The 144,179-nt window shown below is 33.3% G+C and overlaps 1 protein-coding gene across 1 annotated transcript; it reads left to right on the forward strand.

The window, feature by feature from the left end:
- The first annotated feature begins 113,353 nt into the window (after nt 1-113,353).
- Nucleotides 113,354-114,919, forward strand: LOC142224734 (uncharacterized). Its single transcript, XM_075294520.1, has one exon. The coding sequence runs from the start codon at nt 113,354-113,356 to the stop codon at nt 114,917-114,919; it is 1,566 nt and encodes a 521-aa protein (XP_075150635.1).
- The last annotated feature ends 29,260 nt before the right edge of the window (nt 114,920-144,179 follow it).

Here is a 144,179-nt window from a genome sequence, read left to right on the forward strand (position 1 = left end):
TGGGTCGTGGTGAAATTCTGAGTCGATCTAAGCATGTCCGTCCGTCCGTCTGTTGAAATCACGCTAACTTCCGAACGCAACAAGCTATCGACTTGAAACTTGGCACAAGTAGTTGTTATCGATGTAGGTCGGATGGTATTGAAAATGGGCCATATCGGTCCACTTTTACGTATAGCCCCCATATAAAGGGACGCTCAGATTTGGCTTGTGGAGCCTCTAACAGAAGCATATTTCATCCGATGCGGCTGAAATTTGGTATATGATGTTGGTATATGGTCTCTAACAACCGTGCAAAAATTGGTCCACATCGGTCCATAATTATATATAGCCCCCATATAAACCGATCCCCAGATTTGGCTTGCGGAGCCTCAAAGAGAAGCAGATTTCATCCGATCTGGCTGAAATTTGGTACATGATATTGGTATATGGTCTCTAACAATCATGCAAAAATTGATCCACATCGGTCCATAATTATATATAGCCCCCATATAAACCGATCCCCAGATTTGGGTTGCGGAGCCTCAAAGAGAAGAAAATTTCATCCGATCCGCCTGAAATTTGGTACATGATATTGGTATATGGTCTCTAACAACCATGCAAAAATTGGTCCACATCGGTTCATAATTATATATAGCCCCCATATAAACCGATCCCCAGATTTGGCTTGCGAAGTCTCCAAGAGAAGCAAATTTCATCCAATCCGGTTGTAATTTGGAACATGGTGTTAGTATATGATCTCTAACAACCGTGCCAGAATTGGTCCATATCGGTCCATAATTATATATAGCCCCCATATAAAACGTTCTCCAGATTTGACCTCCGGAGCCTCTTGGAGGAGCAAAATTCATCCGATCCGGTTCAAATTAGGAACGTGGTATTAGTATATGGTCGCTAACAACCATACCAAAATTGGTCCAATCGCACAAAAATTGGTCCATATCGGTTCATAATCATGGTTGCCACTAGAGCCAAAAATAATCTACCAAAATTTTATTTCTATAGAAAATTTTGTGAAAATTTTATTTCTAGAGAAAATTTTGTTAAAATTTTATTTCTGTAGAAATTTTTGTCAAAATTTTCTTTCTATAGAAAATTTTGTCAAAATTTTTATTTCTATAGAAAATGTTGTGAAAATTTTATTTCTATAGAAAATTTTGTTAAAATTTTATTTCTGTAGAAAATTTTGTCAAAACTTTGTGTCTACTTTGTCAAACTGAATTATATACGTATTGGATCGAGCTTTTTTGATTTAATATATACCACGTATGGACTTACATACAATTTAGAAGATGGTGTTAGGAAGTTTTAAGATACCTTGCCATCGGCAAGCGTTACCGCAACTTAAGTAATTCGATTCTGGATGGCAGTGTTTAGAAGAAGTTTCTAAGCAATCCATGATGGAGGGTACATAAGCTTCGGCCTGGCCGAACTTACGGCCGTATATACTTGTTTTCTGCTTATCTAGTTTAAAATTCTATTAAAATTTAAGTTCATCTATGGCATTGTATTTTAGTTCAATTTTACACCACCATAAGATATATATGTTATACCCCTACCAAGTTAACAAGCCTGTATTATTTTGGTTAACTAGACTATTTTTTGGGAAATCCGATAATACAATTTCGTTAACATTCTCTTTAAAATGTCGACGAATAAACTATTTTTAAATAAATCTTTCCAAAATACAGAGAAGTTAAATAAGTAAAGGAAAAACAAACCGCTATATTATTATGAAGATTTTCATACATTAAAAGAAATCTTTCTTTATGCAAACGTACTTTATGCATTGTTGTTGTTTTTTATTGCAGCTTAAAACCATACATTGACTAAACTACAAGTGTAGCTTAACCAACAGAGGAAAAGAATTTTTTCGGAGGGTTCAAGTGTGGTTTTTGTTGGGTTTAATAAACTGCCTGAATTTATTCTGATAATTGGTTGATAGTTTTGCTGCAAGTAGAGGATGCTGATGAGGAATGTGGTAATTTCGAAACGTGCGTCCATCCAACCATCTTGCAGTCTATAGGGCTTTGCCCAAATAAATTTGACAAACATTCTTTTCCTCTGTTGGTTAAGCTACACTTGTAGTTTAGTCAATGTATGGTTTTAAGCTGCAATAAAAACCAACAACAATGCTTAAAGAACAAAACCAACAATAACAAAACAAAACAAACGTACTTTATTATAAAAACTTATGAAGAAATTTCTTAATACAATGATTTTTGTGAATAAAAATTATGGCCACGTGGAACAAGACAGTAGTTTGTTTTAACCCGCCGTTTGAACATTTTGACTTATCCTTAGTTAACTATTGTAAGTACAGTTTTCAAACATATTGCTCAACAAGTATATAGAGCCGGGCCGAATCTTATATAATAGTTGAATCAAACATAATAGTTTCCTTTGAAAATGTCAGGGGGATTTGATGACAGATATTCTCCCAAGCAGAGCAGTTCAACTAGTACACTTCCCGAAGATAAATTTAAAGATTTTACCTATGAAGACTATATCAGATTCTGGATTTATAAGAACCATTTTTTTGAGTTTTAGAGGAATCATAAACATCTCTTGTAAGTGTGTAAGAAAATGATAAAATAATGCCTTGATTTGAAATCTAAAATCTGTGGATTTTCATCCCAATTATTTAAATGACTACGAGAAGTAAAATCTGGACATTTTGCATTCAGTTTCAAGCAATTTTCATGGTCAGTGCCCCTTCTATACCCTACACCGAAAAAAAAGTTTACTATTTTTTATGAAAAATGAACTAACCCATAGTAAGAATGACCATGATTTGGCGCCAAAGATTTTTTTCATCTAGATAAGTTCATGATTTTCTTATAAATTAGTTCATGTATTGCATCGTATTTTAGTTCATTATTACTATGGTGTGGGAAGAATATACTTAAACTCATTCGAAATATTCCTGCTATCCAGAAAAATGAACAATTTTTTGGGAAACCTGTATTAAGAAATTGGTTTGAAATAAACTGTTTGTCAGTATAATTTTCAAAAAAGTAGAGAAATTGAGGAATCAAAGGTACAACAAGCCTCTATACAACTAAGAAATTTTTCGTACAAAGCAAGTCAATTTTCTATAACCACCAGTATTTTATTTCAAAAAAAATTTATAATATTACACAAAACTATGGCTTATGATATACAACAAAGGAAATATTTTTATTCGTACGTTGGATGCAGTTACTTGTCGGTAGTTAGTAATTGCTTCTTCAAAAGAGTAATATTCTATGTTAATAGGACTAAAGTAATTAATTTAAATTTCCATGTTTTCTATCCATATGAAAGATATATGTGGCATAAGTTGCTATATTCAATTGAATTGTCCAATTTCATCGATTTTGGCTAACTTTTGTTGGGCGGATTTGTCTTTTAAACATCTGAAATTGCAAAGTTATACAAAATATAAGAAAAAATATTTTTAATTAATTAATTCTATCGTTCATATTGATTTTTAACTTACGGTTTTAAAGAGTATTTCTTAGAGACAATAAGGATATCAGCTTAATTAGAATTAAACAGTAAGAATATTACCATTACAAGACCTGCAAGTGAAAAAAAATTATTTTTAATAAATTGAAATTTTGGTTTTATTAAAAATGGACAAAATACCGTTTATAGAAAAACTTTCCACATTGAAAAATCCATCCTGTAGGTATTGGAATCATATCCATGGACTAATGGGACGTTTTTGAAATTATTCGCAGAATATATTTGAAATAAAAAATATTATAAAATTAGACATAATTTCCACTTGTCAGTATAGCATTTAGTATTTAAGTTGGACATTAAGTTCGAGTTTAGAGGCTAAAATCGCAATTTTCATGACAAGTTTTCTTTAATAATCCATTAAAAAAATAATCTTTATAAAAAACTTGGTTTGGGCTATTCTCCATCAAGTTATATTTAAATTTGTATCGAAGACGTACAATTTTATAATTTTCTTAGTGATTTATTTTTAATTTTAGCGGCTAAACTCAAACTTAGTACTCACCTGTAGGAATTGCTGTAACATAAAAAAAATAGATTCCAAAAAATAGACTCCAACCTGTGATCCAGATGTGGAATAAATATAGATCATGCTATTACCACTCATGTTGTATATTTTTTATGTAAATCAATTAAAAATCCGCACTAATTTTAAACTATTAACAGAAATATACAGTTCCTTAATCTATTATTTGTTTTTTTTTTTAAATCAATAAAAAGCGTTTTTGATTTCTGTAACATCACATTCACTTCTCAGTTTCTAAAATGTTTCGAATAAATGTATTTTCATTAATAAACACCAATACCGCACGTACAATTTTGCAAAATTAAATCCACGTGTGCACTTCATAAATGCATCAACATAACTGAATGCAACAATAAAACTCAAAGACACAAATAGTCATAACGGATACATAGCTGCCGTAAAGAAAAACAACTCCACACACACACACGATCCCAGGGATCCGGAGCGGAGCGGAGCGTGGAGCGGAGCGGAGCAAGCCCTTTTTTTGCCGGAGCGGGAGCGGCATTTCTAAAATCCGGAGCGGAGCGGGAGCGGAGCGGTTTCCAAATGAAAAACCGCTCCGCTCCGAATAAAATATTACTTGAATGAAATGTGTAACTTTGAAATTACACTGTGTAGGTAATTTCAAATTTAGCTAGTACTTAGCGTAGTGTGAGTAAACGTTTAAAATGTACGATATGTATTTTTGTACGTACGTACATTGGGGAAAAGACAACGTGTTTTTTAGTAATTGTTTTCAAAAACGGCAAATGTCAAAATATATATCTAGTATGTGTTGTAAAAGTAACAACAGTACTTTCGATCTATTTCATCCCGTATTACTACAAAGATGTTTGTAATGAACGTCAAATAAATGCAATTAAACGACCTTATTTATATTTAATTTTTTAGTTTTCTACACTGAAAAAAATATTGTCGTGAAGTCAAAGATTCCATGTCCTTAGAATAAGAATGCAAATTTTGCTTAACATGCACGGTTGAAAAAGGCTGTTTTTCATATGTTTGGCTATAAACATTATATGTTTGGAACACAAATTTTTAAACGCAATATTTTTGAGTGCAAGCATATAATGTTCATAAACTAGCATAACATGTTTGGGACATATATGTTAATATGTTAGAACATATTATGTTTGGGACATAAAATGTTTGTAAATATAATATGCTTGGATGCAAACATATATTAATATAGAAATAGCCTATAAACATATATGTGTTTAGTAGCTTGGAGCGCTATTTAACAGGGAGCGATATTGAATTAAGTTGGTGGTTGTTGCTTGTTATTACAAAATTAACATTTTATTTTTCCTTGGGCAATTGATCAGCTACTTCTTTGATCCTTACAAACTGTGTGGTCCGCTGTTCGAATCCCCGTCCGGCAAAAGGTAAAATTAAAATAAAAAAATCATACAATTGAATAATTTCTTCTACAATGTTTGTATTACAAAAAAAGGTGCTAAGAACTAAAAAATCTCGTGGAAGTTAGAAAGATGTGGGGGAATATACAATTGGGCAGAAACAAAATTTTGAGCATTCAGGTCGAAAACCTATGTTGTTAGCACCTATATTACCTGTTTATTTTCATAATTCATTATGATTGTAAATATATAAATAAATAAATAAAATGTTGAGCACAATATTGTTTGGGAGAATTTTTTTTAAGCATATAATATTTTTGGGTGCAAAATGCTTCCAAACATATTATATGGTCACATAATAACATATTGTTTTTTGGAAGATAACATTATTGAATTTGGATGCAAAAATACAAAATGTTTGGAACTTAGACTACCCAAACATATATTGTTTAGACCAATATGCTTTCAAACATATTATATATTGGTAGAGATCAAACATATAAATGTTTGGGCAATACCCAAAAATGTATATGCTTGAAGCAAAATATGTTTGGGAGTATATGTTACAGAAGCGATTTTTTGTGAGGGTGTGGAAGACGCATTTCTCTAAAATAAAGTTTTTTTTCTTGTCCAAAAGGCAATAAACTTTTGAATGAAGTTGTAATGTCCTTATAATTAAGTGATTTTACTTAAAAATGTGTATCATAACATGAAAGATAAAATTTTTGAGGTAAGGTCAACGTGACTTTAATAATTAAGAACAATTCTTTAAAATTAATAAAATTGTCTTTAAATTTGTTTCCTTTCTGCATCTTGCCTACAAAGCAAAAAATCGTTAAAAAATAAGACATGTTTTCAACACTTTATTTTAAAGACGCTTTTTACTTGAAACATAGCATAATTTCTACTGGAAGTCGAGTCTTAAGATGGAAAAAAATAACTCGTTTTTAAAGGATTTTGATAACAACTGACGAAAAAAATCTAAAAAAATGAAAAATTAACATTTGCTTCCTAGAAGCAAGTACATAACCCCCAAATTTAAAAGAGAATTACGTCTTTAAAGTATCCTTACTTGTATTCTCCGCTTCTTTGGCTCGGAATTAATACCCAAACTGTTAAAGTAAAGACAAAATCTTTGGAACCGGGCATGCTTTTTTTCAGTGTAAGGACATTCATATTTGCTTTACTATTGTACTATATCCTAGCATTCTCTTATTTCTGATATAAGTTCTCGAAAATTTAATTAAAATTATGGATAGTTTCAATTTTGGTTGAAAAATGTGCGCATATAGATTTATTATACAATAAAGGGGAAAAAAGCGAAATTAGGTAACACTAGATCTGAGTAAGAATATTCGTAGGTATACCACGGACTGATGTCGATGGAGGTTGTTGCAAACATAAACATACACACACACATTACAAATATAACAAAACCTCTTCTCTACGTCTGTTGCAAAACAAAAAAAAAACTTTCGGAGAGTAGTTACTTATACTCTGTGTATAGACTTTCAATTCCAATCAGCGTTGCCGTTTTGGTCCGATCGGACCAAAATTGGTCCAAAAGATTTCTAATTTTTAAATTTGGTCCGATGGTCAGACCAAACAGAATTTGGTCCATTTTGGTCCATTTTCATAAATTTGGTTTCTATCACATATTAAATAGTAGATGGTGCACCGCAAAGAATATTGTCGGGAGGCCAAATATTTCACATGCTTAAAATACGAATACGAATTTTGCTTAGAATAGAAGACGTATTTCTCTGAAAAAAAGTTTTTCCTTGGCTAAAAGTCTCTAAACTTTTCAATGAAGTCTGTTTGTCCTTATAGCTAAGTGATTCGACATAAAAATTTGTATCCTAACATGAATGCAAATTTCGTTTTCATGAAGTCAAAATGGATTTAATATTTCTGAAAAAATCTTCAAAATTAATAAAATATTTCAACACATTGTTTTAAAGTCATTATACCCTAAACCACATAGTGGTTAGGGTATAATAAGTTTGATCTGCCAAAAAATGTGCCTACAAGAAATATTGATTTTAGACCCCATAAAATATATACCGATTGACTCAGAATCTAGCGCTTGGCGTCCGTCCGTCCATCCGTCCGTCTGTCCATGTATTTGTTGTTCACAGGATTTCGGTCGCAATTATTAACCGATTTTGATGAAATTTGGTACAGGTAGTTTTTTTGGGCACAAGGACGAACGTTATTGAATTTGGAAGAAATCGGATCAAATTTAGATATAGCTCCCGATTTCGACAAATGGGGTCACGTTGCACTTTTCTTACTAACCGATCGTCGTCAAATTTAGCACAAAATAATCTTCTGTATCACCCTTTAAGTCTGAAAATTTCATCGAAATCGGTTCAGATTTAGATATAGGTCCCATATATATGTATCGCCCGATTTTGTCAAATTAGGTCATAAAACCCTTATTTATCAACCGATCTTACTCAAAGTTGACGAAATGTAATCTTATATAGCACTAACTATATGTGCAAAAAATTATCGAAATCGGTTCAGATTTAGCTATAGCTCCCATATATGTACCGCCCGATTTTTCTAAATAAAATAAAACTCAATTGAACAAATAATACAATGTTTGTACTATAATTTTCTCCAAGAGGAGCGGAGCGGAGCGATTTTTTTTTCTCGGAGCGGAGCGAGGAGCGGAGCGGTTTTTTTTCTCCGGAGCGGGAGCGGAGCGGAGCGAAAAAATGGACCGCTCCGGATCCCTGCACGATCCCTTTCTGATCTCGCTATTGCAAGAAAACAATTCTCACCACAAAAGATACCAACAACACACAAGGAACATTCCATTGTCTCTAGAATCAAAACAACCAACAACAACATAAATGACGCAATAACAAACACAAACAATCATACGAGATATACACAAAATGTCTCTAAAAACTCCCTCACATGATGCACTCACATTTTCCAGTAGCACGTTTATTGATTAGTTGGAATTCTATCTATAAGTTAAGGTTAAATATATACCAAATCTATGAGGAATCTATATAAAATTATATACACCCGTCAAGGATTAAATTAACTACTTTTTATTCTACTTTATCTAAAATTTTCAATGTGAGTAAAAACACTCCAACATATAGTAAAAAGGGAAATAATCTGTAGGTAGCCATCGTACGAATCGGTAATGTCGTCAAGTTAATTTTTACTACAAAAATTTTTTTCCATACAAATTTTTTTCTTAGTAAATTGTCCACATTTCGTAGTAAGATTTTTATATTGCCCATGTATATTTATAATAGAATCAACGATGCATTAACTACTGTGTTGAAAATTTATTTAAGGAAAAATCCTTTCCATTTCGTAGTTAGTGAACTAAAAAACATTTACTGAATTTTTATAAGTTTTCCTTTAGCTAAGTTAATTTTCGTTGTGGTTACGAAAAATGAACTATATTAGAGTAAATTTGTTGAACTATGTGGAAGTTAAAATGGTCCTTAAATTTACAAGACACTTTTTTTCTGTGTACATAAGGGAAATCTGTCTATATGGAGGCCTTATCAAATGGACCGATAAAACTAAATCATATACACTTTGTTATGGGTCTAAAATACCAGTATATTTTCAATTTGTGGCAAATCGGGTAAAAACTACAATTTCTAGAAACCCTAGGAGTTAAATTGGGAGTTCGGTGAAATGGGGGCTATATCAAAACATGGAAGGATACACACAGTATTCAGCACATCTAATTGTAGTTCTAGAATCTAGACCCCAAATCGGAGGGCCGGTTTATAAGGGGGCTATATTAAAAACTGTAGCGATACACAATATATTCGGCACACCTCTTTATGGTCCTACAATACCTCCAGATTTCCAATTTCAGGTAAATTGGATAAAAACTACGGATTCTAGAAGTCCAAGAAGTAAAATCGGGATATCGGCCTATATGGGGGCTATATCAAAACATGGTCCGATAATCACCATTTTCCTCACATCTCTTTCTTTTCCTAGAATACCTCTAGATTTCCAATTTCAGGCAAATTGGGTAAAAACTACGGATACTAGAAGCCCAAGAAATAAAATCGGGATATCGCACTTTTCCATTGCAAAATGAACTAAACTGTAGTAATATTGACCATGATTTAGCCCTTAAGATTTTTTTCAACTTGTCTAGTTTATAATTCTCTTAAATTTTAGTTCATCTATAACATTGTATTTTAGTTCATTTTTACAACGCCATAAGATTTATATACCCCTAACAAGTTAAAAAGTCGGTATCATTTTGGTTTACTTGCTTATTTTTTGGGAAACCCGATAGTAAAAATTGGTTAACAGTCTTTAAAATGTCGACGACTAAACTATTTTTAAATCAATCATTCCACAGTACAGAGAAATTAAATAATTAAAGAAACAACAAACCGTTTTAATATTATGAACATTTTCATACATTAAAATTAAACTTTCTTTAATAAAAAGTAGTTTATTATAAAAACTTATGATGAAAGTTCTTAATACAATATTTGTGAATAAAAATGATGACCTCGTGGAACAGAGAGTAGTTCATTTGAACTCGCTGTTTGGACATTTTGACTTATCCTTTTTTTATTCATCGTAGGTAATTTTTTCACATATCTTGCTGGAAAAAATGGAAGCAATAATGAAATGTAATGAAATATAGTTTTTTAATTCATCATTTTAGCTTGTAACTTACCATATGTGGAGGCATTTTATCAAATGGTGTAAGGAATTCAACTTTTCTTTGGAAAACGTATCTCATAAAACGTATACCTGAAACAATTAGAGAAATAATGAAGTATTCTATATTAACTCATAAAACTGTGTTGTTATCGATGTGAAGGATATAATAAAATAAATATTCTAGTTGAAAGAAAGCCAAAGTTTTAATATAAAACTTACCAATTCTCTATTAAATTGTACGCTGAGGGGAAATATAAAAAGTTGTCCAAATTTATTTGGGTTACTCTGAAATTAAATATTTATTTTTTACATTAAATACAATTATTAAATAGGTTTCTAAAAAACCAGCAAAAAAATTTGGAAGTTCTTCCAAAGGCACAACTTTATAAGCACTTCCAGAAGATGCACTCCCAATGGTGTTCTTTATTTTAAGTACCCAGGAAGTTCTTTTAATTCAGTTTTTTATAACTTGGGTTTTTCATACTTTTAATGTGTAATTTAAACTTTTTTGTTTCAAATAGATTAAAAACAGAGTAAGAATTCATAAAATGGTACAAATCATTTAAATTTTGTCGAATTTTTTAAATTTTTGTCCAATCTGAAAAATTGCGAATTTTTTAAAATATTTTATGTCAATGCTTCCACATAAGCGTAAGAATGAATTTAAACTCATAAAATTTTTTTAAAAGTTATTTATTTTTCAAAATATGACAAAATTTGTTAATTCACATCCAAAACATTGAATTCGGATCCCACCTAAAGAAGTGATGCAAATTCAGTGCAACGGCTGTTGAAGTGGAGGACTTCCGTCCTATGACAAACCCATGTTAAATTCATCGCTTCTGCGTCAATTTTGCATCACTTCCGGATCCAAAAAGAACATTTTCATTACTTTTTTGGCGACGCTTTTTTTGCTGGGATTTAATGGAAAAATAATAATATGGATAAAAAAAAAACCAAGTATTCTGGTTAACCAGTCATCATTCGTCAAAATGACGACATTTCATTTTCGATTTAAAATGCATTTTAGTCTATTGGGAAATGGTAAATTTAAATTATACTAATTCGACCGTTTTATGATTTTTTTGTTTTATACTAATTAAAACCAAATTGAATAAGAAAATAAATTCAAGTTTCGCTCACGTCTTGAAATGAGCCGTAGTCAAAACAAAATGACGAAGGATGACGTTAATGTAAAAAACAATAAGGATGACTGTCCAGGGTTAAAAGAAAGTCAAAGAATCCTTACCAATTCACTATTAAATTACAAGCAAAGGAGTACTAAAAATTTTTCCAAATTTTGAAGGGGTTATTCTGAAATTAAATATTTGTTTTTTACGTTAAAAATATTACATTGGTTAAAAAAAAATGATTAAAGAAATACTAAAATAAGGTATTAAAACCCTATAATTTTGATGATAAAAATGTAAATATTCTAGTTGAAAGAAAGCCAATTTGTAAAAGAAAACTTACCAATTCTCTATTTTTTAAATTTGTTCGAATCCATCTGGGGTTGCTCTGAAATTAAATATTGCTTTTACAACAAAGAAAAACATTAAACTGGTATCCAAAAAAATTAATTAACAAATAATAATATACATAAAAAATATTATTTAAAAAAAAAAAAAAAAAAACATATTAAAAAATACTTACCAATTTATCACTAAACTATACGCTGAGATATAATAAAAAATTTCCAAATTCATCTGGAATTGAATATTAATCGTTTACATAGAATAATAAAAATTTCAATACACTTTCAATTTCAACATATTTTCCTAAATATTCGTAATAACTTTTTTCTAAACTACCGATAAAATATTAATAACTTTCATTTAAAATATTTAATAAACAAACACCAATATACAGTCTGTCAAGAAAGTCTTTTGACATTGCCAACTATTTCAAATCCAAAAAAAAAAATTGAAATATTAAATATTTTATTAAATTTTTAATTCTGTGTACGTACACTGTTAGAAAAATATGTTTTTCATATGTTCCGATATAAACAAAATGTGTTTCGGGCACGATTTTAAACCACAATATATTTAAGTGCGAACATGTAATTTTCCTAAACTAACACTAAATGTTTGGGACATCTATGTTAATATGTTAGAATATATTATGTTTGGGGCATGAATGTTTCATAAAAATCATATGTGTGAATACAAACATATATAAATTTACAAATTTCAACTAAACATACATATGTTGTGATATTTTATTCAAAGCGACAGAGAGAGTATAGAGAGAAATAGAGATGGAAACCGGGAGAGTTGACGAAAGATATCAATATAACACAGCAAAAGAGTCAAAAGAGAACAATTTCTGTGAAACCGCTTGTATGTTGTTTCGGAAAACTGTTTTATGATAAGGCCAAAAATTTGATATGTTTAAGTCTAAATATTATTTAATTTGAATAAAGAGAATATACATTCTGAACCAAGAGAATAGACATTTGAAAAACAAACAGCTTATGTTTTCGCCTTGAGAGCAGCATTTTATGTATGTGTGGACATGTGTTTTGTTTATCATTTTGGCATTATTTTTTTCTTGGTTCGTTAAAAGAAATCAGGGGTCTTCATAAAAATAACGAAAGGGCACTATACTCTTTTTAGAGTTGGGACGGTAAAATGAAATAAGGAGGAAATAGTGAAAAATTACACAGTAAAATGTAAAAAAACAAAGTTTAGTTTCTCTTTATTAAAAAGTAGTCCACGAGGAGTTGACGGACACCATCAAATGTAAAAGCGGGCATTAAGTTCGACTTTTACAGCTAAAACAATTTAAAAAGTTTATTTTCTTTAAAATGAATTATTAAAGAAAAATAAAAGGAATTTTAGAGCAATGGTGTTAAATGCTAGTAAAAAACTGTTCACTCCTAAATAAATTTATGTTTATATTATAAAATTATGTATGTATGTTTATACTCGACTCCACGTTCTTCTTTTGTTAGTTTTTGAATTCCTTCCAAATTTTAAAGTTTTTTCAAAAACAGTTTTTTGTTACAAAAGTGTTATTTTTGCAATAAAAAAATAATATTTTATCCAAAAATCAGTCAATTTCGTTTATATCAAGCACTGTTACTGACTATAAATCTTTAATAACGCACATTTCGATGTTTCATTTAAAAAAATTAATATAGTATAAATATAAATGTGTAAATTAAAAAAAAAAAAAAAACAAAAAAAAATGTTCGGTCGGAGCAGGGATTGAACCCACGACCCTTTGCATGCAAGGCAGACATGTTAACCACTGCTCCACGTGGCAAACAAATGTATGTTTCTGTTAAATAATGTTATGTTTGCATGGGCTCGTGGGCGCTGCAAACTATGCTATATAAATGTAACTTAAAACGATAATTATCTACTGGTGACTATAACATCTACGTAGCCCAGTGGATAGTGTGTTGGCTTACAAACTGTATGGTCCTCGGTTCGATTCTCCGTGCAGGCGAAAGGTACACCCTCAAAAAAAATCGCTTCTCTAACATATGTTCCAAACATATTTTGCAGGAAACACATATATTATTGGATACTGCAGAAACATTAATATGTTTGTTTTATCTGAGCGTATTATATGTTTGGAAGCATTTTGAGTCCAAAAATAGTATATGTTTGGAAGAATTCCCCAAAGAAGATTGTGCTCATTCCCTCACATAATTTTCACTACCACGAAATTTTTGAGTTCTTCGCATCTTTTTCTGTAATACAAATATGCTGTTTTTTCTTTCAAATGTCTATTCTCTTGGTTCCGAATGTATATTCTCTTTATTCTGAATACTCATTCTAATATTCAAATTAAATTGTAATTAGACTTAAGCATATAAAATTTATGGCCTTATCATGAAACAGTTTTCCGAACCAACATACAAGCGGTTTCACAGAAATTGCTCTCATTTCATTCTATCGCTGTGTTATGTTGATATCTTTTTATTCAACCATCCCGGTTTCCATCTCTATTTATTTCTCTATACTAACTCTCTCTCTCTCTGGCGCTCTTTGAATAAAGTATCACAACATATATATGTTTACTCGAAATTTGTAAATTTATATATGTTTACATTCACACATATTATTTTTATGAAACATTCATGCCCCAAACATAATATATTCTAACATATTAACATATGTATCCCAAACATTTTGTGTTAGTTTAGGAACATTACATGTTTGCACTTAAATATATTGTGTTTAAAAATTGTGCCCGAAACACATTTTGTTTATATCGGAACATATTAAAAACATATTTTTCTAACAGTGTAAAATTTAAAAAATTTATAAAAGTGAATAATTTCTTAAACATTATTTGTATTACAGAGAAAGGTGCCAATAACTAAAAAATTTCGTGGAAGTGAAAATTGCGAGTATGTTAGGGTATGAGCACAATCGTCTTTGGGAAAAATTCTTCCAAGCATATAATATTTTTGGGCTCGAAATGCTTCCAAACATATAATATGTTCACATAAAACAAACATATTAATGTTTCGGCAGTATCCAATAATATATGTGCTTCCTGCAAAATATGTTTGGAACATATGTTAAAGAAGCGATTTTTTTTGAGGGTGTATGTATACTTTGCAAAATACATAATAAAATATTATTTTAAAATTTCATTATAAAGGGTGATTTGTTAAGAGCTTGATAACTTTTTTTAAAAAAAAACGCCTAAAATTTGCAAAATCTCATCGGTTCTTTATTTGAAACGTTAGATTGGTCCATGACATTTACTTTTTGAAGATAATTTCATTTAAATGTTGACCGCGGCTGCGTCTTAGGTGGTCCATTCGGAAAGTTCAATTTTGGGCAACTTTTTCGAGCATTTCGGCCGGAATAGCCCGAATTTCTTCGGAAATGTTGTCTTCCAAAGCTGGAATAGTTGCTGGCTTATTTCTGTAGACTTTAGACTTGACGTAGCCCCACAAAAAATAGTCTAAAGGCGTCAAATCGCATGATCTTGGTGGCCAACTTACCGGTCCATTTCTTGAGATGAATTGTTCTCCGAAGTTTTCCCTCAAAATGGCCATAGAATCGCGAGCTGTGTGGCATGTAGCGCCATCTTGTTGAAACCACATGTCAACCAAGTTCAGTTCTTCCATTTTTGGCAACAAAAAGTTTGTTAGCATCGAACGATAGCGATCGCCATTCACCGTAACGTTGCGTCCAACAGCATCTTTGAAAAAATACGGTCCAATGATTCCACCAGCGTACAAACCACACCAAACAGTGCATTTTTCGGGATGCATGGGCAGTTCTTGAACGGCTTCTGGTTGCTCTTCACTCCAAATGCGGCAATTTTGCTTATTTACGTAGCCATTCAACCAGAAATGAGCCTCATCGCTGAACAAAATTTGTCGATAAACACATTTCAAACCGAACACTGATTTTGGTAATAAAATTCAATGATTTGCAAGCGTTGCTCGTTAGTAAGTCTATTCATGATGAAATGTCAAAGCATACTGAGCATCTTTCTCTTTGACACCATGTCTGAAATCCCACGTGATCTGTCAAATAATAATGCATGAAAATCCTAACCTCAAAAGAATCACCCTTTATTTAATTTTGGAACAAAACATAATTTTGATCCCATTGTCAAAACACTTTCTTGACAAACTGTATGTCTGACAAAATCCAAAATATTCCATGCCTTTATACTCCCTTGCTGCATACCTACTTAAAAGATGCAACAGCGCACGCCAACGGCAACTATACAACTGAAGCATGCCAAACAAAACCAAGCAAAGCCAAAACATTCCTACAACAACAAAAACACATGTGCATTTATTGAAAACAACACCTCATCCATCCAAATAAACCATCCGCGAATAATAAACACACACACACAAGCCACTAAATGAACAAAAATAAAAACTACCCCACGCTCATGTATACACAACAAAACTCAAGTAACATCATCTTTACATTAATCAAATTCCACTATGCCGATTAAGATCTCTGTACCAGTGCTGCCGCTACTACTTCAATCGAAGTATTTTGCTTCATTTTCACAAAATTTACTTCGTCACTCCTTCTTCCAAAAATCTGCTTCACTTTTTGTTCTGCTTCAAATTTTTAAATTTTTCCCCATATTACCTAATTGCTTTTCCTATTCCTTTAATTACGATGAACATAGCAGTTTTAATCATTGAATTATTAACCGATGTGGACCAATTTTTGCATACTTGTTAGAGACCATATACTTACACCATGTACCAAATTTCAGCCGGATCAGATGAAATTTGGTTCTCTTAGAGGCTCTGCAAGCCAAATCGGGGGATCAGTTAATATGGGGGCTATATATAATTATGGATCGATGTGGACCAATTTTTGCATGGTTGTTAGAGATCATATGCTGAAGCCATGTACCAAATTTCAGCTGGATGGGATGAAATTTGCTTCTCTTAGAGTCCCCGCAACCCAAATTTGGGGGTCCGTTTATATGGGGGCTATATGTAAAAGTGGACCGATATGGCCCATTTGCATTACCATCCGACCTACATCAATAACAACTACTTGTGCCAAGTTTCAAGTCGATAGCTTCTTTCGTTCGGAAGTTAGCGTTTTTCAACGGACGAATGGACATGCTCAGATCGACTCAGAATTTCACGACGACCCAGAATATATATACTTTAGGGGTCTTAGAGCAATATTTCGATGTGTTACAAACGGAATGACAAAGTTAATATACCCCCCATCCTATGGTGGAGGGTATAATAAAATGAATTCTATTGTTTGTTTTCAAAAATGTATGCTACTTCAATTTTATTCAATCTACTCCACTTTTTTCCAAAATCTACTTCACTCAACTTGTCACTAGCGGCAGCACTGCTCTGTACTATGCATTATTTCATCGCATCTGCTGACAATTTACTCTAAGAATAATATTCGTAAAGGCACACCAGTTTATGAACGATGAAACGTTTAACTTAAAATTTGCAAAATTTTCATGAAATGTTATCTACCATTTTTGACGAAAATGTCTATAAATTTAATTACATGTGAACTAAAAATAATTCATTGGGTAATTTTTTACCAACAATTATTAACTATAGGAATTGTCAGTAAGAAATTGCTATCCACTTTCAAGTTCATTTTTCGTAAAAAAATATTTTCTCATACAAAAATATCTTATAGTAAATTGCACTTATTATTTAGAAAATACTTTACATTTCACAAGTAGTTTTATAGCATGACAAACGAATTTTTAACTACCAGTTAAGAAATTTTTTAAAGAAATTTCCATCGTATTTTGTAGGCCATAAACTAAACGATTGCTACTTAGAATTTGGAAAATTTCCTTTCGAGAAGTTAATTTTCGTTGAAGATACGAAAAATGAACTAAAATTCTGGAAAATTCTTGTAATAAATTATTGTAAAAATCTTCTTAAATTTACGAGACACTTTTTTTTCTGTGGGTCTATATGAGGGCTATATCGAAACATGGACCGATAATCACCATTTTCGGCACATCTCTTTATTTTCCTAGAATACCTCTACATCTCCAATCTCAGGCAAATTGGATAAAAACTACGGAAGGAAGTAAATCGGGAGATCGATCTATATGAGGGCTATATCAAAACATGGACTAGTACTCACCATTTTCGACTCACGTCTTTATGGTCATAAAATAACTCTAGATTTAAAATGTCAGGCAAATTGGATAAAAACTGCGGATTCTAGAAGCCCAAGAATTAAAATCGGGAGATCGGTCTATATAGGAGCTAAATCAAAACATGCACCGATACTCACCATTTGCAGCACACCTCGTTATGGTCCTGGTATACCTCTAGATTTCCGATTTGAGGAAAATTGGGTAAAAATTACGGTTTCTAGAAGACCAAGAAATAAAATCGGGAGATCGGTCTACTGGTGGCTATATCAAAACATGGACCGATACACCCCATTTTCGGCACATCGCTTTAGTTTCCTAGAATACCTGTAGATTTCCAATTTCAGGCCAATTTCTGCCTGATCAAAAATATATATACTTTATATAGTCGGAAATCGATATTTCGATGTGTTACAAACGGAATGACAAACTTAGTATACCCCCGTCACCACTATGGTGGTGGATATAAAAAATGGAAGGAGTAATGAAAATTGTAAAAATGTACACCATGTAATAAAAAATATTAATCATATTAGATTTTAACTTACCATATTTGGGAGCATTTTATAAAATGGTATAAGGAATTCAAATTTTCTTTGGTAAACGTGTCTCATAAAATTTGTACCTGAATTAATTAGAAACGAGTAAGGAAAGTCTAAAGTCGGGCGGGGCCGACTATATTATACCCTGCACCACTTTGTAGATCTAAATTTTCGATACCATATCACATCCGTCAAATGTGTTGGGTGCTATATATAAAGATTTGTCCCAAATACATACATTTAAATATCACTCGATTTGGACAGAATTTGATAGACTTTTACAAAATCTATAGACTAATGCACTAGGGTGGAACACAATTTTAGTAAAACATATGTGAAACATTTAAATCAATGTTAAGGAAACTTCGCAATAGTTTATTTATGATTAATGCTCGATATATATATGTATTAGAATTTGAGAAAATTTGAGTCAATTTTACAACTTTTCGACTAAGCAGTGGCGATTTTACAAGGAAAATGTTGGTATTTTGACCATTTTTGTCGAAATCAGAAAAACATACATATGGGAGCTATATCTAAATCTGAACCGATGTCAACCAAATTTGGCACGCATAGCTACAATGCTAATTCTACTCCCTGTGCAAAATTTCAACTAAATCGGAGTTAAAAATTGGCCCTGTGGTCATATGAGTGTAAATCGGCCGAAAGCTATATATGGGAGCTATATCTAAATCTGAACCGATTTCAACCAAATTTGACACGCTTAGTTACAATGCTAATTATACTCCCTATGCAAAATTTCAACTAAATCGGAGCAAAAAATTGGCCTCTGTGGGCAAATGAGTGTAAATCGGGCGAAAGCTTTATATGGGAGCTATATCTAAATCTGAACCGAATTGGCTGATATTTTCCAAGAGACTCATAAAATATTCGGATGTACGGAATTTGAGGAAGATCGGTTGATATATACGCCAATTATGACCAGATCGGTGAAAAATATATATGGCAGCTATATCTAAATCTGAACCGATTTTTTCCAAAATCAATCGGGATCGTCTTTGAGCCGAAACAGGAACCCATACCAAATTTTAGGACAATCGGACTAAAACTGCGAGCTGTGCTTTGCGCACAAAAATACATCAACAGACAGACAGACAGACGGACATCGCTAAATCGACTCAGAATTTAATTCTAAGCCGATCCGTATACTAAAAGGTTGATCTATGATTACTCCTTCTTGGCGTTACATACAAATGCACAAACTTATTATACCCTGTACCACAGTAGTGGTGAAGGGTATAAAAAACTGTGTTGTTGATGCACTCAAAAAAAGTGAACTACCTATTTCACTAAAGCCAATTTAACTTTATTTTAGTTAATGGAATTATTATGTTTGGAGAAATTTTCCTTTACTCCAATAATTTTTTGCGTACGATAGTTAAATGAACTAAAAGACAGGAAAAAATTATACACGAATTAAGCATAAAGATTTACTAAATTCGTATTTCTCACAAAATAGTTCATTATTTCGTTAAATTTGTAAAGTTTACTACAAATGTGTCCATCATGAACTTCATATGTCACTAAAGACATTCTTGCAATTTTGAACTCCAATTTTTTCCTTCAAACTATAAAATTTTCTTTAACAAGTGAAAAAAATTAATTATGTCTAACAATTTTTTTTGAATTTGTCGAAAAATATTTACTTATTCTTATGATATTGGCGTGATGCCAGCGTTTGTAGTACTGTTTAGTTAAAATTTTCTAAAAACTTTTAAATTTTTCTAAAATTAACCAAAAGTTTTCTTCCTAGTGGGTTCACTGTTTTTTTTCAGTGTGTGAAGGACATAACAGGTTGGCTGATAAGTCCCCGGTCTAACAAAGAAAAACACATTTTTTTGTCAAAATTCGTTTTTATTATTCAACATAGTTCCCTTCAAGAGCGATACAACAATTATAACGACCTTCCAATTTTTTGATACCATTTTGGCAGTACTCCTTCGGTTTTGCCTCAAAATAGACCTCAGTTTCGCCGATCACCTCTTCATGGCAGCAAAATTTTTTCCCTGCGAGCATCCCTTTGAGATCTGAGAACAAGAAAAAGTCGCTGGGGGCCAGATCTGGAGAATACGGTGGGTGGGGAAGCAATTCGAATCCCAATTCATGAATTTTTGCCATCGTTCTAAATGACTTGTGGCACGGTGCGTTGTCTTGGTGGAACAACACTTTTTTCTTCTTCATATGGGGCCGTTTTGCCGCGATTTCGACCTTCAAACGCTTCAAAAACGCCATATAATAGTCACTGTTGATGGTTTTTCCCTTCTCAAGATAATCGCTAAAAATTATTCCATGCGCATCCCAAAAAACAGAGGCCATTACTTTGCCAGCGGACTTTTGAGTCTTTCCACGCTTCGGAGACGGCGATGGAGCCGTATTTCATCCATTGTCACATATCAATGGAAAAACTCGGGTGTATTACGAGTTAACAGCTGCAAACACCGCTCAGAATCATCAACACGTTGTTGTTTTTCGTCAAATGTGAACTCGCGCGGCACCCATTTTGCACAGAGCTTCCGCATATCCAAATATTGATGAATGATATGACCAACACGCTGCTTTGATATCCTTAAGGCCTCTGCTATCTCGGTCAACTTCATTTTATGGTCATTCAAAATCATTTTGGCTTTTTATACCCTCCATCATAGGAGGGGGGTATATTAACTTTGTCATTCCGTTTGTAACACATCGAAATATTGCTCTAAGACCCCATAAAGTATATATATTCTGGGTCGTGGTGAAATTCTGAGTCGATCTAAGCATGTCCGTCCGTCCGTCCGTCTGTTGAAATCACGCTAACTTTCGAACGAAACAAGCTATCGACTTGAAACTTGGCACAAGTAGTTGTTATCGATGTAGGTCGGATGGTATTGAAAATGGGCCATATCGGTCCACTTTTACGTATAGCCCCCATATAAAGGGACCCTCAGATTTGGCTTGTGGAGCCTCTAACAGAAGCATATTTCATCCGATCCGGCTGAAATTTGGTATATGATGTTGGTATATGGTCTCTAACAACCATGCAAAAATTGGTCCACATCGGTCCATAATTATATATAGCCCCCATATAAACCGATCCCCAGATTTGGCTTGCGGAGCCTCAAAGAGAAGCAAATTTCATCCGATCCGGCTGAAATTTGGTACATGATGTTGGTATATGGTCTCTAACAATCATGCAAAAATTGGTCCACATCGGTCCATAATTATATATAGCCCCCATATAAACCGATCCCCAGATTTGGGTTGCGGAGCCTCAAAGAGAAGCAAATTTCATCCGATCCGCCTGAAATTTGGTACATGATATTGGTATATGGTCTCTAACAACCATGCACAAATTGGTCCACATCGGTTCATAATTATATATAGCCCCCATATAAACCGATCCCCAGATTTGGCTTGCGAAGTCTCCAAGAGAAGCAAATTTCATCCAATCCGGTTGTAATTTGGAACATGGTGTTAGTATATGATATTTAACAACCGTGCCAGAATTGGTCCATATCGGTCCATAATTATATATAGCCCCCATATAAAACGTTCTCCAGATTTGACCTCCGGAGCCTCTTGGAGGAGCAAAATTCATCCGATCCGGTTCAAATTAGGAACGTGGTATTAGTATATGGTCGCTAACAACCATACCAAAATTGGTCCAATCGCACAAAAATTGGTCCATATCGGTTCATAATCATGGTTGCCACTAGAGCCAAAAATAATCTACCAAAATTTTATTTCTATAGAAAATTTTGTGAAAATTTTATTTCTAGAGAAAATTTTGTTAAAATTTTATTTCTGTAGAAATTTTTGTCAAAATTTTCTTTCTATAGAAAATTTTGTCAAAATTTTTATTTCTATAGAAAATGTTGTGAAAATTTTATTTCTATAGAAAATTTTGTTAAAATTTTATTTCTGTAGAAAATTTTGTCAAAACTTTGTGTCTACTTTGTCAAACTGAATTATATACGTATTGGATCGATCTTTTTTGATTTAATATATACCACGTATGGACTTACATACAATTTAGAAGATGGTGTTAGGACGTTTTAAGATACCTTGCCATCGGCAAGCGTTACCGCAACTTAAGTAATTCGATTCTGGATGGCAGTGTTTAGAAGAAGTTTCTACGCAATCCATGATGGAGGGTACATAAGCTTCGGCCTGGCCGAACTTACGGCCGTATATACTTGTTTTTTAATTAATATTGTTATTTAGAGTATTCTGTAGAAAAGTCTAGCGACGAGTGCCGAATTTTTGAACTTGATAAAGATGTCATTAAAAACGTTTGTATTAAATTCACAAAAGCACGCACAACTGAAATAAGCAATAGACTACTTCCATATTTTAATACTTTGTTGAAAGACATTACTGATCAAAATGTCTTGACCATCGTATGAATTTCGCCTAAATCTTATAAAATTTCCCTCCTGCAAAGTCGTAGAACTATGTTAAATATTTCCTTCATAATGAATATAATTCAGGGTGAAATTGATTCTGATTTTCTTCGCAACAAACTATCTTTTAAAATACCTGTTAGATCGAGCAGAAATTTTGAACCGCTAAAAATTCCGTATTATAAATCAGATTATGCAAACAACGATCCGTTTTGGAGGTTATGCTTTCAGTTCAATAAACATTATGCCATTATAAATCTGTCAGAGAAACGAGTTGTTCTGAAGAGAAATATTATTGTACACTTAAACCAGTAGTTATATTTATCTTTGTTTGTACATAAAGTAAGCAAAGTCTAAAGTCGGGCGGGGCCGACTATATTATACCCTTCACCATTATGTAGACCACAACTTGTTACCATATCAACTCCTTCAAATTTGTTGGTTGTTATTATCACAATTTATATTCCTATATACAAATATTTATATCTGAAACGATTTGGAGACAATTTTTTGTACTTCTACAAAATCGTTAGAATTAAAAATTAAATCGGCGAACACGCTGGGATGAAACATATACATATGTATTCGAGATATAGGACAATTTGAGTAATATTTAAAATTTTTGATACTCAGCAGTGGCGATTTTACAAGGATATTGGTCAAATCTCGCCAAGATATGTGGTCAATTGTGGGTTGTGATATATTAGTTGGCCAATTTGGGTGATATTTCCATAAGTCGGAGCTTTATTTAAAATTCGATCATTCTGTGAAAAGTTTGGCATTACAGTGTGTAGAATATTACTACGATATGGGGAAATCATCACAGAATTTTGTGTAAAATGTATTTTGGCCATATTAGATTAGGTTAGGTTAGGTGGCAGCCCGATGTATCAGGCTCACTTAGACTATTCAGTCCATTATGATACCACATTGGTGAACTTCTCTCTTATCACTGAGTGCTGCCCGATTCCATGTTAAGCTCAATGAAGAGGGACCTCCTTTTTATAGCCGAGTACGAACGGCGTTCCACATTGCAGTAAAACCACTTAGAGAAGCTTTGAAACCCTCAGAAATGTCACCAGCATTACTGAGGTGGGATAATCCACCGCTGAAAAACTTTTTGGTGTTCGGTCGAAACAGGAATCGAACCCACGACCCTGTGTATGAAAGGAGGGCATGCTAAGCATTGCACCGCGGTGGTAGATTAAGATGACTCACTTAAATAGCATATTAAATGTATTCTATGTGGAAACTATCGAATCAATTGGAGGAAACTCCCATTGAAAATGGGTCTAAAATATGAAACATTCTACCATATTTCCCCTACTCTGGCGTACATATATATGGGATATATCTAAATATGAACCGATTTTGACCAAATTTGACATGCATAGTTAAAATAATAATCCTGTTATCTCAACAAAAAACATAAATGGGAGAATAATTTTGGCCTCCGTGATCATCGGGCGAAAGATATATATGGGAGCTATTCAAACAAAATTAGCACGCTTAACGATACTACTCATACCTACTCCTTGTGCAAAATTTGAAGCAAATCATGGCAAACCTCTTGATTTTGAGGCTATATGAGTCTAAATCGGGCGAAAGATATATATGGGAGCTATATCTAAATCTGAACCGATTTGGCTGATATTTTGCACATCTTACGAAAGCCCCAAAATATTTGGCTGGCCGAAATTTTGAGAAAATACGTTGATAAATACGTCAATTATGATCAGATCGGTGATAAATATTTATTAACGATGGGTCACAGACTTTTCCTTCCTTCTTGGCGTCACATACAAATGTACAAACTTATTATACCCTGTACAACAGTAGTGGTGAAGGGTATAAAAAATGAATTGGATGAAGGCATTAAAACTGATTAAGGTGTATACTTGAATAGCGGTTCATAACTTCATAAAATTACAAATTCAATACACAACAGTTCCATAATACATCTTCGAAAGTTTTTTTTTTTTTTTTTTTTTTTTTTGTAGTAGAGCATTTAATTTTCGATTTTGTGGTGGGAAGTGGTATGTTAGGATTTATAATATATTTTTTGGGTGCTTTTTGGCCTTGGGGAGTTGGCAACACTGTGTGTTTGTCTGTGTTATTGACGAACTAATCGTCATTGCGCTTGAATTTGAGTTCAGCATGTTGTTGTTGTTTTAGTGTAGCTAACTTCTTGATGTGTGCTAACTTGAAGCTCGTTTTGTGAGAGGCGCGAATGATGTTTTCACTCTCAATGTATAGTAATAGATCATCTCCATCCATAAGATCACTAAGTCACTCTCTTGTTGTTTTTATCAACAAAGTATTGGTATTAAATAGTTTGTGTTGTTATAGAAGCTTTAGCATCTTAATGTGGAAGTTGTATATTTATTTGTCTAACTCTCTTTTTATATTTGGCGGGATATAATTATTGGTGTTGAAGATGTTGTACGCGTTTTTTGTTGTATTACGAGGGCAGTTCGGAAAGTTCTTAGCCTAGCACAAAAAGCGCTATATAAACAGAAAAAAGTTAAGTGTTTTGCAAACTTCTATCTCTGTTATGAACATATGTTAAATTTTGTTTCGATCGGGCAACTCCTTCATATAGAAACAGGTGTTCAAAAAAGACGCACCTGCAATTTTTTTACAATGGAAAAATTAGAAATGCGTGCTGTCATTAAATATTTACATAAAAAAGGTTTATCGGGACAAGAAATTCATAATGATATGGTGAATGTGTTAGGTTAAAATGCTCCTTCATATGCAACAATAAAAAATTGGGTTGCTGAATTTAAACGTGGTCGTACAAGCATAGAAGATAAACCACGTAGTGGACGTCCAAAACCAGCAACAACAACAGAAATTATAGCCAAATTGCATGATATGGTATTAAATGATCGATGAATAAAAGTGCGTGAAATTGCTAATGTCATGGGCATCTCAAATGATCGAGTCCATTTAATTTTGCATGAAGAACTACAGATAAAAAAGCTTTCTGCAAGATGGGTGCCGCATTTGTTAACAGTCGATCAAAAACACATAAGAATGAACATTTCTCAAGCTTGTTTGGATCGTTTTAAGCGAAATAAAATGGATTTTAAGCGTCGTTTCATAACTGTTGATGAGACATGGATCCACCACTATACTCCAGAGACAAAAGAACAATCCAAACAATGGACTGAAGTTGGAGGAAGTGCCCCCACGAAGGCAAAAACAATTTAATCGGCTGGTAAGGTTATGGCAACGGTTTTTTGGGACTTCCAAGGTATTTCATTGATTGACTATCTGCAAAAGGGTAAAACAATAAATTCAGAGCACTATTGCAACCTTTTGGATCAATTAAATGTACAAATTCGAGAAAAACGTCATGACTTACAACACGAAAAATAATTTTTCATAAAGACAACGCACCAGCGCACAAGATTGTTTTAACAATGACTAAAATCAACGAATTAAAGTACGAGTTGCTTGACCACCCACCTTATTCTCCTGATTTAGCTCCCAGTGACTTTTACTTGTTCCCAAATCTAAAAAAAGTCCTTGCTGGCAAGCGTTTTACCTCAAATGAAGATGCAATTACAGTTGTAAACCACTATTTTGAAGTCCTTGAGGAAAACTATTTTAATCAAGGGATATAATTGCTAGAAAAGCGTTGGAATAAGTGTATTGAAGTTTAAAGAGATTATATTAAAAAAAAAATATTTTTGAAAAACTAACTATTCTCTTTCATTGATAGGCTAACAAGTTTCCGAACCACCCTCGTATAAATGAAATTGGGTACGATACCTGATTGTCTGGATTTTATGAGGAAAGTTGTTGATGACGTCAGGGATGCTGTGATCCTGTTACTTTTTGAATCTTGTTTAATTAATTCTATAACTTCTGTGTTGTATTTTTGTTTAATGCCTTTGTAAATTTGCATGTTGGTTGCGGGGTGCCTTCCGTGTTTTATGTTTAGTTTTGTTAGTTGACCTTTGGAATTTTACAATTTTGGGATTATTCGTTTGGCTTGAGGTCATGGACTAATGAGAAATGCTGGTGTTGTTGTTTTTTTTTTTTTTTTTTTTTTGGGAAAGTCATTTTGTTGGAGAATCCGTCGTATTTTCTTCTCAGACAATTTTGCCTTAAAAGTATCCTTATTTCAATTCTCCGCTTCTTTGGCTCGGAATCAATACCAAAATCGTTAGTGTAAAGAAAAAATCTTTGGAACCGGACATGCTAGTTTTTCAGTTTAAGATTTAGATATAGCCTTCATACATATTTTACAGCCATTTTCACCGGGATATTACTCCAATATTAATATCATACACAGATAATAGATTTAACATTCTATATCAGTGTGTCAATTTTATCCAAATCGGTTCATATTCACAATACCCAGATTTAACACACAACGCCAGTGATGATTTACCCAGACTATTCACAGAATCAGTTAAAGTTTAGATAAGGCTCTGACTTATGTAAATGTCGCTCGATGTGGCCATTAAATTTCACTACCTATTTTTTAATTAAAAGAAGGTTTATAATCATTGCTTCAAAAATTTTTTCATTAAATTTAGGACACAGATCTTGAAATTTTGCGTCCCTCTGTGGAAGTTGTAGATCTTTGAAGTAAGGCAAATGTTCCTTAAAATAAAGAAAAACATTTTTAATTTAAAGAAATCGTTTTTAACTCAACTGACATATTGAATTTTTAAATTTTAGATAACGCTTCAATGTCTTAGCCTAGACCAGGGATGGAAAATGCAGTACTATAGTACTTTTTTCAATACTTTTTCACCCCGGTCAGTACCGTAGTACCCCCGCGAATGATTTAGTACCTTTTGTGTAGACATTTTTGAGTCGATATCAGATTTATGGTACAATATCTTTGACAAAATATTTTAATATTTTGAGAAAGTCTTTATCAACCTTATTTGCTAATAGTCTTTTACAAATATGGCAAAACAGACATGTTCATGTGGGAAGAAAATCTCGATTTTGTAAAAGACATAGTCAAAAACAGGATTTTATTGATCTTCAAGAATGTTTTAGTCGAAAAAAGAATGCGATTCTATGTTATCGATTTTTTATTTCGGTAGAAAATGTTGTCAAAATTTTATTTCAATTGAAAATTTGGTAAAAATTTTATTTCTATAGAAAATTTTTGCAAAATTTTATTTATATAGAAAATTTTGTCAAAATTTTATTTATATAGAATATTTTGTCAAAATTTTATTTTCTTTAAAATTTAGTCTCTTGACAATAATTTTTGCAATTAATTTGCCAGAGATGTATTCATAAGTGCAGCAAAAATAATTTCCATTTTTATGTGTGTTGTAAAAATTATGACTTTTTCTTCAACATTCATTCATAAATTGGTTTGTGTAGATTCATCTCGATTTAATTTTGGTTAAATAGTGAAACACTGCGGCATTTTGCATGACACGCAGAACATTTTAACCACCAATAATACAGCCAATGACTTCAACATTTAGAGCGAAATTCCCTACACTCAAAGAGTTCTTCGTTCTGTAATTCGGAGAGCAAACACACTTCGTCTTAAGTAGAGAAACAAACGAATCATTTGAATTGCCTTCCTAGTAAGTGCACTTGAACCATTAAGTAGGAGTATCAGCAAAGCAGATACATATGAGTGTACACTCATTTCTACTCACCAAGCAGAGGGGGTGCGGATTTCAATGCCATTGTATTGCATTGTTCATTGCCAGCAGTAAATCGGTAACCCAGGCCAAAAGTTGTCGACAGACAGCAGCAATACTCTGTATTGACTCTTGAACGTAGCAAATCGGATTTGATTATTTTTTTCTTGTTTCTTGAACTCTGAATTGGTTACCATACAAAACAATGTGAATTTATTCATGAAAATACCGTGTTTTCGGTGAGAAGATTCTCAATAGATTTTATAAAAAAATCGTTACTAAATAAAGGGTAATTTGTTAAGAGCTTGATAACTTTTTTAAAAAAAAAACGCCTAAAATTTGCAAAATCTCATCGGTTCTTTATTTGAAACGTTAGATTGGTCCATGACATTTACTTTTTGAAGATAATTTCATTTAAATGTTGACCGCGGCTGCGTCTTAGGTGGTCCATTCGGAAAGTTCAATTTTGGGCAACTTTTTCGAGCATTTCGGCCGGAATAGCCCGAATTTCTTCGGAAATGTTGTCTTCCAAAGCTGGAATAGTTGCTGGCTTATTTCTGTAGACTTTAGACTTGACGTAGCCCCACAAAAAATAGTCTAAAGGCGTCAAATCGCATGATCTTGGTGGCCAACTTACCGGTCCATTTCTTGAGATGAATTGTTCTCCGAAGTTTTCCCTCAAAATGGCCATAGAATCGCGAGCTGTGTGGCATGTAGCGCCATCTTGTTGAAACCACATGTCAACCAAGTTCAGTTCTTCCATTTTTGGCAACAAAAAGTTTGTTAGCATCGAACGATAGCGATCGCCATTCACCGTAACGTTGCGTCCAACAGCATCTTTGAAAAAATACGGTCCAATGATTCCACCAGCGTACAAACCACACCAAACAGTGCATTTTTCGGGATGCATGGGCAGTTCTTGAACGGCTTCTGGTTGCTCTTCACTCCAAATGCGGCAATTTTGCTTATTTACGTAGCCATTCAACCAGAAATGAGCCTCATCGCTGAACAAAATTTGTCGATAAAAAAGCGGATTTTCTGCCAACTTTTCTAGGTAATAAAATTCAATGATTTGAAAGCGTTGCTCGTTAGTAAGTCTATTCATGATGAAATGTCAAAGCATACTGAGCATCTTTCTCTTTGACACCATGTCTGAAATCCCACGTGATCTGTCAAATACTAATGCATGAAAATCCTAACCTCAAAAGAATCACCCTTTAGAAGCGTTGCATGTACACAGAAATGTCAATGAGAGGTGATAAAGCACTACGGGAAAGCATTATGGTAGTCGGCCGAAACTGGGATAGATGAAAAAATATTCACGTGCGCAATTACAAAATATTAAGGACAAATTTCTTTGAAATAATTAAATTCTAATTTAAATAAAGTTTCGAAATTTTTGTTTTTATTATATTTAGGACACATATTTAGTAAATTTGCGTCCCTCCGTCAAAGTCGTGTATCTTTGAACTAAGAACAAGTATATACAGCAGTAAGTTCGGCCGGGCCTAATCTTAAATACCCGCCACCATGAATCAAATACAATAGTTTACTTTGAAAACTCTTCGTCGTAGCGGGTTACTTGATAACATGGCATTTTCCCAAGCAAATCAGTTCAACCAGTACGCTTCCCGAAGAAAAAAATTAAAGATTCTACCTATGAAGACCAGATCAGATTCTGGATTTATGAGAACCTTTTTTTTTGAGTTTTAGAGAAATCATAAACATATCGTGTATATTTGTGGTCAGCCGGATTCCAGAAGTCCTAGAAATAAATTCTGGAGTTAGGTCTATATGAGGGCTATACAAAACATGGACCAAGGTTAAATTAGGTTAGGTGGCAGCCCGATGTATCAGGCTCACTTAGACTATTCAGTCCATTGTGATACCACATTGGTGAACTTCTCTCTTATCACTGAGTGCTGCCCGATTCCATGTTAATCTCAATGACAAGGGACCTCCTTTTTATAGCCGAGTCCGAACGGCGTTCCCCTTTGCAGTGAAACCACTTAGAGAAGCTTTTAAACCCTCAGAAATGTCACCACCATTACTGAAGTGGGATAATCCACCGCTGGAAAAGTTTTTGGTGTTCGGTCGAAGCAGGAATCGAACCCACGACCTTGTGTATGCAAGGCGGGCATGCTAACCAGTGCACCACGGTGGCTCCCTAACATGGACCAATACTCACCACCTCTTAATGTTCCTCAAACATCTATAGAATTCCACTTTCAGACGAATTGGGTGAAAACTACGAATTCTAGAAGCCCAAGAAGTAAAATCGGGAGATCAGTCTATATAGGGCCTATACCAAAACATAGACCGATACGGATCATTTTCGACACACCTCTTTATGGTCCTAAGATACGACAATATTTCTAGTTTCCGGCAAATTGGATAAAAACTATGGATTCGAGAAGCCCAAGAAATTAAGTCGATAGATCGGTCTATATGGGGGCTATACCAAAATATGGACCAATAGGCACCATTTGCGATTAGATTTTCAATTTCAAGCAAATCGGCTAGAAAATATAGGCTCTAGACGCCCAAGAAGTAAAATCGAGATATCGGTCTATATGGGGGTTATACCAAAAAAAGGACCGATACTCCTCAATTTCGGCACACATATTTGGGGTCCCAAAATACCTCTAGATTTCAAATTTCAGGCAAATCGGGTAATAAATACAGTTTATAGAAGCCCAAGAATAAAAACCGAGAGATCGGTCTATAAGGCGACTATACCTAAACATGAACCGATACGGACCATTTTCTACACACCTCTTTATGGTCCCAAAATACCTCTAGATTTCCAATTTCAGGCAAATCGGATAGTAAATACAGTTTCTAGAAGCCCAAGAAACAATATCGGGAGATCGGCCTTTATGGGGGCTATACCAAAACATAGACCGATACGGACCATTTTCGATACACCTCTTTATGGTCCTAAATTTCCTCTAGATTTTCAATTTCATGCAAATCGGATAGAAAATACAGTTTCTAGACGCCCAAGAAGCACCATTTTAGGCACACCTTTTTACGGTCCTCAAGTACCTCTAGATTTTTAATTTCAGGCAAATTGGATAAAAAGTACGGTTTTTATAAGCCCAAGACCCCAAGTCGGGAAATCGGTTTATATGGGGACTATATCAAAACTTGGACCGATATAGCCCATCTTCGAACTTGACCTGCCTGCAAACAAAAAACGAATCTGTGCCAAATTTCAGTACGATAGCGCCATTATTGAAGGCTGAAGCGTGATTACAACAGACAGACGGACATGCTTATATTGTCTTAGAATTTCTCCCTTATCAAGAATATATATACTTTATATAGTCGGAAATCGATATTTCGATGTGTTACACACGGAATGACAAACTTATTATACCCCCATCACCATTCTATGGTGGTGGGTATAGCAATTTGCCTTAGCCGTCGGCCTTCGTCCTTAATATGGCATCGTTTGATTTAAGATAACGCTTCAAATACAGGCTAAGACTTATTTTAATGATTTAGTATGTTTGGTTTAAATTTTTTTTTTTGACTTAAGAAAATATTTTTACTTTGAAGTATCCCCTATAATTTGGATTTTAAAACTTGCATTTGTTTGTACGTAAATAGCTTTATTAATATAACATACAGAGAAAAGGGATTGGAAATTCGTAAAATTAAATTTCTATCCTAGTTTTAATTTTAGTGGTCTTATATTTAAATCCACATAGGTCGCTAAAGCATGTCTTTATTTTAAAGAATATGCATCTTTGTCCAAATAAACTTCCAAGGGTTCCAAAGATTTTTTTTTGGACTTGGAGTCAAAAAATCAGAGAAAAGCACTAATGATGCATTTTAGATGCAATTTTCTTTTAAATTTAGGTTTTGTGTACTTATTGCCAGGACACAAATCATAATTTATTATATTTTTAACCGTTTTAATCATTGTAATACCAAAGTATTTCAAAAACGTGAAGACTGCAACTTAAAATCCCGAATTGAAACGAGTTTTCAAGTACAAATTATGCAACTTTTTAAAATCATTAGTGTAAAGACAAAATCTTTGAAACCGGTCATGCTGTTTTTCAGTGTAGAATCAGAAAGCATATGTTCCGATATAAACAAAATGTGTTTCGGGCACGATTTTAAACCACAATATATTTAAGTGCGAACATGTAATTTTCCTAAACTAACACTAAATGTTTGGGACATCTATGTTAATATGTTAGAATATATTATGTTTGGGGCATGAATGTTTCATAAAAATCATATGTGTGTATACAAACATATATAAATTTACAAATTTCAACTAAACATACATATGTTGTGATATTTTATTCAAAGCGACAGAGAGAGTATAGAGAGAAATAGAGATGGAAACCGGGAGAGTTGACGAAAGATATCAATATAACACAGCAAAAGAGTCAAAAGAGAACAATTTCTGTGAAACCGCTTGTATGTTGTTTCGGAAAACTGTTTTATGATAAGGCCAAAAATTTGATATGTTTAAGTCTAAATATTATTTAATTTGAATAAAGAGAATATACATTCTGAACCAAGAGAATAGACATTTGAAAAACAAACAGCTTATGTTTTCGCCTTGAGAGCAGCATTTTATGTATGTGTGGACATGTGTTTTGTTTATCATTTTGGCATTATTTTTTTCTTGGTTCGTTAAAAGAAATCAGGGGTCTTCATAAAAATAACGAAAGGGCCCTATACTCTTTTTAGAGTTGGGACGGTAAAATGAAATAAGGAGGAAATAGTGAAAAATTACACAGTAAAATGTAAAAAACCAAAGTTTAGTTTCTCTTTATTAAAAAGTAGTCCACGAGGAGTTGACGGACACCATCAAATATAAAAGCGGGCATTAAGTTCGACTTTTACAGCTAAAACAATTTAAAAAGTTTATTTTCTTTAAAATGAATTATTAAAGAAAAATAAAAGGAATTTTAGAGCGATGGTGTTAAATGCTAGTAAAAAACTGTTCACTCCTAAATAAATTTATGTTTATATTATAAAATTATGTATGTATGTTTATACTCGACTCCACGTTCTTCTTTTGTTAGTTTTTGAATTCCTTCCAAATTTTAAAGTTTTGTACAAAAACAGTTTTTTATTACAAGATTGTTATTTTTGCAATAAAAAATAATATTTTATCCAAAAATCATTCAATTTCGTTTTTATCAAGCACTGTTACTGACTTTAAATCTTTAATAACGCACATTTCGATGTTTCATTTAAAAAAATTAATATAGTATAAATATAAATGTGTAAATTAAACAAAAAAAAAAAATGTTCGGTCGGAGCAGGGATTGAACCCACGACCCTTTGCATGCAAGGCAGACATGCTAACCACTGCTCCACGTGGCAAACAAATGTATGTTTCTGTTAAATAATGTTATGTTTGCATGGGCTCGTGGGCGCTGCAAACTATGCTATATAAATGTAACTTAAAACGATAATTATCTACTGGTGACTATAACAGCTACGTAGCCCAGTGGATAGTGTGTTGGCTTACAAACTGTATGGTCCTCGGTTCGATTATCCGTGCAGGCGAAAGGTAAAATTTAAAAAATTTATAAAAGTGAATAATTTCTTCAACATTATTTGTATTACAGAGAAAGGTGCCAATAACTAAAAAATTTCGTGGAAGTGAAAATTACGAGTATGTTAGGGAATGAGCACAATCGTGTTTGGGAAAAATTCTTCCAAGCCTATAATATTTTTAGCTCAAAATGCTTCCAAACATATAATATGTTCACATAAAACAAACATATTAATGTTTCGGCAGTATGCAATAATATATGTGCTTCCTGCAAAATATGTTTGGAACATATGTTAAAGAAGAGATTTTTTTTGAGGGTGTAGGAATGAAAATTACCAACTGGATTTGTTATACTATCTGTAGGTTCACAATACTCTGTTTAGTACTTAACTGGAGGGTAAACAACCAGTCCGAAAATTTATGTTTGATTAATTGACTCTACTGGCTACACTGGAAAAAATGTTGACATTATATGAAGAAGTCTTAGGATACGCAACTTATACAATAATCTCTACAATAAATGTTAGGTCTGATTAGAGCTTTACAAGTTCAAAGAAAAAATAATCGATATCGGTTCAAAATTGCGGAGTTGACAGCTTAAACAAAATGTCATACCCCCAAGGTGACCAACTTTCAACGCCTACAGGTCAGCCCATGTACCAAATAGGGACCCACAAATTTGCACACTTAGAGGAAAACATTTCAGCTTTCACACACAGATTATGTTGATATCTTTATCCGTTCAAAAGTAGAATTATTAAAAAAAAAAAAACAAGTAAGGAAAGTCTAAAGTCGGGCGGGCCGACTATATTATACCCTGCACCACTTTGTAGATCTAAATTCCCGATACCATATCACATCTGTCAAATGTGTTGGGGCTATATATAAAGGTTTATCCAAAATACATACATTTATGTTAAATATCACTCGATCTGACAGAATTTGATAGACTTCTACAAAATCTATAGACTCAAAATTTAAGTCGGCTAATGCGCTAGGGTGGAGCACAATGTTAGTAACAAAATATGGGAAACATTTAAATCTGAAGCAATTTTAAGGAAACTTCGCAAAAGTTTATTTATGATTTATCGCTCGATATATATGTACTAGAAGTTTAGGAAAATTAGAGTCATTTTTACAACTTTTCGACTAAGCAGTGGCGATTTTACAAGGAAAATGTTGGTATTTTGACCATTTTTGTCGAAATCAGAAAAACATATATATGGGAGCTATATCTAAATCTGAACCGATATCAACCAAATTGGGCACGCATAGCTACAATGCTAATTCTACTCCCTGTGCAAAATTTCAACTAAATCGGAGTAAAAAATTGGCCTCTGTGGTCATATGAGTGTAAATCGGGCGAATGCTATATATGGGAGCTATATACAAATCTGAACCGATTTCAATCAAATTTGGCACGCATAGCTACAATGCTAAATCTACTCCCTGTGCAAAATTCCAACCAAATTAGGCCAAAACTCTGGCTATTAGAACCATATTAGTCCATATCGGGAGAAAGATATATATGGGAGCTATATCTAAATCTGAACCGATTTCAATCAAATTTTGCACACTTAACTGCACTACTAATTGTACTCCGAGTGCAAAATTTCAAACAAATTGGGCCAAAACTCTGGCTTCTAGGACCATATTAGTCCATATCGGGCGAAAGATATATATGGGAGCTATATCTAAATCTGAATCGATTTCAACCAAATTTGGCACGCATAGCTACAATGCTAAATCTACTCCCTGTGCAAAGTTTCAACCAAATTGGGCCAAAACTCTGGCTTTTAGGACCATATTAGTCCATATGGGGCGAAAGATATATATGGGAGCTATATCTAAATCTGAACCGATTTCTTCCAAAATCAATAGGGTTCTATTCTGACCCAAATTAGGAACATGTGCTAAATTTGAAGGCGATTGGACTTAAATTGCACCCTAGACTTTGATCACAAAAATGTGTTCACAGACAGACGAACGGACGGACAGACGGACATGGTTATATCGACTCAGGGACCCACCCTGAGCATTATTGCCAAAGACACCATGTCTCTATCTCGTCTCCTTCTGGGTGTTACAAACATATGCACTAACTTATAATACCCTGTTCCACAGTGTGGCGCAGGGTATAAAAAAGCGATTTGGAACCACTGTGCGGCGGTTGATGGCCGTTTTCGAGTTAAGTAACGCAGAATCCAGGTTCACTGTCTGAGAATATATTAATACCAGCATTTGTTGGAACATTACTTCTCAGCCAAGACGCCACCTGTCTTATTGCTATTAAAGAGTGATACGGTCAAAATTTGGTCAATATAAACTTGATGTATTTCTTTCAATTTTGCATTTAAAAAACCTGAACACCCCTCATTTTGAAGGTGTGTGTGTGTAGAATGTTGCTCCTATTTTGATTTTGGAATTCACTCTTCAGTTGTCAAAATGACGTCCAAGCAAGATGAGCAGCGTATCAAAATTTTGCTCGCGCATCGCGAAAATCCGAGCTACTCGCAAGCAAAGCTGGCAAAATCGCTAAAAGTTGCCAAATCAACCGTTACAAATGTAATTAAAGTGTTTGGGGAACGTTTGTCGACAGCCAGGAAGTCTGGATCGGGGGGAAATCGAAAACCGGAAGCCGCTGAGACGACAAAGAGAGTTGCCGGTAGTTTCAAGCGAAACCCTAACCTCTATCTCCGAGATGCCGCAAATATGCTGGGTGTATCGTCTACAACCGTGCATCGAGCCAAAAAACGAGCCGGACTATCGACTTACAAGAAGGTAGTGACTCCAAATCGCGATGATAAACAAAATACGACGGCCAAAGCGCGATCCCGGAGGCTGTACACGACGATGCTGACGAAGTTTGACTGTGTGGTAATGGACGACGAAACCTACGTCAAAGCCGACTACAAGCAGCTTCCGGGACAGGAGTTTTATACGGCAAAAGGAAGGGGAAAGGTAGCAGATATTTTCAAGCACATAAAACTGTCAAAGTTCGCAAAGAAATATCTGGTTTGGCAAGCCATCTGTACCTGTGGTTTGAAAAGCAGCATTTTCGTAGCTTCCGGGACTGTCAACCAAGAAATTGACGTGAAAGAGTGTTTGAATAAACGTCTGCTGCCTTTCCTGAAGAAACACGGTTGTTCCGTACTGTTTTGGCCGGATATGGCATCTTGCCATTACGGTAAAAAGGCCATGGAGTGGTACGCCGCCAACAACGTGTGGGTGGTTCCCAAGGACAAGAACCCTCCCAACACGCCAGAGCTCCGCCCAATTGAGAAATACTGGGCTATTGTCAAGCGGAACCTAAAGAAGACCAAAAAAACTAAGGACGAGCAGCAGTTCAAGTCAAACTGGCTTTCTGCGGCGAAGAAGGTGGAAAAAATCTGATGGCAGGTGTCAAGCGTGAGGCCCGGCAATTCGGATTTGGAAAAGCGAAAGCCTAATTGAATATTTTTCCTGAATTTTATACTAATTGAACTTGAAAAAGAAATTTAATTTTTTAAATAAACGATTTCACCGATTTTCACGCGTTTTCCCTTGACCAAATTTTGACCGTATCACCCTTTATTTCAACATGAAAAACACTACACTACTCTCTTTCCGAAGTTCCAAGTTTTAAGAATATACTCCGAAACCCACTTGTCCATACAGTCAGTGAAGAAATCTATATAACGTTTGTTGCCTGTGTGTACCACCCCTCACTGTTGGGAATTAAAGTTTCAATATTTTTGTCGAAAAGTGGCTTCGCCGAGTGCAATACTCTACGTTTGGCACATCTGGCATTATTTTGAGGACGGCTGTGCAACCGCACATCCGTTGTTGCAGCTGAATTTTTGGCCAACATGTCTAAAGGCAATAGATGCTGCATGACATAAAGGAAATCTGTTCCTGTCTTACAGAACGCACCTGAGATACACAAGCACTCCATTCGCTGAACTTTATCTAAGCTTGTCGGCTGCTGACGTGCCGACCACCAGACTACAACACCATATAGCATTATAGGTCTAACTACATCCGTGTATAGCCAATGCACAATTTTCGGTTTTAGTCCCTACGTGTTTCCTATTGCTACAAAGCTACCGTGGCTTTTCTCGCCCTTTCTTCAATATTAAGCTTAAAGTTCAGTTTCCTCACCAAAGAGAATTTCAATAGCCCCTAAGGAGATTGGCTTAACCATGGGAATTTTGCGATCTTCGCAGTACATGACTAGTTCTGTCTTTGCAGGATTTACCCCAAGACCATTCTCTTTCGCCCATTTCTCAGTCATCCGGAGGGCTCTTTGTATAATATCTCTAATTGTAGATGGGAATTTTCCCCTGACTGATAGAACCACATCATCTGCGTATGCCACCACTTTTACTCTCTTTCTTTTTCTAGGGAAACCAGAAGGTTGTTTATAGCAACATTCCAAAGAAGAGGTAATAGAACTCCTCCTTGGGGAGTGGCTCTGTTCACATACTTTTGTATGTTTTTTGGTCCTAGTGTGGCTGAAATACGTCGCTGCGTTAGAAGTTGGTCTAATCGACAAAACATTACATTTCCTGGAGCCTTTTAACTGAAGCTCAAATACATCCCTTTCAGAAAAGCCTGCTAGGAAATTGTACACCTTGGTCAACATTCAGAGTTGTCAATCAATCGAGCTCGGATGGACGTTGTCGGATGCCCCTTCGATATCTAGAAAAGCCACAATTGTGTATTCATTGACAGATAGTGAGCTTTCAATAAATCTGACTAGTTCACGCAATGTGGTAGATCAGTAGATCTGACCTTCGAGTAAGCAGGTTGTTGTTTCCAGAGCAATCTTGAATCGATGATAGTTCTAAGATAAATATCTATTGTCATCTATGGTCGAAAATCCTTCGCATTCGAGTGAGAGGATTTAACGCTTTAGGTATGAAAACGACTTTTGTTTTCCTCCATTTTCCTGGAATATATATTTATCGCCGACAACCAAGGGATAATTCTGTCAGTCACAGCTTGTAACTCCGCCGGAGTAATTCCATCAGGTCCGTGGGATTTGAATGGTCCAAAACTATTTAAAGCCCATTTTACTCTAAATCCCTCTGTGGCCCCGCCTGAATATGGTTCAACCGACTGATTTCCAGGAAAATGTGTATCCAATAGTACAGCGTTTCCTCACTGCCCTCCGATGTTTTAATGAAACCTGGAGCGGAGTTAGTGGATGCTAGTACCTTCCGTAGTCTGGAAGCTTGGGATGTATTCTCATTACTTCCACAGTAATCATTCCAAGAGTTTTGCTGAGCGCTTCCCAGTTCTCGTTTATATCCTCTCAGATTCATCGTGTATGCGCCCCAATCTCAGGAGCTATGGACAATAAAGACATTTTAATGGTTTATACTTTTCTGGCGGAAAAGGTCCATTAGAAAATTTGGCTTTTTCGCATTGATATTTTTCTCAATCAATGCGAATTTGTTTCAATCGAGATATAATTTGTTTAGTGGAAAAAGAGCGTAGAACTAAAAATAACGGGATGTCTCAAAACCTGTTCCATAAAAAATTTAAACATTTTTTTCGAATTCAGCAGATCAAAATACATAAGAAAAGTCGACTCTCATCAAGTGTACATTTTCAGTGTAAACTTGTGTAAATGTTTTCTATAAATTTAGGACACGGATCTTCGAAATTTGCGTCCCTACATTAAATTCATATGACTTTGAAGTAAGTTAAATTTGCCTGTTTTAAGGAAATAATCTTTAAATTACCTCAGATATTGAATCTGTGGATAAAAGGTAAAGAGGCTTCAAAAATACTTACGTTTTAAAAACAGATTTATTTATTTATATAGGTGCATATATTGTTCATTAAAAGACATGTTTTATTAATATATCAAATATATTTATTAAGAATCAACACCATCGCTTGGCCTTGAAATATTAGTTTATTATTCCACTATTTCCAATTTCCATGTAAAGTTACCTGATAATTGAAAATTCCAAAATGAAGACGAATAAACGAGTTGTTTATCTGTTGGTGTTTTCTTTTTTCATTCTTCCTTTAAACATCATCACGCATTGGTACAAGTGTTTTGTAAATATAAGGACCATTTTAACTTCCACATGGTTTAAAAAAAAATTACTGTAATATAGTTCATTTTTTGTAACTACAACGAAAATCAACTTAACTAAAGGAAAACTTATAAAATTTCGGTAAATGTTTTTAGTTCACTAACTACGAATTGACAAGGATTTTTCCTTAAATAAATTTCCAACACAGTATTTAATGCATCGTGGATTGCATTATGAAAACACTTAGGCAATATAAAAATCTTACTATAAAATGTCGCCAATTTACTAAGAAACATTTTTGTATGGAAAAAAATTTTTGTAGTAGAAATTAACTTAACGACATTACCGATTCGTATGATGGCTACACACAAAAAATTATCACCGAAATTTTTTCAATTAATCACTTAATTGAATTTGGAAACAGATTCAATTAATGTGTTAATTGATTCAATTAATTATTTAATCAAATCCGAGTAAAAACCAAATAAAAAAATGATTAATATTTATTACGTTTTCAATTAAAATATTAATTGATTCAATCAATTTGCTAACTGAATAATTGGAAAAAGCGAAAAGAAAACAAGAGAATGGGTATTTATTCAACAACGTATGATGGAGAGATCAGTCAATGGAAGTAACTCGTAACGAACGGTTGGGTTTTTGTTTTTCGCGTAAATTGAAAAACATGATTGGCGACATTCTGTCTGCTGCATTCAAAATGTGTGCATAAATATTTTGAACGCAACCACAAATCATAGCAGAACGCATTTGAAATTACCTGTGTTTGTGGTATTGTAAAAATGAAAAACAATCTACGTTTATTGAAGGTATGAAATTGTGAAATGTGAATACCGTTTTCCATTGAAGCCTGTTTACATTAAACGGACTAAAATAATATAGTTTTTATTCATTTCTTTTAGTGACCAATTTTGATTTCGTGAAATTGACCAATCAATCCCATCAACTCCATCATTTTATCAAATATATAAAAATATGTTTGCAATCAAAACTTGGGTAGCGTATTGATCTTTTAAAATTATATTTTTTTTCACTCCTAGTTTCCTTGAAACCAAGATACCGCTCTTGGTTTCAAGGAAGATTGGTTTGTTGGAAGATACACCTTGAAGTTGCGAAGTAGCGTTGGCATTAAATTGCATTATTGTTTTACCTGCCTTTTTCAGTTTGAACCCACGTAGAGAGCTATATAACTGATACATATATAATATCATATATATCTTTTGGATTTAAAATATGAAAAATATCCGAAAATTATAAAAATATGTATTTTCCATTTATATTTTTTTCTCTTATATTATTTTGTTTTGTTTTTTTATATATTACATTGCTTTGCCATTATTTTTGTCTTTGATTGGGTCAAATTGTAATAGACGATTTCAATGTGTGGAAACTTGGAAAGGATTTGTTACTAAAATTATATTACCGAGCTCCTTAAGACACCTTTTTATGCTTAAAGACTACAACGGCAAAAGAGGATTATAACTCGGCAACCTGGAACTTGTATTCTATGCAGGCAATGTTTAACAAAATTAACTTTTGATTGAACAAAATTAAATTCGAATTATTATATTTACTGTTTAAAAATAATTTAGCTTACAGGCTGCTGATTTCTTGAAAATCTAGGTGCATCTAAATATTAGAAGGAACATGCTGACATCGTTAATATGATAAGGAAGATAATTATTTATATAGTTTTTATCTTAATCCTTTAGTTGTTATCGACCATATTGTATGTTAGAACAAAACACACAAATAACAAAAAACCAAATTCTTTAGTCTATAGCATAATTCAGAAAAATAAAATATTGAAGATTTTTTATAAGAAACGCATATTTTCTTTTATTTCAAATAAAACTAAATAAGATATTGGGGGCGCAATATATACATTTTTTGATTGAAATTTATTGCCCATATCAATTAATAACTTAATTGAATCAATCAAATAGTTGATTGATTTTTGTCGCGAAATTAATTAAAATTTTAACTGATTCAATTAAAACTGTAATTGAATTTTATGTCAAAAATCAATCACATTTTTAATTGATTCAATCACACAATTAATTGATTCCGTGACAAAATTCAATTAAATTTTTAATTGAAAATCGTGTTGGTTTTCAATCAAAATGGATGATTGATACTATCATTTTCGTGATTGAAGATATTTCAATTAAAAAATGATTGAATCCGCGATTTTCGTGATTGAAATAAAAAAAATGTACCTACAGCTTATTCCCCTTTTCATTATAAGTTGGAGTATATTTCCTCGCATTGAAAATTTTAGATAAAGTAGAATAAAAAGTAGTTAATATAATCCTTGACGGGTGTATATCATTTTTTATAGATTCCTCGTAAATTTGGAATATATTTTACCTTATCCTATAGATAGAATTCCAACTGTTTTTTGTGTCTGTTATTTCGTGTTTTATGCTATTGTTGGTTGTTTTGATTCTAGAGACAGTGTGGATGATTTTCTGGAATGTTCCTTGTGTGTTGTTGGTACATTTTGTGGTGATAGTTGTTTTGCTGCAATAACGAGATCAGAAAGGGATCGTGTGTGTGGAGTTATTATTTTTCTTGCTGCTTATATTTTTCTTTACGGCAGGTATCCCGCTTGTTCGGCAAGAAGCCATTTTCGCTATTTATATACACAACTACAAGGTTGACTGGTTATTTAAGAGGAGATAAGTAATCTATGGAATAGTCGAATAATTATACCACAGATAACTAGTTGCCTGTAAAATAGACGCGGGAGAATTCTCTTATTTGCTGGACAATTTGTACAGCTCTCCGAGATAATTATCCGTTATTTTGAAGAACAAAAAAAGCAACAAAGCTCATCTCAATACTTTAGAATTTTCAGAAACTCAGAATTTAGTTAGTTTTCTGTTGGTTTCGTAGCAAGAAGTTTTTTGCAGAGCATTACAAAACAATTTAATAAAAACGTGTTTGGATATATTGCGGATTTTGTTTAGTAAGTACACTAATAATATAGTACACTAATAATATAGTATACATTTTGCATTATTTTGTTAATTATATTTTTTATTTTATCATTCAGATGTACATGCTATGCGGTACGTTCACGTAAAGACACCTTTCTATTATGTATTCAAATTATGTTTTTTGTTTTGTATTTTATACCCTAAACCACATAGTAGTCAGGGTATAATAAGTTTGATCGGCCAAAAAATGTGCCTACCAGAAATATTGATTTTAGACCCCATAAAATATATACCGATCGACTCAGAATCACCTCCTGAGTCGATCTAGCGCTTGGTGTCCGTCCGTCTGTCCATGTATTTGTTGTTCAAAGGATTCCAGTCGCAATTATTAACCGATTTTGATGAAATTTGGTACAGGGAGTTTTTTGGGCACAAGGACGAACGCTATTGAATTTGGAAGAAATCGGATCAAATTTAGATATAGCTCCCATATATATGTATCGCCCGATTTCGACAAATGAGGTCACGCTGCGCGTTTTTTCAAACGGATCGTCACCAAATTTGGCAAAAGGTAATCTTTTCCATCCCCCTTTAAGTCTGCAAAACTTCATCCAAATCGGTTCAGATTTAGATATAGCTCTGATATATATGTATCGCCCGATTTTCCCAAAATTGGCCACAAAACCTTTATTTATCAACCGATATTACTCAAAGTTGGCTAAATACAATCTTCTATAGCACTAACTATATGTGCAAAAAATCATCGAAATCGGTTCAGATTTAGCTATATCTCCCATATATATGTACCGCCCGATTTTTCTAAATTTGGCCATAGAACCCTTATTTATTAACCGATCTTACTAAAAGTTGGCTAGATCCACTCCTCTATAGTACTAACTATATGTGCCAAATTTCATCGAAATCGGTTCAGATGTAGATATAGCCCCCATATATGTATCACCCGATTTTGAAAAATTTGCCCCTAATAACTTTATGTTTGACTATACAGGCCTCATTTCTTAACTGATCTTACTCAAATCTTGCACAAGGTAACCTTTTGTGGTATTAATCAAACCCGCAAAATATTATGCAAATTGGTTCAGATTTAGATATAGCTTCCATATCGATTTTTACAAATTTGGATTTATTACCCACACTAATTGAACGATTTTCTCTTCTTTTTTTAATAATGGGCTCAATATTAGTGGCATACTAATTCCGTAGGTGAAATATCAACACAGCCAGTGTTGCTAGAAGTAGTGGAAAATCCCTATATGTAGGGTTTTTCTAATATTTAGCGGCTTGTAGGGACGTAGGGCCACAATGAAGGGACATTTTCACTCAGCACAATTTCTAATAATTTTTACATCTTGGCCGGCAAGGCTTGATCTTTAACAATGTGTGGTAACAACAGTTACCACTCGTGCCAAAAAAAAAATCTAAAAAAATTTGAAGATTACCACAAATTACCACAAATCTACCAAACAAAAATTTCTATAGAAAATTTCTATAGAAATTTTTGTCAAAACTTTATTCCTGTAGAAAATTTTGTCAACATTTTATTTCTATAGAAAATTTTGTCAAAATTGTATTTCTATGGACATTTTTTTCAAAATATTATTTTTATAAAAAATTTTCTCAAAATTTTATTTCTATAGAATTTATTGTCAAAATTTTATTTCTACAGAAAAATTTCTCACAAAAATTTGTTTATAGAAACTTTTTCCAAAATTTTATAGAGATTTAACAAAAAAGATTACTATTTTGGGTAGAATTCTACCAACTGTGGCAACCGTTGTGGTAATACAAATTTATATTCTAAGTTATATACGTTGCATCCCAGCAAAAAAAGCGTCGCCAAAAAAGTAATGAAAATGTTCTTTTTGGATCCGGAAGTAGTGCAAAATTGACGCAGAAGCGATGTATTTAACATGGGCTTGTCATAGGACGGAAGTCCTCCATTTCAACAGTCGTTGCACTGAATTTGCATCACTTCTTTAGGTGTGATCCGAATTCAATGTTTTGGATGAAAATTTAAAAATTCTGTGATATTTTGTCAAATAAATAATTTTTATAATTTTAATGGATTGTAACGCTTGTCGGAAACGTTTGACTACAAATATTTCCAAAACTTCACAATTTTTTCAGATTGGAATTCGGATTTGTTTCGATAAAATTTAAATGATTTCTACCATTTTATGAATTCTTACTCTGTTTTTAACCTATTTGAAACAAAAAAAGTTAAAATAAACCATTAAAAGTATGAAAAAACCAAGATATAAAAAATTTAATTAAAAGAACTTCCTGGGTAGTTAAAATATAGAACATCATTGGGAGTGCATCTTTTGGAAGTGCTTTTAAAGTTGTGCCTTTGGAAGAACTTCCAAATTTTGTTGCTGGGATATTCATGTTTGAAGCTAATAAAGTACTTAGAACCATTTTTTTGTTTCAATTTAACGAAAAATATTGTAGGGAAAATTGGAAATTGGGAAAGTAGGGAACTTTTTTTGTCCTTGTAGGGTAAACCGAACATTTTCCCTGGCAACACTGACTATGAGCTATAGTCAGATTGAGACAAAGCACCCATAAACATGTACCCATTACTTTTCTTAAATATGCAACTGCGGTTTATCTCCCAGATCTATATCAATGTTACCCCAAAAATACTAATGATTACTAATTCAGTAAGGGTGGTTTAGGGTATGATATAGTCGGCCCCGCCCGACTTTCTACTTTACTTACTTGTTTAATTCATGTTAATAAATAAATTAAAATAATCAAATTATATTTTAATCGATTTGTGGTCTAATTATTACAATACTGAAATGAAGCTATTTATATATGTATCCCACAGTTACTACTTATTTCTTGTGCTAAACGTAATGTTAAGGATATCCAATTGGCTCCCTATAATGACATCCCCATGTTAAATTCACCAGTAGATTTGAGAGTAACTACACACAAAAAAAAAATTCTGATTCAATCACGAAATTAATTGTTCCAATTAATTTTTAATTGAAATGTCTTCAATCACAGCAATGATAGTATCAATTAAAAAATTAATTGAAGGTCAATTAAAAAATTAATTGATGCAATTAAAAAACGGCTGAACTCGAACTTAATATCCACCTTATATACTATATGCTATACTGATAAGTGTAAATTATGTCTAATTTTATAATATTTCTTATTTCAAATAATTCTGAGAAGAATTTCAAAAATGCCCCATTAGTCCATGGATATGATTCCACTAATGTACCTACTGAATGGATTTTTTTAATGTTGTAAGTTTTTCTATAAACGGTATTTCGTCCATTTGTAATAAAACAAAAATTTCAATTTATTAAAAATAATTATTTTCATTTGCAGGTAGACAGACCTTCTAATGGTAATTTGGAATGTTCATACTGTTTAATGCTAACTAAGTTGATATCCTTATTGGCTCTAAAAAATACTCACACAACAAAAACTAGCCAATTGAAGAAATTAGATAAAAATGCAATGAATATGACAGCTTGTGCCATACATCTTTCATATGGATAGAAAACAAGGAAATTGAAATTAATTAGTTTTGGTTCTACTAACATAGAATATTACTCTTTTGTAGAAGCAATTACTAACTACCAACAAGTAACTGCGTCAAACGTACGAATAAAAATATTTCCTTTATTGTATATCATAAGCCATGGTTTTGAGTAATATAATTATAATTTTTTGAAATAAAGTACTGGTGGTTACAGAAAATTGACTTGTATTGTAGGAAAATTTTCTTAGCTGTATACAGGCTTGTATCTTTGATTCCTCAAATTCTCTACTTTTTTGAAAATTATACTGACAAACAGTTTATTTCAAACCAATTTCTTAATATAGGTTTCCCAAAAAATTGTTCATTTTTCCATATAGCAGGAATATTTTTAATGAGTGTAACTACATTCTTTCCACAGCGAAGTAATAATGAACTAAAATACGATGCAATACATGAACTAATTTATAAGAAAATCATGAAATTACATAGACGATAAAAATCTATGGCGCCTAATCATGGTCATTCTTACTATGGGTTTGTTCATTTTTCATGTACAATAGTAAACTCTTTTTTCGGTGTAGACTTAAGCGGACCTTACACGTTTGGATAAACACTACGTCAGAGGTTCGCCTATTTGTTGTGTGTTCGTTCAAGTTTTGCCCTTATGTTACACTGCACGAACAAATATGATGACAACAGGAAAAAATAAGGAGAAGCATAAACATAAACAATGAAGATGTACGAGAAGTTATGGTTGAACCCATTTTTTACTAAACAAAATGGGAGAAACCAATAAAAATCCGGGTATATGTGGCAACATAACGATTTCTGGAGTAATCCACATTTAATAAATTACAAATTATTTTATGAATTTCAAAACACTTCTTGCCTAGTTTTCCGTGAATGGAAGTGGAATTTTGCTACGTTTTTTGCCACAATTCTGGTTTAGATTTATGTATTTCTTCAAACAACCCACACGCAAACGTATCGGACATGTCGATTACAGCTAGATAAATGAAATATAGGAAAATTTCCTATATTCTAGCAAGTGTGTTTAGGATTTTTTACTGAAACATGTAAATTTTATTATTTTATACAGAAATGGAACTTAACAGAAATAAAATGTCTAAACTAAAAAATTGATGAACATTTTTTCATTTAGGCACTTTTTTCTGGGTGCATTAATGTCATTCTTAATATATCGCAAAATTCGATAATAGAGATATGTATCCTAATTTTAAATATATGGAGCCTAGATTTAAAGCAAGGTAGTTCGCTATAAATATATTATAATTTTACAATTAACTATTTTTCGAGCTTTATGGACAAAGTAGATCAAGGAATTTGATCAATAAAACCATTGAAAAGAAAACGCCAGATACAAATCTATACACGCCTAGACTGTACATGTTTCAGTTCGGGCGAATGAACTTTTCCACAGCCTTTAGTATAGATCTGGCTGGGAGAGATAACTCAAATTTGGGAATTTCCTTCTTACAAATTGAATCATCTTAACTCCCTCTGTGCATCATCTTTTCATATAGTTAAAAATCCCTTGATCTTATTCTTATTTCGTTTTGTTACTACAGTAATGCATAATAATTAATTGTAAAATTATATCATGCACACGGTTGAAAAAGACTGTTTTTCATATGTTTGGCTATAAACATTATATGTTTGGAACACAAATTTTTAAACACAATATTTTTGAGTGCAAGCATATAATGTCCATAAACTAGCATAACATGTTTGGGACATATATGTTAATATGTTAGAACATATTATGTTTGGGACATAAAATGTTTGTAAATATAATATGCTTGAATGCAAACATATATTAATTTAGAAATAGCCTATAAACATATATGTGTTTAGTAGCTTGGAGCGCTATTTAACAGGGAGCGATATTGAATTAAGTTGGTGGTTGTTGCTTGTTATTACAAAATTAACATTTTACTTTTCCTTGGGCAATTGATCAGCTACTTCTTTGATCCTTACAAACTGTGTGGTCCGCTGTTCGAATCCCCGTCCGGCAAAAGGTAAAATTAAAATAAAATAAAAATCATAAAATTGAATAATTTCTTCTACAATGTTTGTATTACAGAAAAGGTGCTAAGAACTAAAAAATCTCGTGGAAGTGAGAAAGATGTGGGGGAATATACAATTAGGCAGAAACAAAATGTTGAGCATTCAGGTCGAAAACATATGTTGTTAGCATCTATATTACCTGTTTATTTTCATAATTCATTATGATTGTAAATATATAAATAAATAAATAAAATTTTGAGCACAATATTGTTTGGGAGAATTCTTTAAGCATATAATATTTTTGGGTGCAAAATGCTTCCAAACATATTATATGTTCACATAATAACATATTGTTTTTTAGAAGACAACATTATTGAATTTGGATGCAAAAATACAAAATGTTTGGAACTTAGACTACCCAAACATATATTGTTTAGACCAATATGCTTTCAAACATATTATATATTGGAAGAGATCCAACATATAAATGTTTGGGCAATACCCAAAAATGTATATGCTTGAAGGAAAATATGTTTGGGAGTATATGTTACAGAAGCGATTTTTTGTGAGGGTGCAATTGGACGTTAATCGCCTGTTTCAGTATCAGGCTAACATGAAAAATAATAAGTAACGAAGAGCCTGTCGTAAACTAGGAAAAACACTACTAATGTACACGTTAGAATTGTTGTTGTCTCCTTGTAACATGTTTCTGTAAGTTGTCACATGTTGTTGTTAACTATAGAAACAAAAGCTTTGTTCGATTGTTCACCAATAAGGTGGATTCAGCAGTAGCTTCTAAAAATAAATTTCGTGCTGTTGCATTACTATAGTAAGAAAACGAAATAAGAATAAGATCAAGGGATTTGTAACAATATGAAAGGATGATGCACAGTGGGAGTTAAGATGATTCAATTTGTAAGAAGGAAATTACCAAATGTTTTCTCCATAAGAAGTTAGCATAAAGATTCAATTTGTAAGCAGGAAATTACCATATGTTTTCTCCATAAGAAGTTAGCATAAAGGGAACAAATTTGAGATATCTCTCCCAGCCAGATCTATACTAAAGATTTGTATCTGGCGTTTTCTTTTCAATGGTTTTATTGATCAAATTCCTTGATCTACTTTGTCCATTAAGGTGGGTATTAAGTTCGAGTTTAGTCGCTAAAATCGCTAAAGTGAAAACTAAATCTGTAAAAAAAAACGGCTTTAATAATTCAGAAAAAAACGTTTAAATATAGGACATGTTTTTCAACACTTTATTTTAGAGATGTTTTTAACTTGAAACATAGCATAATTTCTACTGGAAGTTGAGTCTGAATTTGGCAAAAAAAAAAACGTTGTCGTTAACTCGTTTTTAAGGGATATGATAGCATATGAAGAAAAAAAGCTGAAAAAGTGAAAAATTAAACGTTACTTCCTAAAAGCAAGTACACAAAACCCAAATTTAAAAGAGAATTGTGTCTTAAATGTATCCTTACTTGTATTATCCGCTTTTTTGGCTCGGAATCAATACCAAAATTTTTAAAGTAAAGACAAAATATTTGGAACCGGGCATGCTTTTTTTTCAATGTATATATCATCCTACATTTGCATTCTTCTATTGATAGGACAGCTTTTCATAAAGAGAATAGGAAAGTCGTGCACCTATTTTTAAAGAAAACTCGATTGTCTATCTGACAGGAAGGATATGCGAATGAAACCTAAAGAAAAGATTGCGCTTAATTTCCAAACAATACTCGCCACATCTTCCATCTGTGTAAAAGTCCTTACACACAAAGAAACAAGTTTGGAAAACGGGTTTCTCAAACGATGTTCTTTTCTCGCAGTTTTTGAGTTGTTCCAATAAGTTCAAACCTTTATCACCAAAATAAAATTTTTGTTACCAAATGTTTCTCTTTGAATTGCAAACAAAAACTTTTTATTCGAAAATCATAGTCCATTTCGTTTAAATTAAGCACTGTTCTTTTCTACACCCAGAAAAAAGTGCCTTCGAAACTAAAGGAAAAAATGTTTATTAATTTAGTTTAGCTATTTTATTTCCATTAAGTTAAATTTTTGTGTGAAATAATAAAATTTACTTGTTTCAGTAAAAAAAATCCTAAACTGAAAGCAGTTAGGAATAGTTCATTAACTAGAATAAGGCATGGAATTTTACTAATACTGTTTTCTTCGCTGGGTATAAGAATTTACTACTGAACAAGAAAATTTTATTCACTGATAACAAAGCATTCGTAAAAATAAACAAAAACCGAACTAAAACCAAGTTTCCTCAAATTTAGTAAAATTTCTTATAAAATGATAATTCCGACATCCTTTATTACAGAATGCTCATCATACAGACGAATAACACTTGGCATAAAAAAATATTTTAGTTTATTCGTACCAAGAAGTATTCAATCCTATCAAAACTTAAGCAAACACACTTGTTAGAATATAGGAAATTTTCCTATATTTCTTTTATCTACCTGTAATCGATACCTGTCATCGATATGTTTGCGCGTGGGTTGTTTTTTTAGTTGGAATCGCGTTGTTATGGTATGCGGAGAGATTGTTAAAAAATAATATAGTAAAATAATATAATAAATAACAAATAAAATATTTGTTCTTTTAAATTAGTGAGGAAATTTTACGTATAGCCCCCATATAAACGGACCCCCAAATTAGGCTTGCGATCGCTCTAAGAGAAGCAAATTTCATTCGATCCGGCTGAAATTTGGTACATGGTGTTAGTATATGGTCTCTAATAACCATGCAAAAGTTGGTCCATATCGGTCCATAATTACATATAGCCCCCATATAAACCGATCCCCCGATTTGGCTTGCGGAGCCTCTAAGAGAACCAAATTTCATCCGATCCGGCTGAAATTTGGTACATGGTGTTAGTATATGGTCTCTAACAACCATGCAAAAATTGGTCCACATCGGTCCATAATTATATATAGCCCCTATATAAACCGATCCCCAGATTTGGCTTGCGGAGCCTCTAAGAAACGAAAATTTCATCCGATGCGGCTGAAATTTGGTACATGGTGCTGGTATATGTTCTCTAATGACCATGCAAAAATTGGTCCATATCGGTCCATAATTATATATAGCCCCCATATATATCGATTTCCAGATTTGTCCTCCGGAGCCTCTTGGAGGAGCAAAATTCATCCGATCCGGTTGAAATTTGGAACATGGTGTTAGAATGTGGTCTCTAACAAACACGCAAGAATTGGTCCATATCGGCCCATAATTATATATAGCCCCCATATAAACCGTTCCCCAGATTTGATCTCCGGAGCCTCTTGGAGGAGCAAAATTCTTCCGATCCGGTTGAAATTTGCAACGTGGTGTTAGTATAAGGCCGCTAATAACCATGCCAAAATTGGTCCATATCGGTCTATAGTTATATATAGCCGATCCCCAATCACACAAAAATTGGTCCACATCGGTTCATATTCATGGTTGCCACTCGAGCCAAAAATAATCTACCAAAATTTTATTTCTATAGAAAATTTTGTAAAAATTTTATTTCTATAGAAAATTTTTTCCAAATTTTATTTCTATAGAAAATTTTGTCAAAATTTTATTCCTATAGAAAATTTTTTCCAAATTTTATTTCTTAGAAAATTTTTTCCAAATTTTACTTCTATAGAAAATGTTGTCAAAATTTTATTTTGTCAAAATTTTATTTCTATAGAAATTTTAAACTTAATTAAAGGGTGATTTGTTAAGAGCTTGATAACTTTTTTTTTTAAAAAAACGCATAAAATTTGCAAAATCTCATCGGTTCTTTATTTGAAACGTTAGATTGGTCCATGACATTTACTTTTTGAAGATAATTTCATTTAAATGTTGACCGCGGCTGCGTCTTAGGTGGTCCATTCGGAAAGTCCAATTTTGGGCAACTTTTTCGAGCATTTCGGCCGGAATAGCCCGAATTTCTTCGGAAATGTTGTCTTCCAAAGCTGGAATAGTTGCTGGCTTATTTCTGTAGACTTTAGACTTGACGTAGCCCCACAAAAAATAGTCTAAAGGCGTCAAATCGCATGATCTTGGTGGCCAACTTACCGGTCCATTTCTTGAGATGAATTGTTCTCCGAAGTTTTCCCTCAAAATGGCCATAGAATCGCGAGCTGTGTGGCATGTAGCGCCATCTTGTTGAAACCACATGTCAACCAAGTTCAGTTCTTCCATTTTTGGCAACAAAAAGTTTGTTAGCATCGAACGATAGCGATCGCCATTCACCGTAACGTTGCGTCCAACAGCATCTTTGAAAAAATACGGTCCAATGATTCCACCAGCGTACAAACCACACCAAACAGTGCATTTTTCGGGATGCATGGGCAGTTCTTGAACGGCTTCTGGTTGCTCTTCACTCCAAATGCGGCAATTTTGCTTATTTACGTAGCCATTCAACCAGAAATGAGCCTCATCGCTGAACAAAATTTGTCGATAAAAAAGCGGATTTTCTGCCAACTTTTCTAGGGCCCATTCACTGAAAATTCGACGTTGTGGCAGATCGTAAGTCTATTCATGATGAAATGTCAAAGCATACTGAGCATCTTTCTCTTTGACACCATGTCTGAAATCCCACGTGATCTGTCAAATACTAATGCATGAAAATCCTAACCTCAAAAGAATCACCCTTTATATACGTATTTAATCGGCCTTTTTTATACCCACCACCATAGAATGGTGACGGGGGTATAATAAGTTTGTCATTCCGTTTGTAACACATCGAAATATCGATTTCCGACTATATAAAGTATATATATTCTTGATCAGGGAGAAATTCTAAGACGATATGACCATGTCCGTCTGTCTGTCTGGCTGTCTGTTGTAATCACGCTACAGTCTTCAAAAATGAAGCAATCGTGCCGAAATTTTACACAAACTCGTCTTTTGTCTGCAGGCAGGTCAAGTTCGAAGATGGGCTATATCGGTCAAGGTTTTGATATAGTCCCCATATAAACCGACCTCCCAATTTGGGGTCTTGGGCTTATAGAAATCGTAGTTTTTATCCAATTTGCCTGAAATTTTAAATCTAGAGGTATTTTAGGACCATAAAGAGATGTGCCAAAAATGGTGAGTATCGGTCCATGTTTTGGTATGGCCCCCATATAGACCGACTACCGATTTTATTTCTTGGACTTATAGAAACCGTAGTTTTTATCCAATTTACCTGAAATTGGAAATCGAGAGGTACTTTGGAACCGTAAAGAGGTGTGCCGAAAACGGAGAGTATCGGTCCATATTTTAGTATAGCCCTCATAAGAACGATCTCCCGATTTAACCGTAGAAACCGTAGTTTTATCCGATTTGCCTGAAATTTTAAATATTCTGGTATTTTAGGCTCACAAAAACGTGTATCGGATTAAGTTTTTATCGGTCCATTTGGTAATGCCTCCATATAGATCGACTTCCCTTCTTGAGGGTATAGAAGGTGCACTGATCATGAAAATTGCTTGAAACTCAATGTAAAATTTCCAGATTTTACTTCTCGGGTGAAAATCTACAGATTTAAGATTTTAAATCAAGACGTTATTTTATAATTTTCTTGCACACTTACAAGAGATGTTAATGATTCCTCTAAAACTCAAACAAAAATGGTTCTTATAAATCCAGAATCTGATATAGTCCTCATAGGTGAAATCTTTAAATTTATCTTCGGGAAGTGTCCTCAAGTCCTCAAGCCCTCCTGAAATTTCAAACGAAACCCTAATATTTGGTTCATGGTGGTGGGTATTTAAGATTCGGTCTGGCCGAACTTACGGCCGTATATACTTGTTTAGTTTAATATATACTACGTATGTACTACGTTGTAATTTAGAAGGCGGTGTTAGGAAGTTTGAAGATACCTTGCCATCGGCAAGTGTTACCGCAACCCAAGTAATTCGATTGTGGATGACAGTTTTCAGTAGAAGTTTCTACGCAATCCATGGTGGAGGGTACATAAGCTTCGGCCTGGTCGAACTTACGGCCGTATATACTTGTTTCTACTTTGTAAACCGATTTTTATACCCTTCACCACTACTGTGGTACAGGGTATAATAAGTTTGTGCAATTGTATGTAACGCCAAGAAATAGTGGTCATAGACCCGTCTTTTAGTATACCGATCGGCTTAGAATTAAATTCTGCGTCGATTTAGCCGTTTCTTGGGACAGAGACAATCGCTATTGGTTTTGGAAAAAATCGGTTCAGATTTAGATATAGCTGCCATATATATTTATCCAAGATGTAGTCATAGTTAGCGTGTTTATCAACCGATTTTCTTGAAATACCGTACATCCAAATATTTTATGAATCTCGAAAATCTTGCAAAATATCAGCCAAATCGGTTCAGATTTAGATATAGCTCCCATATATATCTTTCGTCCGATTTAGACTCATATGACCACAGAGGCCAAAGTTTACTACCGATCTTAGTGAAATTTTGCAGAGAGGGTAGAATTGACATTCTACCAATGCGTGGTAAATTTGATTTAAATCGGTTCAAATTTAGACATAGCTCCCATATATATCTTTCGTCCAATTTGAACTTATATGGCCACAAAAGCCAGAGTTTTGCCGTGATTTGCTTCAAATTTTGCACAAGGGGTACGTTTAATAGTATCGTTAAGTGCGTCAAATTTTGTTAAAATCGGTTCAGATTCAGATATAGCTCACATATATATCTTTCGCCCGATTTGGACTTATATGGTCTCAAAAGCCAGAGTTTTGCCCTGACATACTTCAAATTTTGCACAAGCGGTACTTTTAACGATACTATTGTATGTGCCAAATATGGTCAAAATCGATTCAGATTTAGATATAGCTCCCATATATATATTTCGTTCGATTTGAACTTATATGTCCTCAAAATCCAGGGTTTTGCCGTGATTTGCTTCAAATTTCGCACAAGGAGTACATTTAGTAGTATAGGTAATTGTGGCAAATTTGGTTGAAATCGGTTCAGATTTATATATGGCTCCCATATATATCTTCCGTCCGATTTGCACTCATATGACCAGGTGGGCCAAAGTTATACTCCCATTTATGTGAAATTTCGCATTGATAGCAGAATTACTATTCTAACTATGCATGTCAAATTTAGTCAAAATTGTTTCAGATTGTATATAGCTCCCATATATACGTACACCAGAGTTGGGGAACTATGGTACACCCAGAAAAAAGTGTCTTCGAAACTAAAGGAAAAAATGTTCATCAATTTAGTTTAGCCATTTTATTTCCATTCAGTTAAATTTTTGTGTGAAATAATAAAATTTACTTGTTTCAGTAAAAAATCCTAAACTGAAAGCAGTTAGGAATAGTTCATTAACTAGAATAAAGCATGGCATTTTACTAATACTGTTTTCTTCGCTGGGTTTAAGAATTTACCACTGGAAAAGAAAATTTTATTCACTGATAACAAAGCATTCGTAAAAATAAACAAAACCCGAACTAAAACCAAGTTTCCTCAAATTTAGTAAGATTTCTTATAAAATGCTAAATCTGACTTCCTTTATTATAGAAAGCTTATCATACATACGAATAACACTTGGCATAGAAAAATATTTTAGTTCACACTTGTTAAAATATAGGAACATTTCCTACATTTCTTTTATCTACCTGTAATCGATACCTGTCATCGATGTAATCGATGTGTTTGCGCGTGGGTTGTTTTTTTAGTTGGAATCGCGTTGTTATCAAAAAAAGTGTCTCGTAAATTTAAGAAGATTTTTACAGTAATTTATTACAAGAATTTTCTAGAATTTTAGTTCATTTTTCGTATCTTTAACGAAAATTAACTACTCGAAAGGAAATTTTACAAATTTTAAGTAGCAATCGTTTAGTTCATAGCCTATTTACAAAATACGATGGAAATTTCCTTAAAAATTTTCTTAACTGGTAGTTAAAAATTCTTTCGTCATACTATAAAACTACTTATGAAATGTAAAATACCTTCTAAATAATAAGTGTTATTTACTATAAAGAGTTTTTGTATGAGAAAATATTTTTTTTACGAAAATTAAACTTGAAAGCGGATAGCAATTTCTTACTGGCAAATCCTATAGTTAATAATAGTTGGTACAACATTTCTCAATGAAATATTTTTAGTTCACATGTAATTAAATTTATAGACATTTTCGTCAAAAATGGGTAGATATCATTTCATGAAGTTTTTGCTAATTTTAAGTTAAACGTTTCATCGTTATTATACTGATATGCATTTAAGAGTATTGTTTTTAGAGTAAATTGTGTACAGATGCGATGAACTAATGCATTAATGCATACAGAGGTCTTTCTCGTCAAAGTGGAATATGTTTAATGTAAAGATGATGTTACTTGAAATTTTTTTGAGAGTGAGAGCATGCAATGCAATAATGAGAAATGGTAGCGAGTGATGGGGATGTTGTGTATATCTGAGCGTGGGGTTGTTTTTATTTTTGTTCTTTCAGTGGTTTGTGTGTGTGTTTATTATTCGCGAATGGTTTATTTGGCTGGATGAGGTGTTGTTTTCAATGAAGGCACATATGTTTTTGTTGTTGTAGAAATGTTTTGGTTTTGCTTGGTTTTGTTTGGCATGCTTCAGTTGTATAGTTGGCGTTGGCGTGGGCTGTTGCACCTTTTTAGCAAGTATGTAACAAGGGAATATAAAGGTATGGAATATTTTTGTTTTTTTGGACATATATTGGTGTTTGTTTATTAAACCTTTCAAATGAAAGTTATTTATATTTTAGCGATGAGATGTAAGATGGCGAAATGATGATCGGTGGCTTAGAAGAAATTTATTAAGAATGTTCAATATTTAGGAAGAAATGCTGAAATGGAAAGTATATTGAAATTGTTTTATCTAATTTAATTTTTATTATTCAACGTAAAAAATAAATATTCAATTTCAGAGTAACTCCAGATGAATTTGGAAAATTGTTTGTTACACCTCAGCGTATAGTTTAATCATAAATAGGTAAGTGTTCTTTTTTCAATGTTGTTTTCTTTTAAAAAATAATATTCTTTATGTATATTATTATTTGCTAATTATTATTATTTTTTTTCATGTTTTTCTTTGTTGTAAAAAAATATTTAATTTAATAGCAACCCCAGATGGATTCGGGCAAATTTTTATATTCCTCCTCATCGTATAATTTAAGAGAGAAGCGGTAAGTTTTCTTTTAAAAATAATAAATTAGAATATTTACGTTTTTATGACCTTTTTATTATCAAAATTACAGGTTTTTAATACCTTATTTTAGTATTACTTTAATCAAATATTTTTGGAAACCAATTTAATATTTTTAATGTAAAAAATAAATATTTAATTTCAGAATAACAATTTGGAAACATTTTTATGAATTGGTAAGCTTTCTTTAACATTCTTTTAATCAGAATATTTACTTTTTTATGTATATTATTTTTTTAATTAGATTTTTTGGAAACCAATTTAATGTTTTTTATTTAATGTAAAAAATAAATATTTAATTTCAGAGTAACCCCAAATGAATTTCGATAACAATTTAACCTCAACGTACAATGTAATAGAGAATTGGTAAGTTTTATATTAAAACTTTGGCTTTATTTTAACAAGAATATTTATTGTATTTTTGTCATTCACATCGATAACAACACAATTTTATGAGTTAATATATTACTTAATTCATTATTTCTCTAATTGTTTCAGGTACAAACTTTATGAGGTACGTTTATCTAAGAAAAGTTGAATTCCTTACACCATTTAATAAAATGCCCCCAAATAAGGTAAGTTACAAGCTAATTTAAAGAGCTAAAAAATTAAATTTTATTACATGTTCATTTTTAACAATTTTCATTATTCCTACCATTTTTTTCAGCAAGATATGTGAAAAATATACTTACGATGAATAAAAAACTAAGGAAAAGTCAAAATGTCCAAAAAACGAGTTAAAATAAACTACTTTCTTGTTCCACGTGGTCATATTTTTTATTCACAAAAACATTGTATTAAGAACTTTCATAATAAGCTTTTATAATAAAGTACTTTTGCTTAAAGAAAGTTTAATTTTTTTGTATGAAAATTTTCATAATAGTAAAACGGTTTGTTGTTCCTTTAATTATTTAATTTCTCTGTACTGTGGAATGATTGATTTTAAATAGACTGTTAACCAATTTTTATTATCGGGTTTCCCAAAAAATAAGCAAGTAAACCAAAATAATACTGACTTTTTAACTTGGTAGGGGTATATAAATCTTATGGTGTTGTAAAAATGAACTAAAATACAATGTTATAGGTTAACTAAAATTTAAGAGAATTATAAACTAGACAAGTTGAAAAAAATATTAAGGGCTAAATCATGGTCAATATTACTACAGTTTAGTTCATTTTGTAATGGAAAAGGGTTCACTGTTTTTTTCAGTGGGTATACGGAGAGATTGTTAAAAAATAATATAGTAAAATAATATTATAAAACAAATAAAATATATAAAATATTTGTTATTTTAAATTGGTGAGAAAAATGTTCGTTTTTTATAAAAAAAGAAACCACCAGCAGAATAAGAACCCCTTCATTCGACTTCATTTTGGAATCTTCAATTATCAGGTAACCTTTTGTGAAAAAATTGGTTTTGGATTTTTTGTTTATATTTGTAGGTATTGAAATTGTAAAAGGTGGACAAAATTGCTAGGCAGCAAACTATTCAAAGTGAAAAGTACTAGAGGAAGAAAAAAATGTGTTTTAATATTTCAAGGCCAGTCGATGCTGTTGATTCTAAATAAATGTATTTAATATATTAATAAAATACAGTCGAAGCTCTGTTTAACGAATATCCCATTTAGCGAAAATCCAATTTAACGAACGTCCAAATTCCTAACATTGATTATTCTAAATAACGAACAGTTGAACAAAATTTACGTTCGATTTAACGAACAGGCTTCTAATCTTAAGAAAATAAATAACAAAAAATCATCAATATTTGACGATTGTGAGAATGGCTTAAGTCCTTAGGAAATGTCCACAAAATGCGGCATTCGCAAAATATTTTGAATCCATTAAAATGTTCGGAAACACATATTCAATGGCCGGGTAACTAGGTAAAGTTAGGTTAGATAGAGTGGCAGCTTCGCTACGGGAAATGGATCTACACCAGAACCGGTACAGGACTACTCCCTGGTATGAATAGACCAGTCCCAGTTCTGGCCGAAACGTATGGAAGGGACTGGTCACTTCAACACTGGTTTGTCATAAACGGCGATAAATTTACACTGCAGGCCACGGCTTGAACTCATTCCAAACTACATGACCTGGGAGAACTTAGTAGGACTAGACAGGTCCTCATGAACCAGTTTGAGACAAACCCTTCGGTACCGATATTATTTTGATCATCCAAATTGCACCAGAAAGAAAAACTTTTGGACTATGTTGGACCATAGGTAAATGTTTAGATCAAATAAAATTTTAAAATAAAGAGAGTATAAAAATCAATCAATTATATGAACATTTAAAAACTACGATAAACTCGAGTACTAGTACTAGTCCTGTGATAGGTCAGTTAGTGGCAATATTTCGTAGAATTGCCAGTTGGACAGGTGGTGAATTAATGAGTGCTAGCCGATTCTATATTTAGCTCAATAACAAGGAACCTCCGTCTTATAACTGAAGAGAAACTATGAAATACACAGGAATGTCAACATCATTATTGAGAGGGATAAACTACCGCTGAAAAACTTTTTTGGTGCTCGGTCGAAACGGCAATGTAGCGTTGAGAGCACATCTATGCCGACAGAAGCAGCAGGGTAATGCTGTATGTAGGACGTTTTAGGAAGATGTTACTATGAACACTACCTATGCCTGGCCCATCTTGAAACCGGGGACTGAAAACAAATTAGGCAATTCGTCTAAGAAGTTAGGCATACAAATTGTGGGTGTATATAGGCCCCCATAAGACAGCGAATCTTGGATCCTCTTTTCAATCTAACCTAACCTAGATATATCAAGTTCATCAGTTTTTAAGGATTATTTAAAGTAATATTTTTGTAAGTGTCTCTGTGGTTTAATTTTGTCAAATGATTATGAATTTTTACTCATCTGGTTAAAAAGTTAGATTTTTATTAAAAATTAACATTTAATATTCCCGTTCGATTTAACGAATTTTTCTAAATCACGAAAGGGCCTGACAATATATCGTTCGTTAAACCGAGCTTCGACTGTATGTCTTTTATTGAAAAAAATTGCTTATATAAATACATAAAATTGTATTTAAAAACGAAGGTAAGCAGTTCTAATTTTGAAGTAAAAGGTTTACCACAAATATGTAAGATTTGCCCAAATGAATGAAAAAAGTTCAATAGAATCATTACATATATGAATTCAATTCAGTTTAGGTTTTTCATTCTGTAGTATAGTGGTACATAAATATAGGAAAATGTTAATTAATATATGGAATGTATTCTACCTAATTTCTACGAAAATTACATCGTACAAACAAATAAAAATGTCTTTGGCGCTATACGAAGTTCAACTTTCTTCACAATGAGTTCATTTTAACTTAAAGAAGTGGTCAATTTTTTCTGGGTGTAACTTTATGCCTTAATTAAGCCATATTTTGGGGTATTTAACATAGTGATATGTAATGCCGAACATACACTGAAAAAACAGTGGACCCTTTTCCATTGCAAAATGAACTAAACTGTAGTAATATTGACCATGATTTAGCCCTTAAGATTTTTTCAACTTGTCTAGTTTATAATTCTCTTAAATTTTAGTTCATCTATAACATTGTAGTTTAGTTCATTTTTACAGTACCATAAGATTTATATACCCCTACCAAGTTAAAAAGTCAGTATTATATTGGTTTACTTGCTTAATTTGTGAGAAACCCGATAATAAAAATTGGTTAACAGTCTCATTAAAATGTCGACGACTAAACTATAAATAAATCAATCATTCCACAGTACAGAGAAATTAAATAATTAAAGGAACAACAAACCGTTTTACAATTATGAAAATTTTCATACATTAAAATTAAACTTTCTTTAAGCAAAAGTACTTTATTATAAAAACTTATGATGAAAGTTCTTAATACAATGTTTTTTTTTTTTTGTGAATAAACACTATGACCACGTGGAACAGAGAGTAGTTCATTTGAACCCGCTGTTTGGACATTTTGACTTATCCTTTTTTTATTCATCGTAGGTAATTTTTTCACATATCTTGCTGGAAAAAATGGAAACAATAATGAAAATTGTTAAAAATGAACACCATGTAATGAAATATAATTGTAATTCTTCATTTTAGCTTGTAACTTACCATATTTGGGGGCATTTTATCAAATGGTGTAAGGAATTCAACTTTTCTTTGGAAAACGTATCTCATAAAATTTGTACCTGAAACAATTAGAGAAATAATGAAGTATTCTAAATAAACTCATAAAACTGTGTTTTTATCGATGTGAAGGATATAATAAAATAAATATTCTAGTTGAAAGAAAGCCAAAGTTTTAGTATAAAACTTACCAATTCTCTATTAAATTGTACGCTGAGGGGAAATATAAAAAGTTGTCCAAATTTATTTGGGTTACTCTGAAATTAAATATTTATTTTTTACATTATATAAAATTATTAAATAGGTTTTCAAAAGATCTAATGAAAAAAATAATAATATGCTTAAAAAACCAAATATTCTTGATAACCCTAGACAGTCATTATTCGTCAAAATGACGACACGTAATTTCATTTTCGATTTAAAATGCATTTTAGTCTATTGGGAAATGGTAAATTTAAGTTATACTAATTCGACCGTTTTATAAATGTATACTACTTAAAACCAAATTGAATAAGAAAATAAATTCAAGTTTGGTTCACTTTTTTGCTCACGATGAAAATTATAGCAGTTTGAAATCAGCCGTAGTCAAAATGACGAATGATGACGTTAATGTACAAAAAATAAGGATGACTGTCGAGGGTTAAAAGAAAGTTAAAGAATCCTTCCCAATTCACTATTAAATTACAGGCAAAGGAGTACTAAAAATTTGTCCAAATTTTTAAGGGGTTATTCTGAAATTAAATATTTGTTTTTACATTAAAAATATTACATTGGTTTCCAAACAAAATTTGATTAAAGAAATACTAAAATAAGGTATTAAAAACCTGTAATTTTGATGATAAAAAGGTCACAAAAACGTAAATATTCTAGTTGAAATTAAGCTAATTTTTAAAAGAAAACTTACCAATTCTCTATTTTTTAAATTTGTTCGAATCCATCTGGAGTTGCTCTGAAATTAAATATTGCTTTTACAACAAAGAAAAACATTAAACTGGTATCCAAAAAAATTAATTAACAAATAATAATATACATAAAAAATATTATTTTTAAAAGAAAGCCATATTAAAAAACTACTTACCAATTTATGACTAAACTATACGCTGAGATATAACAAAAATTTTCCAAATTCATCTGGAATTGAATATTAATTTTTTACATTGAATAATAAAAATTTCAATACACTTTCAATTTCAATATATTTTCCTAAATATTCTTCAAAACTTTTTCTAAACTACCGATAAAATATAAATAACTTTCATTTAAAAGGTTTAATAAACAAACACCAACATATGTCTCAAAAATACAAAATATTCCATGCCTTTATATTCCCTTGTTGCATACCTACTTAAAATATGCAACAGCCCACGCCAACGCCAACTATACAATTGAAGCATGCCAAACAAAACCAAGCAAAGCCAAAACATTCCTACAACAACAAAAACACATGTGCCTTTATTGAAAACAACACCTCATCCAGCCAAATAAACCATCCGCGAATAACAAACACACACACAAACCACTAAATGAACAAAAATAAAAACAACCCCACGCTCATGTATACACAACAAAACTCAAGTAACATCATCTTTACATTAATCACATTCCACTATGCCGTTAACGATCTCTGTACTATGCATTAGTTCATCGCATCTGCTGCCAATTTACTCTAAGAATAATATTCGTAAAGGCACATCAGTTTATGAACGATGAAACGTTTAACTTAAAATTTGCAAATTTTTCATGAAATGTTATCTACCATTTTTGATGAAAATGTCTATAAATTTAATTACATGTGAACTAAAAATATTTCATTGGGTATTTTTTTACCAACAATTATTAACTATAGGAATTGTCAGTAAGAAATTGCTATCCACTTTCAAGTTCATTTTTCGTAAAAAAAATATTTTCTCATACAAAAATATCTTATAGTAAATTGCACTTATTATTTAGAAAATACTTTACATTTCACAAGTAGTTTTATAGCATGACAAACGAATTTTTAACTACCACACAGAAAAAAAAAGTGTCTCGTAAATTTAAGAAGATTTTTACAATAATTTATTACAAGAATTTTCCAGAATTTTAGTTCATTTATCGTATCTTCAACGAAAATTAACTACTCGAAAGGAAATTTTACAAATTCTAAGTAGCAATCGTTTAGTTCATGGCCTACAAAATACGATGGAAATTTCCTTAAAAAATTTCTTAACTGGTAGTTAAAAATTCGTTTGTGATGCTATAAAACTACTTGTGAAATGTAAAGTATTTTCTAAATAATAAGTGCAATTTACTATAAGATTTTTTTTGTATGAGAAAATATTTTTTTACGAAAAATGAACCTGAAAGTGGATAGCAATTTCTTACTGACAATTCCTATAGTTAATAATTGTTGGTAAAAAATTACCCAATGAAATATTTTTAGTTCACATGTAATTAAATTTATAGACATTTTCGTCAAAAATGGTAGATAACATTTCATGAAAATTTTGCAAATTTTAAGGTAAACGTTTCATCGTTCATAAACTGGTGTGCCTTTACAAATATTATTCTTAGAGTAAATTGTCAGCAGATGCGATGAACTAATGCATAGTACAGAGATCTTTATCGGCATAGTGGAATGTGATTAATGTAAAGATGATGTTACTTGAGTTTTGTTGTGTATACATGAGCGTGGGGTTGTTTTTATTTTTGTTCATTTAGTGGTCTGTGTGTGTGTTTGTTATTCGAGGATGGTTTATTTGGCTGGATGAGGTGTTGTTTTCAATAAAGGCACATGTGTTTTTGTTGTTGTAGTAATGTTTTGGCATTGCTTGGTTTTGTTTGGCATGCTTCAGTTGTATAGTTGGCGTTGGCGTGGGCTGTAGTGTTGTAAATTTTGATTACTTTTGACTACTCGTTACTACTCGTTACTTTTGAATTGAGTACTCGTTACTACTCGTTACTTTTATAAAAAAAATTAAAAAAGACATTGTGGGCACTTTTTAATAATATCTTCCTCTTTTTTAAATTTAAAAACAGTATAGAAAAGCAAATTACATTATCCAGTTTTATTCTAGTGTTATAAAATGTGGTGTTGTAGATATATGGGTCTCGTTAGAAAAAGATTTTCACCAATCATTCAAATTTTTAGAGCCAATTTCGTATTCACTATTTGGTATTTTTTCGTCAGGGTATATCTAAATGACATTGTGTATTACTGATGCTTGCAATTTGCCAACTTTTTAAATCCACCATTGACAGTGGATGAAAATATTAAGCGGTCATTTTTATCGTGAGACCCAATGTTGAAATTTTCCAAGGGTTTTTGAATAAGCTTGGGTACCTTCTCTGAAAATAATTGGATTGAACCAGCTGAAGTCAACGACATTATTATTCATACTATTCGCATGAGACGTGATCCATGTGATGCTTTAAATTATAGCTCCCATCTACACCCAATGCAAATTTGTTCAAATACAAACGTTTTTAAGAAATCAGATAAAATTTTCACTTTCTTCAAAGGAAGAAGCCATATATTCTTTTCGTGTTATTTTAACTGATAAAACGATTTTCGAAAACTTCAATTAATATTTTCCAAGAAGTCAAGAATTTTACTTCCAAACCGCCAACTTACTTACCGTCAGAAGAAAAAAACTGACATTGAAGATATTGAGTACTCTTTTACTAGTAACGAGTACTCAAAAAATTAGTCAGTAACGAGTACTTGTAGTCAAATACTCGTTACTTTCCCAACACTAGTGGGCTGTTGCATCTTTTTAGCTGGTATGCAACAAGGGAATATAAAGACATGGAATATTTTGGATTTTTGAGACATATATTGGTGTTTGTTAATTAAACCTTTTAAATGAAAGTTATTAATATTTTATTTGAAAGTGTATTGAAATTTTTATTATTCTATGTAAAAAAATAATATTCAATTCCAGATGAATTTGGAAAATTTTTGTTATATCTCAGCGTATAGTTTATTCATAAATTGGTAAGTATTTTTTTAATATGACTTTCTTTTAAAAAGAATATTTTTTATGTATATTATTATTTGTTAATTAATTTTTTTGGAAACCAGTTTAATGTTTTTCTTTGTTGTAAAAACAATATTTAATTTCAGAGCAACTCCAGATGGATTCGAAAATTTTAAAAATTTAAAAAAATAGAGAATTGGTAAGTTTTATTTTAAAAATTGCCTTTTTTTCGACTAGAATATTTACGTTTTTATGACCTTTTTATCATCAAAATTACAGGTTTTTAATACCTTATTTTAGTATTTCTTTAATCAAATTTTTTGGAAGCCAATGTAATATTTTTAATGCAAAAACAAATATTTAATTTCAGAATAACCCCTTAAAAATTAGGACAAATTTTTAGTACTCCTTTGCCTGTAATTTAATAGTGAATTGGTAAGGATTCTTTAACTTTCTTTTAACCCTGGACAGGCATCCTTATTTTTTGTACATTAACGTCATCCTTCGTCATGTTGACCACGGCTGATTTCAAGACGCTATAATTTTCATCGTGAGCGAAAAAGTGAACCAAACTTGAATTTATTTTCTTATTCAATTTAGTTTTAAGTAGTATAAAACAAAAATTCATAAAACGGTCGAATTAGTATAATTCGTCTAAAATGCATTTCAATAGTCTAAAATGCATTTTAAATCGAAAATGAAATTACGTGTCGTCATTTTGACGAATGATGACTGTCTAGAGATATCAAGAATATTTAGTTTTTTATGCATATTATTATTTTTTTCATTAGATTTTTTGAAAACCTATTTAATAATTTTATTTAATTTAAAAAATAAATATTTAATTTCAGAGTAACCCAAATAAATTTGGACAAAATATTTCCCCTCAGCGTACAATTTAATAGAGAATTGGTAAGTTTCATATTAAAACTTTGGCTTTCTTTCAACTAGAATATTTATTTTATTATATCTTTCACATCGATAACAACACAGTTTTATGAGTTTATTTAGAATACTTCATTATTTCTCTAATTGTTTCAGGTACAAATTTTATGAGATACGTTTTCCAAAGAAAAGTTAAATTCCTTACACCATTTGATAAAATGCCCCAAATATGGTAAGTTACAAGCTAAAATGAAGAATTAAAAATTATATTTCATTACATGGTGTTAATTTTTAACAATTTTCATTATTGTTTCCATTTTTTCCAGCAAGATATGTGAAAAATTACCTACGATGAATAAAAAAAGGATAAGTCAAAATGTCCAAACAGCGGGTTCAAATGAACTATTCTCTGTTCCACGTGGTCATAATTTTTATTCACAAAAAACGTTGTATTAAGAACTTCCATCATAAGTTTTTATAATAAAGTACTTTTGCTTAAAGAAAGTTTAATTTAATGTATGAAAATTTTCATCATAGTAAAACGGTTTGTTGTTCCTTTAATTATTTAATTTCTCTGTACTGTGGAATGATTGATTTAAAAATAGTTTAGTCGTCGACATTTTAAAGAGACTGTTAACCAATTTTTATTATCGGGTTTCTCACAAAATAAGCAAGTAAACCAAAATAATACTGAGTTTTTAACTTGGTAGGGGTATATAAATCTTATGGTGTTGTAAAAATGAACTAAACTACAATGTTATAGATGAACTAAAATTTAAGAAAATTATAAACTAGACAAGTTGAAAAAAATCTTAAGGGCTAAATCATGGTCAATATTACTACAGTTTAGTTCATTTTGCAATGGAAAAGGGTTCACTGTTTTTTCAGTGCAGTTAAGAAGTTTTTTGAGGAAATTTCCATCGTATTTTGTAGGCCACGAATTAAACGATTGCTATTTAGAATTTGTAAAATTTCTTTTCGAGTAGTTAATTTTAAAGGCTGTGGAAAGGTTCATTCGCCCGAACCGAAACATGTACAGTCCAGGCGTGTATAGATTTGTATCTGGCGTTTTCTTTTCAATGGCTCTATTAACCATGTTCCTTAATCTATATCTGTCCATAAAGCTCGAAAAATAATTGTATAATTAGATATAATGCATTTGGACGTCAATTGCCTGTTTCGGTATCAGGCTAACATGAAATATAGTAGTTAATTTTCGTTGAAGATACGAAAAATGAACTAATATTCTGGAAAATTCTTGTAATAAATTATTGTAAAAATCTTCTTAAATTTACGAGACACTTTTTTTCTGTGTACTTTCGAACATATAGAAATTATATTATTTATTATACCCTACGCCACACTGTGGAACATGGTATTATAAGTTAGTGCATATGTTTGCAACACCCAGAAGGAGACGAAATAGTCACATGGTGTCTTTGGCAAAATATATATAGCCATGTCCGTCTGTCCGTGAACACATTTTGGTAATCAAAGTCTAGGTCGCAGTTTTAGTCCAATCGACCTCAAATTTGGCACAAGTATGTGTTTTGGCTCAGAATAGATCCTTATTGATTTTGGAAGAAATCGGTTCAGATTTAGATATAGCTCCCATATATATTTTTCGCCCGATATGGACTAATACGGTCCCAGAAGACAGAGTTTTACCCCAATTTGGTTGAAATTTTGCACTAGGAGTACAATTAGTAGTGTAGTCATGTGTGCTATATTTTATTGAAATCGGTTCAGATTTAGATATAGCTCCCATATATATCTTTCGCCCGATATGGACTAATACGGCCTCAAAAGCCAGAGTTTTATCCCGAATATCTTGAAATTTTGCACAAGGAGTACAATTAGTAATATAGTCATGTGTGCCAAATTTGATTGAAATCGGTTCAGATTTAGATATAGCTCCCATATATATGTTTTTCTTATTTCGACAAAAATGGTCAAAATACCAACATTTTCCTTGGGAAATCGCCACTGCTTAGTCGAAAAGTTGTAAAAATGACTCTAATTTTCCTAAACTTCTAATACGTATATATCGAGCGATAAATCATAAATAAACTTTTGCGAAGTTTCCTTAAAATTGCTTCAGATTTAAATGTTTCCCATATTTTTTCTACTAAAATTGTGTTCCACCCTAGTGCATTAGCCAACTTAAATTTTGAGTCTATAGATTTTGTAAAAGTCTATCAAATTCTCTCCAAATCGAGTGATATTTAAATGTATGTATTTGGAACAAACCTTAATATATAGCACCCAACACATTTGACGGATGTGATATGGTATCGAAAATTTAGATCTACAAAGTGGTGCAGGGTATAATATAGTCGGCCCGCCCGACTTTAGACTTTCTTTACTTGTTTATTTATTTATTTTTGCATATGTTTGCAACACCCAGAAGGAGACGAGATAGGCACATGGTGTCTGAATCGATATAGCAATGTCCGTCTGTCCGTGAACACATTTTTGTAATCAATGTCTAGGTCGCAGTTTCAGTCCAATCTACTTCAAATTTGCTACAAGTATGTGTTTTGGCTCAGAATAGAACCCTATTGATTTTGGAAGAAATCGGTTCAGATTTAGATATAGCTCCCATATATATCTTTCGCCCGATATGAACTAATACGGTCCCAGAAACTAGAGTTTTACCCAATTTGGTTGAAATTTTGCACTAGGAGTACAATTAGTAGTGTAGTCAAGTGTGCCAAATTTTATTGAAATCGGTTCAGATTTAGATATAGCTCCCATATATATCGTTCGCCCGATTTACACTCATATGACCACAGTGGCCAATCTTTTACTCCGATTTAATTGAAATTTTGCACAGGGAGTAGAATTAGCATTGTAGCTATGCGTGCTAAATTTGATTGAAATCGGTTCGGATTTAGATATAGCTTCCATAAATATTTTTCGCCCGATATGGACTTATATGGCCCCAGAAGCCAGAGTTTTGGCCCAATTTGGTTGAAATTTTGCACAGGAAGTAGAATTAGCATTGTAGCTATGCGTGCCAAATTCGGTTGAAATCGGTTTAGATTTAGATAAAGCTCACATATATATGTTTTTCTGATTTCGGCAAAAATGGTCAAAATACCAACATTTTCCTTGTAAAATCGCCACTGCTTAGTCGAAAAGTAGTCTCTAATTTTCCTAAACTTCTAATACATATATCGAGCGATAAATCATTCTTAAAATTGCTTCAGATTTAAAGGTTTCCCATATTTTTTTACTTACATTGTGTTCCACCCTAGTGCATTAGCCGACTTAAATTTTGAGTCTATAGATTTTGTAGAAGTCTATCAAATTCTGTCCAGATCGAGTGATATTTAAATGTATGTATTTGGGACAAACCTTTATATATAGCCCCCAACGCATTTGACGGATGTGATATGGTATCGAAAATGGTTACTTGTTTTTGTTTAATTAAGTTTCTTTACTTGTTTTTGTTTAATTAAGTTTCTTTACACCGGCTTGTGAGCGTCCACGAAACTTCAAAATGTGTCTTAATTAAGCCATAAAGTAAGAAAAGAACAGTACTTGATATACGCCGTTGCCATCAGTGTGATTCACGCGTGAATCACTGAATTAGCGCCTTTTCTTAAGGTGCAATTCCAATTCAGTGTTTTGGATCTGAATTAAAAAATTTGTAATATTTAGCCAAATAAATAATTTTTTATGTTTTTTAATGCATTCTAACGCTTGTCTGGAACGTTTGACTTCAAATATTTTCAAAAATTCTCACTTTTTGTAAATTGGATTTAGATTTTTCCGACAAAATTTAAATATTTTCCCCTTTTGCTAATTCTTACCCTGATTTTAACCTATTTGAAACAAAAAAGTTAAAATTGGCCATTAATAATAGGAAAAAAGCGAGATATAAAAAATTGTACTAAAAGAACTTCTTGTGTAGTTAAAATACAGAACACCTTTGGGAGGAAGTCGTTCCAAAGTTGTGTCAACTTCCTAATTTTCTTACTAGGAATCTATTGAATGATGTATGAGTTTGTGCATATGTTTTGTCGAACACTGTATGCCATTCACATGAAGTGTGAAAATTATTAAAAAGCCACAAGTCGCTCCCCTTCTTCTTCTGATGATGATGATGATTAGCTTTGATTCATCTTAACTATTAAGGACATGTGTGGTGGACACTTTCATTTTTTGTTTGGCCATTCTACTACCAATCATACAATAAATTCCAATAAAGGAACTTTCACCAATAAATTGGGCCACAATAGGAGAATTTATGAAATCCTTTTAAATGTTTGCCTTCACCAACAAATAAAACTTTTAGTCCCCATAAAATTAAATTATGTTTTTTTCTTTTTTGCTTGTATACATTCATTTGAGTCTCTTTCTTCCGCTAGTACTTTTTGTTGTGTTTGTTGTTGGTACTTAAATTGAATCTTTGTAAGAAACATCTGAACTTTTTCTTCTTTTGAATTCAATTGTTGTTGGCGCTGAAGACGCTGTTGCTGGTGTCCTTCATGCTGAAGGCTAATATCCAAAGGAACAGTCGCTGGAATTGCCACTTTTTTGTTTGTTGCCAGTTTGCCGTAGTGCGTTAAGTGGAGTGGAGTGGATTGAGGTTGGACGCGAGCATATGAAAGTGAGGCTTCATTATGGCGTATTTTTATGTCAGAATAACTGAATTGAGAAATACTTTATGATTAGTATCATTTTGTTCATTCTCACCCAGCCCAGTGAATTAAAACTTTGGCCACAACTTGCAAACAAATCCATGAACTCACAATGTTAGCTACAAAGGGAACCAGCAGCTGAGACAAGGACATGCGGCACGGTCACAAAGTAAACCCCATATGGGTAATTGGGGAGCATTTAGTCCTGTGGCCAGTGCCCAGTGGATGTTTCTGCATGCATTGCCAACATTGTGATGTGACCGGAATAGAGGGGTTTAGAGGCCGAAATAGTGTGGCCACAGACAACACCAACCAACTATGCACAATATGATCATAATTTATTGTCACGTATTTTGTTAACATAACATCTAATTTACACGGTTTATTTTATTTCCCCTGCAACACATATGTGTCTCGATGATGATGATGATGGCTATCACATATTCTTCCGGTCACTCACCAGAGGTTCATCTTACTACGTTTGGTTACTTCCTTAATGTAGTCAACTGGCACTTGGTGTCAAGGAGAATGGTATCAGAATGACGCCTTTTGATCCCTTGTTATGTAGAACTTAATAACCCAATTTTAATATTCAAACAATGGTAGTTGTTAAGGAGCATTGGCGAAAATAAGTCTGCTATTTAACTAAGTCTAATTGTATTCATTATTGTTATTCTCCGCTATATTTTGTATGCGGATCAACTTTTTCAGTTGCTTGCTTATACAAGAGAACCCTGCACTGCATTAATCCGCCCTCAAAACAACATTATGATATTTGCTTTATATGAATTCCCAGCAAAAAAAGCTTCGCCAAAAAAGTAATGGAAATGTTCTTTTTGGAAGCAATGAATTTAACATGGGCTTGTCATAGGACGGAAGTCCTCTATTTCAACAGCCGTTGCACTGAATTTGCATTATTTGCGAATTCAATGTTTTGGATGTAAAATAAAAAATTTTGTGATATTTTGTCAAATAAATAATTTCTATAATTTTTTAATGGATTCTAGCGCTTGTCGGAAACGTTTGACTTCAAATATTTTCAAAAATTCACAATTTTTTTTCAAATTGGATTTAGCATTATTTTTTTCGACAACATTAAAATGATTTGTACATCTTCTGGAAGTGCTTTCAAAGTTGTGCCTTTGGAAGAACTTCCAAATTTTCTTGCTGGATCTATACCCAGCAAAAAAACTTGCTGAATTTTCAGCAGCCTCCCAGCAAGAAAAAAGCGTCGCCAAAAAAGTAATGAAAATGTTCTTTTTGGATCCGGAAGTGGTGCAAAATTGACGCAGAAGCGATGAATTTAACATGGGCTTGTCGTAGGGCAGAAGTCCTCCATTTCAACAGCCGGTGCACTGAATTTGCATCACTTCGTTAGGTGTGATCCGAATTCAATGTTTTGGATGTAAATTAAAAGATTCTGTGATATTTTGTCAAATAAATATTTTTTTATAATTTTTAGTGGATTGTAAGTAACGCTTGTTTGAAACGTTTGACCTCAAATATTTTCAAAAATTCGCAATATTTTGAGATTGGATTTAGCATTTTTTTTTCGACAAAATTTAAATGATTTGTACCATTTTATGAATTCTTACTCGGTTTTTAACCTATTTGAGGGAGCCACCGTGGTGCAATGGTTAGCATGCCCGCCTTGCATACACAAGGCCGTGCGTTCGATAAAAAGGAGGTCCCTTGTCATTGAGCTTAACATGGAATCGGGCAGCACTCAGTGATAAGAGATACCAATGTGGTATCACAATGGACTGAATAGTCTAAGTGAGCCTGATACATCGGGCTGCCACCTAACCTAACCTACACCCTCAAAAAAAAATCGCTTCTGTAACATATACTTCCAAACATATTTTGCTTCAAGCATATAAATTTTTGGGTACTGCCCAAACATTTATATGTTTGATTTCTTCCAATATATAATATGTTTGAAAGCATATTGGTCTAAACAATATAATATGTTTGGGTAGTCTAAGTTCCAAACATTTTGTATTTTTCCATCCAAATTCAATAATGTTGTCTTCCAAAAAACTATATGTTATTATGTGAACATATAATATGTTTGGAGGCATTTTGGACCCAAAAATATTATATGCTGAGAAGAATTTTCTCCCAAAGAATATTGTGCTCAAAATTTTTTTTTCTGACTAATTGTATATTGCCTCACATTTTTTTCACTTCCATGAGTTTTTTAGTTCTTAGCACCTTTTTCTGTAATGCAAACATTGTAGAAAAAATTATTAAATTTTATATTTTTCTTTTTCAATTTTACATTTTGCCGGACGTGGATTCGAACAGCGGACCACACAGTTTGTAAGCCAGCACACTAACCACTGGGCTACGTAGCTGTTGTGGTCATCAAGAGATAATTATCGTTATAAGTTATATTTATATAGCATTGCTTGCGGCGCCCACGAGCCGATGCAAACATAACATTGTTTAACAACATAACATTGTTAAACATACATTTGTTGGCAGCGTGGAGCAGTGGTTGGTCGTCCGCCTTGCGTGACAGGGGTCCTGGGTTCGATCCCCGATTCGACCAACACCATTTTTTTTTTGAATATATTTTTCAACATATATTCCAGATTTGTTCGGAAGTTCCCGAAAAGGTGTTCAGCATTACATACTATTATATTAAATTTTTACTACGAAATTGTAAAGTGTGTTTTATAAAAGACTTAAAGTCAGAAAAGAAAAGTGCTTGATATAAACGAAATGGACTGAGTTCAAATCAAATATTATTTTTTTATTGCAAAAATAAAAATTGTGTAACAAATAAAGGTTTTTGTATACAAGTTTAAAATTTTCGAAGAAATACAAAAACTCTTACAAAAGAAGAACGTGAATTCGAGTATACAAAAATATTTTCCCATCGACTCCTAAGGTTAACGATAACCATTCAAAAGCACATTATATTTAAATTCTAAACAGTAATTTTACAACAGCACATAAATTCATTTTGGTGTGAACAATTGTTTGCTAGCATGTAACACCATTAATTTAGAAATACAAATAAATATGAATTTTTATTAACGAATAATTTTGTACTTAATTTAATTCTTAAGGCCGGTATAAATTGGTATTATCGCGTTAAAATGGCCATGTTTACTCTTTTACTTTTCTTTAATAATTTCTTTTAAAGAAAATAAACTTATTCAATTGTTGCTTTGGATCTTTCCCCACCATGTTATATTACAATTTACCGGAAAAAGTTGTAATGTTATTCTGGTTTTGCCGCTAAAATGAGAAATAATTTTAGCGGCAAAACTCCTCTTGGACTACTCATTAATAAAGAGGAACTAATCTTTGTTTTTATAGATCTTACTGTTTAATTTTTCACTGTTTCGCCCTGTTTTCATTTTACTTTCACAACTCTAAAAAGAGTGCACTGAAAAAATATTGTCGTGAGGCCAAAGAGTTCATGTCCCTAAAATAAGAATACAACTTTTGCTTAGCTTAGAAGACGCATTTCTCTAATATAAAGTTTTTTCCATGTTCAAAAGTCGATACTTTCAATGAAGTCGTGTTGTCGTTATAATTAAGTGATTTGACTTAAAAATGGGTATCATAACATGAAAGAACAAATTTTTGGACTAAGGTCAACTTGACTTTAATAATTCAGAAAAATTATTTAAAATTAATGAAACTGTCTTTAAATTTGTTGCATTTTTGCATCTTGACTACAAGGCAAAAATCATTCAAAAATAGGATATGTTTTTCAATACTTTATTTTAAAGACATTTTTTACTTGAAACATAGCATAATTTCTACTGGAAGTCTTGTTTTTAACGGACATTTTATAGCATATGAAAAATAGCTGAAAAAGCGAAAAATTGAAATGTGCTTCGTAGAGTCAAGTACACAAAACCCATTTAAAAGAGAATTGTGTCTTAAAAGCATCCTTACTTGTATTCTCCGCTTCTTTGGTTCGGAATCAATACCAAAATTGTTAAATTGGAGACACAATCTTTGGAACCGGACATGCTTTTTGTTCAGTGTATAGTGTCCTTTCGTTAGTTTTTATGAAGATCCCTTTAATTACCTTTGTTTGAATATTTTGACTTACTCGTCCTACGTTCCGATTTGTTTTGACGAAACAAAAAAATTGTGCCCGTTATTGCGAAAATGATAAACAAAACTCTTTCTCTTTTTTTTCAAATATATTTTATCTTGGTTCCGAATTAATTTTCTCTCCGAATACTCATTTTAATATTTTACTTAAGCATATACAATTTTTGGCGAAGTCTTATATCACAACGTATATATTTTTACTCATAATATGTAAATTTATACTTGTTTATATTCACACATAGTATTTTTCCTATATTTAATGAAATTTTCTTTGTGTATATATATTTGTAATGCGCCAATTGGTTACTTTCATTATTTTACTTCCAGCATACACTTTGTCTCTCTTTGTAAACAAATAGATGTTTATGGGCTATTTCTAAATTAATATATGTTTGCATCCAAGCATATTATATTTACAAACATTTTATGTCCCAAACATAATATGTTCTAACATATTAACATGTCCCAAACATATTATGCTAGTTTATGAACATTATATGTTTGAACTCAAAAATATTGTGTTTAAAAATTTGAGTTCCAAACATATAATGTTTATACCCAAACATATGAAAAACAGTCTTTTTCGTCCGTGTAGGCAACTCTTTGTATTTTGAAACTAACTGTCAGCGTTGTTTTGGTTCATAAAACTATAACGGCATCGAAAACTACAAGTGTTCTCGTTAAGTTGAATTAAAAAGTCGGCTAATTTGGTTGTCATTTAGCAAGTTGAAAAAATAGTTGCGAATTTGGAAAACGGTTTTTATAAATGAGATTTTTTTTTCAAAAATTACAACAAAAGTTGTGAAAGTTTTTATTAAATCTGTTGTAGTACATAGCAAGTAAAATATTTGTGGAAGTCAAATCTTAGAATTGCAAAAAAACAACAAGTGAGAAATTTTTAAAATTGAAAAGTTGCCTGTGGGCGACTTTGGGCAATTGTGGTAGCAAATTTACATATTTTTGGACATGAGACCTAGAGAAAAAAGTTTTGAAAAACTATGATATTAAACAAATTTTGAACTTCGATTGGGATGTACCAGTGATGGGGAATGCGGTACTGATGTGGAAGACATATCTGCAGTGCTGAAGAGAAATCACGCGAAGCCGTGAATGAAACTTAAACTAAATCTCGTGAATGTGCGTGTACGCACTGTTAGAAAAATATGTTTTTCATATGTTCCGATAAAAACAAAATGTGTTTCGAGCACAATTTTTAAACACAATATATTTAAGTACAAACATGTAATGTTTCTAAACTAACACTAAATGTTTGGGACACATATGTCAATATGTTAGAATATATTATGTTTGGGGCATAATTGTTTTATAAAAATAATATGTTTGAATGTAAACATATACAAATTTACAATTTTTTAGTAAACATATATATGTTGTGATATTTTATTCAGAGAGCGACAGAGAGAGAGAGAGTATAGAGAAAGAAATAGAGATGGAAACCGGGAATGTTGACGAAAGATATCAACATAACACAGCGAGAGAATGAAAAGAGAACAATTTCTGTGAAACCGCTTGTATGTTGTTTCGGAAAACTGTTTTATGATAAGGTCAAAAATTTGATTTTAAATATTATTTAATTTGAATATTAGAATGAGTATTCGGAGTAAAGAGAATAGATATTCGGAACCAAGAGAATAGACATTAGAAAAAAAGAAAGTGTTTTCGCCTTGGGAGCAGCATTTTATGTATGTGTGAACATGTGTTTTGTTTATCATTTTGGCATTATGGGCACAATTTTTTTCTTGGTTCATTAAAAGAAATCGGAACGTACGAGGAGTAAGTCAAAATGTTCAGGCAAAGGAAATTTAAAATTAAATTAAAAATTACATTAAAACGGTGGAATATATACAAAAATTACAAAGGGATTTTCATAAAAATAACGAAAGGGCACTATACTCTTTTTAGAGTTGGGACATTAAAATGAAAAAAAGGAGGAAATAGTGAACAATTAAACAGTAAAATGTATAAAAACAAAGTTTAGTTACTCTTTATTAATAAAATTGTTATTTTTGCAATAAAAAAATAATATTTTATCCAAAAGCTCAGTCTATTTCGTTTATATCAAGCACTGTTTCTGACTGTTAATCTTTAATAAACCACATTTCGAAGTTTCATTATAAAAATTTAATATAGTATAAATATAAATGTGTATATTAAAAAAAAATGATGTTCGGTCGGAGCAGGGATTGAACCCTCGATCTTTTGCATGCAAGGCAGACATGCTAACCACGGCTGCACGTGGCCAACAAATGTATGTTTCTGTTAAATAATGTTATGTTTGCATGGGCTCGTGGGCGCAGCAAACTATGCTATATAAATGTAACTTATAACGATAATTGTCTACTGGTGACTATAACAGCTACGTAGCCTAGTACTAGCTTACAAACTGTATGGTTCTCGGTTCGATTCTCCGTCCGGGCGAAAGGTACAATTTAAAAAATTTATAAAATTGAATAATTTATTCAACATTATTTGTATTACAAAAAAAGGTGCCAAGAAAAATTTCGTGGAAGTGAAAATTATGTGAAGGAATGAGCACAATCTTCTTTGGGACAAATTCTTCCAAGGATATAATATTTTTGGGATCAAAATGCTTCCAAACATATAATATGTTCACATAAAACAAACATATTAATGTTTCGGAAGTATTAAATAATATATGTGCTTCCTGCAAAATATGTTTGGAACATATGTTAGAGAAGCGATTTGTTTTTTTTTTGAGGGTGCGGGACTAAGCGAAAATTTGTCGTGCGTGAGCAGAAATCAAATTGTATTCGTGATTTGCGTGAGTAAAATTTCTCCGAATTAAAATTCACGTTCACGATCCAATTCACGCTCACGATAAAATTGACAATCACGATAAAATTCACATTCACGTTAAGACAGAGACAGAAAAAAATCATACTCACGACCAAATTCACTTTCACGATTCAAGCTCACCGATTTTAATCACCTTCACGGATTTTATCACGCTTAAGATTTCAATAGCATCCGTTGTTTGATTGTGAAACATATTTGAATTTTGCTAATGGTTCCGTCGTGAGTAATGAATGAGATCACGCCAATTGTCGTGTTCCGAAAATTTTCCTGAGTCACGAGATTTGTTGTGAATTACGAAAATTTTGGTGAATCATACAGAAACGTGAGGCATAAACTTTGTTCGTGGGTGAGCGTGCGCGAGTATAACTTTTCATTTCGTGAATTTGCGTGAACGTGATTTCCTACCCACATGCCGTGCGTGAGTACAAATATTTCTTCGAGAATGCGCGTGAGCGTACGTGAAATTTCACTCACGGGCACATCTAAGTATATATTTACTGTAATAAGAACCAAAAATGTAAAAAATCCAATAAAACGTAATACGTCCACAATTACCAAACAAACCAAAATTTCCCCACAGGCAACATTCTCTACCGCCCAAACGAATGGGCGTGGCGACCCGAAATTCTGGCTAGACGCTTCTTAAATGACTTAAACATGATTAAGAGTATAAAAAATTTCTAGCGATATCTATAAAAATTCGGGGTCGAAAGGGTTGAGTTGAATTCAGTTGCAATAAAAATCAAAATAAAAAGAAAGTGTTTCACCCTAAGCATATCTTTGTTTAAGTCCCCAAATAGTTAACTGAAGTTTCTAAACATATGTTGGCTTGCAGCAAAATGTTTTAAATATAATTTTTCTGGAATACAAATAAAACAAGTAAGGAAAGTCTAAATTCGGGCGGGGCCGACTATATTATACCCTGCACCACTTTGTAGATCTAAATTTTCGATACCATATCACATCCGTCAAATGTGTTGGGAGCTATATATAAAGGTTTGTCCCAAATACATACATTTAAATATCACTCGATCTGGAAGAATTTGATAGACTTCTACAAAAATCTATAGACTCAAAATTTAAGTTGGCTAATGCACTAGGGTGGAACACAATTTTAGTAAAAACAAGTAAGGAAAGTCTAAAGTCGGGCGGGGCCGACTATATTATACCCTGCACCACTTTGTAAATCTTAATTTTCGATACCATATCACATCCGTCAAATGTGTTGGGTGCTGAACATATAGAGGTTTGTCCCAAATGCATACATTTAGATATCACTCGATCTGGACAGAATTTGATAGACTTCTACAAATTCTATAGATTCAAAATTTAAGTCGGCTCGGTAAAAAAATAGGGGAAAGATTTAAATATGAAGCAATTTTAAGGAAACTTCACAAACTTTTATTTATGATTTATCGCTCGATATATATGTATTAGAAGTTTAGGAAAATTAGAGTAGTTTTTACAACTTTTCGACTAAGCAGAGGCGATTTTAAATGGGAAATGTTCGTATCTTGACCATTTTTGTCGAAATCAGAAAAACATATATATGGGAGCTATACCTAAATCTGAACCGATTTCAAACAATGCTTAGTATACTCCCTGTGCAAAATTTCAACTAAATCGGAGTAAAAAATTGGTCTCTGTGGTCATATGAGTGTAAATCGGGCGAAAGCTATATATGGGAGCTATATCTAAATCTGAACCGATTTCAATCAACTTTGGCACACTTCACTACACTATTAGTTGTACTCCTAGTGCAAAATTTCAATCAAATTGAGCCAAACCTCTGGCTTCTAGGACCATATTAGTCCATATCGGGCGAAAGATATATATGGGAGCTATATCTAAATCTGAATCGATTTCAACCAAATTTGGCACACATGACTACACTACTAATTGTACTCCATATGCAAAATTTCAACCAAATTGGGCCTAAACTCTGGCTTCTGGGGCCATATAAGTCCATATCGGGCAAAAGATATATATGGGAGCTATATCTAAATCTGAAACGATTTCAATCAAATTTTTCACACTCGACTATACTACCAATTGTACTCCTCGTGCAAAATTTCAAGCAAATCGGGATAAAACTCTGGCTTCTGCATCCATATAAGTGCATATCGGGCTAAAGATATATATGGGAGCTATATCTAACTCTGAACCGATTTCTTCCAAAATCAATAGGGTTCTATTCTGACCCAAAACAGGAACATGTGCCAAATTTGAAGTCGATTGGACTTAAACTGCGACCAAGACTTTGATCACAAAAATGTGTTCACAGACGGACGGACGGACGGACGGACGGACAGACGGACATGGTTATATCGACTCAGGGAACCACCCCGAGCATTATTGCCAAAGACACCATGTGACTATCTCGTCTCCTTCTGGGTGTTACAAACATATGCACTAACTTATAATACCCTGTTCCACAGTGTGACGCAGGGTATAAAAATATGGGAAACATTTAAATCTGAAGCAATTTTAAGGAAACTTCGCAAAAGTTTATTTATGATTTATCGCTCGATATATATGTATTAGAAGTTTAGGAAAATTAGAGTCATTTTTACAACTTTTCGACTAAGCAGTGGCGATTTAACAAGGAAAATGTTTTTGACCATTTTTGTCGAAATCAGAAAAACATATATATGGAAGCTATATCTAAATCTGAACCGGTCCCTATTGATTTTGGAACAAATTTCATCTGATCCGAAATTTCATTGATATTTGGTCCTCTAATTACAATGCTAAAATTGGTTCATATCAGTTCATAATTATTTATAGACTTTTGTATTTTGTATTTATTCTGCCTTTTTTGTCTAACATAGACTCCATATCGACTAATATAAAATTTAGAAGATAGTGTTAGGAAGGTTTGATATACTCGTACGTTGTCATCGGTAACTGTTGATAACGCAAGTAGTTTGAGTCGATTCCATGGACGAGGAGGGCCTGGCCGAACTTTTGGCCATATTTACTTGTTTAAATTAGTATGTCACCTTTTTAGTGCAAGTGACTTTTTGTATCACTAGTTAGAAATTTTAAACGGTAGCCTCAAAAAAGACCGATCTCCCGATTTTACTTCTTAGGAGTCTAGATAGCACAATTTTTACCCGTTTAGTCTGAAATTGGAAAATCTTGATGTATTTTATGTCCGCGAATATTATATATCGGTCCATACTTTGAGTTCTCCCCTATATAGTCTGATCTACCGATTTGACTTTTTGAGGTCATAGAAACTTCAATTTTTGTTTAAAATGGATTGCATTTTGAATGTATCCTTATTGTAATTTCTCTGGCTAGGAATCAATACAAAAAAAATTTAAGTAAAGACAATATCTTTGGTATTTGGTAACATCATCCATTACGACACGAGTTTCTCAAAGAACATTATTATATTAGGTGCGCAAATTAGTAACATGGGATTGACAACAGATGGCGTAATTCGGGATAAACGCATCAAACAATTTTGCCGCTGCAACCGAGTAAAACGATGTATCGAATTCAGTTGAGTTAGGTATACTTCAAAATATGCAATAGGCAGTTATTGTAAATTAGGTTTTTGGCAAAAAGTGTTAAATTACCCATACATTAATTATTAACACAATATGTGTCACAAATATGTTTAAAATATGTTTCAAATTCCACCAAATATTTCTATTTCTTGAGGTTGTTAAAAGTTTTTGTTTTTTTAGGTGGATTAGTCAATATAGTAACCCTTAAATGCGCACTGTATCTTTTAAGATACAACCAGAAAAAAAATGTTACGTCTTAAAATTTTGACCGAATTTTACGAAATCAAGTTTTTTTGCATATAAAGCACATAGCAAAGTTTCGAAATTGAAATGAAATTTTGCCCGAAAATTCAAAAACTTACAAATTGGAGAATAAATAATTTTTACCCGAAATAAAAGGAATGTTGGTTAAGTTTCAGTTTTCATATTCCTCTTTAATTTGTATTGAACTTATACATTATATTAGTTATATACTAGGTTTAAAGGCAAAAATAGGTAAAGGTATTTCAAATATTGTTGAAAAGTTATATGAATGCAGAAGATTATTAAGCTTAATAACCTAACACAAACATATATTTTCTATTTGATAATTGTGCTATATACCCCAGCAAAAAATTTTTGAAGTTCTTCCAAAGGCACAACTTTAAAAGCACTTCCAGAAGATGCACTCCCAATGATGTTCTTTCTTTGAACTTCCCAGCAAGTTCTTTTAATTCAATTTTTATAACATGTTTTTTTTATACTTTTAATGGGTAATTTTAATTTTTTTTTTCAAATAGATTGCAAACAGAGTAGGTTAGGTTAGGTTAAAGTGGCAGCCCGATTAAATTTCAGGCTCACTTAGACTATTCAGTCCATTGTGATACCACATTTAACTAAAAGTACCTATTACATATGGGCACTTCTAGTCTTAACCACTGAGCCTTCTCTATTATTTACTTTTGTGGAACCAACCAGATTGCTCCAAAAACATTAACAAACTGCTTAAGTTAACGTTTTCCAGGTCCGCCAGTAATCTAAAGCTATATGCTCCTAAAATTCGCTTACGCCTTACACAAAAAGCAGGACACTCACACAAGAGGTGTTTAATTGATTCCCTTTCCTCCACATCATGACAGCTTATACAAAGTCATTATACTTCGCACCTATAGTTTTTGCAAATTCGCCTATCAGGCAGCGACCCGTTATAGCAGATATCAGAAGTGCTATATGACGCCTTGAGAACACTAGCATATCTAGTGTGCGATTTAAGTTTAAATGGGGCCATATTTACTTGGTGTCGTTACAACCCTTACAATTCTCCCATCGAATATTGGCCATCATAACAGCCTTCTCACGCAGTAAGAGCTTGCAGGTGGCCCGAGGCATACCAACAGATTCTAGTTCCTCTGGAATATGCTCGCCATACGCTGAACTTTATCTAAACATGTCGGTTTCTGAAGTGCCGGCCACCAGACTACAACACCATATAGCATTATAGGTCTAACTACTGCCGTGTATAGCCAATGCACAATTTTTGGTTTTAGTCCCCACTTTTTTCCTATTGCCTTTTTGCACGAGTACAAAGCTACCGTGGCTTTTCTCGCCCTATCTTCAATATTAAGCCTAAACTTCAGCTTCCTGTCCAAAATAACGCCAAGGTATTTTGCACACTCACCGAAGGGAATTTCAGTACCCCCTAAGGAAATGGGCCTAACCGTGGGAGTTTTGCGATCTTTGCAGTACATGACTAGTTCTGTCTTCGCTGGATTTACACCAAGACCATTATCTTTCGCCCATTTCTCAGTCATCCGGAGAGCTCTCTGTATAATATCTCTGATTGTGGATGGGAATTTTCCCCTGAGTGCTAGCGCCACATCATCTGCGTATGTCACCACTTGTATCCTTTCTTTTTCTAGGGAAACCAGAAGGTTGTTTATAGCAACATTCCAAAGAAGAGGTGATAGAACTCCTCCTTGGGGAGTGCCTCTGTTCACATATTTACCTTTGTATGTTTGCTTGCCCTAGTATGGCTGAAATACGTCTCTTTATTAGAAGTTCGTCTAACAGCCTAAGTATACCTGGATCAACATTCAGAGTTGTCAGTCCATTTAATATCGAGCTGGGATGGACACTATTGAACGCCCTTTCGATGTCTAGAAACTCCACGATTGTGTATTCTTTGACAGATAGTGAGCTTTCAATAAAGCTGACTAGTTCATGCAATGCGGTCTCAGTAGACCTGCCCTTCGAGTATGCATGCTGTCGTTTCGAGAGCAAACTTGAATCCACGCTAGTTCTAAGATACATGTCTATCATCCTCTCCAGGGTCTTAAGTAGGAATGAGGATAAGCTGATTGGTCGGAAATCCTTCGCACTCGAGTGAGAGGCTTTTCCTGCTTTAGGTATGAAGACGAATTTTGTTTCCCTCCACTTTTCTGGAATATATGCTAAGTTTATACATCGTTTATATATCACCGTCAACCGAGGGACAATTCTTTCGGCCACTGCTTGTAATTCCGCCGGAGTAATTCCATCAGATCCGGGGGATTTAAATGGTCCAAAGCTGTTTAAAGCCCATTTTATTCTAGATTCCGACACAATTTCCTCGATAGGAAATGACCGCTGAGCCTCTGTTACACCGCCAGAACATGGTTCAACCGTCTGATTTCCAGGGAAGTGTGTGTCCAATAGTACCTCCAACGTCTCCTCACTGGACGGTGTCCAATTTCCCTCCGATGTTTTAATGAAACCTGGGGCGGTGTTAGTGGATGCTAGTACCTTCCGTAGTCTGGAAGCCTCTGACGTATTCTCAATACTGCTACAGTAATCATCCCAAGAGTTTTGTTGAGACTTTCTCAGTTCTCGTCTATATGCTCTCAGATTCATCTTGTAAGTGTCCCAATCCTCCGGAGTTCTTGTGGACTTTGCTTTGTTAAAGAGCTTCCTGCAGGATTTCCTCATATTACTTAACTCCGTAGTCCACCATGGCGGCCGAGTTTTTCCCCGTGGCTTTCCTCTAGGGCAAGCAGCTTTCAGTGACATGTTGAAGGCCTTAGTAATCCGCTCCACTGCGTGTTCGATATCTTGCACAGTGCTCATGTTTGTCTCTGGCATTTCCGGTATCATAAAATTGAACGATTCCCTATACCGATTCAATCAGCTTTCCTACCATTTGGCGGAAATATGGTCTTTGAAGTACGAACAGCCAATCTGAAACTAATGTAGCGATGATCTGAGAAGTTATGTTCGCTCAAAACTTGCCACTCAGATATCTTATCATTCAGTTCCGGAGAGGTCAACGTGACGTCCAAAACCTCTTGCCTGTTTCTGGTGACGAAGGTTGGTGCATCTCCCTTATTGCAAACTACCAAGTTAGTACGCAAAATAAACTCTATTAGCGACTCTCCCCTTGCATTAGTATCACTACTTCCCAAATACTATGAGGTGCATTTGCATCGCATCCCATAATGAGTTTTGTCTTTGTTTTTAGTGACTCCTCAACTAAGGTCCTAACGGCACAGGGTGGTATCTCCCTATTATGTCCCATGTAGACCGAAGATATCTCTAGACTGGCTACGACAGTGTCTGCATTGCTCAATGAAGGAAGCAAAAACAAGTTTAGTTCGTTTTTAGCAATTATACATGCTCGTTACCGGTATTATGCAAACGTTTGAAACCCGGAGTGCTTAATTCACAGATCTTGTTCTTATATATGTATGGTTCTTGAATAAAAACTATATGTCTCCTTTCATCAGGAGAACTTTTAAGGCAGCACAAGCGGCCTTACAATGGATAAGATTTATCTGGAGGAACCGTAGAACCATCCAAATTTTCAATCACCGTCACATCAGCCGCTTCAATTGAGTCATCAAGGGCTTCCTCTTCACAGATCTCGGTGACTCTCGCAACAATCCGCGGTTCAGCTTTGGTGAGGTTTGAGCCTGTAGAAACTTCCCGCATATGATTTTCGCCATAGTCTGCAGGTTTTATGTATCCTTCGGCTTCGCTAGGAGATTTTTTCACTGCTGACTCTACCGGAGGCTTGTCCGTTTCGGAATCCTTTGGCTGATCGCTTTTGTAAACCTTCATATGGATGTCATGAAAGCCATAACTTACACGTCCTTGGGTCTGGGCTAGATGTGGCAGCGACTGTATGTTTAATATAAACACCGCATGTCGTCTTGGCCCATCCACCTCATCCAAACGACCAACCTTCCAATCGGCGGTTGGAAGATCTGGGTTACATTCTTTTAGTCTCTCTAGTATTGACTCAGGATCAGGAGGGTTTGCCGGTACCCATGCATGTGCTCTAGGTTTAGCCGGTATGTCTTTTTTTATCGACTAACTCCAAAGCAGCTCCTTCCCAAAATTCATCAATTAGCATCAATGCAGCTTTAAAGCAATCCATAGACCTCTGGTCCGCAAAAGCTATTAACTTATATCGTCCTTGATACCATCCAGCATCTTGCCGTCGGGGACTTGGTCCGGGAAACTTTTTTCGCACCTCTGAGTAGACACCAGACATCGCGTTCTCAATTTCCCCCCATTTTTGCCTTGGAATCATACCGTCCAATGCTCCTTTATTAATAATAGCCATCACAAGGCTGTCTTTTGCAACTGAGGCAAACGATCTTTGATCCCGTTTAGAGGATGGCAGCTCATCCGGTGATCGTTCCCTTTTTCCAGCTTCAAGAATTCCTTGAGCCCATTTTAAGGAATCGCTTTGCTTAGCCGACAACGTGCTTTGGTCGACTGATCCTAATTTCTTTAGGATAAACAAAGCATTTCTTCGTTCCTTGAATCTCTTTCGAGAGGGATTGCCTCCTTTTGATGTCGTCACCTTAGAAAAGGTTTGCCTTGCCAAAGTGTCACCGCCAGTCGACCCGTCTACAGGTCGACTAATTGGGCCTGACTCTTGGTCGCTGCTCAAATTTATAACTTAAGTCGTTACCCGTCCACTGGGCCCTGAAGTTAGCAACCCAGTGGATGACTTTGCATTTCGCTGCATGGTGGTTTATTCAACCGTCGAATGGAACGGACGTGTTTTTCAATAGCGGATAAATTCATCGTAATAGGTACCTACTAAGAATTTCAAGTGTGGTGGGATATTAAGCCACCATGCAGCGAAATTCCAAGTCATCCACTGGGTTGCTAACTTCAGGGCCCAGTGGACGGATATCGACTGAAGTTATAAATCTGGGCAATGACCAAGAGTTAGGCCCAATTAGTCGACCTGTAGACGGGTCGACAGGTGGCGACACTATGACAAGTCGAACTTTTTCTAAGGTAACGACATCAAAAGGAGGTAATCCCCCACGAAAGAGATTCAAGGAACGAAGATATGCTTTGTTTATCCTAAAGAAATTAGGATCAGTCGACCCAAGCACGCTGTCGGCTAAACAAAGCGATTCCTTAAAATGGGCTCAAGGAATTCTTGAGACTGGAAAAAGGGAACGATCGCAGAATGAGCTGCCATTCTCCAAAAGGGATCAAAGATCGTTTGCCTCAGTTGCTAAAGACAGCCTTGTGATGGGTATCATTAATAAAGGAGCATTGGACGGTATGGTTCCAAAGCAAAAATGTGGGGAAATTGAGAATGCTCTGTCTGTCGTCTACTCACAGGTGCTGGAAGTTTCCCGGCCCAGATCCTCGACACCAAGAGGCTGGTTGGTATCAAGGACGATTTAAGCTAGTCGCATTAGAGGACCAGAGGTCTATAGAATATTTTAAAGCTGCTCTGATACTAATTGGTGAAGTTTGGGAAGGAGCTGCTCTAGAGTTAGTCGAGAAGAAAGACATACCGGCTAGACCTAGAGCACATGCGTGGATACCTGCAAACCCTTCTGACACCGAATATATTTTAAATAGACTGAAACGATGCAATCCAGATCTTCCAACAGCTGATTGGAAGGTTGGCCGTTTGGATGGAGAGGATGGACCAAGACGGCATGCAGTGTTTATATTGAACACTCAGTCTTTGCCACATCTAGCAAAGTCCCAGGGCCGTGTATGTTATGGCTTTCATTATATCCAAATGAAGGTATATAAAAACGATCAGCTAAAGGATTCAGAAATGGACAAGCCTCTGTCTGAATCAGAAGTAAGCGGATCCTCTTGCGAAGTCGAGGGAGATACCAAAGTTGAAGACATGGATAGACACCGTATGCGAGAGGAGGTTTCTATTGCCTCAGAACTCACCAAAGTTGAACCTATGGTTATTGCGAGAGTCACCGAGATCTATGAAGAGAACATTCTTGATGACTCGATTGAAGCGGCTGATGTGACGGTTGTTAAAAATCTCAATGGTCCTACGGATCCTCCAGATAAATCTTCATCATTGTAAGGCTGCATGTACTGCCTTAAAAGTTCTCCTGATGAAAGGGGACCTAGATATAGTTCTTATTCAAGAACCATATGTTTATAGAAACAAAATATGTGAATTAAGTACTCCGGGGTTCAAACTATTGCAGTATACTGGTAATGATGTAAATCGAGCCTGTATAATTGCTAAAAACGAGCTTTACTTGTTTCTGCTTCCTTCAATGTGCAATACAGACACTGTCGTTGCCAGTTTAGAAATAGCCAAATGCAAATATTGGGTATCTTCGGTCTACATGGGACATGACAGGGAGATGCCTCCATATGCCGTTAAGACCTTAGTGGAGGAGTCACTGAAAACAAAGACGAAACTCATTATGGGATGCGATGCGAATGCACATCATAGTATATGGGGAAGTAGTGATACTAATGCAAGGGGAGAGTCGCTAATAGAGTTTATTTTGTGTACTAATCTGGTAGTTTGCAACAAGGGAGATGCCCCAACCTTTGTCACTAAAAACAGGCAAGAGGTTTTGGACATCACCTTGGCCTCGCAAGAACTGAATGAAATGATATCTGAGTGGCAGGTTTTAAGTGAACACAGCTTCTCAGATCATCGCTACATCAGTTTCAAATTTGATGTTTATATCACCAAGACCATATTGCCGCCAAATGTTAGGAAAGCTGACTGGAATAGGTATAGGGAATCGTTCAATATCGGAAATAACAGAGACAAATGTGAGAAATGTGCAAGATATCGGAGCGGATTACTAAGGCCTTCAACATCTCACTGAAAGCTGCATGCCCTAGAGGAAAGCCAAGGGGGAAACATAGGAAATCCTGCAGGAAGCTCTTTAACAAGGCAAAGTCCACCAGAGCCCCTAAGGACTAGGACGCTTACAAGAAGAATCTGAGAGGATACAAGCGAGAACTGAGAAAGGCTCAGCATAACTCTTGGAATGATTACTGCAGCAGTATTGAGAATTCGTCCGAGGCTCCCAGACTACGGAAGGTTCTAGCATTCACCAACTTCGCTCCAGGTTTCATTAAAACATCGGAGGGCAATTGGACAACGTTCAGTGAGGAGACGCTGGAGGTACTATTGGACACACATTTTCCTGGAAATCAGACGGTTGAACCATGTACTGGCGGTGCCACAGTTGCTCAGCGGTCGTTTCCTGTCGAGGAAATTGTATCGGAAACTAAATAGCTTTGGACCATTCAAATCCCCCGGATCTGATGGAATTACTCCGGCGGAGTTACAAGCTGTAACTGACAAAATTATCCCCTGGTTGTCGGTGATATATAAAGGATGTATCAACTTATCATATATCCCAGGAAACAAACGTCGTTTTCATACCTAAAAGCCTCTCACTCCAGGGCGAAGGATTTCCGACCAATCAGCTTATCCTCATTCCTACTTAAGACTCTGGAGAGGATGATAGATATTTATCTTAGAACTAGCATCGATTCAACTTTGTTCTCGAAACGACAGCATGCATACTCGAAGGGCAGGTCTACTGAGACCGCACTACATGAACTAGTCAGCTTTATTGAAAGCTCACTATCTGTCAAAAAATACACAATCGTGGCGTTTCTAGACATCGAAGGGGCGTTCAATAGTGTCCATCCGAGCTCGATATTAAATGGACTGACAACTCTGAATGTTGATCCATGTATACTCAGGCTGTTAGACGAACTGCTAATGACGAGACGTATTTCAGCCACACTAGGACAAGCAAACATACAAAGATATGTGAACAGAGGCACTCCCCAAGGAGGAGTTCTAACACCTCTTCTTTGGAATGTTGCTATAAATAGCCTTCTGGTTACTCTAGAAAAAGAAAGGATAAAAGTGGTGGCATACGCAGATGATGTGGCTCTGGCAGTCAGGGGAAAATTCCCATCCACAATCAGAGATATTATTCAGAGGGCCCTCCGGAGGACTGAGAAATGGGCGAAAGACAATGGTCTTGGGGTAAATCCAGCAAACACAGTACTAGTCATGCACTGCAAAGATCGCAAAACTCCCACGGATAGACCCATTTCCTTACGGAATATTGAAATTCCCTTTGGTGAGTGTGCAAAATACCTTGGTGTTATTTTGGACAGGGAACTGAATTTTAGGCTTAATATTGAAGAAAGGGCGAGCAAAGCCACGGTAGCTTTGTACTCGTGCAAAAAGGCAATAGGGAAAAAGTGGGGACTAAAACCAAAAATTGTGCATTGGCTATACACGGCAGTGGTTAGACCTATAATGCTATATGGTGTTGTAGTCTGGTGGCCGGCACTTCAGAAACTGACTGGTTTAGATAAAGTTCAGCATATGGCGTGTTTGTGTATCTCAGGCGCATTCAGCAAGACAGGAACAAATTCCCTTAATGTCATGCTGCATCTATTGCCTTTAGACATTTTGGCCAAACAGTCAGCTGCAACAACGGCTGTGCGGTTGCGCGAACTATCGCTGTGGAAAAAGGTTACGGTCACAGTTCTGTCCTCAAAATAATGCCAGATGTGCCTAACGTAGTGGATTACACTTTGGCGAGTCCACTTTTCGACAAAAAGTTTGAGATTCTAATCCCCAACAGTGAGGCGTGGTGCACACAGACCCCGGGGAATAAAGAATATATAGATTTCTACACTGATGGCTCCAAATTGGACGGACAAGTGGGGTTCGGAGTATATTCTAATGATCTGGAACTTCGAATAGCGAAAAGATTACCTAATCACTGTAGTGTTTTTCAGGCTGAAATATTAGCAATAAGAGAGGTGGCGAATTGGCTGAGAAGTCATGTTCCAAAAAATGTGGGCATTAATATATACTCAGACAGTCAACCTGCAATAAAATCCTTGGACTCTGTGTTCCTCAACTCGAAAACGGCCATCGACTGCCGCAAATCTCTCAATGAGATGGCTGAGCAGTACAATATTCACCTAATATGGGTGCCTGGCCATAGGAACATACCGGGGAACTGCGAAGCGGATGAGTTGGCAAGGCTAGGGACTACCTTACATATTCCAGGGGAACTAGAATTAGTTGGTATGCCCCTAGCTACATGCAAGCTCATACTGCGTGAGAAGGCTGTTATGATGGCAAATGTTCGATGGGAGAATTGCAAGGGTTGTAACGACACCAAGCAAATATGGCCCCATTTAAACTTAAACCGCACACTAGATATGCTAATGTTCTCGAGACGTCAGATATCACGGGTCGCTGCCTTATAGGCGATTTTGCAAAAACTATTGGCGCGAAGTATAATGACTATTATATGAGCTGTCATGATGCGGAGGAAAAAGAATCACCTCTTGTGTGAGTGTCCTGCATTTTGTGTAAAGCGCAAGCAACTTTTAGGAGCATATAGCTTCAGATTACTGGCTGATCTGGAAAACGTTAACTTAAGCAGTTTGTTAATGTTTTTGGAACAATCTGGTTGGTTCAACAAAGAACAAGTATATACGGCCGTAAGTTCAGCCAGGCCGAATCTTATGTACCCTCCACCATGGATTGCGTAGAAACTTCTACGAAAGACTAAAGACTTGAATATCATATACTACCACCACGTACCAAATTTCAACCAGATCGGATGAATTTTGCTCCTCCAAAAGGCACCGGAGGTCAAATCTGGGGATCGGTTTATATGGGAGCTATATATTATTATGGACTGATAGGAACCAATTCCTGCATGGTTGTTGGATACTCTATACTAACATCACGTACCAAATTTCAACAGAATGGGAAGAATTTTCAAATCTGGAAGTCAAATCTGGTGATAGGTTTATATGGGGGCTATATATAATTATGGACCGATATGGACCAAATTTTGCATGGTTGTTAGAGACCATATACTAACACCATGTACGAAATTTCGGCCGGATCGGATGAAATTTGCTTCTCTTAGAGACTCCGCAAGCCAAATCGGGCGATCGGCTTATATGGGGGCTATATATAATTATTTACCGATATGAACCAATTTTTCACCACGACCCAGAATATATATACTTTATGAGGTCTTAGAGCAATATTTCGATGTGTTACAAACGGAATGACAAAGTTAATATACCCCCATCCTATGGAGGAGGGTATAAAAATAATCAAGAAGGTTCAGCGGTAAAACTAGAAGTGCCCATATGTAATAGGTACTTTTAGTTAATGTGGTATCACAATGGACTGAATAGTCTAAGTGAGCCTGAATTTTAATCGGGCTGCCACTTTAACCTAACCTAACCTATGGTGGTTTATTATTTCCACCACACGTGAAATTCGTAATAAGTACTTATTACGATGAAATAATCCGCTATTAGAAAACACGTCCGTTCAGTTCAACGGTTGAATAAGAAACCCTGCAAACAGAGTAAGAATTCATAAAATGGTACAAATCATTTAAATTTTGTTGAAAAAATGCTAAATCCAATCTGAAAAAATTGTGAATTTTAGAAAATATTTAAGGTCAAACGTTTCCGACTAGCGTTAGAATCCATTAAAAATTATAAAAAATTAAAAAAATTATTTATTTGACAAAATATCACAGAATTTATATCCAAAACATTGAATTCGGATCACACCTAAAGAAGTGATGCAAATTCCATGCAACGGCTGTGTTGACCTTTTTTATGAACTCTTCAATTTCTTCATAAACCGTTTTATTATGATACAATGAAGTAGGATACCTCCGGTTTATTTATTATTTTTAAACATTTGTTATGGAATGTTGGTAAAAATGTGTGTAGTGTAAAAATATTTCTAGTCTCTATGCTCTACTACAATCAAACTGTTTATTTGTAAACAAAATCTTATATATATTTTGTTTGGAAGAATCGGTATTCTTGTGCGTTTACGGGTTAAAAAACTTTTAATCCAACTTGTATCTGAGGTTTCTTAATGTTTTGTTACATTAACAACCAATTTTGTTCTATCAACGTAAAGGACATTGTCTTGCCAAGTCATTTGAGTAAGCCTTTCTCAGTAGTGAATTTAATTTTCGGTTATGTGTTTAACCTTTTGCAATTAACTTAAAATAAGACCCCCTAAGTGTACTCTTTATCTTAGGCCGTGGTTATTTTATTTCATTCTCGTGCTGATTATGTTCTTTAAGACACCTCCCTATTTTGCACAACAGCCATAATAATTTGGTGAATTCATTCCTAACTGGCGTTACATGGATTTCTCTCCGAAGCTATTATTTTTAACGAGCCCAAAGCCTTTAATCCAAACAGTTGTTATTCCCTAATCCGAACTTAATTAGTTTGCACTTCTTGTCGACTCCTTACGCAGTCGCTTACCCCAACCGCATATTCGCCAAAAGCTAGCTATCAGCGGAAACCGCCAAAGTACACCACAGTTCTGCCACAAATATCTGCTCTATTAATTAAATCTATTCGTAGTCAATGCCAAATGTTGGGGGGTTTAACTGATTTATGTGGCAACGAAACTAAATTGCTAATAATTTATCAAACTATTTCATGAGCAAGCAAGCATCATCGAGGGAAATATCTGGGTGTTGCCCAGAATCCCATCAAAATCTGCCAATGCGGTTGGGGGATAGGGTGAATAGTTCAGTAAGAGTCGTTGGTACCCACATGGAGTTGCTCCATAGTAACCAACATAGTTAGATGTCCCATTGGCGGAAAGCAAATGAAAAACCAATCCATTCATAATTTTAATATTCGGATACTTTGTCACTGGAATACAAACAAATCATAACGAAAGTAAATAAATGACATTCAGATTCACAGATTCAGACTAGCATCCGAAAACATCAAAGGAAGAAAACTTTCACTTGAGATGTGTAAAGTAAAACTTCTGCTATGAATTCATCTGAATGATGGCAAATGAAACCAGAAATTGATGTTTGAAAATGTGAATGTGAAAGGACGCACTAAATGGAATCTCATTTGAAGTTAGTTCATATTCGAATATGTAGAGATTTATGAAAAATTAAATCAGTTGGGTTTTTATAAAGACAGTTGATGTTTATATCTCATTCAGAACATGTGTGGACATTACGACAGCTACTTTAAATTATGTTAAAGAATCCAAATTTTTTACAAGAATACTAAGCTAATAACAATTGGAAAATACCAGAGATTTTATCCATTTCATTTATTTATTTTTTATTTATTTGTATATATCTAAAGGTCGCATAATTATCAGAGATGGTCTGTATCAAACTTTATTAGGTTTGTGACTGTCGCATACGTGAAATACGACTCGTAAAAAAACTTCAGTCGTGTCAGCTAAGTAGCGAATTCGATGATATCCAAGATTCGTTGATATATGCGAAGACATTTCAATTCTCAGGAGTATTTATAAAGCGTATTTTTAAAAGCAAACTGTAGTAAGTAGACTTATTTCAGTGGGAGACTTCAAGTCCAAACTAGTATGTAAATGGTGATTTGTTAAGAGCTTGATAACTTTTTTAAAAAAAAAAACGCATAAAATTTGCAAAATCTCATCGGTTCTTTATTTGAAACGTTAGATTGGTCCATGACATTTACTTTTTGAAGATAATTTCATTTAAATGTTGACCGCGGCTGCGTCTTAGGTGGTCCATTCGGAAAGTCCAATTTTGGGGAACTTTTTCGAGCATTTCGGCCGGAATAGCCCGAATTTCTTCGGAAATGTTGTCTTCCAAAGCTGGAATAGTTGCTGGCTTATTTCTGTAGACTTTAGACTTGACGTAGCCCCACAAAAAATAGTCTAAAGGCGTCAAATCGCATGATCTTGGTGGCCAACTTACCGGTCCATTTCTTGAGATGAATTGTTCTCCGAAGTTTTCCCTCAAAATGGCCATAGAATCGCGAGCTGTGTGGCATGTAGCGCCATCTTGTTGAAACCACATGTCAACCAAGTTCAGTTCTTCCATTTTTGGCAACAAAAAGTTTGTTAGCATCGAACGATAGCGATCGCCATTCACCGTAACGTTGCGTCCAACAGCATCTTTGAAAAAATACGGTCCAATGATTCCACCAGCGTACAAACCACACCAAACAGTGCATTTTTCGGGATGCATGGGCAGTTCTTGAACGGCTTCTGGTTGCTCTTCACTCCAAATGCGGCAATTTTGCTTATTTACGTAGCCATTCAACCAGAAATGAGCCTCATCGCTGAACAAAATTTGTCGATAAAAAAGCGGATTTTCTGCCAACTTTTCTAGGGCCCATTCACTGAAAATTCGACGTTGTGGCAGATCGTTCGGCTATTCATGATGAAATGTCAAAGCATACTGAGCATCTTTCTCTTTGACACCATGTCTGAAATCCCACGTGATCTGTCAAATACTAATGCATGAAAATCCTAACCTCAAAAGAATCACCCTTTACTACTCGATGGTGCATTTAACGAGACAATCTGTACTCGCTCATAATTAACACTTCACAGAAACCCATCTGCAGAAACCCATTGCATATACCCTCAAAAAAATCGCTTCTGTGACTTATACTCCCAAACACATTCTGCTTCAAACATATCTATTTTCATGATTGGTCCAAACAATATATTGTTTGTATTGTTCAAACATTGTTTCACTTTAGACATATACTGGTACAAAAAACTTATTTTACTTACAGAATACTCCCTCGGTCTCTCGTTCTAAACACACGTATGTTTTTAGGCAATTTCTAAATTATTATATGTTTGCATCCATACATATAATATTTAAAAAATGTTATGTCCCAAACATAATATGTTCTAAAATATTAACATATACAGTGGGGAGCAAAACCGAGCGCATGTTGACCACTTAGAAGTAGGCTTTATTTGCTTAATAAAAACTGTCTATTGAGTTCAATTTCTACAAAATTTATTTCATTTATACTTTATTTCCTAATAAACAAAACTGCACCCTCAAAAAAAAACAAATCGCTTCTCTAACATATGTTCCAAACATATTTTGCAGGAAGCACATATATTATTGGATACTGCCAAAACATTAATATGTTTGTTTTATGTGAACATATTATATGTTTGGAAGCATTTTCAGCCCAAAAATATAATATGCTTGGAGAATTTTCCCAAAAGAAGATTGTGCTCATTCCCTCACATAATTTTCACTTCCACGAAATTTTTTAGTTCTTGGCACCTTTTTCTGTAATACAAATAATGTTAAAGAAATTATTCAATTTTATAATATTTAAAATTTTACCTTTCGCCTGGACGGAGATTCGAACCGAGGACCATACAGTTGGTAAGCCAACACACTATCCACTGGGCTACGTTGCTGTTATAGTCACCAGTAGACAATTATCGTTATAAGTTACATTTATATAGCATAGTTTGCAGCGCCCACGAGCCCATGCAAACATAACATTATTTAACAAAAACATATATTTGTTGGCCACGTGGAGCAGTGGTTAGCATGTCTGCCTTGCATGCCAAGGGTAGTGGGTTCAATCCCTGCTCCGACCGAACACTTTTTTTAATTTACACATTTATATTTATAATATATTACATGTTTATAATGAATCTTCGAAATGTGGGTTATTAAAGATTTACAGTCAGAAAAGAACAGTGCTTGATATAAACGAAATGGACTGAGCTTTTGGATAAAATATTATTTTTTATTGCAAAAATAACAATTTTGTAACAAAAAAGTGTTTGGTATAAAAGTTTGAAAATTTGGAAGGAATTCAAAACTCTAACTAAAGAAGAACGTGGAGTATAAACATACATAAATAATTTTATAATATACACATAATTTTTTTTTAGGCGTGAACATTTTTTTACTAGCATTTAACACCATTGCATTTAAAACTTATCGTGTTTTGTACTTAATTTCAGTTTTATCTTTAAGGCCGGTATTAAATTGGCATTATCGCTCTAAAATGACGCTGTGATGCCTTTTACTTTTCTTTAATAATTCATTTTAAAGAAAATAAACTTTTTCAATTGCTTTAGCTGCAAAACTCGAACTTCATACCCGCTTTTATATTTGAAGGTGTCCGTCAACTCCTCTTGGACTACTTATTAATAAAGAGGAACTAAACTTTGTCTTTATACATTTTACTGTTTAATTTTTCACTATTTCCTCCTTTTTTCATTTTACTGTCCCAACTCTAAAAAGAATATAGTGCCCTTTCGTTATTTTTATGAAGATCCCTCTGTAATTTTTGTATATTTTCAACCGTTTTTTTTTTTAAATTTCCTTTGCCTGAATATTTTGACTTACTCCTTGTACGTTCCGATTTCTTTTAACGAATCAAGAAAAAAATTGTGCCCATAATGCCAAAATGATAAACAAAACACATGTCCACACATACATAAAATGCTACTCTCAAGACGAAAACACATGCTGTGTTTTTTCAAATGTCTATTCTCTTGGTTCCGAATGTCTATTCTCTTTACTCCGAATACTCATTCTAATATTCAAATTAAATAATATTTATACTTAAGCATATCAAATTTTTGGCCTTATCATAAAACAGTTTCCGAAACAACATACACAAATAGCTCTCCTTTGATTCTCTCGCCGTGTTATGTTGATATCTTTCGTCCACCCTTCCGGATTCCATCACTATTTCTTTCTCTATACTCTCTCTCTCTCTCTCTCTCTCTGTCGCTCTCTGAATAAAATATCACAACATATATATGTTTACTTGAAATTTGTAAATTTATATCTGTTTACATTCACACATATTATTTTTATCAAACATTCATGCCCCAAACATAATATATTCTAACATATTAATATATGTGTCCCAAACATTTAGTGTTAGTTTAGGAACATTACATGTTTGCACTTAAATATATTGTGTTTAAAACCTGTGCCCGAAACACATTTTGTTTATATCGGAACATATGAAAAACATATTTTTCTAACAGTGTGTATATTTAGTTAAATTATATACCTATACTAATGAATTTATTAAAATAAAATAAAAGTAAGTCCGAATACAGTTTTGCACTTTATGCATAATGAAAAACTACTTGATCCTCAAGGTAGGCACAAACCTGCACAAATTTGATTGCACAATATCAAGGTAGTCTTCTTTTTTCAGGATTCCTTATTACTAACCCCTCTATGTTTTACGGTTTGTGTGATGTGGTGTTATTGGAGACTTTGTCATTACCAGGTCGTTACCAGCAATGTTCGGAGGTCTTTACCAGTAATGTTCTATTGTATCAGATTAAAAACGGTTTATTTTTGTTTCGTCTGACCATTTAACTTATTTCCAGTCATCAACGACCCAATCCCTGTGGACCTTACTGGTCATTTTCTATTGAGTAGAAAGGTAATCAGAATTTGTCTTGACATTCAAATGAGACTGTAATCAATCCAAATACATTAGTACTTAAAATATACGACGCTTTTAATTACGGGCGTAATTTAACTGAGTATAATGTTTATTACATTTTTTAGCCTAGGTCAATTACCGTTATAATTAATTTGATTGTGGTGATAATCAATATATTAGAGTAAACCAATTACATAGAATACTAATTTTTATATTTATTATAAATAATGCTTGTTTACAGAAATGTATATAATACATTGAAAAAAATAATGTCGTGAGGTCAAAGATTTCATGTCTTTAAAATACGAATGGAAATTTTGTTTAGCATAGAAGACACATTTCTCTAATATAAAGTTCTTTCCTTGTCCAAAAATCGATAAATTTTTCAATGAAGTCGTATTGTCCGTATAATTAAGTAATTTGACTTAAAAATGGGTATCATAACATGAAAGAAAAAATGTTTGGGCTAAGGTCAACTTGACTCAGAAAAATTCTTTAAATTTAATGAAATTGTGTTAAAATTTGTTGTCTTTTTGCATCTTGACTACAAAGCAAAGCAAAGCATGTTTTTCAAAAATTTATTTTAAAGAAGTTTTTACTTGAAACATAGCATAATTTCTACTGGAAGTCGACACTTAATTTGGAAAATGAAGTTGTCGTTAACTCGTTTTCAAAGAACTTTGATAGCATATGAAGAAAAAAAAAGCTGAGAAAACAAAAAATTAAAATTTGCTTCCTACACGGGCGAAAAAGACCGTTTTTCATATGTTTGGGTGTGAAAAATATATGTTTGGGACATAAAATGTTTGTAAATATAATATGCTTAGATGCAAACATATATTAATTTGGAAATAGCCCATAAACATACCCAGCAAAAAAATTGGAAGTTCTTCTAAAGGCACAACTTTAGAAGCAATTCCAAAAATGTTCTCCCAAAGATTTACTTTATTTTAACTGCAGAGGAAGTTCCTTTGAGTCAATTTTTTATAACTCGCTTTTTTCATATTTTTAATGGGAACTTTAAAATTTTTTGCTTGAAATAGGTTAAAAACATATTAAGAATTAATAAAATGGTAAAATTTTTTTAAATTTTGCCGAAAAAAATGCTAAATCCGTTCTAGAAAACTTGCTTGTTTTTAATAATATTTGATGTCAAACGTTCCAGAGAAGCGTTACAATGCATTCAAAATCATAAACAATTTTAAAAATTATTTATTTATCAAAATATCACAAAAATTCTTAATTCACATCCAAAACATTGAATTCGAATCACACCTTAAGAAGTGATGCAAATTCAGTGCAACGACTTTTGAAATGGTGGACATCCGTCCTATGACAAGCCCATGTTAAATTCATCGCTTCTGCGCCAATTTTGCACCACTTCCGGATCCTAAAAGAACATTTTCACTACTTTTTTGGCGACGCTTTTTTTGCTGGGTATATGTGTTTAGAAAGAGAGGCCTAGAGAGTATGCTGCAAGTAAAATAATGGAAGTAACCAATTGGCGCCTTAAAAATATATCCACACAAAGAAAATTTCATTACAATTGTTTACTACGAGTACTAGTGTATGCCCTAAGGTGAAACATAATAGGTTTGAACAATACAAACAATATTTTGTTTGGACCAATTCCGAAAATATATATGCTTGAAGCAAAATGTGTTTGGGGTATATGTTACAGAAGCGATCTTTTTGAGGGTGTAGAAGCAAGTACACAAAACCCAAATTTAAAAGAGAATTGTGTCTTCAAGTATCCTTACTTGTATTCTCCGCTTCTTTGGTTCGGAATCAATACCATTTTTTTTTAAGTAAAGACAAAATCTTTGGAACCGGGCATGCTTTTTTCAGCGTAGGAATAAAGTCGATAGATAATTTATTTTTTTCCTATATTTAATGGAGACTCATAAAAACTGATTTTCAATTATCTATACCATCCGGTGCAATCCTCATTTCTTATTTTCACATAATTTGTTTAATAGTATCCTCTTTCTTTCCTGTAATACAAACAGTTTAGAAGCACATATTTTATTTTATAAATTTACAAAACATTTATCTTTTTGCGGACGGAGAATCGAACACCGAACCATCCGTTTTCAAAGTAAACACTGACATTAGAGTTTTGCGCGTGACAATCGTGAGTTCAAACCAATACCAATATGTGAATGGGAATGAAACAAATATATCGTGAATGACCGTAGGTTAGGTTAGGTGGCAGTCCCATGTATCAGGCTCACTTAGACTGTTCAGTCCATTGTGATACCACAGTGGTGAACTTCTCTCTTATCACTGGGTGCTGCCCGATTCCATGTCAAGCTCAATGGCAAGTGACCTCATTTTTATAGCCGAGTCCGAACGGCGTTCCACATAGGGATCTATAGTACAAACTAATAATCGATTTTTCGACATTTCGATTATTGACTTTTAATCAAAAATCGATTTTCGATTATTTTTACCAATGAAAATTCGAATATTCGATTTTTCATAATCGATTTTCATAGAAATAATGATTCTAAAAAATATTCGATTTTATGAAATCTATTTGTCTTTTTGTGAGTATTATAATATATTTGGTAAGAAAAGAGAAAATTAGTGTTCCAGTCAAACATGTTAATTTTTAAATTTGTTTAAAAATTAAAATGTTCAATATAAAATTTTTAACATGTGCCAATCATTAATTTTTATTTCCCCAAATAATTACACTATAAATTCAAGGAAATTGAAAACACAAAGATTCATTTCCACCAATTTGATATTTTATTTAATAAAATCAGAATTTTTATTTTTCTAGTTCAAAATTTAAACTAAATTTGTGGTGGTCAAAATTAAAAATTAGTTGAAAATCTAAAATCGATTTTGCGATTATTTTTAGCTTAATAATCGATTTCGACTTTTTTAGATTTCCATGCCAAAATTCGAATAATCGATTAATCGATTTTCGACTTATAGATCCCTAGTTCCACATGGAAATGAAACCACTTACAGAAACTTAGAAACACTCAAAAATTTCACCAGCAATACTGAGGTGGGATAATCCACTGCTGAAAAACTTTCTGGTTCGGTCGAAGCAGGAATCGAACCCACGACCTTGTGTATGCAAGGTGGGCATGCTAAACATTGCATCACGTTGGCAAGGTGACCGTATGAGAAAAACAACAATTTTTGTGAGTGCGCGAGAGTAAAATGTCTTCAAAATCGCGATCACGATGAGTAAAAAAGCTCTTTCGTGAATGTGTGACTGAAATTGCTCTCTGGCATTTTTCAAATTTAGAATAAAGATATTCTAAAGGCTGTGGAAAGGTTCATTCGCCCGAACCGAAACATGTACAGTCCAGGCCTGTATAGATTTGTATCTGGCGTTTTCTTTTCAATGGCTCTATTAACCATGTTCCTTAATCTATATCGGTCCATAAAGCTCGAAAAATAATTGTATAATTAGATATAATGCATTTGGACGTCAATTGCCTGTTTCGGTATCAGGCTAACATGAAATATGATATTGACTTACAGCAAAAATAAAAATTGGTTTTAAAACAGCTCTTCGAAGAAACGCGAAAATTATTTTTGGGTGTGCTGTGTCATAGACATCAGTGTGCTTCACTGACTAATACCCAATAACAATAAATCATGTTTAAGTTAGTGTATTTATTTTTATGCTTGTTTTGAAGAAAACCAAAAAAAAAATTGTACTTAATGTACTTAAAGCAATAAGTACACTAAGTACAAAATTGAACATAGCAATTGTAACTATCGAGGAATTCGGATTTTTATACACTTTTCCATTCATTCAATTATTTTCGTAATTGACTTAATAAAAATCGTATTTGATTTCATGTTGTCGTTCAATTATGCGAATAAACTTGGATGGACATTATGGACCACACAAACCCAGAATGGTTTGTAGTTGAGAGATGTAAAACTAGTAAGGTTTCAATAATTGCAATTTGCATACATTTTGCATCCCTTTTATCGGGGAGCCCAAACTAAATCATATTAACAAGTATATACGGCCGTAAGTTCGGCCAGGCCGAATCTTATGTACCTCCACCATGGATTGCGTAGAAACTTCTACGAAAGACTGTCATCCACAATCGAATAACTTGGGTTGTGGTATCTTAAACCTTCTTAACATCGTTTTCTAAATTGTGAGTTAGTCCATACGTGGTATATATTAGACAAAAAAGGTATGTGTAGGTAAGTCTACAAATAATTACGGATCGATATGGACTTTTTGCACGATACGTAGAGAGCCAGAATTGAAATATGGGGGTCGCTTATATGGGGGCTATATACAATTATGAACTTGATATGGACCAATTTTTGTGTGATTGGGGATCGATTTATCTGAGGGTTATATATAACTATAGACCGATATGGACCTAGTTAGGCATGGTTGTTAACGGCCATATACTATCACAATGTACCAAATTTCAACTGACTCGGATGAAATTTGCTCTTCTAAGAGGCTCCAAAACCGAATCTCGGGATCGATTTATATGGGGACTATATATGAATTTGGACTGATATGGACCACTTTTGGCATGGCTGTTAAATATCATATACTACCATCACGTACCAAATTTCAAATTTCGGATGAATTTTGCTTCTCCAAAAGGCACCGGAGGTCAAATCTGGGCATAGATTTATATTGCGGCTATATATAATTATTGACTGATATGAACCAATTCCTGCATGGTTGATGGAGACCCTATACTAACATCGCGTACCAAATTTCAACCGAATCGGATGAATTTTGCTCTTCCAAGGGGCTCCGGAGGTCAAATCTGGTGATCGGTTTATATGGGGGCTATATATAATTATGGACCGATGTGGACCATTTTTTGCATGGTCATTAGAGACCATATACTAACACCATGTACCAAATTTCAGCCGGATCGGATGAAATTTGCTGCTCTTAGAGGCTCCGAAAGCCAAATCGGGGGATCGGTTTATATGGGGACTATATATAATTATGGACCGATGTGGACCAATTTTTGCATGGTTGTTAGTGACCATATACTAACACCATGTACCAAATTTAAGCCGGATCGGATGAAATTTGCTTCTCTTAGAGGGTCTGCAAGCCAAATTTGGGGGTCCGTTTATATGGGGGCTATACGTAAAAGTGGACCGATATGGCCCATTTGCAATACCATCCGACCTACATCAATAACAACTACTTTTGCCTAGTTTCAAGTCGATAGCTTGTTTCGTTCGGAAGTTAGCGTGATTTCAACAGACGGACGGACGGACGGACATGCTCAGATCGACTCAGAATTTCACCACGACCCAGAATATATATACTTTATCTGGTCTTAGAGCAGTATTTCGATGTGTTACAAACGGAATGACAAAGTTAATATATCCCCATCCTATGGTGGAGGGTCCATAATTATATATAGCCCCCATATAAACCGATCACCAGATTTGACCTCCGGAGCCTCTTGGAAGACCAAATTTCATCTGATTCAGTTGAAATTTGGTACGTGGTGCTAATATATGGCCTCAAACACCCGTGCAAAAATTGGTCGAAATCGGTCCATAATTATATGTAGGCCCCATATAAAATTTGGTACGCGATGTTAGTATATGGTATCGAACAACCATGTAGGAATTGGTTCATATCAACCCATGATTATATATAGCCCCCATATAAACCGATCCCCAGATTTGACCTCCGGTGCCTTTCGGAAAAGCAAAATTCATCCGATCTGGTTGAAATTTGGTACGTGGTAGTATATGATATTTAACAACCATGCCAAAAGTGGTCCATATCAGTCCATAATCATATATAGCCTCCATATAAACCGATCCCGAGATTTGGTTTTGGAGCCTCTGGGAGGAGCAAATTTCATCCGAGTCAGTTGAAATTTGGTACATTGTGCTAGCATATGGCCGTTAACAACCATGCCTAACTAGGTCCATATCGGTCTATAGTTATAAAGGGTGATTTGTTAAGAGCTTGATAACTTTTTTTTTAAAAAAAACGCATAAAATTTGCAAAATCTCATCGGTTCTTTATTTGAAACGTTAGATTGGTCCATGACATTTACTTTTTGAAGATAATTTCATTTAAATGTTGACCGCGGCTGCGTCTTAGGTGGTCCATTCGGAAAGTCCAATTTTGGGCAACTTTTTCGAGCATTTCGGCCGGAATAGCCCGAATTTCTTCGGAAATGTTGTCTTCCAAAGCTGGAATAGTTGCTGGCTTATTTCTGTAGACTTTAGACTTGACGTAGCCCCACAAAAAATAGTCTAAAGGCGTCAAATCGCATGATCTTGGTGGCCAACTTACCGGTCCATTTCTTGAGATGAATTGTTCTCCGAAGTTTTCCCTCAAAATGGCCATAGAATCGCGAATGTGTGGCATGTAGCGCCATCTTGTTGAAACCACATGTCAACCAAGTTCAGTTCTTCCATTTTTGGCAACAAAAAGTTTGTTAGCATCGAACGATAGCGATCGCCATTCACCGTAACGTTGCGTCCAACAGCATCTTTGAAAAAATACGGTCCAATGATTCCACCAGCGTACAAACCACACCAAACAGTGCATTTTTCGGGATGCATGGGCAGTTCTTGAACGGCTTCTGGTTGCTCTTCACTCCAAATGCGGCAATTTTGCTTATTTACGTAGCCATTCAACCAGAAATGAGCCTCATCGCTGAACAAAATTTGTCGATAAAAAAGCGGATTTTCTGCCAACTTTTCTAGGGCCCATTCACTGAAAATTCGACGTTGTGGCAGATCGTTCGGCTATTCATGATGAAATGTCAAAGCATACTGAGCATCTTTCTCTTTGACACCATGTCTGAAATCCCACGTGATCTGTCAAATACTAATGCATGAAAATCCTAACCTCAAAAGAATCACCCTTTATATAGCCCTCAGATAAATCGATCCCCAATCACACAAAAATTGGTCCATATCAAGTTCATAATTGTATATAGCTCACATATAAGCGACCCCCATATTTCAATTCTGGCTCTCTACGTATCGTGCAAAAAGTCCATATCGCTTTGTAATTATTTGTAGACTTACCTTTACATAACCTTTTTGTCTAATATATACCACGTATGGACTAACTCACAATTTAGATAACGATGTTAAGAAGTTTTAAGATACCACAATCCAAGTAATTCGATTGTGGTTGACAGTCTTTTGTAGAAGCTTCTACGCAATCCATGGTGGAGGGTACATAAGATTCGGCCCGGCCGAACTTACGGCCGTATATACTTGTTTATTATAAGTTGGAGTAGTTTTCCTCACATAGCAAATTTTAGATAAAGTAGAATAAAAAGTAGTTAATAAAGGGTGATTTGTTAAGAGCTTGATAACTTTTTTTTAAAAAAAAACGCATAAAATTTGCAAAATCTCATCGGTTCTTTATTTGAAACGTTAGATTGGTCCATGACATTTACTTTTTGAAGATAATTTCATTTAAATGTTGACCGCGGCTGCGTCTTAGGTGGTCCATTCGGAAAGTCCAATTTTGGGCAACTTTTTCGAGCATTTCGGCCGGAATAGCCCGAATTTCTTCGGAAATGTTGTCTTCCAAAGCTGGAATAGTTGCTGGCTTATTTCTGTAGACTTTAGACTTGACGTAGCCCCACAAAAAATAGTCTAAAGGCGTCAAATCGCATGATCTTGTTGGCCAACTTACCGGTCCATTTCTTGAGATGAATTGTTCTCCGAAGTTTTCCCTCAAAATGGCCATAGAATCGCGAGCTGTGTGGCATGTAGCGCCATCTTGTTGAAACCACATGTCAACCAAGTTCAGTTCTTCTATTTTTGGCAACAAAAAGTTTGTTAGCATCGAACGATAGCGATCGCCATTCACCGTAACGTTGCGTCCAACAGCATCTTTGAAAAAATACGGTCCAATGATTCCACCAGCGTACAAACCACACCAAACAGTGCATTTTTCGGGATGCATGGGCAGTTCTTGAACGGCTTCTGGTTGCTCTTCACTCCAAATGCGGCAATTTTGCTTATTTACGTAGCCATTCAACCAGAAATGAGCCTCATCGCTGAACAAAATTTGTCGATAAAAAAGCGGATTTTCTGCCAACTTTTCTAGGGCCCATTCACTGAAAATTCGACGTTGTGGCAGATCGTAAGTCTATTCATGATGAAATGTCAAAGCATACTGAGCATCTTTCTCTTTGACACCATGTCTGAAATCCCACGTGATCTGTCAAATACTAATGCATGAAAATCCTAACCTCAAAAGAATCACCCTTTATAATCGTTGACGGGTATATACAATTTTGTATCGATTCCTCGTATCTTATAGATAGAATACCAACTAATCAATAAACGTGCTACTGGAAAATGAATTGAGAAGAGAGTAATGAAATCATTGCATCATATGAGACATTTTCCAGTAGCACGTTTATTGATTAGTTGGTATTCTATCTACATTTTGTGTATATCTCGTATGATTGTATGTGTTTGTTATTGTGTCATTTATGCTGTTGTTGGTTGTTTTGATTCTAGAGACAATGGAATGTTCCTTGTGTGTTGTTGACATCTTTTGTGGTGAGAGTTGTTTTCTTGCAATAGCGGGATCAGAAAGGGATCGTGTGTGTGGAGTTGTTTTTCTTTACGACAGGTATGTGTCCTTTATGACTATTTGTGTCTTTGAGTTTTATTGCTGCATTCGGTTCTGTTGATGCATTTATGAAGCGCATAGGTGGTTTTAATTTTGCGTGCGGTATTGGTGTTTATTAATGAAAATACATTTATTTCGAAATGTTTTAGAAACTGAGAAGTGAAACGTGTGATGGTAGAAAAAACAAAAACGCTTTATATTGATTAAAAAATAAATAACTCAAAAACAAATAACAGATTAAGGAACTGTATATTTCTATTAATAGTTTAAAATTAGTGCGGATTTTTTATTGATTTACATAAAAAATATACAACATGAGTGGTAATGGGATGATCTATATTTATTCTACATCTGGATCACAGGTTGGAGATGCAACCATGTTTTTGAATCTATATTTTTATGTTACAGCAATTCCTACAGGTGAGTGCTAAATTCGAGTTTAGCCGCTAAAATTAAAAATAAATCACTAAGAAAAGTATAAAATTATACGTCTTTGATGCAAATTTAAATATAACTTGATGGAGAATAGCCCAAAACAATTTTTCTTATAAAGTCTATATTCTTTAAAATGGATTACACAAGGGAACAGTGATTCCGTTGATTAAGAACTGAATATAGTTTTTAAGGTTATTTGGGACGCTGAATTCAAATCTAAACTTGGTTTCTTTTTCTTACAGCTCGATTTTTTGAGATATACCGTTATTTTCAAAATGAAGATACTTTCGCTACATATACACCCTCAAAAAAATCGCTTCTGTAACATATACTCCCAAACATATTTTGCTTCAAGCATATACATTTTTGGGTATTGCCCAAACATTTATATGTTTGATTTCTTCCAATATATAATATGTTTGAAAGCATATTGGTCTAAACAATATAATATGTTTGGGTAGTCTAAGTTCCAAACATTTTGTATTTTTCCATCCAAATTTAATAATGTTGTCTTCCAAAAAACTATATGTTAATATGTGAACATATAATATGTTTGGAGGCATTTTGGACCCAAAAATATTATATGCTGAGAAGAATTTTCTCCCAAAGAATATTGTGCTCAAAATTTTTTTTCTGTCTAATTGTATATTGCCTCACATTTTTTTCGCTTTCATGAGTTTTTTAAGTTCTTAGCACCTTTATCTGTAATACAAACATTGTAGAAGAAATTATTAAATTTTATAATTTTTTTTTAATTTTACCTTTTGCCGGACGGGGATTAGAACAGCGGACCACACATTTTGTAAGCCAGCACACTAACCACTGGCCTACGTAGCTGTTATGGTCATCAAGAGATAATTATTGTCATAAGTTATATTTATATAGCATAGCTTGCGGCGCCCACGAGCCGATGCAAACATAACATTGTTTAACAACATAACATTGTTAAACATACATTTGTTGGCAGCGTGGAGCAGTGGTTGGTCGTCCGCCTTGCGTGACAGGGGTTCTGGGTTCGATCCCTGCTTCGACCAACACCATTTTTATATATATATATATATATATATATATATATATATATATATATATATATATATATATATATATATATATATATATATATATATATATATATATATATATATATATATATATATATATATATATATATATATATATATATATATATATATATATATATATATATATATATATATATATATATATATATATATATATATATATATATATATATATATATATATATATATATATATATATATATATATATATATATATATATATATATATATATATATATATATATATATATATATATATATATATATATATATATATATATATATATATATATATATATATATATATATATATATATATATATATATATATATATATATATATATATATATATATATATATATATATATATATATATATATATATATATATATATATATATATATATATATATATATATATATATATATATATATATATATATATATATATATATATATATATATATATATATATATATATATATATATATATATATATATATATATATATATATATATATATATATATATATATATATATATATATATATATATATATATATATATATATATATATATATATATATATATACGAAATTGTAAAGTGTGTTTTATAAAAGACTTAAAGTCAGAAAAGAAAAGTGCTTGATATAAACGAAATGGACTGAGTTCAACTCAAATATTATTTTTTTATTGCAAAAATAAAAATTGTGTAACAAATAAAGGTTTTTGTATACAAGTTTAAAATTTTCGAAGAAATTCAAAAACTCTTACAAAAGAAGAACGTGAAGTCGAGTATATATAAATATTTTTCCATCGAATCCTACACCCTCAAAAAAAAATCGCCTCTCTAACATATGTTCCAAACATATTTTGTAGGAAGCACATATATTATTGGATACTGTCGAAACATTAATATGTTTGTTTTATGTGAACATATAATATGTTTGGAAGCATTTTGAGCCCAAAAATATTATATGCTTGGAAGAATTTTCCCCAAAGAAGATTGTGCTCATTCCCTAACATAATTTTCACTTCCACGAAATTTTTTAGTTCTTGGCACCTTTTTCTGTAATACAAATAATGTTGAAGAAATTATTCAATTTTATAATTTTTTTAAATTTTACCTTTCGCCTGGACGGGGAATCGAACCGAGGACCATACAGTTTGTAAGCCAACACACTACCACTGAGCTACGTAGCTGTTATAGTAGACAATTATCGTTATAAGTTACATTTATATAGCATAGTTTGCAGCGCCCACGAGCCCATGCAAACATAACATTATTTAACAGAAGCATACATGTGTTGACAACGTGGAGCAGTGGTTAGCATGTCTGCCGTACATGCAAAGCGTCATGTTTCAATCCCTGCTCCGACCAAACACCAATTTTTTGTTAATTTACACATTTATATTTATACTATATTAAATTTTTATAATGAAACTTCGAAATGTGGGTTATTAAAGATTTACAGTCAGAAACAGTGCTTGATATAAACGAAATGGACTGAGCTTTTGGCTAAGATATTATTTTTTTATTGCAAAAATAACAATTTTGTAATAAAAAACTGGTTTTGGTATAAAAGTTTGAAATTTTGGAAGGAATTCAAAAATTCTAACAAAGGAAGAACGTGGGGTCGAGTATAAACATACATAAATGATTTTATAATATAGACAAATTAAATAATAATTAGGCTTAAATTAAATAATATTTAGACTTAAGCATATACAATTTTTGGCCTTATCATAAAGCAGTTTCCGAAACAACAAATAAGCGGTTTCACAGAAATTGCTCTCTTTTGATTCTCTCGCTGTGTTAATTTGATATCTTTCGTCGACCCTCCCGGTTTTTATCTCTATTTCTTTCTCTATACTCTCTCTCTCTCTCTCTCTGTCGCTCTCTGAATAAAATATCACAACATATATATGTTTACTCGAAATTTGTAAATTTATATATGAACAATTGTTTGCTAGCATGTAACACCATTAATTTAGAAATACAAATAAATATGAATTTTTATTGACGAATAATTTTGTACTTAATTTAATTCTTAAGGCCGGTATAAATTGGCATTATCGCGTTAAAATGGCCATGTTTACCCTTTTACTTTTCTTTAATAATTTCTTTTAAAGAAAAAAAAAATTTTTGTTGCTTTGGATCTTTCCCCACCATGTTATAATAAAATTTACCGGAAAAAGTTGTAATGTTATTCTGGTTTTGCCTCTAAAATGAGAAATAATTTTAGCGTCAAAACTCGAACTCAATGCCCGCTTTTATTTTCGAAAAAATCCGTCAACTCCTCTTGGACTACTCATTAATAAAGAGGAACTAATCTTTGTTTTAATATATCTTGTTTAATTTTTCAATGTTTCCCCCTGTTTTCATTTTACTTTCACAACTCTAAAAAGAGTGCACTGAAAAAATATTGTCGTGAGGCCAAAGAGTTCATGTCCTTAAAATAAGAATACAACTTAGCTTAGCTTAGAAGACGCATTTCTCTAATATAAAGTTTTTTTTCCATGTTCAAAGTTCGATACTTTCCATGAAGTCGTGTTGTCGTTATAATTAAGTGATTTGACTTAAAAATGGATATCATAACATGAAAGAACAAATTTTTGGACTAAGGTCAACTTGACTTTAATAATTCAGAAAAATTCTTTAAAATTGATGAAACTGTCTTTAAATTTGTTGCATTTTTGCATCTTGACTACAAGGCAAAAATCATTAAAAAATAGGATATGTTTTTCAATACTTTATTTTAAAGACCCGGACATGCTTTTTGTTCAGTGTATAGTGTCCTTTCGTTAGTTTTATGAAGATCCCTTTAATTACCTTTGTTTGAATATTTTGACTTACTCGTCCTACGTTCCGATTTGTTTTGACGAAACAAAAAAATTGTATTCACACATAGTATTTTTCCTATATTTAATGAAATTTTCTTTGTGTATATATATTTGTAATGCGCCAATTGGTTACTTTCATTATTTTACTTCCAGCGTACACTTTGTCTCTCTTTGTAAACACATATATGTTTAGGGGCTATTTCTAAATTAATATATGTTTGCATCCAAGCATATTATATTTACAAACATTTTATGTCCCAAACATAATATGTTCTAACATATTAACATATATGTCCCAAACATATTATGCTAGTTTATGAACATTATATGTTTGAACTCAAAAATATTGTGTTTAAAAATTTGAGTTCCAAACATATAATGTTTATACCCAAACATATGAAAAACAGTCTTTTTCGTTCGTGTACTTGAAGAATTTGAAAACGGTTCGCCATATTAAATTTAAAAAAATATATATATATTTAACTAGCTATTTCTGGACCAAAACTGTGATCTTTGTCCCATTTTTAGTTTTTAGAAATTTTTAAAGAACAAAAATTTTTTTTAACTTGAAGGATATTTCTAAAAAACAATATATGTAGCGGAAGTGCCTTAATTTTAAACATAACCGTATATCTCAAAAAGTCGAGCTGATAGAAAAAAAAACACCGTGTAAATTTGGATTCAGCGACCTCAAATTAGCTATAAATTTTAAATCAACACAAAAAAAGTTCAATTTTGTTCCCCTGTGTTATTAAAGAAAACTACTTATGAAAAATGGTGGATTTTAGCCGCTAAACTCGAACTTAATATCTACCATAAATACTAAATGCTATACAGACAAGTATGGTGCTATACAGACAAGACAGGGTATGGTGTTACCTGTTAAGTTGTACGTACGCGTTTGTATACCGCTGCCACAAGTTATCTGCAATTGCCTGTTATAGCACTTTAATAGCATCAATTCATATCCCTGCCCATAGAGTGTTAATCATTCCATCGCTGAGAGTGAAGGGAGTAGCCTTGGTAATCAAATAAGCCATATTTTTATAAATTAAAATTGAAATTTCAATATTATCACAAAAAGAAGAAAAATTTTTGGAAGAGATTGGAAATATGTTAACCGATTGGCGTTAAACAAAGTTTTCTAAGGCGAAATCAAAACAACTACAGCTGTTCCAACTTAATAGTTTAGACACCTATTCGTGACAGGTGGAGGCCGTGTCTACACCGTACTAATAATTAGTGAACGTTTGAACTATCAAACGAAGTTAAACCAACTACACACGGTTCGACCAGTCGCTCATATACCATTTCATACACTTTTAACTCAAATAAAGTAAATATTCCCCAGTAAGACAAAATGAGTACTCCAAAGAGAAATTTGAAGGAAATATCACCTGAAGACACTCATTCTATTAAACGAACTACTAGTTTCGGAAATATTGAAGTAAAAGAACTAATGGTTATGATGCAGAAATCTATGGAAACTGTTATGGATGAAAAAATTAAAACACTTTGTACAAAAACAGATATTGAAGATCTGAAACAACATATAACCAATATTGATGCAAAAGTCGATAGCCTCAAAAGTGAAAACTTAAAATTAAGGGAAGAATTAGACCAGCTCAAATTAGAGAGAATCAAAGACCAACAACATATTAAGAGATTAGTGGATCAAGGAAGACGTAAGAACGTTATATTCAGAGGTCTGACTAAGGAGGGTTCTCCCATAAATTCTGTTCGGAATATATGTAAGAACATTCTAAAATTGCCAAATGTAGTAATATTAACTGCAAGGGTGATCCATACTGCTCCAAATAAGAAAATATCAATAGTAGCTGAGATGCAAAATCAAGAAATGGCCGATATGATATTCAAAAATACGGTAAAACTAGCTGGGTCAACTATTAAAATAGAAAGAGATCTAAATGAACAACAACAGATTGACAGAAAAGTTATGCTGCAAATGAAATATGAGATTTTAAAAATAAGTAAAGATCACAGGGTTTAAGTTAAGAATTCTTCAATAAAAATAGGAACACACTGGATAAGGAACACACTGGAGTGGTAACAAGACTCTGCTGAGTAGAGAGAAGAAAGCAGAAGATATATTGAAAGAACTCTACGGTGCAGCCATTGATGAAGTTAATTTGGATTATAATATTTTGCTCCAAAAATTTTGTCAAAAAAACTAAATAAAATTATTGTGCCAAACCATGAAAATCTAGAAATAAGGAATCATTCAAATCTAAAAATATTGTCGTTTAACATACATGGTCTATCAAATAAAATTCTTTTCTCAGATTTCTTTGCCTATGTAAAAACAATGGACATTGTCGCTTTGCAAGAAACCCACGTCTGCGCTGATAATATGGAACGCTTTAAGACTTACTTCGGTGAATTTGAACAAAAGTGGTTACCCGCTATGAGATACAGCAATTACGGAAGAGGCATAGGAGGATATTTCTTAGGATACAAAAAGGACTTGCGGAAAAAAGGGATTTATATTACATTTGAAACTATAGATGAGATATGTGTAATTCATGTAAGGGATAGAAATACATCACTCACACTTATACCAATCTATATGAGACCTGCAGTTTGGGAAAATATATATGAAAATATAAAAAGTATACTCACGAAAAATAGATTTGTAAATCCAATAATCATTGGGGATCTAAATATACGGATAGGAAACTTGCAGGTACACATAGAGGATGAGATGAAGCATGAATTTGTGTCGGGATTAGAGGAAAGAAAGTCAAAAGATGCAGTAATAAACAGCAGAGGCAGAAAGTTTCTAGATCTGTGCTACGATTTCGGATTGGTAATAGCCAATGGCATGACAGTTGGTGACGAAAATGGAGAGCTCACATTTGTTAGTGGAATTGGAGAATCAGTAAATGATATTTGTGCGGTTAGTCACGAGCTGCTGAAATTCATACTTAGCTTTCATGTAGACGAAAAAACGTGGTCAGACCACTTTCCAATAGTTCTGACGCTACAAATAAATTCAATCAGAATGGTAGAGAACAATCCAAATTTGTTACCAAAGCTGAAATGGGATCCTAATAATATATCGAAATACCATAACAATATCACTTCATTGTTACAGACTAAAAAACAAACTATGCGATCATTCACTTTTGGAGACATCACAAATATAATAAAAGAAGCCCATAGTAAGATATATATAAATGTACACATATTCACACCAAAACAAAAATGGTTTAATTTATCCTGTCATAAAGCGCGAAAGCAGGCTCAAGTGGCACTGCAGAAATATAGAATATGGACTTGTGAAGAAAACAGGCTTCAGTATTGTAATAAAAGACGAAAATATAAACAACTTTGTCTAAAAGCTAAGGATTCGTACTATAAAAGGATCGAAAGAAACCTGGAAAAAGTGCAAAATAGCAAGGACTGGTGGAGAATGGTAAGAGAAATTAGAAATATAAGCTCATATCAAGAAATTAAAGTCTCTGCGGAAGACCTCCGACGCCACTTTCAAGGGCTCTTAAGCTCACATCAAGAGCCAGATATCTTCTATGCATATCGAATACAATTTGATCGTGACCTGGATAAACCAATAACATTGGCGGAAATAAAAAACGTGCTCAGTAAAACTAAAGATCATAAAGCTGCTGGAGTCGATAGAGTACCATATGAATTCTTTAAAAATGCTCCAAATGAACTATTAGAAGAAATGATGAATACATTTAATGTGGGGTACGATTCCGGATGTATTGACGAGTCTTTACTTAGAAGCATAATCTTCCCAATTTTTAAGAAAGGGGACAGGACATTACCATGTAATTACAGGGGTATTGCGTTCATGGATTGTATCGCAAAGATTATGATGGGTATACTCAATGGGAAATTGACATCATGAACGGAGAAGAATAATATCCTAAATGAATATCAAGCTGGCTTCCGAAAGAACTACAGCACATTCGATAATATATATAATTTGTCCTCAATCGTTCATTTGAATTTTGCCCGGAAAAAGAAAACTTATGCCTTTTTTGTAGACTTCAAGGCTGCGTTCGACAATATATCGAGAAAAGCGCTAGTCTACAAGTTACATATGTTAGGTGTATCTACGAAAGCTGTTCGATTTATTGAAAACGTATACAATAATACGACTTCGGCAGTATGGACTGGAAACGAACTTTCAGATTATTTCAATACAACATCTGGTGTTAAACAAGGATGTTTAATGTCCCCGCTCTTATTCGCGCTATATCTAAATGACTTGCACGATGCGTTAGAAGAAGGTGTAACAATAGACCAATTAAATATCAGATTGCTGCTTTACGCCGATGACATAGTAATACTAGCCGATGAACCAGAAGTTCTGCAAAGAATGATTCACAATTTGGAAAGTTATTGTAAGCTCTGGTCGGTAGAAGTAAATCTAACCAAGTCACAAGTAATGGTGTTCAGAAGAGGAGGCCGACTACACACAAAAAAATTTTGTTTGATTTCAATCACGAAAATCGCGGATTCAATCATTTTTTTAATTGAAATGTCTTCAATCACGAAAATGATAGTATCAATCACCCATTTTGATTGAAAACCAACACGATTTTTAATTAAAAATTTAATTGACTTTTGTCACGGAATCAATTAATTGTGTGATTGAATCAATTAAAAACGTGATTGATTTTTAACATAAAATTCAATCACAGTTTTAATTGGATCAATTAAAATTTTAATTAATTTCGCGACAAAAATCAATCAACTATTTGATTCATTCAATTAAATAATTAATTGAAATTGGCTATAAATGTCGATCAAAAAATGTATATATTGCGACCCCAAAATCGTATTTAGTTTTTTTTTCTTTTGAAATAAAAGAAAATATGTGTTTCTTATAAAACATATTTAATATTTTATTATTTTTTTAATTATGCAATAGACAAATAAATTTGGTTCTTGTCATTTGTGTTTTGTTCTAACATAACTTACAGTTGTATTTGTAAGTTATGTTAGAACAACTATCAATAACAACTATAGGGTGAAAAAATAAATTATATAAATCTTCCTTATAATAATAACCATGTTAGCATGTTCCTTCTAATATGTAGATGCGCCTAGATTTCCAATAAATCAGCAGCCTGTAAGCTAAATTAGTTTTTCTGAAAGAAAACAGAATAATTCGAATTTAATTTTGTTCAATTAAAAGTTAATTTTGTTAAACATTACCTGCATAGAATATGAAGTTCAATTCTTAGTTCCAGGTTGCAGTTGTAGTCTTTTAGCATAAAAAGGTGTATTAAGGAGCTCGGTAATTTAATTTTAGTAACAATTCCTTTCCAAAATTTCCACACATTGAAATCGTCTATTAAAATTTGAACCAATCAAAGACAAAAATAATGGGAAAGCAATGTAATATTTGGTATTATATTGATGATACTTTGCAAATTCTGGAAATAGAAAAAAATATAAATGGAAAATACATATTTTTATTATTTTCGGATATTTTTCATATTTTTAAATCCAAAAGAAAGAACTTTTTACCATTACATAATTCAGCTCATTAGTTTATATACCAAATATACTGCTCTCTACTTGGGTTCAAACTGAAAAAGGCAGGTAAAACAAAAATGCAATTTAATGCCAACGCTACTTCGCAACTTCAAGGTGAATCTTCCAACAAACCCATACCGCTCTTGGTTTTAAGAAAACTAGGAGTGAAAAAAATTATAATTTTAAAAGATCAATACGGTACCCATTTTTTTATTGCAAACATATTATTATATATTTGATAAAATGATGAAGTAGATGGGATTAATTGGTCACTTTCACGAAATAAAATTGGTCACTAAAAGAAATGAATAGAAAATATATTACTTTAGTCCGTTTAATGTAAACAAGCTTCAATGGACAACGGTATTCACATTTCACAATTTCTTACCTTCAATAAACGTAGATTGTTTTCCATTTTTACAATACCACAAAACACAAACACAGGTAATTTCAAATGCGTTCTGTCACATATTTTTTTCAAACCTTTACCACGTGGCCGTTTGTTGTTGCACACTTTATTTATTTCAACCCTTTGCTATGATTTGTTGTTGCGTTCAAAATATTTATGCACACATTTTGAATGCAGCAGACAGAATGTCGCCAATCATGTTTTTCAATTTACGCGAAAAACAAAAACCCAACCGTTCGTTACGAGTTACTTCCACAGACTGATCTCTCCATCATACATTGTTGAATAAATACCCATTCTCTTGTTCTCTTTTCGCTCTTTCATTTTTCATTTCATTTCATTTATTTATTTTTGGGTTCCTAATACACAAGATATATATCTTATAATGAGTATTAGAATCAATAATGTTATAATAAATATAATAAGTAGATATTTTACGATATTTTAAGAAGTATAATAATAATAATTATGAATAGGAATAACATATAATATGGTTATGAATTAGATATTAATTTTTTTTTTTTTTTTTTTTTTTTTTTTTTTTGTTATTTAATCGCCCTGAATTAGATATCTTGTTAGTTTCGTCTTGAACTGCACTGTGTTGTATATACGTTGAAGTTGATTGGGTAACTGATTCCAGAGACGAGTCGCATATATATAAAACTGCCGCTCAGATAACTGACTTCTATGTCTGTATCAAATTGTTACCACGGTTGGATCTAGCGAATGTTAATCGTTCGTAGAGGTATGATGGTTCCTTTGTGTGTATAATTTTTTGGAGGAATAACAGAGTTCTGAGTTGAACGTATTTGTTCCATTGCTCAAAATTCTTCAGTTTCAATCACAAAGATGATTGGATCAATCACATGTGTAATTGGAAACGGAAAAAATTTCAATCAGGTTTGTAATTGAAAATTATTTCCGAATTGATTAACAAATTGATTGAATCAATTAACATTTTAATTGGAAACGTAACAAATATCAATCATTTTTTTAATTGGTTTTTATTCGGATTTGATTAAATAATTAATTGAATCAATTAACATATTAATTGAATCCGTTTCCAAATTCAATTAAGTGCTTAATTGAAAAAATTTTGGTGATAATTTTTTGTGTGTAAGTAGAAACGAAAACTGGACGTTCCTATCGAGCGCGTTAACGATAACGTCAGAATATAATTATTCTCTTTGACACCATGTCTGAAATCCCACGTGATCTGTCAAATACTAATGCATGAAAATCCTAACCTCAAAAGAATCACCCTTTACAAAGAGCCCTCCGCATGACTGAGAAATGGGAATGGTCTTGGGTTAAATCCTGAGAAAGACAGAACTATTCATGTACCGCAAAGATCGCAAAATTCGCACGGTTAAGCCCATATCCTTAGGGGCTCTTGAAATTCCCTTTGGTGAGTGTGCAACATAACTTGGCGTTATTTTGAAAGCTGAACTTTATGGCAAATGTTCGATGGGAGAATTGCAAGGGTTGTAACGACACCAAGCAAATATGGCCCCATCTAAACTTAAACCGCACACTAGATATGCTAGTGTTCTCAAGACATCAGATATTATTCCTGATATCTACTATAACGGGTCGCTGCCTGATAGGCGATTTTGCAAAAACTATTGGCGCGAAGTATAATGAAGCTGTCATGATGCGGAGGAATATGTGAGCGTGTGAGTCAGGGTCAGTGTTGCCAGGTTGGGGGGTTTCCCCCCAAATTTAGGGGTTTTTTACACGTTTAAGGGGATTTTTAGGGGTAACATTTATTTGGGGGAATTTTTGGGGGTAAAAAAAATATCCTAGATCTTATAAAGTGGAGCAATTCTCAATAAAATTTGGAACAATTCTGGGATGAATTTTGAGAAAAAAATAAGGGAAGTCAACCCATATTTCTAAATACAAGGAAGTATGCAATGACATTCTTGTTTAAACGCATCTGTTGCAGGGGCATTTTTAATATTTGATACTATTAAAAACAAGGTTAGGTGGCAGCCCGATGTATCAGGCTCACATAGACTCACTTAGGGACCTCCTTTTTATAGCCGAGTCCGAACGGCGTTCCACATTCCAGTGAAACCACTTAGAGAAGCTTTGAAACCCTCAGAAATGTCACCAGCATTACTGAGGTGGGATAATCAACCGCTGAAAAACTTTTTGGTGTTCGGTCGAAGCAGGAATCGAACCCGAATTTGTGACAAATCGTGTAATGATTTTATCTAATGATTTTTATTTACTTCGAAAGAAAATTTTTAGCAATAAAAAACTTATTTTGTCTAAAATTTTGTTCCTCAGAAAAAAATTTTCTTTCAGTTTATATATTTGTGTTAAATTTAATTTTTAAAGTGTATCACTACAGGAATTTTTAACGAAGTTTTGGGTCTCTTTTTGTACTATTTACATACTTAAAATTTTTGGGGATTTTTGAAAAAAGTCTAGACCAATTTAGGTTTAGGGTTTTTTTCTTAAGATTTGGGGGGAAGAATCAAAAAATACCTGGCAACACTGGTCAGGGTTGATAGACTTGGCACTTTTGTGCTTTTTTTGATACATTTCGACTGCCAAAAGCACCGTGGCACGACCGCGAGCCATTTGGTTCTTTTTCATTACTCGATATAGAGTTATTCTGCCCTAAATGTAAACGTTTCTCAGATATCAACCCAACTCTAAAAATCATAAATAGCGGACATTGAAGAAATACACATATACCAAAATAATTACAGAAACTCTACATTTTTGAGAGGAATATTGTCTATACCACATTCGTCCACAAATGTGAAACATGAAATGTACTTTTTTCCGCCACACTGAGGAACAGAGTATTATATTTGAAACGTCCAGAAGAAGACGAAATACACACATGGTGTCTTTAGCAATAATGCTTAGAGCCGGCTCCTGAGGCGGTTGCCACAGTTGGTAGAATTCTAAAAAAAATGGTAAATTTTGTACTGTTTTATAGATTGGTAGAATTCTTGATTTTGATAGATTTTGCAAAGTGGTACTTCGTCATAAATTTTCTATTGAAATAAAAATTTTCTATAGAAATAAGATTTTGACAAAATTTTCTATAGAAACAAAATTTTGTATAGAAATAAATTGTTAATAAAATTTGCTATAAGAAACTTTATTAACAATTTATTCCGAACATATCTGGAACATATATTCCAGATATGTTCGGAAGATTCCGAAAAAATGTTCAACTTTACATTGTAGTATATTAAATTTTGAAAATGTGTCTTATTAAAGACCTAAAGTCAGAAAAGAACAGTGTTTGATATAAATGAAATGGACTGTGTTGTTGTTTCAAAAATAACTTTCATTTGTTTTGTTTTGTTATTGTTGGTTTTGTTCTTTAAGCATTGTTGTTGTTTTTTATTGCAGCTTAAAACCATATTGAAAAAATAAAAATTTTGTAACAAACGATTTTTTTTGGTGATAAAAGTTTAAAATTTTCGAAGCAATTCAAAAAACTCTAACAAAAGAAAAACGTTTTCGGTACACGTTTTCCAAACGTTTTTTTTTCTTTGCGTGTAGATAAGTTCATGATTTTCTTATAAACTAGTTTATGTATGGCATCGTATTTTAGTTCATTATTACTACGCTGTGGGAAGAATGTACTTACACTCATTCAAAATATTCCTGCTATCCGGAAAAATGAACAAGTTTTTGGGAAACCTATATTAAGAAATTGTTTTGAAATAAACTATTTGCCAGTATATTTTTCAAAAAAGTAGAGAAATTGAGTAATCAAAGGTACAAAAGGCCTGTATAAAACTAAGAAATTTTTCGTAAAATACAAGTCAATTTTCTATAACCACCAGTACTTTTTTCATAAAATTATTATTATATTAGACAAAAATATGGCTTATGATATACAATAAAGGAAATATTTTTATTCATATGTTGGATGCAGTTACTTGTCGGTAGTTAGTAATTGCTTCTTCACAAGAGTAATATTCTATGTTAGTAAGACTAAATTAATTAATTTTCATTCCCATGTTTTTTATCCATTTAAAAGATATATGGCATAATTTGCTATTTTCATCGTATTTTTGTCCAATTTCACCGATTTCGCTAGTTTTTGTTGTGTGGATTTGCTTTATAAGCATCTGAAATTACAAAGTTATACAAAATATAAAAAAATATTATCAAATTCAATGGTATATCGATTTTTTATTAGAACCAATAAGGATATCATCAGATTAGTAAGATATCAGTAAGAAAATTCCCAAAAATACCATTAGAATGCCTGTCTTCCTGCAAATGAAAATAATTGTTTTAAATAAGTTGAAATTTTGGTTTTATTACAAATGGACGAAATACCGTTTATAGAAAAAAATACCACATTTGAAAAAAATTCATCTATCTGGTCTTTTAGGGACAGCTTTTGAAATATTAGGTACTCAGGCTGTCATAGGTGATTTGGGAGGGTAAAATGTACCTTGATATGACAAACCACCCTGACATATCCACCAATGTAACGATTCAGGACTTTATTTTCATTTATATACCTTGAACAATTATCTTATTCTGGAATATAAATCTTCATGGCATGGATATTTCACAATATGCTTACGCGCCAAGAACACCGGGTCAGGAACCAATCTAACCTGCCTGAGCTAGTCAGGGGACCATCTTTCCATGCCTCAATGACTCTGTGGATATGTTCTTTAACCAAATATGTTTTCTTGTGCCAGTGGCATTTAATATACGGCGCGTAACATAGATGGCCTGGACTAATGGGACATTTTTGAAACTCTTTTCATAATATATTTGAAATAAAAATATTATAAAATTAGACATAATTTGCACTTGTCTTTAGTAGTAGTAGTAGTAGTTGTAGTAGTAGTAGTAGTAGTAGTAGTAGTAGTAGTAGTAGTAGTAGTATTTATTAATATTTTTCATAAACAGTTACAATGTGTATAATACTCTGGTTTGGTTTTCATTTATTATAAATACAATTATTTTCAGTTATCTTGAAGACTTTGACATATCGTCGTTAGTCTACATGTGATTTTAATTTTACGTTGTATATATGTAATATGAAATACTATTTAATAGTTTAATTCAGATATTAATCCTAGTCTGTACTTCAATGCCATTCTTGTGAACTTTGCCAGACATGCCCATTCTACAATCTTTCCATCAAGCAAATTTTGTATCTCCTCGTCTGATAAAGTCTCTTTTTTAAAATAGGTTTTTCTTATTTCCCTTAAAATTTGACATCTGCCTATAAAGTGCTGAACATTTTCGTTCTCTTGTGTGTTGCACAGCGAACACATTTCTGAGCCATTGTTATTGAACCTGTTGCCGTTTAAAATTGTTGTTTCTGTTCTAATTTGCATTATTAATCGTATGTCCTCGACTGTGTTGGTTATGCTCAAATAATTTGTTCCCTGCGATGAGTCCAAATTTCTATATATTCTTCGGGAGTTCTGTTTTCTTAACACGTACCCATTTATATTCTTTAATCTTAGTGCTTGTAGTAGCTTGTTTTCGTTTTCTTTCCATATTGACCAGTTCAGATTATTTGTTGTCCACTCGATATTAAAATTCGTTCCCATTTCATTTAGATCTTTTGCCCAGAATATTCTTTTGTTTAATATTTTCTTTGATAGTAAAAGCGGTAATCGAGGTTCTTGATATACAAAGAGAGTCTTAAATAAATAACGTAGATGCAATTCTAGTGTGAAAATATGCCCATTTTCGAGAGCTGTTTCTAGCATTATAGCGTACGTTGGCATGCAATCTGGCAGTTTGAGTATTCTCTTGATGAAGAATATCTGCAATTTGTCGACTTCTTCAAAGTGTTTGCCACCCCACACTTGCGCCGCGTATGTCTGTATTGATCTGCTGACAGCTAAGAAGAGTTTCCACTTTGCTGCAAGGGAGACTTCACGTTTACTAAGGAAATCATTCCACGTGCAATTTATACTATTTTTGGCAGCTAGGTTCCTTTTTTCCACATGTTTGGTTAAGCTCATGGCGGGTGTTAAAGTTACGCCTAAATAATTATATTCTGACGTTATCGTTAACGCGCTCGATAGGAACGTCCAGTTTTCGTTTCTACTTACACACAAAAAATTATCACCAAAATTTTTTCAATTAAGCACTTAATTGAATTTGGAAACGGATTCAATTAATATGTTAATTGATTAAATAATTAATTGAATCAATTAACATATTAATTGAATCCGTTTCCAAATTCAATTAAGTGCTTAATTGAAAAAATTTTGGTGATAATTTTTTGTGTGTAAGTAGAAACGAAAACTGGACGTTCCTATCGAGCGCGTTAACGATAACGTCAGAATATAATTATTTAGGCGTAACTTTAACACCCGCCATGAGCTTAACCAAACATGTGGAAAAAAGGAACCTAGCTGCCAAAAATAGTATAAATTGCACGTGGAATGATTTCCTTAGTAAACGTGAAGTCTCCCTTGCAGCAAAGTGGAAACTCTTCTTAGCTGTCAGCAGATCAATACAGACATACGCGGCGCAAGTGTGGGGTGGCAAACACTTTGAAGAAGTCGACAAATTGCAGATATTCTTCATCAAGAGAATACTCAAACTGCCAGATTGCATGCCAACGTACGCTATAATGCTAGAAACAGCTCTCGAAAATGGGCATATTTTCACACTAGAATTGCATCTACGTTATTTATTTAAGACTCTCTTTGTATATCAAGAACCTCGATTACCGCTTTTACTATCAAAGAAAATATTAAACAAAAGAATATTCTGGGCAAAAGATCTAAATGAAATGGGAACGAATTTTAATATCGAGTGGACAACAAATAATCTGAACTGGTCAATATGGAAAGAAAACGAAAACAAGCTACTACAAGCACTAAGATTAAAGAATATAAATGGGTACGTGTTAAGAAAACAGAACTCCCGAAGAATATATAGAAATTTGGACTCATCGCAGGGAACAAATTATTTGAGCATAACCAACACAGTCGAGGACATACGATTAATAATGCAAATTAGAACAGAAACAACAATTTTAAACGGCAACAGGTTCAATAACAATGGCTCAGAAATGTGTTCGCTGTGCAACACACAAGAGAACGAAAATGTTCAGCACTTTATAGGCAGATGTCAAATTTTAAGGGAAATAAGAAAAACCTATTTTAAAAAAGAGACTTTATCAGACGAGGAGATACAAAATTTGCTTGATGGAAAGATTGTAGAATGGGCATGTCTGGCAAAGTTCACAAGAATGGCATTGAAGTACAGACTAGGATTAATATCTGAATTAAACTATTAAATAGTATTTCATATTACATATATACAACGTAAAATTAAAATCACATGTAGACTAACGACGATATGTCAAAGTCTTCAAGATAACTGAAAATAATTGTATTTATAATAAATGAAAACCAAACCAGAGTATTATACACATTGTAACTGTTTATGAAAAATATTAATAAATACTACTACTACTACTACTACTACTACTACTACTACTACTACTACTACAACTACTACTACTACTACTAAAGACAAGTGCAAATTATGTCTAATTTTATAATATTTTTATTTCAAATATATTATGAAAAGAGTTTCAAAAATGTCCCATTAGTCCAGGCCATCTATGTTACGCGCCGTATATTAAATGCCACTGGCACAAGAAAACATATTTGGTTAAAGAACATATCCACAGAGTCATTGAGGCATGGAAAGATGGTCCCCTGACTAGCTCAGGCAGGTTAGATTGGTTCCTGACCCGGTGTTCTTGGCGCGTAAGCATATTGTGAAATATCCATGCCATGAAGATTTATATTCCAGAATAAGATAATTGTTCAAGGTATATAAATGAAAATAAAGTCCTGAATCGTTACATTGGTGGATATGTCAGGGTGGTTTGTCATATCAAGGTACATTTTACCCTCCCAAATCACCTATGACAGCCTGAGTACCTAATATTTCAAAAGCTGTCCCTAAAAGACCAGATAGATGAATTTTTTTCAAATGTGGTATTTTTTTCTATAAACGGTATTTCGTCCATTTGTAATAAAACCAAAATTTCAACTTATTTAAAACAATTATTTTCATTTGCAGGAAGACAGGCATTCTAATGGTATTTTTGGGAATTTTCTTACTGATATCTTACTAATCTGATGATATCCTTATTGGTTCTAATAAAAAATCGATATACCATTGAATTTGATAATATTTTTTTATATTTTGTATAACTTTGTAATTTCAGATGCTTATAAAGCAAATCCACACAACAAAAACTAGCGAAATCGGTGAAATTGGACAAAAATACGATGAAAATAGCAAATTATGCCATATATCTTTTAAATGGATAAAAAACATGGGAATGAAAATTAATTAATTTAGTCTTACTAACATAGAATATTACTCTTGTGAAGAAGCAATTACTAACTACCGACAAGTAACTGCATCCAACATATGAATAAAAATATTTCCTTTATTGTATATCATAAGCCATATTTTTGTCTAATATAATAATAATTTTATGAAAAAAGTACTGGTGGTTATAGAAAATTGACTTGTATTTTACGAAAAATTTCTTAGTTTTATACAGGCCTTTTGTACCTTTGATTACTCAATTTCTCTACTTTTTTGAAAAATATACTGGCAAATAGTTTATTTCAAAACAATTTCTTAATATAGGTTTCCCAAAAACTTGTTCATTTTTCCGGATAGCAGGAATATTTTGAATGAGTGTAAGTACATTCTTCCCACAGCGTAGTAATAATGAACTAAAATACGATGCCATACATAAACTAGTTTATAAGAAAATCATGAACTTATCTACACGCAAAGAAAAAAAAACGTTTGGAAAACGTGTACCGAAAACGTTTTTCTTTTGTTAGAGTTTTTTGAATTGCTTCGAAAATTTTAAACTTTTATCACCAAAAAAAATCGTTTGTTACAAAATTTTTATTTTTTCAATATGGTTTTAAGCTGCAATAAAAAACAACAACAATGCTTAAAGAACAAAACCAACAATAACAAAACAAAACAAATGAAAGTTATTTTTGAAACAACAACACAGTCCATTTCATTTATATCAAACACTGTTCTTTTGTGACTTTAGGTCTTTAATAAGACACATTTTCAAAATTTAATATACTACAATGTAAAGTTGAACATTTTTTCGGAATCTTCCGAACATATCTGGAATATATGTTCCAGATATGTTCGGAATAAATTGTTAATAAAGTTTCTTATAGCAAATTTTATTAACAATTTATTTCTATACAAAATTTTGTTTCTATAGAAAATTTTGTCAAAATCTTATTTCTATAGAAAATTTTTATTTCAATAGAAAATTTATGACGAAGTACCACTTTGCAAAATCTATCAAAATCAAGAATTCTACCAATCTATAAAACAGTACAAAATTTACCATTTTTTTTAGAATTCTACCAACTGTGGCAACCGCCTCAGGAGCCGGCTCTAAGCATTATTGCTAAAGACACCATGTGTGTATTTCGTCTTCTTCTGGACGTTTCAAATATAATACTCTGTTCCTCAGTGTGGCGGAAAAAAGTACATTTCATGTTTCACATTTGTGGACGAATGTGGTATAGACAATATTCCTCTCAAAAATGTAGAGTTTCTGTAATTATTTTGGTATATGTGTATTTCTTCAATGTCCGCTATTTATGATTTTTAGAGTTGGGTTGATATCTGAGAAACGTTTACATTTAGGGCAGAATAACTCTATATCGAGTAATGAAAAAGAACCAAATGGCTCGCGGTCGTGCCACGGTGCTTTTGGCAGTCGAAATGTATCAAAAAAAGCACAAAAGTGCCAAGTCTATCAACCCTGACCAGTGTTGCCAGGTATTTTTTGATTCTTCCCCCCAAATCTTAAGAAAAAAACCCTAAACCTAAATTGGTCTAGACTTTTTTCAAAAATCCCCAAAAATTTTAAGTATGTAAATAGTACAAAAAGAGACCCAAAACTTCGTTAAAAATTCCTGTAGTGATACACTTTAAAAATTAAATTTAACACAAATATATAAACTGAAAGAAGATTTTTTTCTGAGGAACAAAATTTTAGACAAAATAAGTTTTTTATTGCTAAAAATTTTCTTTCGAAGTAAATAAAAATCATTAGATAAAATCATTACACGATTTGTCACAAATTCGGGTTCGATTCCTGCTTCGACCGAACACCAAAAAGTTTTTCAGCGGTTGATTATCCCACCTCAGTAATGCTGGTGACATTTCTGAGGGTTTCAAAGCTTCTCTAAGTGGTTTCACTGGAATGTGGAACGCCGTTCGGACTCGGCTATAAAAAGGAGGTCCCTAAGTGAGTCTATGTGAGCCTGATACATCGGGCTGCCACCTAACCTTGTTTTTAATAGTATCAAATATTAAAAATGCCCCTGCAACAGATGCGTTTAAACAAGAATGTCATTGCATACTTCCTTGTATTTAGAAATATGGGTTGACTTCCCTTATTTTTTTCTCAAAATTCATCCCAGAATTGTTCCAAATTTTATTGAGAATTGCTCCACTTTATAAGATCTAGGATATTTTTTTTACCCCCAAAAATTCCCCCAAATAAATGTTACCCCTAAAAATCCCCTTAAACGTGTAAAAAACCCCTAAATTTGGGGGGAAACCCCCCAACCTGGCAACACTGACCCTGACTCACACGCTCACATATTCCTCCGCATCATGACAGCTTCATTATACTTCGCGCCAATAGTTTTTGCAAAATCGCCTATCAGGCAGCGACCCGTTATAGTAGATATCAGGAATAATATCTGATGTCTTGAGAACACTAGCATATCTAGTGTGCGGTTTAAGTTTAGATGGGGCCATATTTGCTTGGTGTCGTTACAACCCTTGCAATTCTCCCATCGAACATTTGCCATAAAGTTCAGCTTTCAAAATAACGCCAAGTTATGTTGCACACTCACCAAAGGGAATTTCAAGAGCCCCTAAGGATATGGGCTTAACCGTGCGAATTTTGCGATCTTTGCGGTACATGAATAGTTCTGTCTTTCTCAGGATTTAACCCAAGACCATTCCCATTTCTCAGTCATGCGGAGGGCTCTTTGTAAAGGGTGATTCTTTTGAGGTTAGGATTTTCATGCATTAGTATTTGACAGATCACGTGGGATTTCAGACATGGTGTCAAAGAGAAAGATGCTCAGTATGCTTTGACATTTCATCATGAATAGACTTACGATCTGCCACAACGTCGAATTTTCAGTGAATGGGCCCTAGAAAAGTTGGCAGAAAATCCGCTTTTTTATCGACAAATTTTGTTCAGCGATGAGGCTCATTTCTGGTTGAATGGCTACGTAAATAAGCAAAATTGCCGCATTTGGAGTGAAGAGCAACCAGAAGCCGTTCAAGAACTGCCCATGCATCCCGAAAAATGCACTGTTTGGTGTGGTTTGTACGCTGGTGGAATCATTGGACCGTATTTTTTCAAAGATGCTGTTGGACGCAACGTTACGGTGAATGGCGATCGCTATCGTTCGATGCTAACAAACTTTTTGTTGCCAAAAATGGAAGAACTGAACTTGGTTGACATGTGGTTTCAACAAGATGGCGCTACATGCCACACAGCTCGCGATTCTATGGCCATTTTGAGGGAAAACTTCGGAGAACAATTCATCTCAAGAAATGGACCGGTAAGTTGGCCACCAAGATCATGCGATTTGACGCCTTTAGACTATTTTTTGTGGGGCTACGTCAAGTCTAAAGTCTACAGAAATAAGCCAGCAACTATTCCAGCTTTGACAACAACATTTCCGAAGAAATTCGGGCTATTCCGGCCGAAATGCTCGAAAAAGTTGCCCAAAATTGGACTTTCCGAATGGACCACCTAAGACGCAGCCGCGGTCAACATTTAAATGAAATTATCTTCAAAAAGTAAATGTCATGGACCAATCTAACGTTTCAAATAAAGAACCGATGAGATTTTGCAAATTTTATGCGTTTTTTTTTTAAAAAAAGTTATCAAGCTCTTAACAAATCACCCTTTATAATATCTCTGATTGTGGATGGGAATTTTCCCCTGGCTGCTAGGCACACATCATTTGTATATGCCACCACTTGTATTCTTTTATTTTCTAGGGAAACCAGAAGGTTGTTTATAGCAACATTCCAAAGAAGATGTGGTAGAACTCCTCCTTGGGGAGTGCCTCTGTTCAGATACCTTTGTATGTTTGCTTGTCCTAGTGTGGCTGAAATTCGTCGCTTCGTTAGAAGTTGGTCTAACAACCTAAGTATTCCTTGGTCAACATTCAGAGTTGTCAATCCATGTATTGTAACGTAAGTAATTGTAAATATTTTTCAATAAATGTTTGTACTGATAAATGTAGCTATTATGCGTTCACCTTCACCAGTACTGTGGTACGGGGTATAATAAGTTTTGTGCATTTGTATTTATCGCCCAAAACTATTGTTTTGCCGTGTCGGAGTGCTTGCGTTTCGCACCTTTAATTTTATTCATTTATTCTAAATATTTCCGTTTGATATTTGTGAGTTTATAGACTTAACTGTTAAAGAAAATGTGCATGTGAGAAAAATCTATTTAAAATGATTTTATTTTTAAGGATCATGCACATAAACTATCCGCAAATTCATAACTATGGCCTGTATACCACTACACATAAAGTGGCTAAGTTATTTTCTAAGCATTTTTGCAATTCCAAACGAAGAATAAAATGCTTTTACTTCCGTTGAATGTAAAATTCTCCTTCCCCATCTATTGTATATACACACTGAAAAACACATTTTCTAAATAAAATAAATAAAAAATAGATTAAAAATGAAACAGTTTTTTCTGCCATTTTTTTTTCGGTCATTAATCATAGTTGAAATTTCTTTCTTAGTGTATAATTATTGGTTTGGTTAGTGTATAAAATTGGTTTGCTTCCTTAAAATATATTCCGGAATAAATACTGAAATTCATAAAAATAAAGTCACTATTTTTGGATCCAAGTCAACATTTTTTTCAGTGCACATTGAATATTTTTTCTTATACATTTTTGTTAATTATCCCCTACCATGATGAGGGCCTTCATTCGCATTACTCAGCATCTTTGTTAGCTAGCACACATGAATACTGCACTCAGTACGCTTCCGAAGAATTCCGATGTAGGACTTCATTTTAGCCTTGAGCTATGCATGGCATACTTAGTGTTACCAAAAGCACAAAAATGTTAGTTAAATATTTACTTTGGCATTATTGCAAGTAAAATAACTGAGATAACTTTTTCCTGAGCTGAACAGTTGCTGCAGTTTATGAATGGCATTTTGCTATGTAAATTATTTTCCATATTCGTTCCTTTAGCTGTTATTAGCGGTGGCATCAGTACGAGTATTAGCAGCAACAACAGTGCTATTGCCATCAACATCGTCATCGCAGATAATATTCTACACCTATGGGAATAAAAAAATCTTTGTTCCTTTTTGCCTTTCTAAGAGGATGAAGTTCCATACATTACTGAAATTACTCTAAGGCACTAGGGTTAAAATAGATTTAACGAGCAGTTTAATTAGCTTTGTGAAAACCGAAAACTGGCCAACCAGGTTTTAGTCTCAGCCGTTAGGTTAGGTTAAAGTGGCAGCCCGATTAAGATTCAGGCTCACTTAGACTATTCAGTCCATTGTGATACCACATTAACTAAAAGTAACTATTACATATGGGCACTTCTAGTTTTAACCGCTGAACCTTCTTGATTATTTTTCTTTGTTGAACCAACCAGATTGTTCCAAAAACATTAGCAGTCTACTTAAGTTAACGTTTCCAGATCCGCCAGTAATCTGAAGCTATATGCTCCTAAAAGTTGCTTGCGCTTTACACAAAATTCGAGTTGAGGAACACAGAGTCCAAGGATTTTATTGCAGGTTGACTGTCTGAGTATATAAAGGGTGATTTGTTAAGAGCTTGATAACTTTTTTTAAAAAAAAAAACGCATAAAATTTGCAAAATCTCATCGGTTCTTTATTTGAAACGTTAGATTGGTCCATGACATTTACTTTTTGAAGATAATTTCATTTAAATGTTGACCGCGGCTGCGTCTTAGGTGGTCCATTCGGAAAGTCCAATTTTGGGCAACTTTTTCGAGCATTTCGGCCGGAATAGCCCGAATTTCTTCGGAAATGTTGTCTTCCAAAGCTGGAATAGTTGCTGGCTTATTTCTGTAGACTTTAGACTTGACGTAGCCCCACAAAAAATAGTCTAAAGGCGTCAAATCGCATGATCTTGGTGGCCAACTTACCGGTCCATTTCTTGAGATGAATTGTTCTCCGAAGTTTTCCCTCAAAATGGCCATAGAATCGCGAGCTGTGTGGCATGTAGCGCCATCTTGTTGAAACCACATGTCAACCAAGTTCAGTTCTTCCATTTTTGGCAACAAAAAGTTTGTTAGCATCGAACGATAGCGATCGCCATTCACCGTAACGTTGCGTCCAACAGCATCTTTGAAAAAATACGGTCCAATGATTCCACCAGCGTACAAACCACACCAAACAGTGCATTTTTCGGGATGCATGGGCAGTTCTTGAACGGCTTCTGGTTGCTCTTCACTCCAAATGCGGCAATTTTGCTTATTTACGTAGCCATTCAACCAGAAATGAGCCTCATCGCTGAACAAAATTTGTCGATAAAAAAGCGGATTTTCTGCCACTGATTTTGGTAATAAAATTCAATGATTTGCAAGCGTTGCTCGTTAGTAAGTCTATTCATGATGAAATGTCAAAGCATACTGAGCATCTTTCTCTTTGACACCATGTCTGAAATCCCACGTGATCTGTCAAATACTAATGCATGAAAATCCTAACCTCAAAAGAATCACCCTTTATTAATGCCCACATTTTTTGGAACATTACTTCTCAGCCAATTCACCACCTCTCTTATTGCTAATATTTCAGCCTGAAAAACACTACAGTGATTAGGTAATATTTTCGCTATTCGAAGTTCCAGATCGTTAGAATATACTCCGAAACCCAATTGTCCATCCAATTTGGAGCCATTAGTTTTGAAATCTATATATTTTTTATTCCCCGGAGCCTGTGAGCACCACGCCTCACTGTTGGGGATTAGAATATCAAACTTTTGTTCGAAAAGTGGACTCGCCAAAGTGTAATCCACTACGTTAGGCACATCTGGCATTATTTTGAGGACCGAACTGTGACCGTAACTTTTTCCGACCACAGCGATAGCTCGCGCAACCGCACAGCCGTTGTTGCAGCTGACTGTTTGGCCAAAAATTCTAAAGGCAATAGATGCAACATGACATTAAGGGAATTTGTTCCTGTCTTGCTGAATGCGCCTGAGATACACAAACACGCTATATGCTGAACTTTATCTAAACCAGTCGGTTTCTGAAGTGCCGGCCACCAGGCTACAACACCATATAGCATTATAGGTCTAACCACTGCCGTGTATAGCCAATGCACAATTTTTGGTTTTAGTCCCCACTTTTTACCTATTGCCTTTTTGCACGAGTACAAAGCTACCGTGGCTTTTCTCGCCCTTTCTTCAATATTAAGCCTAAAATTCAGTTTCCTGTCCAAAATAACACCAAGGTATTTTGCACACTCACCAAAGGGAATTTCAATATTCCCTAAGGAAATGGGTCTATCCGTGGGAGTTTTGCGATCTTTGCAGTGCATGACTAGTTCTGTCTTTGCTGGATTTACCCCAAGAGCATTATCTTTCGCCCATTTCTCAGTCATCCGGAGAGCTCTCTGTATAATATCTCTGATTGTGGATGGGAATTTTACCCTGACTGCTAGCGCCACATCATCTGCGTATGCCACCACTTTTATCCTTTCTTTTTCTAGGGTAACCAGAAGGTTATTTATAGCAACATTCCAAAGAAGAGGTGATAGAACTCCTCCTTGGGGACTGCTTCTGTTCACATACCTTTGTATGTTTGCTTGTCCTAGTGTGGCTGAAATACGTCTCTTCATTAGAAGTTCGTCTAACATCCTAAGTATGCATGGATCAACAGTCAAAGTTGTCAGTCCATTTAATATCGAGCTCGGATGGACATTATTGAACGCCCCTTCGATGTCTAGAAACGCCACGATTGTGTATTCTTTGACAGATAGTGAGCTTTCAATAAAGCTGACTAGTTCATGTAATGCGGTCTTTGTAGACCTGCCTGCTTGAATCGATGCTAGTTCTAAGATAAATATCTATCATCCTGATTGGTCGGAAATCCTTCGCACTCGAGTGAGAAGCTTTTCCCGCTTTAGGTATGCAAACGACTTTTGTTTCTCTCCACTTTCCTGGGATATATGATAAGTTGATACATCCTTTATATATCGCCGACAACCAGGGGATAATTTCAATCAGTCACTGCTTGTAACTCCGCCGGAGTAATTCCATCCGGTCCAGGGGATTTGAATGGTTATTTAACTCTCATCTTATTCTAGATTCCGATACAGTAATCCCTCGATTTACGTCGCCTCGGTTTACGTTGTTTCGATTTACGTCGTAAAAATGTTTGTTCCATTAAACTTCCATTTACGTCGCCATTCGATATACGTCGTCGATTTTTTTGCCCACTTTATCAGAAACGCCTTCCATAAGTAAAATTGGTATCAAAGATGATGACATCGTAACATTTTATTTTCTGAAATTCTTACCGAAATTACTGAATTACCTTTATTTTTGAACTTTTTTATTATGCACATACAACATATGTTAAATGGGTTTAGGAGTAAGTATAAGCAATTTTTAATTCGGTTTACGTCGTTTCGATTAACGTCGTCAAATTCCGGAACCAATCACGACGTAAATCAAGGGATTACTGTACAATTTCTTCGATAGGAAACGACTGGTTCGACCGTCTGATTTGCAGGAAAATGTGTGTCCAATAGTTCCTCCAGCGTCTCCTCACTTGACGTTGTCCAATTGCCCTCCGATGTTTTAATGAAACCTGGAGCGGAGTTGGTGGATGCTAGAACCTTCCGTAGTCTGGAAGCCTCGGACGTATTCTCAATACTGCTGCAGTAATCATTCCAAGAGTTATGCTGAGCATTTCTCAGTTCTCGCTTGTATCCTCTCATATTCTTCTTGTAAGCGTCCCAATCCTCAGGGGCACTAGTGGACTTTGGCTTGGTAAAGAGCTTCCTGCGGGATTTCCTCATATTATTTAATTCCGTAGACCACCATGGTGGTCGATTTTTCCCCCTTAGCTTCCCTCTAGGGCGTGCAGCTTTGAGTGAGATGTTGGCCTTAGCAATCCGCTCCACTGCGTGTTCGATATCTTCCACATTTCTCCTATTTGTCTCTGTTATTTCCGGTATCATCATATTGAACGATTCCCTATACCTATTCCAGTCAGCTTTCCTAACATTTGGCGGAAATATGGTCTTGGTGGTATGAACATCAAATTTGAAACTGATGTAGCGATGATCTGAGAAGTTGTGTTCACTTAAAACCTGCCACTCAAATATCATTCATTCAGTTCTTGCGAGGCCAAAGTGATGTCCAAAACCTCTTGCCTGTTTTTAGTGACAAAGGTTGGGGCATCTCCCTTGTTGCAAACTACCAGATTAGAACGCAAAATAAACTCTATTAGCGACTCTCCCCTTGCATTAGTATCACTACTTCCCCATATACTATGATGCGCATTCGCATCGCATCCCATAATGAGTTTCGTCTTTGTTTTCAGTGACTCCTCAACTAAGGTCTTAACGGCACATGGAGGCATCTCCCTGTCATGTCCCATGTAGACCGAAGATACCCAATATTTGCATTTGGCTATTTCTAAATTGGCAACGACAGTGTCTGCATTGCACATTGAAGGAAGCAGAAACAAGTTAAGCTCGTTTTTAGCAAATATACAGGCTCGATTTACATCATTACCAGTATACTGCAATAGTTTGAACCCCGGAGTACTTAATTCACATATTTTGTTTCTATAAACGTATGGTTCTTGAATAAGAACTATGTCTATGTCCCCTTTCACTTTTAAGGCAGCACATGCAGCCTTACAATGGTGAAGATTTATCTGGAGGATCCGTAGGACCATCGAGATTTTCAACAACCGTCACATCAGCCGCTTCAATCGAGTCATCAAGAATGTCCTCCTCAGAGATCTCGGTGACTCTCGCAATCACCATAGGTTCAACTTTGGTGAGTTCTGAGGCAGTAGAAACCTCCTCACGCATACGGTATCTATCCATGTCTTCAACTTTGGTATCTCCCTCGACTTCGCAAGAGGATCCGCTTACTTCTGATTCAGACAGAGGCTTGTCCATTTCTGAATCCTTTAGATGATCGTTTTTATATACCTTCATTTGGATATAATGAAAGGCATAACATACACGGCCCTGGGACTTTGCTAGATGTGGTAAAGACTGAGTGTTCAATATAAACACTGCATGCCGTCTTGGTCCATCCACTTCATCCAAACGGCCAACCTTCCAATCAGCTGTTGGAAGATCTGGATTGCATTGTTTCAGTCTATTTAAAATAGATTCAGGGTCAGGAGGGTTTGCAGGTATCCACGCATGTGCTCTAGGTCTAGCCGGTATGTCTTTCTTCTCGACTAACTGTAGAGCAGGTCCTTCCCAAACTTCACCAATTAGTATCAAAGCAGCTTTAAAACATTCTATAGACCTCTGGTCCTCAAATGCGACTAGCTTAAATCGTCCTTGATACCAACCAGCCTCTTGGTGTTAAGGATCTGGGCCGGGAAACTTTTCCAGCACCTGTGAGTAGACGACAGACAGAGCATTCTCAATTAAAAATCAAAGACAATAGACTCTAGGAAGATGGGAAATTTGCTACTGAGGAGATCAAACCATTTACCGCACAGAAAAAAATGTATCTCGTAAATTTAAGCAGATTTTTACAATAATTTATTACAAGAATTTTCCAGAATTTTAGTTCTTTTTCATATCTTCAACGAAAATTAACTACTCGAAAGGAAATTTTACAAATTTTAAGTAGCAATCGTTTAGTTCATAGCCTATTTACAAAATACGATGGAAATTTCCTTAAAAATTTTCTTAACTGGTAGTTAAAAATTATTTCCTCGTACTATAAAACTACTTATGAAATGTAAAATACTTTCTAAATAATAAGTGCAATTTACTATGAAGAGTTTTCGTATGAGAAAATATATTTTTACGAAAATTGAACTTGAAAGCGTATAGTAATTTCTTACTGGCAATTCCTGTAGTTAATAATAGTTGGTACAACATTTCTCAATGAAATATTTTTAGTTCGCATGTAATTAAATTTATAGACATTTTCGTCAAAATGGGTAGATATCATTTCATGAAGTTTTTGCTAATTTTAAGTTAAACGTTTCATCGTTTTTATACTGATACGCATTTAAGAGTATTGTTTTTAGAGTAATGCACTGAACTATTGCATAGTACAGAGATCTTTCTCGTCAAAGTGGAATATGTTTAATGTAAAGATGATGTTTCTTGAAATTTTTTTGAGAGTGAGAGCATGCAATGCAATAATGAGAAATGGTAGCGAGTGATGGGGATGTTGTGTATATCTGAGCGTGGGGTTGTTTTTATTTTTGTTCTTTCAGTGGATTATGTGTGTGTGTTTGTTATTCGCGAATGGTTTATTTGGCTGGATGAGGTGTTGTTTTCAATGAAGGCACATGTGTCTTTGTTGTCGTAGGAATGTTTTGGTTTTGCTCGGTTTTGTTTGACATGCTTCAGTTGTATAGTTGGCGCTGACGTGGGTTGTCTTTTTAGCAGGTATGTAACAAGGTATGGACAATTTTGGTTTTTTGAGACATATATTGGTGTTTGTTTATTAAACCTTTTAAATGAAAGTTATTAATATTATATTAATATTTTAGCGATGAGATGTACGATGGCGAAGTGATGATTGGTAGCTTCGAAAAAAATTATTAAGAATGTTCAATATTTCGGAAAAATGCAAAATGGAAATTGAAATTGTTTTATCTAATTTTATTTTTTATTATTCAATGTAAAAATAAATATTCAATTTCAGAGTAACTTCAGATTAATTTGGAAAAATTTTGGTTACACCTCTGCGTATAGTTTAATCATAAATTGGTAAGTATTCTTTTTAAAATGTGGTTTTCTTTTAAAAATAATATTTTTTATATATATTATTATTTGTTAATTATTATTATTATTTTGAAACCAGTTTAATGTTTTTCTTTGTTGTAAAAAAATATTTAATTTCGGAGCAACTCCATATGGATTCTGGCAATTTTTTTATTTTTTTTTAGCGTATAATTTAATAGAGAAGTGGTACGTTTTCTTTTAAAAAATGGCTTTCTTTTCACTAGAATATTTAATATTTCTAATGTAAAAAAAACAAATAATTAATTTCAGAATAACAATTTGGAAACATTTTTATGAATTGGTGAGCTTTTAACCAGAATATTTAGTTTTTTTTATGCATATTATTATTTCTTTAATTAGATTTTTTGGAAACCAATTTAATGTTTTTATTTAATGTAAAAAATAAATATTTGATTTCAGAGAAACCCCAAATGAATTTGGATAACTTTTTATATTTCCCCTCAGCGTACAATTCAATAGAGAATTGGTAAGTTTTATATTAATTATTTGGTTTTCTTTTAACAGGAATATTTATTTTATTATGTCCTTTACATCGATAATAACACAGTTTTATGAGTTAATATATTACCTAATTCATTATTTCTTTCTTGTTTCAGGTACAAACTTTATGAGGTACGTTTATCTAAGAAAAGTTGAATTCTTTACACCATTTTATAAAATGTCCCCAAATATGGTAAGTTACAACCTAATATAAAGAGCTAAAAAATTATATTTTATTACATATTAATTTTTAACAAATTTCATTATTACTTCCCTTTTTCAGCAAGATATGTGAGAAATATGCTTAAGATGAATAAAAAATTAAGGATAAGGCAAAATGTCCAAACAGCGAATTAAACTACTTTCTTGTTCCATGTGGCCGTAATTATTATTCACAAAAACTATTGTATTAAGAACTTCTATCATAAGTTTTTATAATAAAATACTTTTGCCTAAAGAAAGTTTAATGCATGAAAATTTTCGTAATACACTGAAAAAACTGTGAACCCACCAGGAAGAAAACTTTCGGTTAATTTTAGAAAATTTTGAATATTTGTAGAAAATTTTAACTAAACAGTATTAAACACGTTGGCATCACGCCGATGTCATAAAAATAAGTAAATATTTTTCGACAAATTCAAGAAAATTTAAAGAAAATTTTGTAGTTTGAAGGAAAAACTTGGAGTTAAAAATTGCAAGAATGTCTTTAGTGACATACCAAATTCATAATGGACGCATTTTTGGTAAAATTTACAAATTTAAAGAAATTCTGAACTATTTTGTGGAAGACACGAATTTAGTTAGTCTTTATGCTTCATTTGAGTATATTTTTTTCCTCGGGTTTAGATAATTTAACTAACGTACACAAAAAATTATTAAAGTAAAGAAAATTTTCTCCAAACATAATAATTCTATGAACTAAAATAAAGTTAAATTGGCTTTAGTGGAATAGAGAGTTCACTTTTGTTTGAGTGTAGTATAACTGTTTGTTGTCCCTTTATTTATTTAATTTCTCTGTACTGTGGAATGATTGATTTACAAATAGTTTAGTCGTCAATATTTTAAAGGGACTGTTAACCAATTTTTATTATCGGGCTTCCCAAAAAATAATCAATTTAACATAACCAAAATAATACTGACTTTTTAACTTGGTAGGGGTATATAAATCTAATGGTTTTGTAAAACTGAACTAAAATACAATGTCATAGATGAACTAAAATTTAAGAAAATTATAAACTAGACAAGTAGAAAAACATGTTAAAGGCTAGATCATGGTCAATTTTACTACAGTTTAGTTCATTTTGCAATGGAAAAGAGTTCACTGTTTTTTCAGTGCGTGTTAGTTGAATACTTTTCGTTTATCGAACCAAAACGCGTATACGACAAGTATTGACATAGCATTAAAATGCAAATAAAAAGAAAATAAGTGCAGGAAATACATTTCCATAAAGGTGGGTATTAAGTTCGAGTTTAGCCGCTAAAATCGCAATTTGTTCACGATTACTTTTCTTAATTAATCCACTTTAAGGACTACAAACTTTGTGAAAACTTGCTTTGAGCTATTCCCCAACAAGTTATAATAAAATTTGCAACAAATATGTATAATTTTATGCCTTTTTTGTACTGATTTAGTTTTCACTTTAGCGATTTTAGCGGCTAAACTCGAACTTAATACCCACCTTAAAGAAGAAAATTTAATTTTTTTGTTCTTGCCTAAAATTTGACATTTTTTCATTAAGAAAATTATGTTTTTCATTTAAAAAATAAAAACGAAAAACAAATAAAAAAATACAAACATGTATGGAACTAACATGGTAACATTTGGTATGACGCAAGCCAATTTCCTATCTTCCTAAAGTTTATTGTCTTTGAGCAGCAGAGAGTTACAAACCATTGACGGCGTTCGATAAAAACGTGTCGTGTATGATTTTTTTATTCCACAAATTAAAATAAGAATAAAAAGAAATTAATTAAAAAGAAATTAATATCAGGAAATGGCGTCAAATGGTTCTCACTATTATTTACTCAAAATCAAAAAATCTCTTTAATTAAAATTTAAATCGGCTAACGCCCTGAGATGAAACACAATGTTAGTAAAAAATATGGGAAATATAAAGCTAGAGCAATTTAAATGCAATTGTACAAAAAGCATTTATGATTTATTGGACGATACATATATTCGAGATATAGGATAATTTGAGTACTATTTACAATTTTTGTTACTTAACAGTGGAAATTTTACAAGGATATTGGTTAGATCTCGCCAAGATTTGTATTTTTTAAAAAATTTCCTATAGAAATGAAATTTGGTGTACCCAAGTTTGTTGAAAACCCACAAAATATATGAACCAAATCCCGAAACTACTGCCCTTCGCAAAGATTTGTCGGCTTTTGAACTTTTATGGAACTCACACTCTTAGAAAAATATTTTTTTCATATGTTCCGATATAAACAAAATGTGTTTCGGGCACAATTTTAAAACACAATATATTTAAGTGCAAACATGCAATGTTCCTAAACTAACACTAAAAGTTTGGGACATCTATGTTAATATGTTAGAATATATTATGTTTGGGACATGAATGTTTCATAAAAATCATATGTGTGAATGCAAACATGTATAAATTTACAAATTTCGACTAAACATACATACACTGAAAAAACAGTAAACCCTTTTCCATTGCAAAATGAACTAAACTGTAGTAATATTGACCATGATTTAGCCCTTAAGATTTTTTTCAACTTGTCTAGTTTATAATTCTCTTAAATTTTAGTTAATCTATAACATTGTATTTTAGTTCATTTTTACAACACCATAAGATTTATATACCCCTACCAAGTTAAAAAGTCAGTATTATTTTGGTTTACCTGCTTATTTTTTGGGAAACCCGATAATAAAATGTGGCTAACAGTCTCTTTAAAATGTCGACGACTAAACTATTTTTAAATCAATCATTCCACAGTACAGAGAAATTAAATAATTAAAGGAACAACAACCCGTTTTACTATTATGAAAATTTTCATACATTAAAATTCAACTTTCTTTAAGCAAAAGTACTTTATTATAAAAACTTATGATGAGAGTTCTTAATACAATGTTTTTGTGAATAAAAATTATGACCACGTGGAACAAGAAAGTAGTTTATTTTAACTCGCTATTTGGACATTTTGACTTTTCCTTAGTTTTTTATTCATCGTTAGTATATTCACATATTTTGCTGAAAAAAATGGAAGGGATAATGAAAATTGTTAAAAATTAACATGTAATAAAATATAATTTTTAATCTCTTTAAATTAGCTTGTAACTTACCATATTTGGGGGCATTTTATTAAATGGTGTAAGGAATTCCACTTTTCTTAGATAAACGTACCTCATAAAGTTTGTACCTGAAACAATTAGAGAAATAATGAATTAAGTAATATATTAACTCATAAAACTGTGTTGTTATCGATGTGAAGGACATAATACAATAAATATTCTTGTCAAAAGAAAGCCAAAGTTTTAACATAAAACTTACCAATGTTCTATTAAATTGTACGCTGAGGTTAAAAAGTTATCGAAATTCATTTGGGGATACTCTGAAATTAAATATTTATTTTTTACATTAAATAGAAAACATTAAATTGGTTTCCAAAAAATCTTATTAAAGAAATAATATGCATAAAAAAAAAACTAAATATTCTGGTTAAAAGAATGTTAAAGAAAGCTTGCCAATTCATAAAAATGTTTCCAAATTGTTATTCTAAGGTATTAAAAACCTGTAGTTTTGATAATAAAAAGGTCATAAAAATTTTAATATTCTAGTGAAAAGAAAGCCAATTTTTTAAAGAAAACTTACCAATTCTCTATTAAATTATACGCTGAGGAGGAGTATAAAAATATGTCTGAATCCATCTTGGGGTTGCTCTGAAATTAAATATTTTTTCTACAACAAAGAAAAACATTAAACTAGTTTGAAAAAATAATAATAATAATGATTAGCAAATAATGATATAAATAAAAAATATCCTTTTTAAAAGAAACCCACATTTTAAAAAGAGTACTTACCAATTTATGATTAAACTATATGCTGAGGTGTAACAAAAATGTTCCAAAAATATTTGATTAAGGTATTAAAAACCTGTAATTTTGATAATAAAAAGGTCATAAAAATTTAAATATTCTAGTGAAAAGAAAGCCAATTTTTAAAACAAAAAATACAAAAATTTGCCCGAATCCATCTTGAAACTGGTTAAAAAAATAATAATAATAATTAGCAAATAATAATATACATAAAGAATATTATTTTTTTAAAAGAAAACCACATTGAAAAAGTACTCTTACCTATTTATCATTAAACTATACGCTGAGGTGTAACAAACAATTTTCCAAATTCATCTGGAGTTACTCTGAAATTGAATATTTATTTTTTACATTGAATAATAAAAATTAAATTAGATAAAACAATTTCAATATACTTTCCATTTCAGCATTTTTTCCTAAATATTGAACATTCTTAATAACTTTTTTATAAGCTACCGATCATCACTTCGCCATCGTACATCTCATCGCTAAAATATTAATAACTATCATTTCAAAGTTTTAATAAACAAACACCAATATATGTCTAAAAAAACAAAATATTCCATACCTTTATATTCCCTTGTTACATACTTGCTAAAAAGATGCAACAGCCCACGCCAACGCCAACTATACAACTGAAGCATGCCAAACAAAACCAAGCAAAACCAAAACATTCCTACAACAACAAAAACACATGTGCCTTCATTGAAAACAACACCTCATCCAGACAAATAAACCATTCGCCAATAATAAACACACACACAAACCACTGAAAGAACAAAAACAACCCCACGCTCAGATATACACAACATCCCCTTCACTCGCTACCATTTCTCATTATTGCATTGCATGCTCTCACTCTCAAAAAAAAATCAAGTAACATCATCTTTACATTAGACATATTCCACTTTGACGAGAAAGATCTCTGTACTATGCGTTAGTTCACCGCATCTGTCCACAATTTACTCTAAAAACAATACTCTTAAATGCATATCAGTATAAGAACGATGAAACGTTTAACTTAAAATTAGCAAAAACTTCCTGAAATGATATCTACCCATTTTTGACGAAAATGTCAATAAATTTAATTACATGTGAACTAAAAATATTTCATTGGGAAATTTTTTACCAACAATTATTAACCAAAGGAATTGTCAGTAAGAAATTGCTATCCACTTTCAAGTTCATTTTTCGTAAAAAAATATTTTCTCATACAAAAAAATCTTATGGTAAATTGCACTTATTATTTAGAAAATACTTTACATTTCATAAGTAGTTTTATAGCATGACAAACGAATTTTTAACTACCAGTTAAGAAATTTTTTAAGGAAATTTCCATCGTATTTTGTAGGCCATGAACTAAACGATTGCTACTTAGAATTTGTAAAATTTCCTTTCGAGTAGTTAATTTTCGTTGAAGATACGAAAAATGAACTAAAATTCTGGAAAATTCTTGTAATAAATTATTGTAAAAATCTTCTTAAATTTACGAGACACTTTTTTTTCTGTGTACACCCAGAGAAGGAATATGATCACCTCAAACATGTTTTAAGAGCAAAATGTTTTTTTTGGGTGGTGACCATGTAACATGGTTTTCGCAACCATGTTATTTTCTTGGAAATCATGTATCTGATTTCGGCAAGCAGGTTATATTTGACGACAAAATAACATTTTAGTGACAAACATGTTACATGGTCACCATACAAAAATAACATTTTGCTCTTGAAACATGTTTGAGGTGATCATATTCCTTCTCTGCGTGTATGTTGTGATATTTTATTCAAAGCGACAGAGAGAGTATAGAGAAAGAAATAGAGATGGAAACCGGGAGAGTTGACAAAAGATATCAACATAACACAGCGAAAGAATCAAAAGAGAACAATTTCTATGAAACCGCTTGTATGTTGTTTCGGAAAACTGGTTTATGATAACGCCAAAAATTTGATATGCTTAAGTCTAAATATTATTTAATTTGAATAAAGAGAATAGACATTCGGAACCAAGAGAATAGACATTAAAAAAAACAGCATGTGTTTTCGCCGTGAGAGCAGCATTTTATGTATGTGTGGACACGTGTTTTGTTTATCATTTTGGCATTATGGGCACAATTTTTTTCTTGGTTCGCTAAAAGAAATCAGGGGTCTTCATAAAAATAACGAAAGGGCACTATACTCTGTTTAGAGTTGGGACAGTAAAATGAAATAAGGAGGAAATAGTGAAAAATTACACAGTAAAATGTATAAAAACAAAGTTTAGTTCCTCTTTATTAATAAGTAGTCCACGAGGAGTTGACGGACACCTTCAAATATAAAATCGGGCGTTAAGTTCGAGTTTTGCAGCTAAAACAATTTAAAAAGTTTATTTTCTTTAAAATGAATTATTAAAGAAAATTAAAAGGCATTTTAGAGCGATGGTGTTAAATGCCAGTAAAAAACTGTTCACGCCTAAATAAATTTATGTTTATATTAATTATAAAATTATTTATGTATGTTTTTACTCGACTCCACACTGAAAAAACAGTGAACCCTTTTCCATTGCAAAATGAACTAAACTGTAGTAATATTGACCATGATTTAGCCCTTAAGATTTTTTCAACTTGTCTAG

The sequence above is a fragment of the Haematobia irritans genome, chromosome 2 (assembly GCF_050003625.1).
Source record: "Haematobia irritans isolate KBUSLIRL chromosome 2, ASM5000362v1, whole genome shotgun sequence".
In the NCBI taxonomy this organism is placed as follows: domain Eukaryota; kingdom Metazoa; phylum Arthropoda; class Insecta; order Diptera; family Muscidae; genus Haematobia; species Haematobia irritans.

What these genes read in the sequence shown, in the direction of transcription:
- LOC142224734 (XM_075294520.1), top strand. Translation starts at nt 113,354, where the DNA reads ATGGACATTGTCGCTTTGCAAGAAACCCACGTCTGCGCTGATAATATG.